This window comes from Oryx dammah, unplaced genomic scaffold (genome assembly GCF_014754425.2).
Source record: "Oryx dammah isolate SB20612 unplaced genomic scaffold, SCBI_Odam_1.1 HiC_scaffold_4, whole genome shotgun sequence".
Taxonomy (NCBI): Eukaryota; Metazoa; Chordata; class Mammalia; order Artiodactyla; family Bovidae; genus Oryx; species Oryx dammah.
Genome location: NW_024070188.1, coordinates 82,014,589 through 82,158,767, shown reverse-complemented (window position 1 = coordinate 82,158,767; position 144,179 = coordinate 82,014,589). Strand labels below are relative to the sequence as shown.

The 144,179-nt window shown below is 47.1% G+C and overlaps 2 protein-coding genes and 1 long non-coding RNA gene across 5 annotated transcripts in view; 1 reads left to right on the top strand and 2 right to left on the bottom strand.

Annotated features, from left to right (window-relative positions):
* FNDC1 (fibronectin type III domain containing 1) overlaps window positions 1–16,270 on the bottom strand; it is a 112,086-nt gene extending 95,816 nt beyond the window's left edge. For all 3 annotated transcript variants that reach the window (XM_040238914.1, XM_040238915.1, XM_040238916.1), the window contains exon 1: window positions 15,990–16,270. In XM_040238914.1, coding sequence (XP_040094848.1) covers window positions 15,990–16,101 — 112 coding nt within the window. In that variant the 5' untranslated portion in view covers window positions 16,102–16,270. The remainder of the gene's footprint in view (window positions 1–15,989) is intronic.
* A 43,247-nt stretch (window positions 16,271–59,517) lies between these two features.
* On the bottom strand, window positions 59,518–68,351 carry LOC120862806. The gene is made up of 3 exons (XR_005720851.1): window positions 68,265–68,351; window positions 66,808–66,810; window positions 59,518–59,594 (listed from the first exon to the last, which is right to left on the bottom strand). It is a non-coding gene; the product is annotated as an uncharacterized LOC120862806 (long non-coding RNA).
* LOC120862805 (T cell activation RhoGTPase activating protein) lies at window positions 68,275–133,486 on the top strand. The gene is made up of 12 exons (XM_040238912.1): window positions 68,275–68,427; window positions 95,304–95,474; window positions 124,064–124,105; window positions 124,707–124,791; window positions 124,880–124,933; window positions 125,226–125,292; window positions 126,539–126,702; window positions 127,353–127,514; window positions 127,976–128,085; window positions 129,499–129,694; window positions 130,431–130,545; window positions 131,436–133,486. Exons 2-12 carry the CDS (start codon window positions 95,443–95,445, stop codon window positions 132,698–132,700), a joined length of 2,292 nt encoding a protein of 763 aa, XP_040094846.1. The 5' UTR covers window positions 68,275–68,427; window positions 95,304–95,442; the 3' UTR covers window positions 132,701–133,486.
* The last annotated feature ends 10,693 nt before the right edge of the window (window positions 133,487–144,179 follow it).

Genomic DNA, 144,179 nt, shown 5'->3' with positions numbered 1-144,179 from the left:
CGAACTGACCTCTGGAACCAGTGTCCTCTGCTTTGGTGGTGGATTCTTTACCGCTGAGCCACCAGGGAAGCCCCCAGAATGGTTTAGGGAAAAGAAACTGGAGGAATTCCATAGATACACTTATTTATGACAACCATAAGAAAACAAAGGACCCTGAAAAGAAAATGCCTAAATAAGAGAAGGGAATACAGGACTCCTGCCTGCTCTTGACCAGCAGCAGAAACCCAGAAACCAATCCTTCTCAGGTTTTTGTGGGATCTTTTGCACATTCTTCAAATTCAGTTCGCGGCTGAGAAATAGTTTCTTAAAGAATAATCATTGTTTGCTGGTCCAGCTTAAATTCAGCCTACTACAAACTGCTTGACACACCAGCCAAAAAAAACTCCTTGAAAATTCATTCCTTGTCCCAAAATGTGAAAGTCATTGTCTAACTATGTTAAATACTTGGGCATTACTGTCGCTAAAATCACCACTCATCTTACTCAGAGCTCCCTAAAAAATACCCTTAGAAGAGAGGCCAAGAAAATGCTATGGAGAGGAAGGTATAAAACAGGGTGACTGAAGCTGACAGGACCAGAAGCCAGCCGCACAGATCCAGTGACAACCCAGATGGCTGAGGATAATCACTTTTTAAAATATATTTTCACATTTAAAATCTTTTAATATTTCAGATAATAGCTTACTGGTTATGAATGGGTTTAGAGGAAAATAAACTAGCAGTGGAGATGAAAACATTCACAACACAGCCAATAAGCAAACAGTTCAAGTACTGCAGCGGGACCATTGGTGAAAAGGGAAAACCAGAGTCAGCAGTAAAGGAGGAGAAAGGTAAGGAACACACGTTACATGCCCGCTAAGGCCAGCCATTGCATTTACTTCTGCAACAGATATTTACCGAGTACCTACCAGGTGTCAGATTCTGAGCTCTGCACTGGGGACCCACAGGTGGCTGAAAAGAGTTCATACATGCAGGCTAAGTTGCTTAAGTCGTGTCAGAGTCTTTGCAACCAGTGGATTGTAACCCACCAGGCTCCTCTGTCCTTGGCATCTCCCAGGCAAGAACACTGGAGTGGGTTGTCATTTCCTCCCCCTCGATCCCGACTCAGGGATCGAGCCCGTGTCTCCTGCGTGGCAGATGGATTCTTCCCCACTGAGCCACCTGGGGACCCCGCATGATGCAACTAGAGAAAGCCCACCACACCACAACAAAGACCCAGCACCACCGAAAACAAAAACGAAAGAACTGAATCTTAGAGAGTTGAGTGACTTGCCAACGGCACGCAGCTACGAAGTGACGGTGGTCACAGCCAGGCGTATCTGAGACCACAGACCACGCTCTGCCTACTGCGTCTGGTTGCCTCTCAGCCCTGACTGTGGCTGCAAGGAATAAATGGAGCCCGGGAGAGAAATCGGAGCCAAAGGTATGAGACTGAAAGTCATCAGTGGAAGCTGAATTCACGGAGGCATGAGAGCTCATTGCACTGAGCGAGCTCTTGTCAGCATCAGGAGGACCTCATGCTGCTGAATCCTTGTTCCTGGTCCCGGACTTACCCTACTTCCTGAAAGCACCTCTCCTGTCCTCCAGCCCCACAGTCTCCCGCCTTCTAGGGCACCCTGCTCCCTGCTTTCTCTTCCCCATCGCTGGTCTCCTTTCTCAGCTCCTCCCCCTTTGCCAGGACTCAAACATTCAAGTGCTTCTAAACCCCGCTCTGGACCACTCTCTTGTCTGCGTGCACTTCCAGGGCCTTCTCTAAGTTAGCACATCCAGTCCCAGGATTGAAAACTCCATTCATTTGCTGATGGTTCCCAAATGGCTTCTCCTCTGAGCACCAGGGTTATTCAACCACCTACTTAGCATCTCTGATGGAACCCAAAGAACACTGATGTCTAAAAGACGACTCAAAGTTGTTTAAAATCTGAAATATTCGTGATAAAATAGAGAACCAGGATTCAGGTTGCATCGTGGTAGACACGGGTAGAGAGATTTTCAAGAAGAAGCGAATATCCATCAGTGTCAAGTAAAGGCAGAGAAGAGCCCATTTTTCTCCACTTGTAAATAGGACATGCCCACCCTATTCAGGTGCTTTCCAGGTGGTGCTAGTGATAAAGAATCCACCTGCCAATGTAGGAGATGCAAGAGATGCAGGTTCAATCCCTGGGTCGGGAAGATCCCCTGGAGTAGGAAATGGCAACCCACTCCAGTATTCTTGCCTGGAAAATTCCATGGACAGAGGAGTCTGGCAGGCTATAGTCCATGCGGCTGCAAAGAGTCAGACATGACTGAGCACAACTATATATATTCCCTATTCAAAGCTCCAAACCAAGCAAATATGCCACTGAGGTTTCACTCTGAAAATATTAAACTTAATTTCTTCCTTTGTTACGGCTACCCTCAAAGGATTGATGTGAGAATAAAATGTGAAAGAAAATCATAACGCACTTAACAATATGAGATACAGGAAGAAGAGCCACAGGATTGATGTCACCAATTTCAACCCAAAAGAAAATGACCCAGCAGGATTCCCAGTACCTAGGCTCTGGGCCAATGCTCCCTCCTCAGAGAGCACCACTGGGCCTTGGGTTTTCACCTTCCTCATTCTGGGGAATTAATTCACAGAAGGTACTTACTTACTAGAATTTTTAAATCTGGAGAGCTGGGTCATCTAATCCCATCACCCCTATTCAGTCTGCCTATCACTGATGTGTCTAAAATAGTCTTCAGTCCTTGCCATGACTAGATGGTTCTCCCCAGTCAAACCCCAACAAGTTCCCCCGCCTTCAAAGGTGCTTGCATGCTCAGTTGCTCAGTCATGTCTGACTCTTTGTGACCCTATGGACCATGGGATTTTCCAGGCAAGAACACTGGAGCAGGTTGCCATCTCCTCCTCCAGGGGAACTTCCCGACCCAGCGATCAAACCCACATCTCCTGCACTGGCAGGCAAATTTTTTTACCACTGAGCCAACTGGGAACCCCACCTTCAAAGGTAAACAGCTATGAATGTGTCGATTGGGTGACATGGGATTACTAAGCAAGGCACTGCCCTGGGATACAAGAGGAGCAATCACAGATACGCACAAAAGACAGCGGTGTTCAGTCTCCTGAGGGCAGCACCCTGCTGGCATCTGAGAAGAGGAACAAGGGCATCAGATGTGAAACCCCAGTTGAGTGCGACTAACAGTATATATTGTCAAGGGTCAGAAAGTCCTCCCCAGGCTGGGATGACTGGAGAACAAAGTGTGGTCTCAGTGTTCCCAGAGTGGAGCACTGGCCACTGCTCTCCGCAGCTTGAATTCTAAGAGGACATTTAATCTCTTAAATGTTTGCCCACCTGATGTGAAGAACTGACTCATTTGAAAATACCCCAACACTGGGAAAGATTGAGGGCAGGAGGAAAAGGGGACTACAGAGGATGAGATGGTTGGATGGCATCACTGACTCAGTGGACACTGAGTTTGAGTAAACTCTGGGAATTGGCAATGAACAGGGAGGCCTGGCGTGCTGCAGTCCATGGGGCCACAAAGAGCTGGACACGACTGAGTGACTGAACTGAACTGAATCTCTTAAAACTCTCATCCAGTCTGCCCTTTATCCCTCAGAATGTTCCTGAATTGTTCCGTGAAATGAAAACTCATTACTACTTCAGAGCATCAGTGGACCCTGTGGAACTCACCCCAGAGACCTCTCATGGGATCTCTGAGACAAAAGAGACACACAACATGCTCAGACATTAGCCATGTCTCATCTCCCAGAGGTCTTCCTTCCTGGGTGTTAGAGTCAAAGTGTCGTCATGACAACTGTAAGACAAGATCGGCCCAGGTCTCAGGCAGGGGGCATCATATTCTCTGTCCCTCTTTTCTCTTCCCCTTCACTGTGGTTTGCGTCGATATCCGTAGGTACGTTTGTGGATTCTGAGAGTTACTCAAGATAAGAAGATGCTTCAACCCTCCCAGTCTAAGAAAATAATCAAAAGAAATTGTTGGGCGGGGTAGTGAAGTGAAGTCAAAGTCGCTCAGTTGTGTCCCACTCTTTTCAATCCCATGGACTATACAGTCCGTGGAATTCTCCAGGCCAGAATACTGGAGTGGGTAGCCTTTCCCTTCTCCAGAGAATCTTCCCAACCCAGGGATTGAACCCAGGTCTCCCGCATTGCAGGCCAAGTCTTTACCAGCTGAGCCACCAGGGAAGCCCATAGAAAATGGTATTAAAAGCAGCAGGGCCGAGGGATGGTTAGAAAGATAACGTGGTGGCTTTCCGTGACACAAAGAGTGTCAGGGAGTCAGACACCCTGGGAAAGCCAGGCTGCCACCTAGACATCTCCACTAGGGAACACAACCCAGATAAAAGACAGTCATACATCCCAACTTTTACTACACAGGAAAATAATGCGGACTGCATCAACTTTGAAGTGCACCCACCAGGCCAAGTCCTCAGACAAATTTGGTGGTTCCCCTTGTCAACATTCCCTGGTGGCTCAGATGGTAAAGCATCTGCCGGCAATGCGGGAGACCCGGGTTTGATACCTGGGTTGGGAAGATCCCCTGGAGAAGGAAATGGTAACCCACTCCAGTACCCTTGGCTGGAAAATCCCATGGACAGAGGAGCCTGGTAGGCTACAGTCCCTGGGGTCGCAAAGAGTCCAACACAACTGAGCGACTTCACTCATATGTCAATCTTACAATTCTAGGTACATCAGTGTAAAAACATTCAGAACTTCACACTCTCTGGCAGGTGGAAGTCGTTACTAGATGATTTTATATTGCTACTGATCACATTGGATGCCGTTATTTATTGTTACAGCAATTCCAGCTCCTTTAATAAGTCTTTATAGCCTGTGCCTTAGAGCCGAGCAGAGTTACTTGTCCATAGGAGACCTGGGTGAGGGAGTGAAAGTCACTCAGTTGTGTCCAATTCTTTGCGACCCCGTGGACTGTAGCCCACCAGGCTCCTCTGTCCATGGAATTCTCCAGGCAAGAACACTGGAGTGGGTTGCCATTTCCATCTCAGGGGACTTCCCTGAGTTAACTATTTAATCACTGACTTTATGAATGAAGGCTGTAGCCAGGCTGGATCTATGAATGCAGCTCACTGAATGTGTGTAGGTGTTTGAAGCTCTGGGTTCACAGTTCAGCACACAATACAACACAGTGACTCGTGTCTGCCCACATCTCAGCTCCAGGCCAGTGTCGGAGGCTGTGTGAATTCTTTCACCTACTGAAAAGGAATCGTGTTGGTATGTAGGCATACCACATGTCGTGGGTTGAACTGTGTTCTCCAGAAAGATATGTTGGGTCCTAACACCCAGGACCTGTGGATGGGATTTAGAAACAGGTTTTTGCAGATGGAATCACATAAAAATGGAATCATGCTTGACTAGGCTTGGCCTTGATTCCATATGACCCATATCCTCATAAGACGACACACAGGGAGGATACCACGTGACAAGGGAGACGGATGGAGTGATGCGTCCACAAGCCAGGAAACACCAAGGATTCGGGAAGTCTCCAGAAGCTAAGGAAAGGAAGGATTCTTCCCTAGAGCCTTCAGAAAGAGTACCACCTTGCCCTGCAGATCTCAGATTTCTACTCTCCAGACCTATGGAAGAATAAACTTCTGTTGTTTAAAGGGACATGCAGATTGTGGCCCCTTGTCCTGGCAGCCCTAGGAAATGAGTGTATCTACCATGTAAAAGACCCTGATGCTGGGAAAGATTGAAGGCAGGAGGAGAAGGGGACGACAGAGGATGAGATGGTTGGATGCCATCACCAAATCAACAGACATGCGTTTGAGCAAGCTCCAGGAGATGGTGAAAGACAGGAAGGCCTGGTGTGCTCCGGTCCATGAGGTCGCAAAGAATTGGGCGCCACTTAGTGACTAAACAACAACAACCACATAAGTAAAGTTCTTCACTCTCACCACAAGTGGGGCTTCTAACACAAGCGAGCACTCCTCAGACCCACTGGTTCAGGTGAGAGGGACACACGCACCCGCCCCACACCCACCAGCCCACACACCAAGCTGGTGTCAGGTCATCACACACAAAAAGTAGAAGCAAAAAATAAAGTAAAAAAGTCAACACACACAAAAAGTGAAGTCTGTCTTTATTTTCTTGGACAGACTTTATTTTCTTAGACTCCAAAATCACTGCAGATGGTGACTACAGCCACGGAATTCAAAGACACTTGCTCCTTGGAAGAAAAGCATGACCAACCAATACAGCATATTAAACAGCAGAGACATCACTTTGCTGACAAAGGTCCATAGAGTCAAAGCCACGGTTTTCCCAGTAGTGCTGTACGGATGTGAGAGTTGGACTATAAAGAAGGCTGAGCACCGAAGAACTGATGCTTTCAAACTGTGGTGTTAGAGAAGACTCCTGAGGGTCCCTTAGATGGCAAGGAGATCAAACTAGTCTATCCTAAAAGGAAATCAATCCTGAATATTCACTGGAAGTGAAGTGAAGTGAAGTGAAGTCACTCAGTCGTGTCCGACTCTTTGCGACCCCATGGACTATAGCCTACCAGGCTCCTTAGTCCATGGGATTTTCCAGACAAGAGTACTGGAGTGGGTTGCCATTTGAACTAGTAAATGAGTATACCTACCATGTAAAAGACCCTGATGCTGGGAAAGATTGAAGGCAGGAGGAGAAGGGGGCGACAGAGGATGAGATGGTTGGATGGCATCACCAGCTCAATGGACATGAGTTTGAGCAAAGTACGGGAGATGGTGAAGGACAGGGCAGCCAGATGTGCTACAGTCCAGGGGTCACAAAGAGTTGGACATGACTGAGCGGCTGAACAACAAACAACAAATGTCATATGTAATTACTACCAAAGAAAGCACATCCGATCATTCAGTGAATATTCACTAAGCACCCCCTATTTCCAGACAGCATTCCAGGCAATGGGGAGACTTCAGTGAACAAAACTGACCTAACATCATATGATCACGGAGCTTTGGTTCCAGAGGAGGAAGACAGGGAATTACCACCACACACGTGAAATACACACACTCTCAGGTAGAGACAGAGGTTATGGAGAAAAATAAAGCTGGTGGAGGGTAGATTACACCATTAAATGGTGGGGCGTGGTCAGGTGAGACCTCGTGAGAAGATGATATCCCATAAAGAAACTGAAGACAATGAGGGATATCCCATACGTGTTTATGGACAGTTGTTCAGGCCAATGGAACAGCAAGTGCAAAGGCCCTGGGGCTGGGAGGTGCCTAGCACACAAGGAACGAGCAAGGAGGCTCGGGGATGGATGCTGAAGGTGAGGGAGGGCCTGGTGTATGAAGATGATTATCTGTAGCCTCAAACACTTGCTTGGAATTGGTTTTCTATCTGAGAGAGACAGAAGGTTATGTGACTTCATGCATCATGAGAACCACTGTGCTGGGGAGCGGGGGTTGAAAACAGAGTGTAGGGTGAGAGGGCAGGAGCAGGGGAACCAGTGAGAAAGTTACTGCAGTAATCCAGGTACGATGGCGTGGACCAGGGTGGCGTGGCCCCTCCCTGCCACACCAGATTCCTCACCGAGTATCCAAGTATACACAGAAAGTATGGGCAAACTAACTGCTGTGATCTCAAGCAGAAAGGGCTAACACATATACTTTTTAAAAACAGGCTTTTGCCAATCTCAAAAGGTTATATATACAAGTCCATTGATATGATGTGACTTTTTTTGGGGGGCGGCATGCCACACAGTATGCACACAGTTAGGGATCTTAGCTCCCCAACAAGGGATTAGACCCCCTCCGGAACTCCCTGCAGTGGAAGCATGGAGCCTTCATCACCGGAATGTCAGGAAAGTCCCTGATATGACATTCTTGAAAGGACAAAATTACAAAGATGGAGAATGGATTGGTGGTTGCCAAGAAGCAGGGAAGAAGGGAGGTGGGCGTGGCTGCCAAAGAGGAGTGGGAGGGGTCCTTCTGATGGAACTTTCTATATCTCGACTGTGATGGTCGCACAGGCTACACGTCTGGTGAAATTACACACACACACACACACACACAAGCACATGACGCTGGTGTACGCTGGATAAAGTCAACACACAGCACCAACGTCAGCTGCCCACCCACGGCAGTGTGCTGTGGCCCTGCAAGATGTTACCTGGGGGAGAAACCAGGGGACGGTCACCAGCTCTCTGCATGACTTCTTACAATTGCAAGGGAAGTCTACAACTCCCTGGAAATAAAAACTTCTAAAAACCATTTTAGAAAAAAGAATCTTTTATACCTATAATGTCGTCCAAAGCCTTATTGTAATCTGCCATAAAGCACAAGAAAAACAAACAGAATGAAGCATTAAGCATAGATTGCATGTGAGATATGTTTATGAAATATAGGTGAAACTCACAGCTTGTTTTAATCATACACTATGAGTGAACGAGAAGTAGATTGGGAGAAAAATGTGACTTCATAAAATTTATTAAGAATAATAGGTTATTTCCCTTTAAAACATGGTGCAGATGGGACATATGAACAAGATGAAATAAGAGTAGCACTTACAGACAGATAAGGATGGAAAGTCACTGGGTATGAACACGCAAACTCTGAACTGACAGTCACCCCCTAAATCGACCACCCATTGGTGACACCAGGTACAGTCCCATTCAGCCCTGACATTTTTGTCTAGGGCAACAATCCCTTAAAGCTTTCTTTAAACTGACCCACAGCGAGCACAATAAGCCCCCCCACCCCCTTTACCCCCTCACCCCCCCCCTGCACCCACCCACCCCCACCCCAGCTTCAGTGGGACAGCCTCACCTCCGCTCTCCACGTGCTAGGTGGAAGCCGCAGGCAACAACCACACAGCCAGGCCATCGCCAGTGCAGACAGGTTGAGTCTTCTCAGCAGAGGATTTTATTTTTATAAAACTCTATGAGGATGAGGTGGTACTGCACTCAGGAGATGGTGCTGGCTGCTTTCCCCTCTGTTGCCTCAGAGAACCCGTCGGTGTTAACAGGCACCCTGGCCGGGTTCAGACAGCAGCTCACGGGGCCCATGCGCCCCGGCTGCCCTCGCCTGACCTGGCCTGGGCTGGGGTTGTTCCTCTGAGCTCCCAGGAGACCACACGTGCCGCCTCAGCTCTCCGGCCTCTTTGGCCCTGCCCAGCCCTGGGAAGTCCAGCTGTGGTGAGTGTTGGTGGGTGCACAGGCAAACAAACGTAGAGTCATCTCAAATTAGGAGCCGTGGTTGCACAGCTGCTCGGATTGCTTATCATGATGCTAACTGGTTCCAGCCGCGGCATGGGGGGTGCAGGGACCCACTGTCCACCCTTTTCCCACAAGCCACACAGGTGCATCCGCAAACCACGTTTGCTGGCTTGGACCAACCATCTGGCCATGTAGAACGACCTTCTAACCCTGAAATGCATCTTTAAAAGCAGAGACATTACTTTGCCAACAAAGGTCCATCTAGTGAAAGCTATGGTGTTTCCAGTAGTCATGTATGGATGTGAGAGTTGGACTATAAAGAAAGCTGAGTGCCAAAGAATTGATGCTTTTGAACTATGGTGTTGGAGAAGACTCTTGAGAGTCCCTCAGAATGCAAGGAGATCCAACCAGCCAATCCTAAAGGAAATCAGTCCTGAATATTCATTGGAAGGACGGATGCTAAAGCTGAAATTCCAATACTTTGGCCACCTGATGCAAAGAATCAACTCATTGGAAAAGACCCGATGCTGAGAAAGATTGAAAGATAGGAGGAGAAGGGGACAACAGAGGATGAGATGGCTGGATGGCATCACTGACTCAATGGACATGAGTCTGAGTGAACTCCAGGAGTTGATGATGGACAGGCAGGCCTGACGTGCTGTGGTCCATGGGATCGCAAAGAGTCGGACACGACTGACCGACTGAACTGAACTGAACTATTTCGGTGCACTTATTAAACCCATCTTAGGATTTGCATCAGTGTCCCTGAATACAAAAAGAATCCACAGAGCATGGAGGGGGATGGATATTGAGAGAGACAGTTTCACTAAAACTCACTCAAAAATGACTTCCAGCACCCAGAAGGCAGGCACCACCCCGCGGGTTCCAGGGTTCTCACCCATCCTCCAGCTGCTGGAACCAGGGCCCCTGGTTCTTTCTCACCAGCAGTCAGGTGAAAATTGTTAACTTGCAGGCATCACAAGGAGTGATGTGTCCTTCCTAGGTTAATATCTGAAGGAAGCTCCAGTGAGTAGCAGAAATGAAAAAAAAAAAAAAAAAGAGCAAAACACTGAGGGAAAACCAAAGCAGGTAACTGAACGTGTGTTCTATAAAGCCCCCCAACCACTGGGGCCGCAAAGCGAGGGGCCCGCGGGGAGCGCCGCGCGGCGGGAAGGCCCGGAGCGCCCTCTAAGGGCCGTGGGCCGCAAACACTGCCGTGCGCCAGGCCGAGAGCTGAAAAGGGAAGAAACTGGGAGAAAAAAAAATGTCTTCCACATGACGTCACCTAATACTCAAGGCCACAAAAATTCCTTATTCAAAATTTCTAAGGTTTAACCATCTGATCCATAGTGGAGAACTTTCCTTAGTAAGATGATAATAGTAACACAATTCCCCCAAATTAAATTAAATCCATCTTCTTTGTAACTAAGACAAGGATAAATATATATATATATATATATAAATACAGAGAGAAAAAATTTAAAATATATATTAAAAATGAAAGATTTAAAAAAAGGAAAAGACAAGTATAACATCTTAGAAGGAAAAAAGGATGTTTGCTATGTGTTTAACCAGTATCTCCCTGATTCCAAATGCTCTAACGTTGTCTACTAAAGTAATGAAAATATCCATCCCCACCTCCCAGTTACCCAGTCCTCCCCAAAGGCGGCCAAGTTTTCGATTTCAGGTGTATCCTAACATATATATCCTATGGCTAAACATCTGGTTATATATACATATATATTCTTTTCTCTTCCTTTATATATTTAAATACTGACCCCCATATTTTCTAACTGAAACGAAACCTTCTGATAAGAAGTTTTATTGTAACTCAAGAAACTCCTAAATTCCAAAGGGACCAATAAAAAGGATCTGCTTCTTATCAGCAAAGTCATGGAGACTTTCCTGAAATCTCTGCATCTAATCACCTCCCCCCACTCTCACTCCATGCAGTATCAGAATAATGCCCCCCCAAAAATGTGCATGTCCGAATCCCCAGAACTGTGAATGCATGACCTCACACAGCAGAATCAACTTTGCACATGTGATTAAGTTAAGGACCATCCAATGTAATCACAAGGGTCTCTATGAGCGAAAGAGGGAGAATGAAGGTCAGAGAAGGTGATGCATGGATGCAAGCAGAGTGAGGTCATTGCTGGAGAGGCCACCAGCTGAGGATCTCAGCACCTCTAGAAGCTGGAGAGGGTGAGGAGAACTGGATTCTCCCTCAAGCCCAGAGAAGCAACACAACCCCTGATCGTATCCCAGTGAAGCCCATTTCAGACTTCTAACCTCCAGAACTATAACAAATGTGTGTTATTTAAAGCCACTAAGTTTGCAGTAACTTGTTACAACAGCAAAAGGAAACTAATAGACCCCTCCACTCCTCATCTCCAACCAGGCCAGTTTTGGGGGAACAGGCCCTTAGGTCTTAAACAGAGCTAGGGATGGTCTTGGTAAGATGGTACCCTGGAACTGACCAGTGATAACTTTCCAGGGACACAAGTTACCACTCTGCGATTCTATCACAACCTCTAAACACTATTAATGAATTCTGTGCTCAGTTGACAAAAAGCAAAGTTTTTTCATCTGAGGGGAGGGAGTCCAATGCACAAGATAAAAAGAGAGGGGGAGCTCACCCCCTCCTTTCAGAGGACAGAAGGAGGAGGGAAACTCTAAGAGCTGCATGGAGCCTGGGCCACTAGGGGCAGAAGGAATCTTTCATTTATTCGGTCTAATGGGGACTGGGTCTGAGTGAACTCCGGGAGTTGGCGATGGACAGGGAGGCCTGGCGTGCTGTGATTCATGGGGTCGAAAATAGTCGGACACGACTGAGCGACTGAACTGAACTGAATGGGGACTGACTAACTGGCCTGAGGTCACAGGGCAGGTGAAGGGCGACAGCATGGAGACACACCCACGCACCTTGATTTGCGCCTACTTTCTTTCTATACCTCAGTTGTCATCAAACTTCCTGTTCTCAGATTCCTTTCTATGCTTAAATTAATGAGGATCTCACAGAGGTTACGTTTATGTCTACTTACTAGAAATTTAATCCTGGAAGAGGTTAATCTATATACCTATTAATTCATGTTGAAATAGCAATAGTAAACCATTACAAGCCATCATAACAAACTGGATTTTATAATAAACTGTTTTCCAAAATAAAAAAGAAATAATGAGAAGAATGGCATTTGGGGCATTTTGGCAAATCTCTTTACTGGAGGACAGTGGGATCTCCTATCCAATTGCAACCTATTGCAGTATATTGTTTTCGCTGGAGTCCCCCAAAAACATCAGGCCTCATACAGATATTGGAAAAGTATTTCAATAGCCTTACAGATAATTTTGGAAAGTTTTTGATACTACACCAAAACTCATCAAGTAGTAGTTCCTTAAAGGTTAGCTGCAGTGTACAATCTGAAACCATATAAAGAAGTTCTCACATTTTGTTACACTGAAAATCTACTGGGCTATTTTGAACTTCAGTGGATCTTTTAGCCAGGCAAGTTTTCATAACACTGTGCATCAGTCACTTGGATTTACCAGTTCACTTGTCTGTGCAGAGTATCTAAACGTTGATACACTTTATAACACAGTATTTCAAAATCATTTATATCACCAGCTATCTTGTTAGAAAATTGTCTAAATAGTGGGACACATTCAAGCTTAGGATGTTGGCGGTGACTTGGCAAAATTCTAATTTTCACTTGACAGCTCAAATTTTCTCACTGGCAAGACATATGAGCAGTTATTTTACCAGAAGCAGCAGCCCACCTTTGTTCATTTTTTGAGATGTCTGCCAAATACCCAAGCCAAATAATGGGTTTGTTCCCAGCCCATTATTTAAGGTGATGTTCCATAAAAAAAAAGAGCAGCTAGCTCAGTGCACACCTCACACTATCACAACTGCTTTCTTGCACAATTACCAAAGAACTTCCCTGGTGGCTCAGACAGTAAAGAATCCACCTGTAGTGCAGGAGATATGGGTGCGATCCCTGGTCAGGAAGATCCCCTGGAGAAGGGAATGGCAACCCACTCCAGTATTCTTGCCTGGAAAACCCATGGGCAGAGGAGCCTGGAGGGCTACAGGTCATGGGGTCGAAAAGAGTCAGACATGACTGAGCAACTAACACTTCCACTTCACTGATGAACATGGGCTGTCAGAAGAAGTATTAATCATGCCTTTCCCATTTCTTCACACAGCATATTAAAAAGACATGCATACAAGGGTAGAGATTTGGTAAAATCTCTCACTTTTACTCTTGCACCAAGGATATTCTTCATTGAAACTAGCATGTCTGAAAGATGCAATGACCCTGAGTTCATGAGGGCACCAATGCCAAGATTCACCCTAAAGCACCACCAGTTTTCCCACTAAACTTTTGTACCGTCTCCACAGTTACCAACACTGTGAAAAAGGCAAATAGTATCTTAGTATTACTTTGAAAATTGCTTTGACCTTGAGGATTCCCTAAAAGAGTCTTCAAGCTTTAAAGAAAAATAAATCACCCCAAACCACCCTAAGATAACCATTATAAATATATGACAGTGTGTATGCGTGTGTTCTTATATGGTTTCTAGAAAAGTGTCTTATCAGACTGAGAAGTGCAATCATAATTTTAATGGTGGGGTTGTATTTTATTGTAGGGAGGGTGGAGGGGGTGAAAGGCATCACTTGCTTATTTTCTTTTACATTTTAATTGACCATCAAGATGAAGGGTTTATTTAGGTCTTCAGCATGCCCTGCAAATCATCTCTGCTCTCAAGAAAATTCCTCTGAGCTGTGGTGGGTCCACCACTAGGAATCTGTCTCTGGGGGATTTCATTACAGAGATTCTGGTCCCAAAGGTCTGGGGACTAGGAGAGGCTCTGACTCAAGAAGCTTGTTAAGCCCATGCATTAGATAAGCCAGAGAGGAAGCAGTGTGTCCACAGCCCTGCTATAACCAAGAGTCCAAGTCTGGGGCAGTGACTGTAGCTATTACAGCAAGACAGACAGGAAGCCTTCCGGAGAAGCAGATGAAATACATTTTGTGACTCCAATGTCTTCCTCAGCACAGGGAAGCTCTCGGCAGGTTATGTCTGTTCCTTTCCTTCTATCATTTAAAGGCAGTGGATATGCATTTCAAAATACGCTTGTCCTCCTTTGTCTGCTTCTAGTCTGGTCATCATTTTCCTGCAAATCCCACGTCAACACAGTAGAGAGAAGTGCCAGCAAGCGTTCCAGCTCCAACATTCCACAGCTCAGTGATTTACAGAGCAGAAGGCGAGAGAAGCAGCACCACGGAACACAGCTGGGTCCCGGGAGCAATCACAAGCCACCCGGACCTCAGACCCACTCAAACGTAACCATCAAGCAGGTGGCAGAGCAGTCTAGCAGGTCCAAGGCTGTAAAATGCCCACATGGCACCGGATCCAGTTTCAGTCTGCTTTCTGATACTAAAACTCTTTCAACATTCAGAGAACTTTAATTTAGAGGCGGGGAAAAAAGCCATGGGTTGTAGGTTGGGGGGGGGGGGTGTTGAAAGGTTTTAAAATAGTCTTATTATTGATAAAAATACTATAAAAATATTCAGACAATGCTTCCCTAGAAGTAGCCAACAGAGAGGAAAAAACCCATAGCTGGAACTGCCTTTTATGAACAAGTGGCATCTCAGCACTTGGCATAATCCTGAAGCAAGCGTCACACATGAGGCACCCACCAAAAAGAGTCACCAAGCAGTGTGGCCGTTTCCCCCTTTCACTTGTAGTAAGAGAGCAATCGAGACACGAAATAGTCTCACAAAGCAAGTAGCCCTCCTTGGAATCGCCTCTGAATTTTTTATAACCCAGCTGGGAGTGAACAGTATCAACAAAAATGTCCATTTCTTGGATTCCTACAAACCAATGTCATAAATAAAATCCACACAGTGTCGTGTGAAAATGCCTGTACAGGAGGTGGAAACAAAGGCCACCAACGGCTTGGAGATGAAAACCCTTGTCTCTCTCTCTGCGGGAAACCTATGAGAAATGTGATCACAGCGCGCTGGCATTTTCGGAAAAGCAGTTGCTCACGTTTCAGCCCCCGAGGAAAGAATCCACCCCGTGCCCAGCCTCGGCCTTAGGGGAAGGGTGAGGTCCTCCCGAACCGACTCCCGGCTTCCCCTTTCTCCTCCCAAGACAGAAGTCCTCTCCCAGCTCCAAATTCCCACAGAGATGCACCCTAAGAGCCGGGTTTCTCCTTGGGCACCGAGGTACCCGACCGTCCCGCGGCGGCTCAGGGCTCTCCCCGCGCGCTCGTGGACGTGTCCTGCAGCGACACCTCCCTCTGGTCTCCTGGGAACCGTTCACCACACACCAGGCATCCGTGCCTCGGGGCAGGTGAACAGGAGGAAAAGGAGGATGCCTCGCGGGGGCGGAAATTCTGGGCGAAGGAAAGCGTCGCCCTTACTCCTACCGCAGCGCCGAAAGGTCACTTTTCTTTTCCTCCCGCGCCCCCCACTTTTTTTATTTCTCAGGCTTTTCTTTGCCTGAATGTTCCTGGGATGTCTGATTCCGGGCATTCGACGGCAAAATTGAAACCGAGGAAGCTGAGGTCCCCTGCGGCTAACCGTGTCCCTGCGCTCGCCTCCCGCGCGCGAGGCACCGAATACCGGGACCCCGTCGTCCCCAGTCGCCCCTCCACGCCGGGACTCGCGAGCGATGAGGACGCACAGATTAGGGACCCGACATGCAGCCAGTACAGAGCAGGGAGGGCGGCGGTGCCCGGAGCGACAGGCGGTCGAGGGGCGCATGGAAAGTGGACAGAGGGGCGCGAAGAGCCCGGCGGCCGAGCGCGGGACTGCGCGTACCTGGAGCAGCCCCCGCCGGGGAGACGACGGGCAGCAGCGCAGCTAGGAGCAGCAGCGCCGCCCAGGGCAGCGGGCGCCGCGCGCGATGGGACGCCCCGACCTTGGGGGCCATCGCGAGCCCCGGGGTGCGCGGCCGACTGGGCCGGGCGGCGGGCGGGAGGGCGCTGGGCGAGAGTCCGGGAGTGCGGAGGGGCTGCCGTCGGGTCCCCGCCGTCGGTGTGCGTCTGAGCGCTCTGCGCCGCGCCCGCGCGCCCCTGGCCCCGCGCCGAGAGCTCCCGGCCTCGCGCCCCGGCCGCCGCGCTCCGCACTGAGGCCGCCGGCCGCCAGCCGCGCCTTTTAGCCGCGCGCGGGCTCCCCCTGCCGGCGCGAGGGCGGCGGGGGTGGCGGCCCGAGGCGGGCGGGGCGCGGGGCCGGGGCTCCGGGTGCCTGAGAGAGGCGGAAAACCGCTGGGCGGGTTTGAAAACGCAGGGATTGGGGGCGCCCCGCGTGTCTAACCTCCTCTGGCTTGCTGGCTCAGGAAAGGGCCCATCACGTCCAGCCGTCGCCAAGCCCAGGTGTGCCCTCTGTCACCTTAAATAAAGACCTCTGGCGTCCCCGGTGGGGACCCTGGCCAGGCTCCTTCACCTCGATCAGCACGCGGCGGTCGCGCCTGAGGCTTACCCCCGCCTTCCCCACACTCCGCGTTAGAGAGGGGGTTTCGTGTCCTTGGACACCGCTGCTCCCGGCTGTCTTGTGCGGAGCCGGTGAACTGGGTTCAAAGGAAGCGTTCTGTAAACGCGCAAAGAAAGGCGGAGCGCTTGCCTATTCTCGAAGACTCCGATCTCTACGATGATAACACAGCTTAGGGTTCCCCATCCAGATTTCCACCTGTCTCTCTGTGGTCAGCTCCCCGCCTGGAAGCGGACTGGGAGCGCCCCTGGAGGCGACCCGGACGCCTGCAGCCGACCGGTCCGCGCTCTGCGCCCAGGCGCCGGGTCGCCAGCAGCCTCCTGAGGCCATCCTGATGGGGCTGCAGCTCACAACCTGAGGTCGAGGTAGCCCTCCACTGTGACGGCCCCCAGACCTGTGTCCGTCTGCAGAGAGGGAAAGGCTGTCAGACGAATTCCAGACTGATGAAAACGTGAAACGAAGCGTCTCTTTTCGGAAAGGAAACGCATCCAAGCCATTAAGCCCTGGCAGGTACCTCTTGCCCCCATGAGCACCCAGCAAAGGCAGAATCCTACGGTTTGCCTTCCTGGAAAACTTTCTCCTGGGTCCCCGTGAGGATTCGTTCTTCCTTTATCCTGCAAGGTCTGTGAGCTCCCAGAGCTCTTGTAATTTGCAATCATTTTGATGTTTAATTACTCCCTAGTTTTGAAATCTTTCCCCATCGATTCATGGAGCCTTGGTTTTCTGCAGCACTCCCTCCTCTCTGCTTTTATTTCAGGAACAGTAACCCCTTCCTCTACTCCAAGGGGCTCCGGCGGAGCTCCCCTCTTAACCACCTTTCCCACCCCACTTGATCCAAGGATCGCCGGTGGCTCAAGCCAGGTCAGTCAAATCAGGACTTTTCTCATTGGACTTGGTGAAAAAGTCTGAGGTAGGCTGAAATATGCCCTCCCTCAAACATGAAGAAGTGGAGGACAACCAATTAGGGAGAAAGAATTGCGCAGGTAGGCAAGTCCTGGGCTCCAACCTCTGCCCTGCACTTCCTGAAGATTGCTTCCAGGAGACACATTTTCCTTTGGCTAAGTTGGAGTGGGGTGTCTATCTCACATAACCTATGAGTCCTGACCAGTACCTGCCCCCATCTGTAGGAGTATGAGAGTAAAGATTTACATTTATATCCTGTCTGCCACCCAGAAAGGTCATCACAGTACCAAGCACAGAGTTCAGTTCAGTTCAATTCAGTCACTCAGTCATGTCCGACTCATGAACTGCAGCACACCAGGCTTCCCTGTCCTCGCCGACTCCGGGAGTTTACTCAAAGCATGTCCATTGAGTTGGTGATGCCATCCAACCATATCATCCTCTGTCATCCCCTTTTCCTCCTGCCTTCAGTCTTTCCCAGCATCAGGGTCTTTTCCAATGAGTCAGTTCTTCTCATCAGGTGGCCGAAGTATTGGACTTTCAGCTTCAGCATCAGTCCTTCCAGTGAATATTCAGGACTGATTTCCTTTAGGATTGGCTGGTTGGATCTCCTTGCAGTCCAAGGGACTCTCAAGAGTCTTCTCCAACACCACAATTCAAAAGCATTAATTCTTTGGCACTCAGCTTTCTTTATAGTCCAACTCTCACATCTGTACATGACTACTGGCAAAACCACAACTTTGACTAGACTAACTTCCAGGAAATGCTGATTGATCAGTTGCCATTCACTTTGTCCATTCAATCAATATTTATTGTGTATCTTCTTCATGCCTGACACTGCTCTAAAACACTAAAAACAGCAGTGATTACAAGTTAGCAGGAGATGAGTTTGAAAAGATAAGGAGCATCATAGTAAGGGTGTCGCAGGCTACAATAAGGGCTTGGGCTTTTATTCTGGGAAGTGGTGCATTGGAGGATTCTGATCATAAGAGTGACTACAAGATTTACATAGAAGCAGAAAGACCAGTAAGGAGGCTCTGATGATCCAGGTGCTTGGACCGAAAGGACAACCATGTAGGGGATAAGAACCAATGAGACTCTGGGAACAGCTTGAAGATACAGGTCGGATGATTTTCTGACTAACTGGATGAGAGGGAATAGAGAAAAAAAGAGAGAACTGGCAATACCCAAAGTCATACTGGTCTTACCCTAGTCATTAATTCTCCACTAGGATGTTTTGTTATTTCAGGATTTCACTTTTGGATTTGGTTTTAATAAAATGATCACAGGAGAAGCAGAAGCTCACAGGGAAGGCTCACCAAAGGGTAGTTTTCTTCCTCTCTTCCTTCCTCCTTCCTTCCTCATGAAATACACATGCGTTCACCTGTCTCCCCAGTTTATTAGGGTCACTTTCTTCTGTGGACATTTCAGAGTAAAGTCTGACGCAAAATCATCTCCAGCTTTCCATTTTGATGACAACTTTCCACTTTAGATCAGAACAACTGGCCATGGACTGTTCAATAGTAAATGAAATACCTAACTTTTATGAGTCTGAATCCTGATTCGATTACAAACTTGAGAGTGTGTTTAATCATAAAAGAAACTTCAAAGCTTTCTCAAGCCTTTTGTTGTTGTTGTTCTTTCACTAAGTCGTGTCTGACTCTTTGCAACCCCATGAACTGCAGCACACCAGGCTTTCTTGTCCTTCACTGTCTCTCGGAGTTTGCTCACATTCATGTCCATGGAGTTGGTGATGCCATCCAACCACCTTGTCCTCTGTTGCCCCCTTCTCTTCCTGCCCTCAAACTTTCTCAGCATCAGGGTCTTTTCCAATGAGTCAGCTCTTCACATAAGGTGGCCAAAATTTTGGAGCTTCAGCATCAGTCCTTCCAGTGAATCTTCAGGGTTGAGTTCCTTTAGGTTGACTGGTTTGATCTCCTTAAAACCTTTTAAAAGACCTCAAAACACCTGACCTAAGAACCATGGTCATCTATCCTGAATGTGATCATCTCAAAAATATAAGCTGTCTGAAGTGTCCTTCCTTCTGTTCATTTCTTTGTTCATTCTATTGTTGCAATTGTCCTGAAGGACTTTATTATTTTTTCACATAATTTCTTAAGCTCCTAGTTGTTGCTCTATTTTGTTTATCAAAACAAAACAAAGCGATGTCACTCCTGGGCTACGCAGATCATCAGCTATTTAATTACGATCCCTTACTAGCCTGCCTCCAAGTTATTTCTATGGTTTATGCCTAGTTATGCAAATTAGTCTGTGTCCACACACACCATCTCTGGTTCTAGTTAGTTTTTTAAATAACCATGCATTCAAAGAGTTCAGCACTCTCCATACACATTGTCATGGCATTCTTATGCAGCAAAGTAGATTAAAATGCTCTTCTGTTTCGTGTGGAGAAATAGAAACCAAGTTCAAATGCCATCCAGGGCCAACTCCAGGAGGGTGTTGACAGCATGTGTCTCAGACTGTCGTCCGACAAATCTTGTTCTGGCTTCGGTTGGCTCGTGGCTCTTTTGTTCCTTTTTAAGCCATACATTTGAGTGTGTATCTTCACTGTGACATTGTACAATAGCCATTACACAATGGCGACGTGCACACGATGTTTAAAAGACTCGATACAGAAATAGAATGAAGGCGAAGGCGTACTCATGCCTACCCGGGGTGATGCGGGGACAGCATTCATTCAAGTACAACAGACCTGGAGGAAAATATCAGCCTCTTGGTTTCCATAAACAAAGGGGAAAAGGGGAAAGAGAAAAGCAAAGTAAAATAATGCTTTCCCCAGTTTTCTGGAGCAGTGACCATTTTGTTCCACATCCCACAATAACCTCAGAGGCACCACTCTGATTTTACAGAGAGAAAATCGAGGCCCTGAGAGGGTGTGTGTCTTGTCCACCCGACTAGTGATCCATGATGGTGAGAGTCCAGCCCACGCATCTGACCCCAAGTGAACGTCTTCGCCATGGCACCAAGGCATCACTGTGGCATCTCCATGACATCCATCAGATTCTCATCAGGACCAGTCAGGACCAGATTCTCATCAGGCAGAGAGTGCAAATAAAAATACGTTTGCCTGCCCCGTGTTCACTACATTTATCAGACACACCTCCTTGTTGTGCAAAAGGTGAGCGATCCTTCTGAGCCAGCGCGTACCAAGACCTGACTACCACGTCATTCATCTTCCGGGGTTTGGAAGGTGCTCCTTAAACACACCGCTGTGAGTCCATCAATGCCTGAAGCTTGCTTCCTCTGCACAGAATTTCTGACTTGTTCCCCCTGCAAGGCAGTGTCAATGCAAGTTCTCCTTTGTACAGATATCCTGGAACTTCGTGAAACATTAAGGATTAAGACATCAGATATCTGGCCTAGCATAGAAACTGTTAAATATTCTAATTGAGAATGTTTCTATTGCCACGATAGATAAGCCAACAGACCTATCTCATGGGGTTGCAAGTCACACCTACTACAATGGAAGCAACTAGATATTCCCATTCTGTCCTCTATCTCTTGTCAATGGGCTTAGGGCTTGGGCTGTATTGAGGGAAATCATTCATTAATGTATTCCTTTGTTGTCGTTGTTGTTCAGTCACTAAGACGTGTCCAACTCTTTGGGACCCCACGGACTGCAGCACACCAGGCTCCCCTGTCCTTCACTGTCTCCCAGAGTTTGCCCGGATTCATGTCCATTGAGTTGGTGATGCCATCCAACCATCTCATCCTCTGCCACCCTCTTCTCCTTGTGTCATCAGTCTTCACCAGCATCACGGTCTTTTCCAGTTAGTCGGCTCTTAGCGTCAAGTGGCCGAAGTATTGGAGCTTCAGCTGCAGCCTCAGTCCTTCTAATGATTATTCAGGGTTGATTTCCTTTAGGATGGACTGGTTGGATCTCCTTGCAGTCCAAGGGACTCTCAAGAGTATTCTCTAGCACCACAGTTCATAAGCATCAGTTCTTCGATGTGTATTCCTTTATAGGACCTTTATTGAACAGATATTTTTGTGTCGAGTGATATGTTAGGGTCCAGGGATACAAATGTGGCTGAGACTCAGGCAGCCCTTGTCTCAAAGAGCTTATGCTCCAGCTCAGAGACAAGTTACAATCCAGAGGGCCATGATCTTAGACCACGAAGCTCACAGGAGTTTTTCTCAGTGTTGCCTCTCTCTGTGCTGTGCTTATTCGCTCAGTCATATTTGACTCTTTGTGACCCCATGGACTGTACCCTGCCAGGCTCCTCTGTCCATGGGATTCTCCAGGCAAGAATACTGGAGTGGGTTGCTATGCCCTCCTCCAGGGGATCTTCCCGATCCAGGGATTGAACCCAGGTCTCCCACATTGCAGGCAGATTCTTTACTGTCTGAGCCACCAGGAGAGCCCTGCCTCTCTGTACCCTTACCTTATTTTCTTTTCTCCCCAATGCCTTAAACCCTGTGTGTGCATTCCATAGGCAGATATCGGGTGCGTCCACTCTAATTCTGTGTGATTGAAGGAGCCCGGTTGTGGGGAGGTGTTAATAAATTGGGGTGAAACAAGGGCTCAAAAAGTATGGTCTTCAAGTTGCAGTTGGCAGTTTCAGAAGTTGGCCCAGGCCATGTGCTAAGAAAACACATATCTGGCCACCTTCCACTTGCCTTTGCCTGACCCCACCTCATATCCATGTCTGAATGGTTACCCAAAGATATTTCAGGCTTGGTATTTTGTATTTCTGCTTTTTTTTTTTTTTTGTCTACTTTTCATAAAGATTGCATTCCATTTATTCCAAATGCTAGTGGCTTAAAGCAACACTCACAGAGTGTTCTTCATAGTGTCTGTGGGTCAGGAATCTGGAAGCAGCTTGGTGGGGTGAACACATCCTCTGGCAGGTGGACTGAGGAGCCACACCCCTCACGGTCTACCCCCTGTCTTGGCTCTGAAACCCGCTAGATGTGGATGCTGCTACCAGACCAGGGCTCATTCATCCATTCAAGACTGAATTATCCATTCAAGACGGAAAATGTCAAGTTGTTTAGACTGTGATGTGTGTAAGGGATTAAGCGACAGTTTCAAAGGCGGGACACGGGTGGTAACAGAAGGATGTTAAGGCAGCGCTGGCACGTTTGGGTTTGCTCTCAAGGCCAGAGGAAGGCGCTAGACAGAAAGTGCACCAGCTGATCGTTACCCAGGCACTGTGCGGCACAAGAGAGATAACCCCGGGGCAGCAAGGTCAAAACCGTGGTAAGCAATACAGTCCTAAGGGGTTCACACTATAAAATCAGAACTGCACTCAAGAAAGATGAATCGGGCAAACCGATTGGATGGGGAGGGACTCAAGGCAGAGTGGCAGCAAGGAGGCCACTGACATAATCCAGGAGAGAAAGCGTAAGGGCCTGGATGAGGGTTTCAGGAAAGAGGTAAATGCATAAGAGGATACTGTGAGAATTAACAGGGTGTGGTATAGGGGTGATGGATAAGAAGCTTTTATGAGGCCCCAAGATTAATCTTTGGGCTTACCGAAAGGCAGAGATTAAATCCAAGTGCCCCCAACCACTACAGCAGCCTGTAGTTAGAGATATCTTCCATCTCTACAAAACCTCTCCAAACAAAAGTGCATCCCAAACACCCTGAGAAGAGTCAGCAGAAACAAGACTTAGGCTCCCTAGTACTTTAGATATTAGATTATTAGATCCAAAATGCTAAATGATTATACATGATATATTTAAAGAAGTAAAAATAAAATAAATAATAAATAATGATGTGATCAATAGCCAAAATAACTCATAAATGAAAGATACTACCATGGATAATAAAAGCTGCATGGATAGTGAAAGAGCAGATTAGAAATAGGAGACGAGACAATTAGAGAACTAGAAGGTTGGTCAGGAGAAGTTAGCAAGATTGCAGCACATTGATACAAGGAGAGGGAGCATACTAAGAAAGAGAATACCTACAAAAGGACTAAGCTGAGGAGCAATCTTAACAATAGGAGCCTGAAGATGGGGGAATAACATCTCTAGACTTTGAGAGAAAATGACCTCAGGTCTAGAACTGTGTGCCTAGCAAAATTACCTTTCAAGAATCAAATCAAATAAAGGCATTTTCAGACAAATAAAAAGGAAAGAAGGCACAAATAAAGAGTAAATAGTTAGAAAAAGAAGACACCATTGCATAAACAGCAAATATTAAAAGCAAAAGAAAATATTATGAATTATATCTGCTCATCATAATTACTTGATCTGCTCACAAATATAATGGTAATAAATTTGAAAACTTACATGAAATAGATTCCTGGAAAACTATTTTACTAAACTTGACTCAAGAAGAAAGAGAAGGTCCAACTGGTCCTACTGAAACAATTATTAGAGGAATTTAACCAGTTGTTTAAAATCTTCCTGTAAAGAAAATAGCAAGGTCAGCCAATTTTATGAGCAAATTCTACATAACTTTCAAGGAGAAATTATTCCCATCTTCTAGATATAAAATAAGGAGCTGCTCCTCCAGGAGAATTCCATGAGGTTAATATAACCTTAATGCCAAAACTAGACAAAAATGACATGATAAGAGAAAATTAAGACATTCTAATTGATAAACATTGATACAAAAATCCTAAGAAACATTAAATACCAAATCCAGTCAAGCATAAAAACAAAAATATATCTCGTCCAAATATGCTCCATCCCAGGGATTCAGGGGGAGGTTTAACATTAGGATAAATGTTATTGTTGTTCAGTTGCTATGTCGTGTCCGACTCTTTCCATCCCCATGCAGCCCACCAGGCTCCTCCATCCTTCACTATCTTCCAGATAAATATAATCTATCACATTACTAGATTAGAGGAGAAAGAACATATGCTCTTCTTATCTGACTCAGAAAAAAGTATTAGATAAAACTTAATATCCCTTCATGTATTAAAAAGTCTTAAGAAACTCAAAACACAAGGCAGAGTCCATAAACTAATGAACAGTATCTATAAAGATCCTCTCAGAGTTACTCAGTTTTCCTGGGTCTCGCCCACAAATACATGCTATTAAATTTTTGCCTGATTTCCTCTTGTTTAAAAAAAAAAAAAAAACTGAAAAACTCCACACAGCAAACACCTTCCTTGATTATGGAATATGAGAAGCATGGGGTTTCCATCTCATAAGCTCTCTATACAGGCAGACCTGGCCACTAGCCGTTATCTATTTCAGGCACTTGGGAATTCCTCCACTGTCAGCTGCACTGCTTGTCACGTGAAAGGCAGTCTTCTCCCCGTATCTTAGTAACGAGACAACACAACTTCATCGCCCAAGCCATCCTCCTTTCTAAGATCCTGTATAACACACAGTGGTCATCAATTTAATTTTGCTTTGTATATTCACATACAGTTACCATATTGGCTGTCAAATATTTTGAATAGTACTCCAGCTCTTACGCAAAACCTTGCAAAGCCCCTGTGCCAGCACTATAATTCTCTCTCCTCTGGACATTTTCCATTATTCTCTAAATTTCAACAAAAGTAGGTGGAGAGAGGAGAGGAGATAAAGTCAAATGTGCTTTTCCCATATTCATGCTGCAGAATGTTTCAAGAAGTTGATGGTGGGCATAACTTCAATTTCTCCATACTCTCCCTGGTACATCCAATTCCTGGTAGTTAAGTTCTCAATATTGTTCAATTTTATTTATGGTTCCCATTATCCATAAATCATCTGGGGCAATGAACCCCATGTGTACTGCTTTTAGTGATGGTATTTGCCCAAATAGAGGATCTGATTTTTTTTCAAATGCCTTCAAATTCATATGCCTTCTGCTTCTAGACAGTTTTCTTAACATACATTTAAAATAAGAATAAAGTAATTGGCAAACATGATGTGAATTAGAGGAACGTTTTGTACAATACTTGCCTGTTCTTTTTGCTGACACTTGACGATTATGTCATTGTTTACAGTTGCTAAGGTGACCATGTGAGAATATTCAGTTTTGGAGTACTTCAAGTCCAAGTTTGTGGTTCATATCCTTTGTGAATCACTCCACTTATAAATAAAATTAATTTGACCCTGGGCCATTTCATCAGCTATACTTCTGGCAAGATAATACAAGCCTGTCGCATTCTAGAAATAATAAGTTATTTATTGGCCAACCCACTGGAGAAAGTGACATGTCACTTACTCATTTGGAAATAAAATCACTCTATCAGGAAATCAAAGTGGCATTGTGTCAGAAAAACTGAGTAACACCACACAACTATTCAAAGAAAATCAAAATGAAGCCCCAAAGCCTCCAACTGTTGGGGGAAGTTTAAACTGTTCCTTCAGCTTGGAGAGCAACTAGAGGCATTTGTCAAAATATTAAATACACATATTCTTTCTATTATTGACAAACAAGAAAGACACGCTCAGGCTAGATCTGAAGGAAAAACAATAAAATATAGCGTTAGGAGAATAGGATTAATAAGTTCTCGCTTTTGAACTGTGGTGCTGGAGAAGACTCTTGAGAGTCCCTTGGACTGGAGAAGACTCTTGAGAGTCCCTTGGACTGCAAGGAGATCCAACCAATCAATCCTAAAGGAAATCAACCCTGAATAGTTATTAGAAAGACTGATGCTGAAGCTGAAACTCCAATACTTGCATCACGTGATGTGAAGAGCTGACTCATTGGAAAAGACCCTGATGCTGGGCAAGACGGAGGGCAGGAGGAGAAGGGGATAGCAGAGGATGAGATGGTTGGATGGTATCACCGACTCAGTGAGTACGAGTTTGAACAAGCTCTGGGGGTTGGTGATGGACAGGGAAGCCTTGTGTGCCCCAGTCTACGGGGTCACAAAGAGTCGGACACGACTGAGGGACTGGAAGACAACAAAAATGGGACCGTAGAGCCTTAGGGCAGAAACATTTAGCCAGATTCTTTAAGGTACCCCTTTGGGCACAGATCATCCCCAACCATTTTCCATTTTGTGTGTTTCCCAGGAGGCAGCACCTGATTGGCTTGGTTGGGTCACATGACTCCACCTCCCCACACGAGGACAGGTTGCCAAGCTTCTTCCCCAGACAGGGTGGGCACGGCCCCCACTGTATTTGCTTTTAAATAACAGCAGAAGACAAACATTTGAGGTGTTTTCTTAATACGTCTCCATTTCCCCAAAGGAAAACAGGGGTGCTATTATCAGAAAGAAAGAGAATGAAGGCTTCAGTTCGGTTCAGTCGCTCAGTCATGTCCAACTCTTTGCAACCCCATGGACTTCAGCGTGCCAGGCCTCCCTGTCCATCACCAACTCCCGGAGCTTACTCAAACTCATATCCATCGCATCGGTGAAGCCATCCAACCATCTCATCCTCTGTCATCCCCTTCTCCTCCCGCCTTCAGTGAATGAAGGGTCAGAAGATCAAAACACACAAGATCAACCTGTGTTCTGTACAGCAGCTCCATGTCAGTCATCCGTCCAGAGAATCTATTCGTAGGTGTCACAGAGGTGGTAAACAATATTTTTGTAATACTATTCTTAATAGTAATTAATACAAATAATAGGAATAAAAGACTGGACTTCCCTGATGGCTCAGACGGTAAAGCGTCTGTCTACAATGCGGGAGACCCGGGTTCGATCCCTGGGTTGGGAAGATCCGCTGGAGAAGGAAATGGCAATCCACTCCAGTAGTATTGCCCGGAAAACACCATGGACAGAGGAGCCTGGTAGGCTACAGTCCACGGGGTCGCAGAGTCAGACACGACTGAGCGACGTCCCTTCCTTCCTTCAAGATTGTAAATCCAGACCCCAGAATTCCAGGCAGCAAAGAAAATCAATGGATTGAAACGAGACTGACACAGGGTGATGTCTCACACATGCTGGTAAGTGATAGAGGATATTTCAGAAGAGTGTGGAAAGTATAATAATGGTGATATAAAAAAAAATGTTAAGATGTATATGGAACAGGGAAGCCTCACAAGATTTGATAAGAAGATGACTTTATTTTTGTCTTCCACTGTTTCTTTAAAATGTCTGCTGTGAGATCAGGTCTTCCGTCTCAGGGGAAAAGCTCAGGCAGGGTTATGACTTCCGTGAACTCTCAGTCCCTGTCCCTGTGTGTGTGCCTGTCTGTCCGTCTCTCTGTGCGTATTTCTTTCTCTCTCTCTCTCTCTCTCTCACACACACATGAGTGAGTGAAGTGTCTCAGTTGTTTCCAACTCTTTGTGACCCCATGGACTGTAGCCCACCAGGCTCCTCCATCCATGGGATTTTCCAGGCAGGAGTACTAGAGTGGGTTGACATTTCCTTCTCCAGGGGATCTTCTGACCCAGGGATCGAACCCAGGTCTCCTGCATTGTAGGCAGACACGTTACTGTCTGAGCCACCAGGGAAGTCCATACACAAATACACACACCCTAATCAAAGCTTATGTATGTATATGTATATGTATATGTACATGTACATGTACATGTATACCTGCATGCACAGTCTCTCAGTCGTGTCCGACTCTTTGTGACCCCATGAACTGTAGCCTGCCAGGCTCCTCTGCCCATGGGATTTCCCAACCAGAATACCCCTCCAGGGATCTTCCTGACCCAGGGATCAAACCCACCTCTCCCGCACCTTCTGCACTGGCCAGCAGATTCTTTACCACTGAGCCACCTGAAAAGCCCATGTATATGTATAAAGTTGTTTAAAACAATGTGGAAGGACACAGTCTGTATCCACCAGGGGCCTGGCATTAGAAGAGAATTTGCCTGAACAGACTACTTATAACAGGGAGGGAAGAATTTGGGGAAAGAATGGGGTTTAACGCAGGACCAACAAGAGCAGGGAATCATGGAGCCCCAGGAACCTGGAGAAGGTGGCTTTTGGGGAAGTCAACTTCTGGCATTTGGTGGCGATGCAACCAACCCACAGTGACCCAATGGGGAGGAGTAAAAACCATGCCATCAGCGCCTCCCACCCTCCAGGCTCCTCCTGGTGCCTCCAATCAAAGGCTGGAGAATAAAGCAGTGGTCCCCACTTCCAGGATCTAGTGCCTGAGGTAGAGCTGACATAATAATAATAGAAATCAAGTGCACAACAAATGGCATGTGCTTGAATCATCCTGATACCATCCCTCCCTCGCCCAGTCCATGGAAAAACTGTCTTCCATGAAGCTGGTCCCTGGTGCTGAAAAGGTTGGCGATGGCTGCCCTACATTACTCAGTAAGTGCTCACCAGCATTTAGAGCTAAGTAAATCTCAGTGACATGTAGAGCTAAGCATCAGCTATTCAGAGCTCTACACGGGAGTGTGGCAGAGACAGCTGAAACCCACCCCCTGCTGTAGCAGAACAATGACCCCCAAAGATGTCCTCATCTCCTGAACCTGTGAAAGTGACATCTTGCCGAGAGAAAACAGATCCTGCAGGTGTGATTAACTAAGAATCTTGCAATGCGAGAATTATTCTGGATCAGTTATTTAGGCCCAGTATGATTAAGAGGTCCTTAAAAATGGGAAAAGGAGGCAGAGAGTCAGAGAATGATGCATGACAGGGGAAGCGGAGATCAGAGGGATGCGACCGCAGAGCAGGAGATGTGCGCAGCTCCTAGAGACTGAGAAAGATTCTTCCACTGAGCCTCCAGAAGGAGGGGACCTCTGCCAAAGCCCTGATCCTCAGACCCCCTTCCAGCTTCTCTGACCCCTGGGCCAGAGTGACTAGCTGAGTGACAAAGGGCCCAGACCCTGCAGGGCCCCATACCCTCAAGGTCTGAAGCCCTGAAAATGAATACAGCTTCCAGTGTTGCATCCTTGGCTTCCAACTTGCTCTTGGTTTCCAAGATTTCACACCCATCTTAAGTTCCCAGCTGCCTGCCTTTCAGACTTCAAGCTCTAGCATCACACATAGGCAACAGGTCCCAGAAAGATCATTGCAATAGCTCCCAGGACTGCCTGTGGTCAAAAGTCCAATCTCTATAACTGAGGCCTTACAATGTATGTATCTATATATCTATTACTCTACCTATCTGTACGTATGTGTACTTCTCTATCTATAGATAGGCGTCCATAAGTATACAGACAGATGCTAGACAGACAGACAGGGAGATATAGTTATCTCCCCTAGCGGTTCTGCTTCTCTGCTCAAACCCTGACACAAAGGGCTTGTCAACAAGTCATTGTCAGTATCACTGTTGACATTATCCATCACAAAAGCCTTGGTTTTCTCAGGCTGTGCTCTATATCTTCCAAAGTCCTTAAAAAGATTCATCTATTTCCTATTCTTAATAATTAGCAAGGCAAATAACATCCGCCTTATACTATCAATAGGAAAAGAACTTCATAACAGAAGTCCCTTAAGGAACCAGTGTCTGACACACCCACCTTTCATCCATGAAGGAAAGACAAGGAGGAATAACTATCTGGGCAAACAGGTCCCTCACCCTTTTTAACCTTGAAGAGGTCACAGGGCCATCACAGCTCTGGGTCAGATCAGGAACTCAGTAAGTAGGATGCCTTTATGTGCATAAGAACTAAATCCTTTGAATATTTTGCTGTGAAAGGGCTGATCTCCCTCTGCTTTGTTAGACAAAACTCTTGTGATTAGTTCTAACCAGGCTTGAATTGGGGATTACCTGGCCTTGGACAAGCTGAAAAGCGGAGCAAGTCCAAGCAATTCATACCTCGAGGGTGTGATTTTTGTGCAGGATTTTTCCTACTTGTTGGTTTAACCAACTCTTTAACATCCCTGACGTTAAAGATAGACGTCAGATATCTTTATAGAGATATCTATAGATAGAAATATAGACTTTCTAGAACACACAAGCATTGCAGAGCCTCCTTGCAACCAAAGAAGTGTCATACGCTCAGCGTAACAGCTGCCCTCAGCAGCATCGATTGGGTGCTTGCCCCCATGTTGGTGGGGCATACGGATCTCAGTTCTTCTTTTCTGTAGGTCACCTGGATTTCTGTTTTGACGCCTCCTCCTATCAAGATGAAGGGTCATAATCTCGGTTAACTCCCCTCATTTCCCGAAGTTTAGGAAGCTCAGAGGCTGCATCATCTATGGGAAGAAGCCACTTGGCTGTTTCATCTAACCACATGAGGGCCCACTGAGACATCTCACATCCCTGACACCCCATCCTTCATACTAGTGGGTCTTCCTGTGAGTTCTGCGCCACGCATTGGACACAGGGATCACTCGGCTCCTCCAGCGCTCCACAGGTGGGAGTGAAACAGGGGCGAAGCGGGCAGGCCCCAGCCTGAAAAAGAATGACATAGCCGCAGCACATGACAAAAACTGGTTACAACCAACTAGGTCCAAGACGGCAGAAGATTTGACTTCTAGTAGACCTTGAGCCTCATTGCAATACATTAGCTAAATGACACTCTCCCCCCACCCCCAGTGCCATGACAGTTCTGAGGCTGACTATAGTAGGCCAATGGAGAAGGAAATGGCACCCCGCTTCAGTACTCTTGCCTGGAGAACCCCTTGGACAGAGGGGCCTGGTGGGCTATAGTCCATGGGGTCACAGAGTCAGACACGACTGAGCAGCTGACACACACGTAGTAACCAAAAAGTGGGCCGTGGTCCCTTTCTGGAAATCCCTGCTCCTTTCCCAAGAGAGTTGGAATCATTTTCCCACTCAGTAGCCTATAAAATTACCCAGCCCATAAAAACCAACCACACCATACTTCGGGCTCTCTCACCTGAGATGGCCCATGCTCTGTCAGTGAAATGTGTTTCTTGCTAAATAAATCTACTTCTTACCTATCACTTTGCCTCTCATTGAATTCTTTCTGCGACATCAAGAACTTGAGCTTAAGTCCAGACACCAGGTGTGAGAGAGCTCAGTTAAAAGCTGATGGTTCAACTCCCAATCTGGATTGCATGCTTTCAGTAGGGGCAGATGGCAAACAATGACTGGAGATGAAAGCAAAAGATGGGCAAATGCATCCTAAATTATATCCTGCCCCCAAGTCTTATGGAATTTTATTCTGTATGCTCTGTGTTTGTGTGTGTGTGTGTACACATGCTTGGTTGTATCTGACTCTCTGTGGCCCATGGAATTTTCCAGGCAGGAATACTGCAGTGGGTTGCCATTTCCTGCTCCAGGGGATCTTACTGACCCAGGGAGTGAACCCATTCCTCTTGCATCTCCTGCATTTGCAGACAGTTCCTTTACCCACTGTGCCACCTGGGAAGCCCGTGCTTTACATGTCCCAAACAAGATTTTGATTCCCTCCAGGCCATCGGCTGTGCCTTATAACTCTACATGTCCTTACTGGTCAGCAGAGTACCAACCAATGCATTCTTAACTTTGACCATAATCCTGTGTAGATCACATATACTTAGGTATGACTGATGCTTTCACCATGCAGGGACCTGTGACTAGCAGAACACTCCAGATGTAGACCCCATGGTGAAGACTCGTGTGCAAGAAATGTGCTGATTGTGAAAGTAGTGCTCCCAGGGCCAACTGGGAAGTGTGAAGGCAAGATGGGGTGGGGGAGGGGTGAGTCCGCAAAGGCTCAGTCCCAAGCCATCACACACAGAGGGTCGCTGCAGCCTTATCCCTCAGAGGAGCCTCAGAGGATAAATTACACCTCAGGGTAGTCCCACAGGAGCCAGGGAGCTGGGTCTGTACCAGGGCTAAGCTGCTCCTATAGCCAAGGGCAATCCTTTAAAAAGTGTCGGGAAGCCCACAGGCATGGAGGGAAAGGACCCAAGAGGATGTGAGCAGAGCCTGGGCACTGACCAGCGTAGCGCCCCCCTCACTGGCCTGACAGGGGGAGCAAAAACTTCTGAAGGCAAGTACCGACACTGAAGCGCTCCACAATTCAGTGACTGTGAATATAAGACAAACAGAGGGAAGAGAAGAAACTGCTTAAAACACTTCAGACAAGGGTGTGCACCCCTCCGGTTCACTGAGATCTTTTCATGTATCACGTCAGCAGTATTGTGACTTTTTGAGCCATGGATTCGAGCCAAGAATTTATCAACTAAAACTGCAAAATGTCACATAATGCAAATCATGGTTGTCAACACACACAAATGTCAGCTGGCAGGTGCTAAGACACAAAGTAGAGAACGAATTTTATCTGAAATTCAATTTACAGGTATTTGGAAATATTGATAGTATGTAAATAATATTTATTCATGCAGATATGCTACATAGTTTAAGAAAAAAAAAACTGGTCTCATAAAAAGTTCCAAAACTCTTTTACAATATTTTATCTCTAATATTTTAAAGGAGCACTTATTCTAGATAACTTGGAAAAGTTGGAGAGAAGACTATTACTCCTAACTTTGAAACACCTTTTTCCTAATTTAGAACAATGGTTCTCAAAGTGATATCAGGGTGCTTCCAGGTCAGCAGGAACAGGTCACCTGAAAGCCTGTTAGAAATGAAGGTTCTCAGGCCCCACCCCAGACCTGAAAAGTGAAAGTATCTCAGTCAGTCCTTGGGATTCTCCAGGCCAGAATGCAGGCATGAATAGCCTTTCCCTTCTCCAGGGGATCTTCCCAACTCAGGGATCGAACCCAGGTCTCCTGCATTGCAGGCAGATTCTTTACCCCTGCGCCACCAGGGAAGCCCAGACCTACAATCATAAATGCCGAGGGCTGGGAAGGCCTGTAGGGCGAGCTGTCACCCCCACCATAAGTTTACCCCACTGCCTTATTATTGGGCTTCCCAGCTGGCACAGTGGTAAAGAATCTGCCTGCCAATGCAGAAGACCCAAGAAATGCAGGTTCGATCCCTGGGTTGGGAAGATCCTCTCAAGGAGGAAATGGCAACCCACCCCAGTATTCTTGCCTGGAAAATTCCGTGGACAGAGGAGCCCGGCAGGTTACAATCCATGGGGTCACAAAGAGTCAGACACGACAGAGCACGCACACACATACTTAGTATTGGATACATAAGCTGTTTCCAACATTTCACTACTTTTAAAAAATATTTATTTGGCTGCATCTTCATTATGGCCTGGGGGGTCTTTAGTTGCAGGCTGCAGGCTCTGAGTTGCAGCATGTGGGATCTAGTTCCCTGACCAGGGATCAGAACCCAGGCCCCCAGCATTAGAAGTTCGGAGTCTCAGCCACTGGACCACGAGGGAAGTCCCCAGTCCCCAATTTCGAACAGTGTGTCAGGAAGCATCCTTATGCTAGATTTTTTCTGCAATTAGTTGAGTAGATATTTCGCAATCTCCTCTCTCCCTCTCTTTCTGCCTCTCTCAAACAGAAGCTTTCAAAATGAGGAAACTGTCTTGCCTCTGCGGCTTTGCCTCTCTTACTCACTCTATGCCAAACCCCAGAATACATGCCGGGAACACGAGCAGGAGGGGAACACAAAAATAAAAAAGATTGTATTAAAAGCACTTGTTCCAAAGATTATATTAAGAACTCTAGCTTTTGATCCATCCCCTTGTATTTTCTTTTTTACCTCCTGTGGAAAAATCTTGCCTGCCTCTCTGGAAAAGCAGCCCATAATTTTTCCTGAACCGAACCGCAACTGAGCCTGTCTGTTTCTGTTCAGAGTTTACAGACAGGACTCACAAGGGGGCAGAAAGAGCTACGTCCCCTTTTAGGGTAAAGCCAGGGAAAGGAAAAGGAACAGAGGGAAACTGAAGAGAGGAGAGAAGCAGAGCGTAAAAGGGAGTGAAAAAGAGGTGGGAACCTTCACAGGCTTGGGTCCCTAGGTGTAGAGCAAAGTAAAGTTGCCACCTGGCGCCCTCATCCCTGGAGCATCCATTATACACACTTTACACAGATACCCAGGCAATGTGTGCTTCCGTAAGTCCTCCAGCATTTTTTCTTTACAACCTCAAACAAAATTCCATCTCTGCCACCGTGGCTGCAGGCCATCATAAATACATCTCCCGTAATTTCAGCTCCTGATATTGGCAGTGTCCTTGGGCTGAACTTAATCTGAAAAGCTGAAGTTGCAATCTCCTCAGCTGTAAATGTGTTTTCCCTTTGGCCACATAATTGGGATAAGAAAGGTAACACCCATGGGAATATAAACGTGCCTCTGAAATTGAAAAAGAAATTAAATAAATAAAAAAAAGAAGAAGGAGGAAATTAAATGAATTATCCATAGGCCAGCGATGCAAATTCATCCACATATTTTCCATTCTATTGTGTCACTTGCACCACTACACTGCCAACCGCACAGCTTCCCAGTAAACTTGCTGGGGCTATTATAAGTAAAATGTCAAGAGTTACCTGAGCAAGAATGTGAAAGTGACTAAAAATAATATTACCATGCTACCACCCTGTCTGCAGTGACGTCAATCGGCTGTAGCTGGTGGCTTCACCTGCCACCTCTCCTTCTTGATACCCACCAGGCTCCCCCTGGGCCGCCCCCCCAACCCCACACCCCTCACTATGCAGCTGCTGGTCCTGAAGACCCCCGCCCCGCTCAGCTGCCACTGTCTCCGCCTCGCAGTTCACCTTTCCGGGGCTGCCTGCTGGCGCCTCTGCCCATCGCAGGGGGCTCAAGGTGGGTCACTGTTGGGTTTATTCAATTCTGACACCAGATGATGTTGACTCCGGCCTGTCCCCCTACTCAGACCCCGAGTCCTGTGAAGACAGGGCCAGTGTCTCTGTCCTTGCTTTTCGGATGTGGGGGAGAGTTTCCCACCGAGTCCTCAAGCCCTGGACTCATACCCCTTCGCGCTGTGAGTTTGCAGTTGCTTCCTGCCCGGCCAGGTGGAGTCTACTCGCCTCACTCTTGATGCTAGGCTTGGCCATGTGATGTGTCTGGGCCAATCGGACATCAGCAGAAGGAGCCCAGGCCCATCTGGCAGAGGACAACATATGATAGCATCTAATGGGTGGCTCGGAGAAGGCAATGGCACCCCACTCCAGTACTCTTGCCTGGAGAATCCCATGGGCGGAGGAGCCTGGTGGGCTGCAGTCCATGGGGTCGCTGAGGGTCAGACACGACTGAGCGACTTCACTTTCACTTTTCACTTTCATGCATTGGAGAAGGAAATGGCAGCCCACTCCAGTGTTCTTGCCTGGAGAATCCCAGGGACGGGGGAGCCTGGTGTGCTGCCGTCTATGGGGTCACACAGAGTTGGACACGACTGAAGTGACTTAGCAGAGCAGAGGATGGGTGGCTCAGGAGGGAATCCACCCTAGGCCAGCAGGAGGAGGTGAGTGATCATAAAACGTCCATGTGTGGACACCAGTGGCTAATTTTCACATGAAAGGAACAGGGACTGTACTAGTTATCACACACTTTGTAAGCTCTACTTGCTGTTGTTCAGTCACTCAGTTGTGTCTCTTTGTGATCCCATGGACTGCAGCACACCAGACTTCTCTGTCTTCACAATCTCCCAGAATTTGCTCAAACTCATGTCCACTGAGTCAGTGATGCCATCCAGAGCCATCTCATCCTGTTGCCCCCTTCTCCTCCTGCCTTCCATCTTTCCCAGGATCAGAGTCTTTTCCAATAATTCAGCTCTTCGCATCAGGTGGACAAAGTACTGGAGCTTCAGCTTCAACATCAGTCCTTCCAATGAATGCTCAGGGTTGGTTTTCTTTAGGGTGGACTGGTTTGATCTCCTTGCAGTCCAAGGGACTCTCAAGAGTTTTCTCCAGCACTAGAGTTCAAAAAAATTAATTCTTTGGTGTTCAGCCTTCTTTATGGTCCAACTCTCACATCTGTACATGACTACTGGAAAAACCATAGCTTTGACTAGATGGACCTTTGTTGGCAAAGTGATATCTCTACTTCTTAATACTGTCTAGGTTTGTCATAGCTTTCCTTCCAAGAAGGAAGCATCTTTTAATTTCATGGCTTCAGTCACCATCCACAGTGATTTTAGAGCCCAGGAAAAGAAAAACCTGTCATCACTTCCACTTTCTCTTTCTCTATTTGCCATAAAGTGATGGGATCAGATACCATGATCTTAGTTTTTTGAATGTTGAGTTTTAAACCAGCTTTTTCACTCTTCTCTCGCACCCTCATTCAGAAGCTCTTTAGTTCTTCACTTTCTGCCAATAGAGTGGTATCATCTGCATATCTGACGTTGTTGATATTTCTCCTTGCAATCTTGATTCCAGCTTGTGATTCATCCAGCCTGGCATTTCACATGATGTACACTGCATATAAGTTAAATAAACAGAGTGACAATATACAGCCTTGTCACACTCCTTTCCCAATTTTAAATCTCTACTTATACCCTTCCATATGTTATAGATACGGGATCTATGTCTGTAGGCCCTGGTGAGATGGCGCCACACTTTCAAAAGTCACTTACTGACTTTACAGCTAATTAATTTGGAATTAGGAAACACCACACACCTGTGTTTGGGTATTCGGGTTGGAGTCACAACACTTCTGGAGTTAAGAAGACCCCATTCGCAACTCAGGGTTCCTGATGCAGTCTTTCTCAGGGCCTGAAAAACCCAACCTCTAACCAGGTCAGCGCTATGCCCCAAGGTGGCCAGGCGCAGGCCACGCCTCCCGTGAGCCGGCCACACCCTCACAAGCTGGCCACGCCTCCCGTCAGCTGGTTACCACCTCCCTCAAGCCTGCCTGTGGGTACCTTCCTGCACCTGCACACACTGATGACGAGGGCCATGGGCCAATCTGGGGGAGCCACAGATTTCTTAGCCAGGCAGACTGGGCCATGTAATGGCAGAGGCGCTGCTGATAGGAGACTCATCCTATCAAATCCAAGGGCCTGGGTTCTTCCAGAGGAGCCTGGCATGCCATCAGACCTGATGAGCAGTGGATTTACCAGAGACTGAGCTCCCCCTGGAGGCCAGTGGACCTGAGGACCACTACCGGGCCACTTCCAGATGACAAGAGTGAGGCTCCAGAGCCCTGGACTGATGCACCTGAGGTACCAAGGCGGGTGGAGGTTTCATTCTCAGCTTCCCAGGAGTCTTAGCAGGAAGGTCACTGTTGGGATGCAGGAAAGGAAAGCAGTGTTGAGGGCCACCTCGCAGGTGGGACCAAGGGAACAGTGTCTGCTCCCTGACTGTCTTGCATTGCTGCACTGCATTATTTTAAAATCCCACGTATGTCTTTCCTTACAGTTTAGTTTTAAACTGTTCTTGGGCAAGAATCACATGTTACACCTTTTAAAGCACTAAGGAAAGTGCTATGAGCAATGTAAAATACATTTTGACTTGAATTAACATGAAAAGGAGGAACATACCTGCCGGAGCCAGCGTGAGGAACTCTGCCCATGGCAAAGGTCATGAGGAAGGAGGCTTCGGCAGGAAAAGGCAGGATCGAGCCTCAGGAAACCCCCTGTTCCCGAGCATCTACCCCCAAAACCAGAGTCTACCTACTTTACTGTTTCATGCTGTCACTTATACCTCTGACTTTATGGGGGGCTAACCCCCATTACCTCTCTTGGAGAAGGAGTAAACTTGCAGCTCCAGTCAATAAAAATTCCTGGGTGTGACAAGGATGTCTCAGGTCAAACCTCTCTGCTGGCAGACTAGTTTGTATGACAGGATTATCCATACTCCTGCCACTACGCACATGATTGTTTACTACCTCTCAACCATAAACAGCACAGAGATTTTGGAGTATTTTGAAAATCTTAATTAGCATAGGGCTTTTTCTCATTGTTGAGTCAATGACTGCCACCAGGCCTTCATATCCTTAGGCACCTGGGAATATATTAATGTATTTGGAATATAGAAAAGGGAATATAGTAGTTTTTGATGCTAGCAATACTAGACCTTTTGAGTTAATGAATTTTCTCTTTTGTAATAGATCACTGTACTTTGTAATAAGTCACTGTGTCCTTGCTATGTAAAAATGTAACTTTATCACTATCTTAAGACTAAATAGATCTTAAGGGGAAATTGGTGAAGGGTTTTCATTTGTTGGGCTGATGTTTGCTGCTAAATCTCCATATTCCCTGCCCTTATAATGAATATAACTAGCATATAGGAGAAATAAGTATTAACCTTTAAGATTAATCATGTTAACCTTAGATTAAATAAATTCCTTTCTTAGTTGTAACCCATTACACCCTCACCCTATAGGAATGCAACTTTATCTGCTACCTTCAGAGGGTGGTGCCTGGTTTAAGAAAAAACACCCTTGGAAAAAATAAGTTTTTGGTTATCAGAAAGAAAGGATCATAAAATGTCAGCAGGCTCATGGCCAGAAGATGATGTAAAACCCCTAAGACCTTTTTTAATACATTTATAGGAAGCACCTGATTTTGATAAAGGTCAGGACTGCTGACCCCCGCGTGACTCTGTATTCATCCCTATGTATAACAAAAGGTATATAAGCAAACCTACAAAATAAAGAAATCAGATCAGTTTCTGGAAAGACTGATTCCCCCACGTTGTTTCTTTCTTGCTCTCTGTTTTTCTGGCTGAATTCCCATCTGGTGTGTGGGTACTCACCAAGCCTGCTAATTTTGCCTGGGCTTCTAAGATCGGACCACGGAGGCCTCAGTGCCTCCTCTCCTTTGGGAGAACGGAAAGACGCCTGTGGCCTACGTAGGTGGTGATTAGTATTCCATGCAAACCAAGTTATTCAGCCTCTTTTTCTCCGCTAATTTTCTAATCTCTCTATATCTGTAATCAAATAAGTTTTTTCCTAGGATGGCTACTCCATCTCCCCTTTGAATTACCCTGGATTCACCGGGGCTGGACCCCGTCACATACCCCAATATCTATTATTTTTAAATGATTAGAGATCAGGTCTCCACTGACAAGGTGAAGCAGAAAGTAGAGTTTCTCTATAGCAAAGCAGGTTTTTAAAACCCAGAGGATTCAAGTCTGCTGTGGGGAGCACACGGAGCTGAGTCTGAAAGGTGAATACCTTCTGGGTGTTTCTGGCTCTGCCCCCAACTAACTGCTGGATGCTGGGAGAATGACTCCGTCACCCAGGCCCCAGCTGGGTCATCTCAACGTGCACAATATTGGGGCCACTTTTAAAGGGAGAATTTGCTTCCCCCCCTACCCACCAACAGTGGACTGCTTCATTTTCTGGAATAACACATAAATATACACAATGATAAAGCACAGTGTAAATCGTTTTAAGACTTTCCTGATGGCTCAGATGGTAAAGAATCTGCCTGCAGTGCAGGAGACCTGGGTTCATTCCCTGGCTCAGGAAGATCCCCTGGAGAAGGGACTGGCAACCTACTCCAGAATCCTTGTCTGGGAAATCCCATGGACAGAGGAGCCTGGTGGTTACACTCCCTGGGGTCGCAAAGAGCCAGACACGACCAAGTGACTAACACACACAAAGCACATGTTGTTCAGTCGCTAAGTTGTGTCTGTGTCCTTGGGACCCCATGGGCTGCAGCACACCAGGCTTCCAAGCACACGTTTAAAACATTTAAAAAATAAACTGTAGCAACACCGCAAGTCAGTAGAACTCAAATGGGAAAACTGACGTGAGAGAAAACGTTGTATTTCTGAACAACACTGCCTCTCACCACCCCCCTTAGCTCCAAGGGCAGTGTTGACAGCGCAAGCCTTTTATATCCGGCTTGCTGCTACTGCAGTCGCTGTTGTTAGTCGCTAAGTCGTGTCCTACTCTTTTGCAACCTAATGAACTGTAGCCTGCCAGGCTCGGACTGTGCATGGGATTTCCCAGGCAAGAATACTGGAGTAGGTTTCCATTCCTTCTCCAGGGAATGTTCCCCCAACCAGGGATCGAACCTGGGTCTCTTGCATTGGCGGGTGGATTCTTTACCGCTGAGCCACCAGTAGCTGCGTGCAAAACCTGTATGGGTGCAGGGAGCCTGAGTCTCACTGGGTCTCCTTTGGCCTCGCAGTAATACCTGGCACCAGCCTGACCAGAAGCGCAAACACAAATGAGAAAACCGTACAGCCAGGGAGTGCTTAGAAGGGGGCCAGCCACGTGATACAGAACATGCTCCTGTTTTAGATTGCCACTGAAGTCAAAACGAAGTCTTAATCTGATAGAGAATTCAGAGACTTTCCAAAATCTGTCATAAACTCTAGCTGGAGAAATACTGGGATCAAAAACTTCTAAAAATCCTTCAAGATTTTAAAGTCCCTTCCATTCAAATCTATCCTCCCTGGGCCTCAGAAACATCCGTTGCAGTGCAAAGACCTGCCACCAGAGGGAAGTACAGAGCCATCCCGGTAAAGAAGAGGCCCCGGCAAGCCGCCTCCTCCTCCGCTTGTGGGAGCAAAGAGCTGGTTGGCAACTGCTCCTCCTTCTCTTCCCATGGGTCCCAAAGATAGGGCAGTTCAACCCAACTAAGCATGATAGGGGTTCAAATAATACGAGTTCGTTCTTTTACTCAAATAAGAGTTTTCTCTTTTTATTAATTTCTATTTATTTGCATTTATTGAACAAACTTCCGTCAGATGCTTACTATGTGCAAGAAAAAGATATGTGAGAAGAAAAAGTTATTCACAGAACTCTAAATACACTTCCAGCATAAGCTAAGTTGATAGCTCTCAGAGATTCTCTCTGCAAAGTTCATTAGTTATGGTCTTCAAGGAGCATATAGAGTGTACAGTAGAAGGAGAAAACGATGCCTTGTTTGAAAATAACGAAGTACCACCACTGGCATCATCGACCTGAGTTTGAGCAAACTCCAGGAGATGGTGAAGAACAGGGAAGCCAGGCATGTTGCAGTCCATGGGTCACAAAGAATCAGACAGGACTTAGCGACTGAACAGCAAAGAGTGCCACGGCTGGCTGTACTCAGAAGGAAACGCCCTGCTTCCTGCCCACAGGGCCCATCTCTGTAGAAAATACTGTTTCCAGCCATTCACTCAGGGAGTAGACAGTTTGGAACATCAAGCTGTGTGCTGGCAGCCCACTGTCCATGGGGTCGCCAAGAATCGGACATGACTGAGCAGCTGAGCCCGCATGAACTCAGAATGTGCTAGATGGTTTTGGTATTGAAAACGAAAGTGAAACTGGGTCCCCATCCTCAAGACGCCCTCATAACCTAGAGGAGTAAACAAAACTAATGTGCAAGACGAGAGAGAAACAAGGACTAAACTGAGGGGTGGGAAAATAAATGAGACAAGAGTTGGAAGGAAGGGAAAGACACTGTTGTTAATTATGAGAGACGGGACCCTTGGAGGAGGTGCAGGAGGAAAGGAGAAACAGGGGCAGTCATACCTGAAATGCAGGCAGCTCAAGACGGTGTGAAGTGATGTGGCCTTATCAGATGTATCTCTAAGACTATTTGACCTTCCTGAAAAACAAAAAAATTATATCCTCTGTGGAAGGGAAGTGTCCCAGGGCCTCACTTGGCTGAAGAGTGAGGCTCAAAGGCACTGGGACCCAGGCTTCAGGACCACCTCCCTGCCTCTCACCCCAGTCTGTTCTGCCCACCAGTATGTGATGGCATCTCCACCTCCCACATCCTATGCCTGGGGCTTCCTGCTGCTGAGCTGAGCATGGGGTAGGTGGGGAAGGGGATGGTCCCCTAATTCTTTGGGGGATTGAGCTTCTGTGCCCCCAAAAGGCACATCACCCGGGCTGCAGGTCACAGGAAGTGGCACCACTGACCTGCCAGCATCACCCTGCAGCCTCTGTCTCTGGAAGAATCCCCACAGAAATCCTGCTGCCTGCCTCCTCTCTCCACCCAGACCCTCTCGCCTCTCTCCAGCCACAGAAGAAAACCTCATCGCCTTTTTAGCACACGAGGAGTCACGCACTAGCTTGTTCTTCTGTGTGACCCTTGGGAAGATGGCTGACCCCAGATTCTGTAAATGACTCTGACCTTGATAGGAGTGTGTGCCCTGTGAAAGGAGCCGGGCAGAGAGACCAGCGTGAAGAATCGGAATCAGTGTATAGAGCTCACCTGCTCCAAGAATGATGGCTGATCTAGTTTACACACAAAGTTTTGCATCAAGAGAGAAATCCTACCCTTTGGGTAGGAAAATTTGGTAATGTTTAAATTGTCAGAAATGATGGTTTTACTTCTATAAACTTGAAATTTCAATTCTCTTATGACTGTACAACCACCCATTCTTTCGAAAAGAAACAAACAATTGTGTATTTACAAAATGCCAAGCACCCTGCTGAGCCTGGACCTACAGAGAGAAATACAGCGTGGTCCCCGTCCTGGAAAATGCAGCGGGTCGTGGAGGCAGTGAAGTGTGTTAGTCGCTCAGTCATGTCTGACTCTTTGCAACCCCATGTAGCCCACCAGGCTCCTATCCTTGGGGTCACAAAAGAGTCAGACAAGACTGAGCCACTAAGTATGCATGCAGGGGCCACTAAAAAATGGAGACAGCACCCTGAGGACTTGGATAAGAAACATTTAAGGACAGACAATAGACCGAAGGACCCCACACAACGTGAGCTGTGACTAACAGCTGTGGTGCCCGAGGAAACCCAGCAGGGACCAAGAGGAAGGGACCAGGGGCCGCTTGTCAAACCTCCTGCATCTCTGTTTAGCAGTCAGGGGAAGTGGGGAAAGTCATGCCTAACCAAATGACAAAACATGCCAAGGAACGGGTGGTATAAATAACAAAGACCCGGCTCATAAATCGGGCCTAGGGATAAGCAAAGCGTGTTCAAGAACCCGCAAAGCTGACAGCCTGGCTTCCTGCAGAAAGATGGCCCAGGAAGCAGACCAGATTGGATGGTGGGTTAATCCACTCGGCTACCACAACAGACTACCCCAGACAACAGACGTTTGTTTTCTCTTGACCCCAGAGGCTCGAAGTCCAAGATCAAGGTGTCTACTTGCTTTCTCACAACAACCTCTCTCCTTGGAGTGTAGGTGGCCGCTTTCTCCCTTAGAAAAAGGCTGTAAAAAGTAATTAACCACTGTCTGAGTAAATGCCATCCGTAGGTTATGCTTTTTTTTTTTTTGGTTGTTATTTAAACTCACAAAGAAAAGTTTTTGATTTGTCTTCCACATCTCCTTTAGCAGAGAATTCTTTGTACAAACTAGATAATTTTGTAGAAATCAGCCCTAACCCCTCTACTTCTATGATGATTTATGGGAGTTAGAGATGTCAGTTTGCCGGGAGGATTCTGGAGAGACTCACAAAACCCGAAATCAGAAAACATGTGGCCCGGGGACCAGCCGCTGCCGTGAGGGTCCCCCACCTCCTGCCCGCCCTCTCTGTCTGCCTCACTCTGCTTTCCCCTTTACAGACTGGCTCCCTCCTCTTCCCCAGAACACATGGGGGTCAGTGGTCCCTTGAAACACCCCCAATTTTCCCTTTCACAGTCCCTATGCCCACGAGGTGGTTTCTTCTCCTCAGACCATTTGCAAATTTCCTGGGAAACAACTCAGTCCTATTTTGGGTCTGGTGGTTATTCCTGGAGCGAGAATTGACTGTGGCCAGGAGCCGTGTGGAAAAACTCTTGGCCCAGCCAGACTCAACCAGCCACAGCAGCAGCCAGGTCAGAGAACAGCTGCTCCCCCGCAACCTGGGGGACGAGCCCCAAAGAACGGGGTGGAAATGCTATCCCAGAATAGATGCCAACACAGCCTAATTGGCCAGAGGCTACATTTATTTCAGATGATCTCACCTTTCAATTGATAATCTCATTAATACTGCTGTGCGGAAAAGGCTGGAAGAGAAGCTGTTTAACTCTTAGAACTGAGAACCTATCCTAGTTCACTTCAGTTTCTCTTTTCCCACACTGACATTACTCTGTTCCTCCCATATTATTTCAATAAAGTTAGAAAGGATAGGCTACCCACTCCATTATTCTTGGGCTTCCCTTGTGGCTCAGCTGGTAAAGAATTGGCCTGTGATGCAAGAGACCTGGGTTCCATCCTTGGGTTGGAGAGATCCCCTAGAGAAGGGAAAGGCTAGCCACTCCAGTATTCTGGCCTGGAGAATTCCAGGGACTGTATAGTTCATTGGGTCGCAAAGAGTCAGACACGACTGAGCGACTTTCACTTTCAGATGAATGAGGCATGATGCTTTCAATATGCAACCTTAAGACAGGGGCTTCATTTTAAATATTTAACAGATCCTCTGTATTTTGAAACTGCCATAATGAGTGTGCTGCTGCTGCTGCTAAGTCGCTTCAGTCGTGTCCGACTCTGTGCGACCCCATAGACAGCAGCCCACCAGGCTCCCCGGTCCCTGGGACTCTCCAGGCAAGAACACTGGAGTGGGTTGCCATTTCCTTCTCCAAGGCATGAAAGTGAAAAGTGAAAGTGAAGTCGGTCAGTCGTGTCTGACTCTTCTCGACCCCATGGACTGCAGCCCACCAGGCTCCTCCATCCATGGGATTCTCCAGGCAAGAGTACTGGTGTGGGGTGCCATTGCCTTCTCCGATAATGGGTGTACATCTCTGCAGAGATAAACATAGTGGTGTCTGCCCTTGCTTCATGCCCATCCTTGTGTGCAGCACACAAGCTGCCCTGGCGTGAGATGCTCCTTTTGTACCAAATCCCACTGATGCTCGCAACAGCAGAGAGTATGGTATAACATGCGGGTAAATGGTAGCATCCAAGACCAAATCAGGCTGCTCGGAGAACCTGAAGAAATTATTGATTTTGAACCTTAGTTTCTTTATTTAGAAAATTGGGAGTTGGGACCAGGTATCTTTCAGGATGCCACTAAACCTTAAATTCTGAAGGATCTTCTGAATGACTGTCACAGTTACTGACAGAAAAGTCTTAAGAAATCCGTGCGCTCTGTTGATCACCAATATGAATGGATTCAGCCAAAAAGGGGATCTTCACCAAGAAAAAAAAATTTTTAATTAACTCTCTCAACTTCCCAGAAGAAAGCAAGTCATTCGCTCGCGCTTCTGTTCTCTTTGAAAATGTTTCTCTCTGCAAAGGCGGGGAGCCCTGCCCTCCGCCTTCACGCGAGGGGCTTGTACCGGCCACCTGTGCGCGCTATAAAAAGCAATCGCTCCGGAGCCACTTCCTACTGGACACTCAGGGGACTGCTTTCCATTCAGTGGTTTGCACTGTTCTTGTGGGTAAGAGTGGCCAGCCGTTGATGGAAGCTTCTGCAATGAGAGATGCTGGGCGACCCGTTTGGGGCAAGTCACATTTGCTGAAAACAGACCCTTGTGGCATGAAGTTCTTTAGAATTCGGCAGGTCAGACCAAGAGCAGGGTGAAAGAGACAGAGAGAGAGAATGAAGGAGCGAGAACTCGCAACTTTCTAGCCAGTTGGCAGATAGAGCGAGTCCCTGAGACAGAGGGCAGGCGCATGCGTTGAAGCGCCTGAGCCCTCGGCTGGGAACAGCGCTTCTGACCGCACCGCCGCCCGGAAAGACCAGCGTGGGTCCGGGCTGCTCAGGTCCAGTGTGGTCGTGAGACTCTGAGCTCAGCTCCTGGCTCTCCTGGAGCTGCCCCAGCATGCCTGGTCCCCAGGCTCCGAAAGCACCCCCAGGGAAAAGCCGTGATGGGGTCCCCGCTGCAAAAAGCATGGTGAGTAGGGAGGCTTAAGCCTGAAGGTCCACTGGGCACTCAGATACTAAGGGGAGTCGAATATAGCAAGTCTTCCCCCGGCCAAAGGGGACTAAAAATAGACTCCAACTTAAAGGTCATTATTCAGAACAGTATATATTGGTTGACCCAAAATTGATTTATGTAGCTATCTAGAAGAATATATTAATATGAAGGTCTGAAATGATCTCTACTGGAATGTTAACCATGGTTAGTTTACATGTAAGAATTTTTGTCGATTGTGCATTTTCACTGTTTATGTATTACCCATATTTTCTGTTTTTCTACAGTGAGCATATATTTCTTATTTTATTTTTTTAAAGAGATATTTATTTAGAAATCTCGAACTAAAACTCTAGGCGGGGGGGAGGGGGCCATTTGTTGAGGCTCAGGGTTGGGATTGCATATCCTAACCCCCAAATCTACACCTTTCCTCCTTACGTTGGTGTCTTCTGCCCTTTCCTGTTTATTGTTTTTAGCTCTTCCTCTAAGTACTGGGGGTAGGTCGCACTAGATACTGTGATAAAGGGCTCTCAAAAGTGATTTTTAAAACTGACTTTAAAAGAAACATTTAGCATAGAAGAAACATTTAGCATAGAAGAGAAAAAGCAAGTCTTCACATTTTCAGGAACATAAATCTCTGAATTGAGCTTACAGTCAAGAACAGTCATAATTCTGCGTGCAGAGCACCAGCCCAGGCAGTAGGCATGATGTTAAATGATTGTGATTTGTTAATTCATTTACAAATGATGTTAAATTGAAATCAACAGTTGCTTGTTGATGCCAGATCAATTTAACACTTGTTAAGTGAAATGAAACTTCTGTTTATTTAAGGAGTGGATTTCTTTCTTAAAGATGATTCTGTCGTGTTCACATGAAATGATATATCTTGGAGCAAAGGGAAGGAGAAGGGATAAGAGGTTTAAATTTAGACCACCTCAGCCAAATTTAAAGGGGCCGCAGGAGCACTTGACCTTGGCCCAGATTCAGGCCAGAAGTCGTTAGGGAGAAACTCAACCACCCCAGAAGAGACAAGGCTAAGGATTTGTGTCACCTCTTGAGACAGCAAGAGCGTGACTCTGTCTGAAGTAGACCCACCGGGAATCTTCCATTTCAGCTGGCCGGTGTTCTTGGAAACGAAGCTTTAGGGGTTGTTTCTTCTTTGTAACTGCACTTAGCAACTGCCATCTCCGCGTAGACACTTGTGCAGGTGGCAAGCATGGATCAAATGCAGGCATGTGGAGGACCTTGGGCCGACCAAACAGAGGAGCCCATGGCTGGGAGAAGCCCAGCACAGACTCTGGACGGTGCAGTGAGGTCGCAGGTGTCCGGGGAGTACAGAGTGGAGGCCTTCCCCTGGGGAAACAGGGGGCTTCTAGAAGAGATGCCCTGGGCCAGGTCTTGCAGGAAGCATAGGAGTTTGCCAGGCAGAGAAGGGACTTGCAGGCAGGAGAACATCTGGCCACAGACCCAGATGGAAGGTGTGTCCAGGATGTGCTGTTGGGATGCAGGGCCTGTGCTCCAGGTGGGGACTCACAGCTCTCCTGCAGGAAAGTGACGTGTTCAGATCTGTGGTTTAAGTGACAACCTGAGGGATTTCCCTGCAGTCCGGTGGTCAGGACTTCACCTTCCAATGCAAGGGGTGTGAGTTCAATCCTTGATCCGGGACCTAGGATCCTACCTGTCTCTCTCAGCCAAAAAAACCAAAACAGGAAACAGAAAAGATATTATTAAAAAAAATTCGATACAGACCTTAAAAATGGTCCACATTTAAAAAAAAAATTTTTTTTAAGTGACAATCTGGCAACAATAGAGAGTGTGAGTTGGAGGGGGTGGAGAGCAATGGCAGGAACACCTCCTGGTCTTGATGTTCCTGAAAAAAGAGGAGCAAGAAAGACGAGGGCCTGGGTGGGAGCCCAGAGGATGGGGCGCTTTGTGGGACATTCTGGAGGAAGAAGTCAACAGGGCTAACTGTCAGGTGAGGAGGAGTGGGTGTGGGAAATGGGCCAGCGCACATGCACAAAGCTTTTGAGGGGAAAGGGTTGAAAAATTGACTATCAGTTAGTAACAAAACTTCTCATTTGCAAGAAAAGAAAGACTAGTTAGAGTTCAACTCTTTAAATCATAAAGCAAAAGTAGTCTAGGGCCTATAATTTCAGGAGCATTAGTTCAGACAGGCTTCTTTTAAGAACCTTCTGGACGCTGTGGTCCCAGCGTTTGCGTGGAAGCAAAAGCGAGCTAAATTTTTGCTTTTCCTTCTTTGTCTCTAAACGGTGGTGTTCCTTGCTGAGGATAATGACCTCAAAATTGCAACAGTATCAGATTCTGGAAGAAAAGATAGGGGGACACCCGGGAAATGTGGAAGCCTATTTGATTTGAAAGAGCTCATTCAGGTCACCAACCTGCAGCAGGGCTCGAGTACCCAGCCCAGCCCTCACCCTCCACTGTCCATTCACCACTGCCTGGGGGCTGCCGTGGGCTGGAGGGGAGAGCCTTGCCCCTTCTACTGTTTCTCTGTAATGATAAACTCTGGCTTTTATCTTTATTGCCTAGTTTCTTTCCATTGTGTGTAGCCTTTATTAAAAACAAAGGCCACGATGGCCACAGGGAAAGCCAAGTGGAAGCCTCCAAGTAAAAGGTCTGATGCTCGGTCATCACCCCGGGCTGGGGCCCCCCAGGGAGAGTGAGCTGCCCTCCCAGTGTGCCTGATGCCCCCACTGGTTGTAGCCAACCACTGTGGATCAGGCTGTGACACACCCATTAGGCTTCACCACAAGTGAAGGCCACCATCCCAACGCTGGGTCTGGGGTTGCACCTGGTCCTTGATCCCATTTCCAGCTTCATCAGCCAACATTCCACCAAAAAGAGCCTGATATCAGCCATCTGTCTCTGCTTCTCACAGCCGCCCCATTGACTTGACTCTGGGAACTGGCTCCTGTGAGCCTGAGTTTGTAGTCCCTTGGGAACACCCAGATCCAGCACCTCCCTCACCTCCTCCGACATTTGGTGGCTCGCTGTCCACCCCGTGACCCCAGATTCCATATTGTCAGTGACAATCACCTACAGAGGCATGGTGGTGGTCCTGCCAGGACCTGACTTCCTGTTAGCACACATCACAGCCTCTGAAACATCACTTCCGTATGAGTGAAGGCCGGAGATCCCAATGAGCACTGTTGCTGGGCGGTTTGTCTGACATCCAAGTGTGGCTGGTGGGAACTCAGAGTCAGGCTATGGTGCTTCAGATGGATCGCTCTGCAAATCCGGAAAGGGAAGAGCCCTCGGGCTGTGTCTTAGAAAAAGTAGCCGTATTTCGTCAAAGACTTTTTAACTTTCGATCCTAAAACTGATTTCATAGCAAAGACACGTGCCTTCAAAGAGGTGTTGCTGAGTGACCTGCAGGAACGTCTCTGCTCCCTTCTCCTTGCCAATCCTCCAAACACAGAGAGCCCTGGGATTCCTGGTAGGGTGGACTTCAATCGGCAGGCCCTCATGGATGTGGGACATGCCCTTTGTTGTTCAGTCCCTCAGACGTGCCTGGTTCTTTGCAAGCCCACAGACTGTAGCCCACCAGGCTCCTCTGTCCATGGGAATTCCCAGGCAAGAATACTGGAGTGGATTGCCATTTCCTTCTCCAGGGTATCTTCCTGACCCAGGGGTCAAACCCAGGTCTCCTGCATTGGCAGGCAGATTCTTTACCACTGAGCCCCCTGGAAAGCGCAAGACATGCCCTTACACGGTTACAGTCCTACAAAGGTAGTGAGGCATCTGGGCCTGAAGTCCTGCTGAGCCGCCCAAACCACCCACACTTCCGCCTCCTCTGTAGGGAGCTGGCCCATATTCATGGATTCTGAATTATCTGCCCAAATCTAAGGGTTGGCCTGGTTCTCACGCCCAAACTGTAACTTCATAGAAACAGGCTATGTGAGAAAGGCAGCCTTGCTCAGCAAAATCACATCCCTGTACCCTCCACCCATGCAACCCATTTCCTTCAGATGTATTTAAAATTACAAAATTTTTGCCCATTTGGAAACTTTATTTCCAGTGGGGCATAGAATTAAGATAATATTCAAAGTGTAACAGTCCTTTTGTTAACTTGTAACAAACATGCTCCAGGCTCTTCCTAACAGACAAACATGGGAGAAATGTGGAATAAGCAACCTGAGAGAAAACAGAATGTCGTGCTTTTCCTCAGTAAGCTTTTCAAAAAGGTGCACCTGCTGTCCAGAGCCTTTATAAAATCTCAAGCACATATACAGCAGAGCCCTCAGTAAGTGCCCTACACTGTTCTAAGCACTCTGGCTGAAAAAAGTTCATCCAGGATCCCTGGTGGTCCCGTGGTTAAGACTCTGCGCTCCCAGCGCAGAGAACTAAGATATGCCTCATGCATGCCTGCGAAGTCCCTCCAGTCGTGTCCGACTCTTTTCGACCCCATGGACTATAGCCTGCTGGGCTCCTCTGTCTGTGGCATTCTCCAGGCAAGAATACTGGAGTGGGTGGCCGTGCCCTCCTCCAGGGGATCTTCCTGAGCCAGGGATGGAACCCGCATCTCATGTCTCCTGCATTGGCAGGTTCTTTATCACTACTGCCACCTGGGAAGCCTAAGATATGACTCAGGTGCAGAGGGGAAAAAAAAAAAACCTAATGCAATACCCATAATAAGGCCGCAGGGATAATTATCATTATTTCATTTTATCTTTACATGTGAATCACTTCATAATTCAATAATAATTGTCACTATTGCCATTTTACAAATGAGAGAGAGAGGCATGGAGGTGAAGTAACAAGGTCATGGCTAGTCCGTGGAGAGCTGGATATGAACCCATTAAAGCACAGGCTCTGCTCTACAATCCTCGTCCTCGTTTAATGGTAAATAACAGAAGAAGTCATCTATTATTAATTACTTTGTGACTTAGCAGAGGAAAAACAGAGGCAGCTCAAAACATCTCAACCAGTGTCCTCTGGAGTGACCCCCACGGGTCCTGCAGTAAGGGTCCTCCGTCCCACCTCACAGACCCAACCCCAGCCTCCCAGGCCCCAGCCCGCCTCGAGGTTCCCCCCACCAGCCAAATCCACACCTCCCACAGCAGAGTTCCTTTTCTGGGCCCTGACTCCTTTTCCAAACAGCCATGCTCTCAGTGTTGACCCTTGTGGGAGGTTAGAAGAATCTCTCTAAGGTACAACTGACCGAAGGCTTTGGTAAAGCGTTTGCCTTTTTAAAGAGGAGCTTCTCTGATGAGTAGAAATACAGGCTATGTGGCAAAGAGAATAAAGAATTCAATTTGGGACATCGTTTTAAAACAAGTATTTTAATTGAGTTATCATTCACATACTCAGTTGTTCAGCCGTCGCCACTAACTCCAGAACATTTCCATCACCCAAATCAGAATCCCCAGACATTAGCAGGAAACCCCCCATCCCATTCTTCCCACCTCCTGGCAAGCATTAATCTACTTCCTGCCTCTAAAGATTTGTCTGTTCTAGACACTTCCGATCGGAGAAGGCAATGGCAACCCACTCCAGTACTCTTGCCTGGAGAATCTCATGGATGGAGGAGCCTGGTAGGCTACAGTCCATGGGATCGCAAAGACTCGGACATGACTGAGCGACTTCACTTCACAGACATTGTCTATAAATGGGATCATATAATATGTGGTCTTTTGTGACTGGCTTCTTTCTCTTACATAATGTTTCCCATGCATGTTGACTTCACAGACATTGTCTATAAATGGGATCATATAATATGTGGTCTTTTGTGACTGGCTTCTTTCTCTTACATAATGTTTCCCATGCATGTTGTAGCTACCATCAGTACTTTGTTCCCTTTTATGGCTGAATATTATTTCATTGTAGGAATAGACCACATTTTGTTTATCCACTCATCAGCTGATGGACATTAGGTTGTTCCCTTTTTTTTTTTTTTTTGGTGATTGGGAATAATGCTGCTATGTACATTCACGTTCAAGTTTTTGTGGGGACGTAGATTTTTGTTTCCCTTGGGTAGATACCTAGGAGCAGAATTGCTGGATCATAGGATGACAGAATGTAATATTTAAAATGGGAAAATTAGAAGAACCTATTAACTCACAGTATGTAGGTGACTGCCCACAGCCATCCCACCGCTTGTAGCTGCGGGACCTCAGGCAAAGCACGTGACCCCTCCAAATTTCAGGCAGTTGTTTTGTTCTGTCTTTACTGTTACTGTTGTTTTGTAAGTTAAATGTCTTTGAAAACACATTTGCCTCTCAGTTGTGTAGACAAACTAGGATATGTACATAAAAGTGTTTATAACAGTGCTTTTGCAAGGTTCCTGAGCTATTATCCCCACAGTCCATGTCAGGCAGGGTGGCCATTCACATGAACCATCCTGCATGCTGGTGCTAGGAATCAGGGCAGGCAGCCCCAGAATGTGCCTCAATGGCATATCGGTTATTTTGAATTAAAGTTACTTAAGAAATGGACAATGCAAGATGGAGAGCCAACCCTGTGTTTCTTTGTCCTGCCAACTCCTCACAAATGCATTGCTTCTTGATCTAAAAAGTATAAAGACTAAACCTGCTCTCATTTCTGTGGGACCTCCATGCCTGTGAATTTAAATGGGTTTTTATTTTCTCCTGTTAAACTGTCCTGTATCAATTTTACCGTTAGTCCAGCCGCAAGAACTGAAGAGGGCTAAGGGTGTGAGGGCCAGCACAGCAGGGGATGGTTTGTTTATAGCGCCCTTTAAGGGTCTTTGGAAGTATTAGTGCAGTTTGGGTACCTTCTGCCTCTCCCTAAAACTGGTCTTGCTTACGATTTTGTTGCACTAACATATTTCTTGCTTCCATCACTCTCCTGATCCAGAACTTTCCATGTGTATAATATAATTTGAATCCTTAAGCCCTTAGCGATCTGACCATCCTCACTTTCCATTCTTACCTACGTTCTCACTCACCCACTGACTCCTGGACACCCTCCGATTTCCTGCCCCACTGCCTTTGCTAGAACTTCTCCTCCTACCAGCGCATGCCTCTCCCCACCCACGCCTGCCACCATCTGCATCAGCTACCCCAACACCAGCCCAGATCAAAGGTTACCCTTCCAGCAGGTTCTATCAGATCTGCTCCCACCAGCCCCAGCTCCATGCCAGAAATCACGTTTCCTCCCTGTGTTCCCATAGCAGTCACAGCATTCTTCTAGCATTCTCTCTGTGTTGTGATTATTTGAATACGTCTTGTTACCACACTGTGAGTTTGTTATTGTAACACTGTCCTTCATGATGTAGCATTGCTGGGGCCTTGCGGATAGTAGATATTTACAGTTTTTTGAGTTGAACAATTTGTACCCTTCAAAACAATGGGGTTTTCATAGTATGTCCTTAAATAACAAGTCTCACCATGCTACAAATCTGTAAAAATAAGAACTGTAAGTCCTGCATTCTGTTGTTAAGAGTCAGCTCGTGTCAGCAGGCATACCTTGGTTGATTGCTGGTTATGTAAACTTGGGCACATTCTGAATTCTCAGTGTTTCGATGTCCTTTTGGTAAAGATGGGAATAATAACTACCAACCTCCCAGAGTTGCTAGGAGGAAAACAAATGGGACCATCTACACAATTCCCTGGGAAGGTGCCTGACCTGCAGGAAGTCTTCAGTAACTATTAAGTAACTGTTACTCACCCCAAGAGTAATTTCCACCGGACTCTGCCTAGAGAAGTCTGGAAAATGGCCCTTTAGGTGCCGCAGTAACCAACTCTGACCAGAAGGAGGCGCCCAGCCTCCAGAGCTGTAATCATTTAGCGACCAGCTAGAGCCCCGCAATAGAGAATTCCGTCTGGGGGTGGCGGGTAGAGGTGTGTTTAGAAACATCAAGAAAACCTCGGATTTTAAAGGTCACCACAAGGGCGTTTGGCAAGTCCCACTGCGCCTCCATCTCCACCCACCACCTGTTTAGAAAGGGCAGTGGTGCTGAGGTGTGAGCCCAGGGACGCGCGAGGAAGAAGCTGGGTCTGAAGCTGGGGACACATATACTGGTTTTCAGATCATGATTTCTTCCAGGATTAGCTAAAGTGTATCCATCCAGCCTCGCTCGTGTGGTCACCTCCTGAACGTGGGATACAACGGGCCATGTGAAGTCTCTTTCCTGTCCTCTAGTTCCCCCGTTTCCTCCTCCAGACAGACTGTTCATCTGTTCCCTGGGCCTGAGCATCCCTGCCCACTCCCAAGTCCCACGTGCCCATTTTTATCGTTCAGCAGCTAAGTCCTGTCCGACTGTGCGACCCCATGGACTGCAGCACGCCAAGCTTCCCTGTCCTTCAGCTTCTCCTGCCGGAGTTTGCCCAGGTTCATGTCCTTTGAGTCGGTGATGCCGTCCAACCATCTCATCCTCTGCTAACGCCCTTCTCCTTTGACCTTCAGTCTTTCCCAACATCAGGGTCTTTTCCAATGAGTTGGCTCTCTGCACCACATGGCCAGAGTATTGGAGCTTCAGCATCAGTCTTTCCAATGAATATTCAGTGTTGATTTCCATTCGGATGGACTGGCTGGATCTCCTTGCAGTCCAAGGGACTCTCAAGAGTCTTCTCCAGCACCACAGTTGGAAAGCATCAGTTCTTCTGCCTGACCTGCCCCAGTCCTGCTGGTATTTCTAGGTCCAGCTCATAAGCCACCTCCTCCAGGAGGCCTGCTCTGACAGCTGTAATTCTGCAAACTCCTCTGCTGAGCATCTCCCATTGGCATTTCCACGCAGATACTATCCCCAGTGCTGCCTGTCAGAAGTGTCCCTGTCTACATAGCTACCTGAGGACAGGACACGCCTCGTATGTGCCCTGCCAGTGGTCAATGCAGGATATTGCATGGAGCGCAACAGCTAGAACGACTGGAGAAGGGCCAGGTGTCTTGCAGGTGCGAGAACAAATGGATGGCTCCTTAATCTGCACCATAAACAGAGAAAAAAAACCATTTCCTCCAACTCTGTAGTCAAAATATGACACACGGAAGCCATTGCAGTTACGTCTTATGTAGATATGGTATGTTACCTGCTCAATTCCACACTGCTGCTGCTGCTGCTAAGTTGCTTCAGTCGTGACCGACTCTGTGCGACCCCATAGACGGCAGCCCACCAGGCTCCACCGTCCCTGGGATTCTCCAGGCAAGAACGCTGGCGTGGGTTGGAGCGGGTTGCCATTTCCTTCTCCAATGCATGAAAGTGGAAGTGAAGTCGCTCAGTCGTGTCCGACTCTTCACGACCCCATGAACTGCAGCTACAGGCTCCTCCGTCCATGGGGTTTTCCAGGCAAGGGTACTAGAGTGGAGTGCCATCGCCTTCTCCCTCTCCCGCACTGTCAGTATGTATTGATGCTTTGTTCACTTGTGGTTGGCTTTATGCATTTAGCATTTGGTGAGTAAACTCACTAGATGTTAGATTGCTGGCCTCCACACTGCTGTCAGCCTTGTGCTAGGAAGACGGGGAGGGGAGCAGATGTGCCCAGCCCACCGGGGTCATACACCAACGTCATCTTGCACTTATACACACCTGGCCCTGGGCTGCGAGACTCTGGGGAAAGGAAATGGAATAAGAGGACACCGTCTCCGTCTTGAGGACATGCTATCTGATGGGGACACAGCTAAACCAGGTTCCAGGCACTCAGGTCATCAGCTTCTCAGAGGATCTGATGAAGGGCTTAGATAACAGAGTTTATTTGATACTGTTCTGACACAAGAACACTCGGAAGTGTGGAGTAGGGACAGTTCCCTGGTGGCCTAGTGCTTAGGATTCCAGGCTTTCACTACCATGGTCCAGATTCAGTCCCTGTTTGGGGAACCAAGGTCCCACAAGCTGTGTGGTCGCACAGCAAAAAACAAGTCAGTAAATAAAATTTAAAAAAATAAACAGCAAAGTTGTAGGAACGTGTTGAGGGAATTAGTAACCCTTTACGCCTACCTCCACCTCCCAAATCTCCTACCTGCTCTCTCATATTTTCATTTCCTTTCATAAGAAAATAAAGTATTTCATTTCATAAGAAATCAGGCTTAGAAAACTGACAAATATCCTATTCCTGATAGAGGGGTAAGGAAAAGCAGGAGAGAACCCAGGACGTGCCCATTTACAGATCAGGAGACTGAGGCTCCATACAGAAGGCTCGGCTCACAGGGCAGGTGGCAGCACTCCAGCCCAGACCTCCTGAGTTCAGACATCCCTCTCTCCTGGTCTTCACTTCCTTCTGCGTGTCAACTCAGGGCCCAAGTTACAGGGTATTTGGGGCCCTCTGCTGTCTCAGGGGATCCCAGCAGGATCAACTGTCATGAAGCCAGGTGGAGAGAAGCTGAGATGGAAAACTGGTGTGAGGCCACCTCCACGCAGGCTCCCAGGGCCCAGCCAGCCCCCCGGCCGGTGTGCAGCACCAACCCCTTCTCCTGCAGAACCTGCTGGAAGCCACAGAGCCACCATGTCTGGAGCCAGGGAGCTCAGCCCACGCGTCAGGACAGCGGTGCAAGGGAAGCAAAGAACGTGACCTCCCTCTGGCTGAGGACTCAGACGGCGACCTGCCCACCAAGGGCAGTGGCTGGCCCCGCAGTGGCATAGAGAGAAGCAGGTGTGGAGTGTGCCCAGCCCGGACAGTACCCAGCCCAAGGAGTGCCCAGAATGGTGCAAGAGCTTCCTACCGGCCTCTGTAGGTCCCACCAGGCCCAGTGTGAGTGTGGTTCTCATGCTCAGCTTCCCTAATGAAGCTGGGTTTCCCTCTGCCACTACTTTGCCTTTCTGGAAAGAGCAACAGAAAAAGAATGACAAGATTTTGGGGAATCTTCCAAAAAGCCCTTGCCTGACCCCCAGAGCTGGATAGAGCAGACAGAGATGTGAGGTCGGACCTTCTTGGTTTGCAGAGCAGGTTTCCAACATCTTCAGATTCACCCTATTTCCCCTCTGAGGAAAACCTGCTTTTAGGAAAAGAATAAATCACAGCCTGGAGGTTTAAATGAGTACAAGTGTCTTGTAATTTTTTATCAGTGGGGCAGAAAACCTTTTGGACGGGAATAACTCTACAGGGGTGGCTTTTAGGCATAGCTGGGACACAGAACAGGTACTTCAGAGAAGAGAGCCCCCTCTTCACTCTCAACACCAGGCGGGTTAGAAGCCATTTCCTTTGCCCTTGTTCCAGTTCAGTCAGAAGGTTCTTCACATGCCTGCCACGTGGTACTCTAGGGAGAGATGGCCCAGCCCACCAGCATATCTTCCTGGGGACCATTCGCCTCGGTTTTGCCATCTGCCTCCCTTCGTTCATACACATCCAAACTCCTCATCGTCCCTGCAAGTTCAGCCACAGCTAGAAAGCCGTCCCCTACCCCCATCACTCCACCCTGCACGGTCAGCGTGCTGGCTGACCATGAACTTTCTGTCTGACCTTGGAATGAGTCTTTGCATGTGACTATCAGAGTGGGTCCAGTATTTAGATTTCTACCTGCAGTGAGATCTCATGCGTGACACGCCTAGAAAGAACCGCATCACCAAATGCTGGGCCTAGACCGGGAAGGCCTGGGCACTGGGCGCCAGGAAGACAGGCGATCCGCTCTGCTCCTGCACTGGCCGCCTGCAGTCTGGGAATGGGCAGGTCCCCCTTCCCTGCCGGGGATCCCTCAGTGCCTACAGAGCAGGAGGAAGCAGCGTGTGTGTGTGCCTATTGTCTCTTCAGTCGTGTCCGACTCTGCGACCCCATGGGCTATAGCCCGCCAGGCTCCTCTGTCCATGGGATTCTCCAGGGAAGAACACTCGAGTGGGTTGCCATTTCCTCCTCCAGGGGATCTTCCCAACCCAGGGATCCAACCCACGTCTCTTGCATTGGCAGGTGGGTTCTTTCCCACTAGCGCTGTCTGGGAAGCCCCCTGCAGAGGGTGTGAGATGTCTATAAAGCACAATAGATTGGAATAGAAGCCCACCCCCCAATTAAAGCTGAAATGTGGCTAAAGCCTCTAACTGTGTGAATCACAACAAACTGGAAAATTCACAGAAGGGGTCAATGGGAGCTGGTTGGATGGCATCACCAACTCAATGGACATGCGCGCGTGCATGCTTAGTTGTGTCCAACTCTTTCAACCCTTCTGGACTGTCCCCTGCCAGGCTCCTCTGTCCATGGGGTTTTCCAGACAAGAAGAATGGAGTGGGTTGAGTTTGAGATGGAGATGGCGGAGAAAAGAGAAGCCTGGTGTGCCTCAGACCATGGATTGCAAAGAGTCGGACATGACTTAGTGACTGAACAACAACAACAGTGTGGCAGAAATCTGTGGTCTTTCTCAGTAAAGTGCAAAACAAGACTCACTCACACACACGCAGCTGGGTATCATTGAGAAAACACTGGGGATCAGTATTTTGCAGAAATAAAACCAAAGTGCTGCTTACGGGTTGTTGAATTGCCACATCTAAAAGGGGCTGTGTATACAACTTCAGTATCAGAGTTGCTAAATTGGGCCCAGGAGTCAAATCTCTTGACTGTACCAAATGCGCAGAAGACCTCTGGAGGGGGCGCTGTGGGCAGAGCCTAGGCAGGAACTCGGAGACTGCGCCTGACTGCACAGAAAGGGAGGTGGGGCAGGGCGGCGGGGGGACTGGTGAGAAGCCCCCTGCACCTGCTGTGCCTCAGGAGAGGGTGCTCAGGCCAGCTCCACCCGATGGTCCGGGTGTGGAGGTGTGGCCTCCCCACCTCCCCTGCTCCCAGAGGACTTGGTGTTTCCTGAGGGTGGTGCTTTCTTTACAAAGGGGCAGACCAGGGCAGCCCCCTCTCTTTGGGTTCTTTGCACATTTTGGCTTTAATGAAAGATATTTCTATGGACATCTTTTGCAAGAAGACTTTGTGGATGCCTGTTTTCCCTTCTCTCGAGTATATGTGTACAGGTGGAAGTTCTGATTATGATATTGTGATTTGTGACATGTAAATTTGGTCATTCAGATGAGTAATGCAGGACTTCCACTCACACGCTGTTTGGCAAAACTGATCTCAAGGACTTGTCTAGCAACACGGCGGCTGAGAAATTAGAGGAGCATGTGGCTACGAATGTAGACCTATTAAGAGTGAAGAAAGAATTGTTGTTGTTGTTGCTAAATTGCATCCAACTCTCTGCAACCCCATGGACTGTAGCACACCAGGGTCCTCTGTCCTCCCAGAGTTTGCTCAAATTCATGTCCACTGAGTTGGTGATGCCATCCAGCCATCTCATCCTCTGTGGCCCCCTTTTCCTCCTGCCCTCAGTCTTTCCCAGCATCAGTCTTTTCCAATGAGTCAGCTCTTCTCATCAGGTGGCCAAAGTATTGGAACTTCAGCATCAGTCCTTCTAAGGAATATTCAGGGTTGATTTCCTTTAGGATTGACTGCTTTGATCTCCTTGCTGTCCAAGGGACTCTCAGGAATCTTCTCCATCGCTACAATTTGAAAGTATCAATTCTTCAGCACTCAGCGTTCTTTATGGTCCAACTCTCACATCCCATGACTACTAGAAAACCTTTTGACTATATGAACCTTTGTCAGCAAAGTGAAGTCTCTGGGTTTTAATACGCTGTCTAGGTTTGTTATAGCTTTCCTTCCAAGGGTTAGGGTTAGGCATTATGTTGGTGTAATCTCCACCATGCAACTGCATGTGGAAACTAAAATGAATACAAGTGAAAAATATAATTGAAAAAAATTAAAAGACAACCCCACTCTGCTTTGTTTCTGCAGCTTGGGAGCCTGACCGAGCGCTGCCCCTCAGTGCCAGCAACCGGACTGGGCAAGATGTTCAGCAAGACATGGCTACCTGCCAGGTAAGTGAAGACCTCCCCACACCCCGCAGGGAAGCAGAGCAGTCAGGTGGGGAGCCTCACTGAGCAGAGGTGCCACCTGGTTCTCCTCATTTCGTGGCCGGTCACTAGGGGGTCTGTGTCTCCAGGGCACCATCCCTCCCACAACAGAATGGGTCATGCTGGTCCACGTGAAGGTGGACCAAGCAAAGGCCTCAGTTTACCCCCAGGCACCAGGCACCACAGGGGCAGAGTGTTGTTGGGCTGCTCATTGGCTCACTCCTGGGGTCTTGGCATTATGTGGGTACCCTCCAAAAAAGACCAAAGAGCAGGAAAGAAACAGTTCACCAAGTGAAAGGTGGAGCTGAGACTGATGTTTAAATTCAATCTTTTCTTTGCTGAACTGGTCCAAGTTGGATGAGTGTCCATGTCCCTCCTGGGATCTCACTCACCCCAGGAGGTAACCAGGGGCAGAACAGCAGCAAGGAAGAACTCCTATTCTTAGGCATTTCCCATACGATGCTGCCCCCCGTCACCACGTTGCACCATTTACCCTCCAGCTCACCTTGGGAATGGATCCAATTTTTATCCCAACAGAAGTGGAGGAGGTTGAGTAACTCGTCACAGGATGACAAGGGCTGGGAGCCTGGTTCAGATCTGAGTGACGCCAGAGTCTCAGGGCTTCCCTAAAACTCTCTGCACAGTGTGACTTTACAGGGACCTGAAGCAGCATGGCAGGACCCTGGGGAGATGACCAAACAGAGCCCGCCCCAGGCAGTGGACGGCACGTGGCAAGGCCAGAGCACTCTCGGAGAAAGGAGGCCACCCTGTGATTCCACAGTGGCCCCTCCTTTATCCCCAGACCCCACGCGTGGGCACAGAGCCCCCATTCCAGGATGCCATGGACACAACCCACGCCTACAGAAACACACGGAGAAGGTTCCCAACTCGTGCTGGGGAACAGGCTGCACTTGAGAGCCCCTGGGACCCCTGTGGAGTGCTCCCTCCCTTCCTCAAAGCCTCCCTGAATGTGAAAGCTTAGTTCTTGCAGACAGGTAGTTACTGCTTTCACACATCTCCTGGAAGCTTTGGGCAGAAGCCATAGCACTAGATGGAAGATAAAATTTTCCATCTGTTTCTAAAATCCCTCACTATCTCCTGTTGTTTAATGAAGGTCATACAGCTGCCATCCTGATGGGAGCCTTTGAGTTGTCAGGTTTGATATCATGACTTTTGTGAAAGGATGGTTGGGGGGCAGGGATCAGAGGGCAGGAGAGGCCTGAGGGGACACGGCAGACACAGCCCCACCTCTACCCACTCAGCATCACCTGGAGGAGGTGCTGATCTCAGAAGGTTGCCCTGGCAACAGAGCCGGGTGTGGCGTGATCAGGATCCCAGGAGGGGAGGGGAGGCTGCCCAGAAGGGGCTGGGAGCAGAGCAGAACACTTAGGGGGCTTGCCTGAGGGTCACTGAGCTGGGTCAGCAACCCTGAGTCACAAACATGTGGGCTCACGGATAAGACACCACGTTGTCATTGTTCAGTCGCCAAGTCGTGTCCAGCTCTTCCCGACCCCACGGACTGCAGCATGCCAGGCTTCTTTGTCCCTCACCGTCTCCCAGAGTTTGCCCAAGTTCATGTCCATTGAATCGGTGATGCCATCCAACCACCTCATCCTCTGTCACCCTCTCCTTCTGCCTTCATTGTTTCCCATCATCAGAGTCTTTCCCACAAAGACACCACAGGTGATGGCAGATTCTCCGGTAAAGTTATGGGAACTCATTGTCTCCATCAGGCAGATGAAGACGACTTTCCCAGGCGCTCCAAACATGGGGGAGAGTGGACTGAAATGTAGGTGATGCACTTGGCCTACAGGAGGGCAAGGGTGCCTGGGGGCGGGGGGAGGCAGACCACAGCATCCCACACAGCATGTGTTGCCTGGGAAGGCCACTCCTCAGCCCTCCACTTGGGAGAAGATGCCCGAACCTCACAGGGTGGAGGGAGGTCAGCAGAAGCCCTTTAAGACTGTGGCTGGAGATGGTTAAAATCTGCTAGGTGGGTACCAAATATTGGAATCCATATGCTATGATTTTAATCATCATCTTTAGTGGTTAAAACTTAGCATGAAGATTTCAAAGAATATAGGGACTGTAATGGTCTCTCATAAGGTAATATCCACACAGGGAAGGATGAGAAAAATCAGGACTGAAAATCTGGTTAAGAGAAGAGACAATGATGGTGGGTGTTGAGTAAAACTCTCACATGGTTAAGCGTATTCCAGAAGATACGTGAAAGTAAAGCGTGTCTGACTTCACTAATGCAGACAGGTTACATACCTTTCCCGCCACATCAGCACCTGTTTCACCCAGCGCTATCGGGTGCTGCTTTCAGGAAAGAGCACACTTTCCTCCACTTACGGATCATCTGTGACATGCAAGGCACGCTACTGCATGGATGGATAAATTCTGTTTGACTCAGCCAAGCTCACATCAAGCTTGAGGTCTGGAGGTGGTCCCATAGCCAGACCACCCAGCATGCTCCTGCTTCGATACGCTTAGAGGTACCTGTGTCTCTTAAAGCTAAACATCTGGTCACAGGGCAAGATAACCACGTGTCTTTGGTAAGTCACTGGAAGCAGCGTGATTTGACTAATGAGTCGGGTTGTTTATTGATCACAGAGGGCAGCACCTGAAAGTGTTAGCTGCCTAGTCACGTCTGACTCTTTGCGACCCCGTGAACTGTAGCCTGCCAGGTTCCCTTGTCCCCGGGATTCTCCAGGCAAGAATACTGGAGTGGGCAGCCATTCCCTTCTCCAGGGGATCTTCCTGACCCAGGGATCAAACCTGGTCTCCTGCATCACACGCAGATTCTTTACCGTCTGAGCCACCAGGGAAGGCCACTCCTATAGCTATACTGTTTGCTCAAACCTCAACACAGATAACAATAGCAATTAATTGTAACTATTATGGCTTCCAGGCTATCTTGCCAGTTGACCCCTGGGACCAGATGTTTAGGTTTAGGAGGTGCAGGTACCTCTAAGAGTATCTAAGCACGAGCACGCTGGATGGTCTGGCTGTGGAACCACCTTCAGACCTCAAACTTGATATGCTGCTAAGTTGCTTCAGTCGTGTCCGACTCTGTGCAACCCATAGACGGCAGCCCGCCAGGCTCCCCCGTCCCTGGGATTCTCCAAGCAAGAGTACTGGATTGGGTTGCCATTGCCTTCTCCAATGCATGAAAGTGAAAAGTGAAAGTGAAGTCGCTCAGTCGTGTATGACTCCTAGCGACCCCATGGACTGCAGCCTACCAGGCTCCTCCGTCCATGGGATTTTCCAGGCAAGAGTACTGGAGTGGGTTGCCATTGCCTTCTCCAAACTTGATAAGAGCGTGGCCAAATCAAACAGAATTTACCCATCCTCTCAGCAGGGAATGCAGTAGAGCGCTTTGCATACAGTAGGAGACCCGTAAGTGGCTGAAATATCCGCCCTACTTATCAGGGTGACCGCACCATTCAAATGCAAGTGTTCATATGACATTTACCAAGTCCTGTGTGAATCAGGCTAACCACATCTTCTGACCTGATTTAGCTCGGAACTGGTTTTAGTGTCTAATCTTAATAGCCTAGCTTCCAGGCTGTCAATCAAATGACAGATTTACTGAGCACCGTCTGTGTACCTGACGAAGAGCTGGACGCTGGGGAGGCCGCGATGGATAAAACAAAGGCCCTGCTCTCGAAATGTTCCCGACATAGTGACAGGTGAACAAGTAACCACAGGAGAGCAAGACAGGTGTTAGAGACAGAGCAAGGTGCTGGCAAACTCCAAGGAAGCACCCCCTTGTGCCGAAGAGTCAGAGCTGGTTTGAGTTGGATGGGGAATGGATTCTGATAGACAAGAGGGAATTGGCCAGGCCGGAAGCGGCCACTGCAGGTACACAGTGCCCCGTCCTAAAGGGCCAGTAGTGGTGCGTCATTTATACACTCAGGAAATTCCTATGGAATGGTGAATCCTAGTTAGGAGACATAAAGTCCTTTGAGAGTCTGATTTTTTTTAATGATGTCCCCAGCCCCTACGAAGCCACCCTTGGACTCCTGTTGAGAAAATCCTTCTGTAGGGTATTTAGAGTCTAGAGACCTGGCTTTATCTCCTTCTCTGTCAACATTTACCTTCTGTTCCTCACAGCTCTGAGCCTCGGGTTGCCCATCTGCAAATAGGGCTCACGGATTCCTGCCTGACTCACAAGGTAGATGAGAATTAAAGCAAGGCCCTGTAGGTAAAGAGTAGTCTAAATTCTAAACCTTCTGAAAGCCATGTATGAATTTTAGAGAAAATATTAGAGAACTAATGATAACACAAGGGCTTTCCTTATGGCTCAGCTGGTAAAGAATCCGCCTGCAATGTGGGAGACCTGGGTTTGATCCCTGGGTTGGGAAGATCCCCTGGAGAAGGGAAAGGCTACCCTCTCCATTATTATGGCCTGGAGAGTTCCAAAAGGGTTGCAAAGAGTCGGACATGACTGAGCGACGTTCACACTTTCACACAATGATAACATCACAGGAGGAAAAGAGGCTCAGACCACAAAGCCCTGAGACTCTCAAAGGCAGTGGCAGCTCTGCAGGATTTTAAGTCTGGGACTAGATCAAGTTCATACACTTAAAAAAATCCCCAGAGAGTTATGTGGAGGATGGAGGGGTTCAGAGAGTCAGGGGAATTCAGGCCTGAGACAAGGAAACCTGGAGAAACTATTGAGTTATGCAGGACAAGGCTTACACCCAGACTTCAGGGGAAAACACCCTGAAACAGAGTGCCTAGAGAGAGAGAGGTGTGTCTGTGTCTTTACTCAGGGCGGCTCCTAAAGCAGGCCACCCCAGGGCCCTGGGGAATAGAAGGCCTACATCTCGGCTGCCTCTAAACCCCAGCCCCCTGCAATGCATGACCTCAAGCACAGGCTTTCTACTGCTGAAATCAGTTTAAGAGCACTTTGTTCCTTTTGAAAAACCACCAGTCACTCGGAGAACCCCTAAAAGCTTCATCGTTCTCCATTCCTTATGTCAGATCTAGAGAGAGATGGAGTTCAGGTCAGAGAGTTGGACTAGAGTACCGGTACTGGTACCTGGCCCTTCCAGTGAGTGGTCCCTTTGAGCATACTCACTCTGCTTCCATGAGAAACTTCTTTCTTCCCTTACTTGAAGCAAAGTGGTGCTGGAGAAGACTTTTGAGTGTCCCTTACACTGCAAGGAGATCAAAGCAGTCAATCCTAAAGGAAATCAGTGGAAGGAATGATGCTGAAGCTGAAACTCCGATACTTTGGCCACCTGATGCAAAGAACTGACTCGTTGGAAAAGACTCTGATGCTGGGAAGGATTGAAGGCAGGAGAAGGGGACGACAGAGGATGAGATGGTTGGATGGCATCACTGACTCGATGGACATGAGTCTGGGCAAGCTCTGGGAGTTGGTGATGGACAGGGAGGCCCTGGCGTGCTGCAGTCCATGGGGTCGCAAAGAGTCGGACACGACTGAACTGACTGACTTGAAGCATGCTCGCAAGCTTGCTCAGGCCGGGAGCTGACTCTGAGTCCAGCAGGGGCCCTCAATATACTATATAAGTCCCCAGGTCAGGGTCTAGGGCAGCGGCTCGGGTCTCAGAAAGCGCAGGCAGCCAGCACTTTCACTGTGAGAAGCCGCCATCCGGCCCCACTTGGCTGGAAACTCATCATTACGTGGAAAGGCAAAGGGCCTCGTTATTTCCATTCACCGTGTATTTGCTATTTGCTACATCACTGGTTTCCTATTTCAGCACGTTTAAAAAATTTCCCCTCAGGGGAGAGTGCTGAGGCGCCTTTGTTGTGAAATATGGTTAACACAAGGTGCTTTTTTTTTCATGACGTCACTCAGAGTAGGTCTCTGTATGTAGGAAAACTAACGCCTCTGTGACTACAGTCCTCTGGGATGTCAAAGAAATGCAGAGAAGAGGGAAGGGATGGTTAAGGGGAAGAGCAGTGAAATGTGAGGGGAAAGAAAAAACAGTGTTTAGACCAAGATCAAAATGTGGAAAAGCTCTTGGCGGGGGCAGCATTCTAAAAAAAGAAACCTTACCTACTTCCTCTTGATGGTCATGGCTTATCTATGTGTCCATAGTTTTTAAAGCTGAAATGAATAATTATGTGACAAGTTTAGATCTGTTACTCTCAATATAGCTTGTAACATCAGATTTTAAATATTCAAATATTTTTCTCAAATCATCAGAAGCTCTGTATTAATGTTTTTATGTGCTCTAAACCTGCAGGTGACTAAGGCTGAAATGAGGCCAGCAGTCAGAGCATTGCCCTCCTGTGTTTAAATAAATGCTTAGAATCACTTGACATTTAATAAAATGTTGGCTTTCTGGCTTTTTAAATAGCTGGCAAGGACACTGGGCCCACATTCCTGTATGGTGCCGGTGGACCACCCCTTTGGACACAGCAAGACTTTTGCCATTTTTCCACAGACCCCACTACTCCCTATTACACACCACAACCATTCACTTTTCCCACCTGGCCCCTCAGGCATTTGAGGGTGCAGCCTCTGGGTCAGGCAGTGAGGCAGGCTCTGCTGGATGTAGCCAAAGTTGTCCTCTGTACTAGTGAGTTTTTGTCCCTCCAACATATGAAAATAATGAGGCATTTCCAAACAAACTCAGAGGCAACCAAAAGACATTTATTTATCTATTTTTAAACGATGTGGGTTTTTTAAAATTTATTTAACCATAGTTGATTTACAATGTTGTGCTAGTTTCAGATATACAGTTTCAGATTCTTTTCCATTATAGGTTATTACAAGATACTGAATATAGTACCCTATATTATACAGTAAATCCTTATTTGTTTTATATAAAGGGGTGAAAGTGAAAGAAAGTGAAGTCGCTCAATCGTGTCCAACTCTTTGCAGCCCCATGGACTGTAGCTTACCAGGCTCCTCCTTTCATGGGATTTTCCAGGCAAGAGTACTGGAGTGGGTTGCCATTTCCTTCTCCATATATAAAGTGGTATGTGTCAGTTAATAAACACAGAAGGGAGTTCTAGTTCCTGGGTCCTGTGGTTTGAGTCCCAGTTTCTCTACCCTTGAGCTTCCAGGGGCTCTCTATTTAGGGGCTTCGCCGGTGGCTCAGATGGTAGAGAATCCACCTACAATGCAAGAGACATCAGTTCGATGTCCCTGGCTGGGAAAGATCCCCTGAAGAAGGGAACGGCTACCCACTCCAGTATTCTTGCCTAGAGAACTCCATGGACAGAGAAGCCTGCCAGGCTACAGTCTATAGGTGGCAAAGAGTCCGACACAGACAGACTAAGTGACTAACACTTCTCTGCCCTGGTTGCCTCCCTGAATAGTTAAGTAAGCATCAACCAAGAGCTGGAAAGGCTCTACCGCACACACCCCCAGGCTTCACCGGGGGCCCCATCATTTCTGGACCGGAGCTTGTGCTGAGAGTAACTAAGTGAAGGCAGTGGGAGGTGTGGGGTGGGTGGAAAGGTCAGGAGGCAGAGTAGTGCTAACCAGCGGGAACTCTTCATCAGGGCGCTCCGTCAAAGATTGGTGTGCCACATATCATTGATTTCTGGAGAATACAGAGTATTGAAAATGTTCACATTTGCTTTAAATAACAGAAATGTGTCCTTAAGCCCCAGCACAGCTTTATTCAGACAACACATCTGAATTAAACAGAAGGTTCTCTGTATAAAAGTTCTGCCTCCAAGAGTCAGTAGTGGCGCCTTTAGAATGGAAGGAATGTGAGCAAAAAGTTAAAGCAACTGGAGAACAGGCCAAGCAGGCAGCCATCTTGGTAGGCTAATTTCAGAGTCACACAGCAGAGTTGCCCACCTTGCCTTCTCTCTTTCCACGCACGCACGTAGGCACGGATGCACGCACGTAGGCACATATGCACGTACGTAGGCACGCACGCACGTACGTAGGCACGTATGCACACACACACGCACGCACACACACTGAGGTCATCCATGTCTGCCGGAAACTGACTGAATGACCAGGAAGTGAACAACCAACAGGAACAGAGTGGTCCCAACTTCCTAAGAATCACAAGGAGAAGATGCTGGAATCAAGTCATGCGTTTCCACGGCCTGTGCCTTGGAGCTGGTGTTTACTCCCCACGCTGCAGAATCATGCTGTGCAGGAAAACCACTGATTTGGAGTCGTAAGTTTAGATTTCACTGCAGGCTAAACCTGACCACTACAACCTTTAGGGAGAACTTTTCCTAAGTGAGGCAGTCCGAGCGTCCCACCCGTGTGCTACAAATGAGTGACAGTGTTGCCACCGCACTTCTCCACTCGGCTTCCCCGCAGCTGGGGGCCCAGCCAGCCTGTTTGCAGCCTCAGTTCACCTCCCTGGTGACACGAAAAGGTTTGGGAAGCATTGCCTTGGGTTAAAATTCTCCCAGAAATTCTCAACACTTAGATTATAAGCGTGTATTCACTAGTCACTGACGCAGGACCAACATTTCTTGACTGATGATGCTTTATTGTAAAACCAGTTTTGAAGGAAAAAACAACAACTTGCAGTTAGCCTCTTCACTGTTTTCCCTCCTAATTTCCACCCCAGTTAAGCCAGACTCCTGGTGATTTGCTGTTCTGAGCTGTGTCTCCTCACATCCTACCGACCACTATCCCTTAGAGACTCATTCCTACTCTCTTCCACCCAGGAAAGGTCTGGTCTCCGCAGTGTCCCTCCAGCAGCTGGACCTGCCCACCCAGCAGACAGAGTCTATCCTCCAGTGCCCCGTGGTGCTGACTCAGGGCCCCAAGACCAAGGAGAGGCACCTCTTCCTCTTCAGGGACTGGCTGGTTGTTGCCAAGCAGAGGTAAGTCACACGACTGGCACTGTCTTCCTGTCTGTGAAAAGGCACTTTCTTTCTGAGTCCCCCCTGCCTGAAGGCATCTCAAAGAGAGCTCCCCCTTCATTTGATAAATGAGACCATGAGACTGGAGGGGCTGCCTGCCTCAGACAACATAACAGGTGTAGCAGGTAGAAAGCTAGTAGGGCGGTTAGGGTATAGGAGAGCCATCACTTAAAAAGAACTCTTAGTGAACTTGATCTGTTGGGTTGCTAAGAAGCGCTTAAAGTGTTCACAGCAACAAATTTGAAATCAGAAAGTTAGAAACCCAGTAACTAAGTTAATGTTAATTACCATGATAATCATTTTTCTCTTTGGGGGAAAATATGCAATTATGCATCTTCAACATTTGTGTTAGATCGGGAGGGGCTACATCAAAAGAAGTGCAGTATTAATTTTCTGACTTGTAGGCTGACTGTGTATCAGCAATGTCTCTTGATTTCTTTCCCATTCCCCAGAAGAAACATGTGTATGCTCCTTTGCCTCAATCTGCTCTGGGCAGAGAGGGAAGGAGAAAGAGCAAGTCCCTCTACCCCACTCCTCACAAGGAGCCTGTCCCTTCTCTCCTCCCCCTGCCACAGTGTCTGATAGATTAGCTGCACCCAAGTGAGAAATGGGACCAGTGGTCACCCAGCAACTAAGTAACTCTCTTCATCTCCTCTGGGAAGGGGGAGGAGGGTGCCCAAGAGGCTGGTAGTGGGTGAAGAATACCTCTGGCAGAGCCAGGAAGATGACCTGGACCAGCGGGGATAAACCACCCAGTGGGCAGCACCCTGCCCCACCTTGCCACCTCCCTTGCCCTACCCTCCTGTCCTTTGTTTTGAGGGGGTCGCTCTCCTCCTTCCAGATGGCCCACAAAGCTTAAAGGGAATAAAAAACAACCTTTCCTGGGTAGAGAGAAGGGGGGCCCTGGCCTTGAGCCGTTTCCAAGGTGGCAGCCCAAACAAGGAGTGGTGGCAGGAGCCGCCTGGCCAGGCCACCAATTGGCTTTGGCTGCAAGAGGATGTCTGATTCTGAATGAGGGACACAGCGACCCTGAGGACGGGACCCAGGCCACCCGGGGTGTGACCCCCTGACCACGAACGCACCTGAGCTCCAGTTCAATCCCAGGGCAGTGACTACCTGGAGGAAAGTCACCTCGGAGCCTAGTCGGGTCTGCCTTCTGGAAAGGAGCTGCACCTGCCCGCTTCTGTGTCTTTTATTGCCACAGCAGGATTCAGAGAGCACGGGACTCAAGTGTGTCACTGGGCCCGAGTGCCCGGGGAACACCCACCTCACTTTCAGAACTGAGCACCTGCCAGGCACATCACGCGAGTCAGCTGGCTTAGTCCTCCCAACCCATTTCACAGATGAGGAAGGTAAAGCTCAGAGAGGCTGAGTGCTTGTCACAAGTCCCCCGAGAGGAAGTAGCGGAAGCAAGCCTAACACTTGAACCGCATTTCTCAAAGGGCAGCACCCGGATCCTGGAGGGAAGCTCTCTGACTTGAGCTGCACTTCCCAGGGGCACATGCACATCAAATAGGATTCCACGGATTTTTCAGAAAGAAAAGGGTGTGGGGGGGTGTGACAGCCTTCCACAAACTCCACACTGGCAAAGGAAAGCTGGGTGGAGGTGCTGAACATAGACCTTAGGGACTTGTGGGATTCTTCAGGGAAAGCGCGGGCCTCCAGGGGGAAGTTCTGAGGTCCACAGTCAGCTCAGGGTCTTCATGCAAAGTGCAGGCCAGAGCTGTGGAAAAGATTTGAGAGACCCGGGGTCATCTGTGCAGCAGTGGAGGGAAAGATCCTCCTTTGCGTGGATGATGACAGGAGGTGGGGGGTAGGGGCATTGTACTTCTGTCTTATAGGAAGGAAAGCACTTGCAAATTTTTTATACTTTCATTTAATTTCCCTTGAAAAGTTCTATTTTAAGCTTTGGGGGAAAATGTGCCCGTTTTAAAGCGCTTCTCACACCTACCCACCATGATTAATTTTCTTAGATGCTTAGAGATTTCAAAGAATTCAAAACGTATCTGGCATCCTCCCCTCATATTCCTCCCAGCCAGGGAAGTGTTGTTTTCAGAGCCCCGAGAAATCCCCCGAGGCACAAACAGCAGCTGGGGAAGTCCTGCCCAGCACATCCCGAGAAAGTGAAGCGGCCCCTTCCTGCTTGGTCCTCACAGAGCGCTGTGCAGGCTGCTGAATCATTCCTCGCTTTCATTCAAACAAACACCCCGAGTCCTTCCTCAAAAGGCTCCTTCCTGCCCGCAGTCAGGGGAGAAACCCCGAAGATGCACCCAGGGTGTGGGTATCTGTTCACAAGGACAGTCCGCCACACGGGCTCTGCACCAAGAGAGGCGCTGTGGATTGGCTGCAGGCACCTGGTCATAGCATCCCAGCGACCTTGCCAAACCTGACCACGTGGCCTCCCCGGCTGCAGGGTTGCGGCCATGCCCGGACCTGAGCCTTCACACACTGCTTAGAAAGGATAACACAGGAACCCTCTTCCTCTTCCCAAAGGAGTCAGGCTGACAGCACTTGCTGAGTAGGTGGATCCGACGTCCACACACTCCCATGGCCCAGCCCTCGAACCCACTGCGTCTCCTCTAATGGACCCAGTGCTTCTGACCTGGCTGTTCCTGCCTCCTGGGAGGCTGCACCCCTCTTCCCGTGGCCGGCTCTAACCCAGGCTTAGGGACACAGCTCAGTGCACAATCAAAGCACACGCTCTGGAACTGCACCGTTCTGTATGCCTCAGTTTTCTCATCTGTAAAGTGGGGATAAAAATAGCACCTCCCTCAGAGAGTGGCTTGGGGTGGGGATGAAAAGGGTGGTACACGTACAGAGCTCAGAATGGGCCTGGCACTCATGTTAAGCCAGGAGTCCCCAATCTTTTTAGCACCAGGGGCTGATTTTGTGGAAGACAGTTTTCCCACAGGCTAGAGAATGGGGAATGGTTTCAGGATGATTCTCATAAGGAGCGGACACAACCTGGATCGCCCGTAAGCCCAGTTCACAGTAGGGTTTGCACTCCTTTGAGAATCTAATGCCCCCGCTGATTTGACAGGAGGCGGGGCTCAGGCGCTAATGTGAGCAATGGGGAGCAGCTGTAAATACAGATGCAGCTTTAATCACCCACCACTCACCTCCTGCCCTGTGGCCACGGACCGGTAGTGGTCCATGACCCAGGGGATGGGGACCCCTGTGTAAAGCATTTGCTATGAAGAACAGTCACTTTCTCAAGTGCTTTCCAGGAAGGACTCTGAGGCCCCACCCTTGGCCCAGAGAGAGCAGAGAAGAAAGCTCATAGCCCTCACTAGCCTGGAGGTTAATTGTTAATAATTAATAATTAACTAGTCACTACTGGCATTGTAGAGGGTGTGCTCTGCCTGAGTCATTCTGCTATGTCTGGTGGTGATAGAGTCCAAGCTCTCAGGCTCTTTAGAATCTGATAGGAGACAGTCATTTTGCTGTGTCTGGTGGTGATAGAGTCCAAGCTCTCAGGCTCTTTAGAATCTGATAGGAGAGGTAGGGTGGACAGAAGGGAAGGAGTGATGACTGATTCTTGAGTCTGCTTTAGTTTGGATTGTTCTTTTTAATTCAAAGAGTGCAACTCCTCTATGTTGGGAAAGTGTAGTCAATTTATCTAATTTAGTTTAGACTAGAATGTTCTACTGTTCAACTATGCATAATGAGCTATTTTAAAGAAATTTTGCTATATTTTTACAGGGTTTGATATCTGATTTTTAGAACCATGAGCTGCATGGTTACTTTCCGATCAGTGTGATTAGCATCAGTGAGTGAAAATCTATGACAGTCTCAGCAGCATATTGGCAAGAACACACCCTTTGCCTCCACAGCCAAAGGGAAATGTTTTCAGTTGCATTTTACTATAAATAGTGTGAGACACAAAGAACTTAAGTGTATTTCATAACATGCCCAGTTGTTTTGAAATGTCCTTAACCCAGAGCAATAGCAGTTCATGGTTGGTAATAACCACTCCCAGGACTGGCTGCAGAGCCTGGGGTGAAAGGAAGATGTGGGGTGCTCGGTTCAAAGAGCAGAAAATGCAACCCAGCGCAGGGGGCTTCTGAGCACGGGGCCACCGCACAGGCCACATGTTTGTCGTGGGGCTGGCTCTGGCTGTCCCCCTTATGGAGTTGATGTATTTTAATATTGACATTAATGTATTAACACACTTAAGGAGCTTCCAAGCTCAAGGCCTTTACTTGACATATTTACAAGCGTTTACCAGTACTTAACAGGATTTCCCTGTAGCTCAAACGGTAAAGAATCTGCCTGCAATGCAGGAGACCAGGGTTCAATCCCTGGGTTGGGAAGATCCTCTGGAGAAAGTTATGGCAGCCCACTCCAGTCTTCTTGCCTGGAGAATCCCATGGATAGAGCAGCCTGGTGGGCTATAGTCCATGGGGTCGCAAAGAGTCAGACACGACTGAAGCAACTTAGCACGCAAGGACCCAATGTGCTGAGTATTGCAAACATAGCATGTGCTTGCTTTTGGGCTTCCCTTGTGGCTCAGCTGCTAAAGAATCTGCCTGCAATGCGGGAGACCTGGGTTCGATTCCTGGGTTGGGAAGATCCCCTGGAGAAATGAAAGGCTACCCACTCCAGTATTCTAGCCTGGAGAATTCCATGGACTATATAGTCCATGGGGTTGCAAAGAGTCAGACACAAGTGAGCGACTTTCACTTCCTGCCAGTCATTGTACTAAATCCTTCACTTCTAGTAACTTACTTCATTCTCAAAAAATTCCTATCAGATAGGAAATGACGTCTTGTCACTCATCATTGTCTGTTCCTAGAAGGGAATCGACAAGTCCAGCCTGCACATGAAAGCAGAAAAATAAAACTTCACCTTTTGGAGGAGGATATGCTAAAGGACTCACAGACGTGTTCATGGGCGTCATATCAACATGCAGGCTGCAAGGACTTCCTTGCTGGCCAGTGGCTAAGGACCACCTTGCAAAACAGGGGATGCGAGTTCGATCCCTATCTAGGTAACTAAGATCCCACAGGCTTCTGGGCAACTGAGCCCTCGTGCCACATCGAAGATCCCACATGCCACAACTAAGACTCGACACAGCCAATAAATAAATAAATATTTAAAACAAATATATATAGATAGATTGATAGATTGTGTTTAAAACCATGAGATTGGTTAAAATCACCATAATAGTGAGTGTCCAGAAAAAAAGAGAAGGGGACTCAGGACTGAGCCTCGCAATGCTACAACATGCAAAGGTTCCTTTTCTGCTCTCTAGCTAGGAAGCCAGGCATTTCCCAAGGTCACCAAGTCCGTGGGTAGTGGAGCTGGACCCAGGCCCCAGGCACTCGGGTTTCAGAGCCTGCACTCTCCACTGCTCAGCTGCCCTGAAGGAAAACTGCAAAGGCCCAAGTTCAGTAAATGAACAGACAAATGGAGATCTGTAAACTGATATTTGCCATTTGGCCTGGTGTTATGATATCCATGGAAATTATCATTTCTTCTTGGGTTCTTGGCCTTGATGTGCCTGGCACCAGATGATGGTGCCCGTCATGGAACCACTCATTGGTTGACACGTTTCTTTGCTGAGCATCTCTCTATATCAGACACCGTTCCAGGCACTTAGGGTAAAATAGACAAAAAGCCCTGCTCTTGTGGGGCTTATATTCTAGCAAGAGGAGACAGAAAGTAGACAGGAAACATAATAAACGATCTAGAGATTCCCTGGTGGCTCAGACAGTAAAGAGTCTGCGTGCAATGCGAGAGACCCAGGTTCAATCCCTGGGTCGAGAAGATCCCCTGGAGAAGAAAATGGCAACCCACTCCAGTATTCTTGCCTGGAAAAGCCCGTGGCTGGAGGACCCTGGCGGGCTACATTCCATGGAGTCACAAAGAGTCGGACAAAACTGAGCACCTTCACTTTCAGTATGTTGGAAAGTGGTATGTGTTATGGGGGAAAAAAATAGAATTGGGTAAAAGAATCAGCAATTCATAGTGAAAGAGGGGTCCTCATTGCAAAGGGGAGTTTTGAGCAAACATGAAAGAAATGAAAGTTAGAAGAGTGGATATCAGTATTCCTGGCCCAGAAAACATCAAGAGCAAAGGCCAAAGGCTGGCGTATGCCTGGCATGGTGAAGGGCAACACGGTGGCCAGGGTGGGCGGAGCAGAAGGAACAAGGGCAGGAGGATGGGAGACGTGGCAGGAGGCAACAAGTGCCCGATCAGACACCCCAGTGGGCTCACAGGAGGCAGGACTCTGGCTTTTTTTCTTTGTTAGGTGAGACGAGAGCCCTGGAAGGGATGGAGCAGGATCGCACTGGCTGCTTTGTGGGAAATGGCCTGGGGTCAGGGCAGAAGCTGGGGCAGAGAGAAGGGTCGCCTCATAACCTAACATCACTCGCCTGGGGATGCGTAATCCAGGGGAGTGAGGGATTGCCCCGTATGGAAGCCGCAGCCTGTTTGTAACCTAATCTCAGAAACGGCATTCGAGTTCTTCTGCCATAATCTGTTTAGTAGAAGCCAGTCAGGAAGTTCAGATCACACTCAGAGGGAGTGAAATTAAGCTTCACCTCCTCAAGAAAGGTGTACAGAAAGATGCGGGGTCATGTTTTTAAAACCATCACATTGACACGCGGACTATATTTAACAGCATGAGATTGGATAAGATCACCAGAAAAAGAAAGGGGGACCAAGGGCTGAACCCCAGGATGTATCAACATTAAAAGGTTGAGGGGAAGAAGAAGACTACCTAAGGAGGTCCGGAATGAGAAAAACCAAGAGAGTGTGGTGCTTTGGAGCTAAATGAAGAAAGTGCATCAAGGAGGAGACTGGTCAGCTCTGTCAAATGTGGCCATTGGCAGGGTAACCCTCCCAGCCCAGGACAGGCCCAGCTCACGCCTGCTTTTGTCCTGACCTCATTACTAATAATAACCTCCCCCCTCCCCCGACCACCATTCACTCTTAAAAGCAGCCCAGTTTAGCGATGAATTATGTGCACATCCCAAACAGAAGTCAAGTAACGTGAACTGTGAGATTTGTGAATTGGATCCGGAAGTGCAGAGATCACTGGTAACTAGGGGAGACGATCTGATTAGTGGTTTACTGTGACACGTATATCAGCATCCTTTTCATTCAAAGTACTTTTCTATTAGAAGTTATTAATGGGACTTTCCTCGTGGTCCAGTGGCTAAGACTCCACGCTCCCAACTCAGGGAGCCCTCAATCCTTGGTCAAGGGACTATTAACAGATCCCACATGCCACAATGAAGATCAAAGATCTGATGTGCCACAAGTAAGACTCAGCACAGCCAAATAAATAAATAAATATAAATACTATTTGAATTATTAAAGAGCTAAGCAAAATATTAACTATTAACAGTATTAACATAAATTTGGTACATTATTTCATGTTATAAGATTTGAAAAACCACAAATGCAGTTAGTTCACTAAATTTTAACTCTTCTCAGTCATTATTTGTTGTAATCAACAGTTACATTGAAGTTTGAGTCAGCGTTTGAAAAATTGTGACTATTAACAATGCTACAGGATTAATAGGTTCTTCTTGTTGTTGAAATGAAAGAATTTGACCAACTGGCGAAAAAGAGCCTCTTCAATGCAATACAAGTTGATAAAGTAGAAACAGACACCCCAGGATTTGTGTTTATTCGTGAAATGCTTTTCATTTGATAAAATGTATAAAGGCTATGGGGGCTTCCCTGGTAGCTCAGCTCATATAGAATCTCCCTGCAATTCAGGAGACCCCGGTTTAATTCCTGGGTTAGGAAGATCCCCTGAAGAAGGGATAGACTACCCACCCCAGTATTCTTGGACTTCCCTGGTGGCTCAGATGGTAAAGAATTTGCCTGCAATGTGGGAGACCTGGGTTTGACCCCTGGGTTGGGAAGATCCCTGGAGGAGGGCATGGCAACCCACTCTAATATTCTTGCCTGGAGAATTCCATGCACAGAGGAGCCTGGAGGGCCATAGTCCATGGGTTTGCAAAGAGTGACCAAGCACACACATAAAGGCTATGGGGCTTCCCAGGTGGCACAGCGGTAAAGAACCTGCCTGCCAAGCAGGAGACTCGGGTTTGATCCCTGGGTTGGGAAGATCCCCTGGAGAAGGGAATGGCAATCCACTCCAGTATTCTTGCCTGGAGAATCCCATGGACAGAGGATTGTCCTCTGTATGGTTGGAAAGAGTTGGACACAACTGAGTGACTGAGCGTGCATGAGTGCGTAAAGGCTATAGTTGCGGCTTGTGCGGGGCTGCCCCAGTGGCTCAGCAGTAAAGAGTCCACTTGCCAATGCAGGAGACGAAAGAAACTCAGGTTCAATCCTTGGGTCAGGAAGATCCCCTGGAGGAGGTAAATGGCAACCCACTCCAGGACAAAGGAGCCTGGCAGGCTACAGTCGTTGGGGTCACAAGAGTGAGACACGACTGAAGCGACTAAGCAAGGCTTGTTCCTGACTCTCCTGGTTGCCCCAGCTCTCAGCTTCCCTGCTGGCTACTTCTGAAGAGATGACCCTCGTCCCCCTATTGCACCCATCTCCACTCAGCCTGTGTCAGATTTAATCAACATCTGGCATTTACCTGCCCATCACTTTGCACCTCTTGGTGTGATTAGTCGCCTGCCACAGCTGCGTGTGTGTGTGTGGTCCATGCCTGCACGTTCAGACCTGCTCAGGTCACAGGGCTCAAATACTACCTCACAGGGACTGTTTGGCAAGTGAAAGATGACTCTTACTAACCTTGTTGAAAAATAAACGCTGGCTTATTTCTGGCACATTTCCAAAAAGGAAAGCTGCCATCAGGTTTCATTTTACTTATTTGGTCTCAGATCATTTTTTTCTTGGGGTCTTTGGCTTCACTGAAAAAGAGATTTCCATCCATAGGAAGAGGAAATGATCCTCATGGCTTAAGTGACCCCTGGTGAGGAAAAAAAAAATAGTTAGAAAGGAAAATTGTTTATAAAAAACTTTCTAAGTGTTTCTGATATGAGTAGTGTTCTCATTTTAACTATCAGAAACTCTGACATGATTGTTTCCATAAAGGGTCCTACCAGATAGTCTCCATCTCTGACTGGGGGGCTCTGTCTGAGGAACTGACCAGGGTTCATGACCAATACAGGGTGTCTGGGTTTCTTTTCACAAGAGGGTCAGTCCCAAGCTGAAAAAAACTCAGCCCGCTGGGAAGAGGCAGTTAGGGAGGCAGGGCATGACCCAGAGGGTTGGAAATAGACCAAAAACCCAAACCTGGCTGAGAAGTTACTGTGAAATGAACTCTACCGCCTTTACATGGAGCACCTAATTTTATCTTTACAGTCACCCTGTACATCTGGAGCTATATTAGTCAGCTAATGTCACAGAAATGACACAGAACAGATCATCTCAAAATGCAGTAGCTTACAAAAACAAGTGTTTGCTTCTTGCTCATACAGCTGTAAGTCACCTTGCATGTGATGAATGCAGCCAGGCTCAGCTGGGTGTGGGTGCCCACCACAGGTTAAGTTCACGCGTTCCTGTCTCTTCTTCTGGGACACTCAGGGCTTGTGCTTCTAATGGTAGTGCGGAGATGCAAAAGGGCACACCCAACCTCATGGGCATGCTTCAAGGCCTTTGCTTGCCTCTTGTACACTAACCACCTGTCCCAACAAGTCCAACAGCCAAGGCCAAAGTCAAGGGTCAGGGACAAGACGCTCTGCCCCCCAGGAGGACACATCAGGAGTGTGGATGTGTAGCACTACTGTGGGAGCATGAAGACTGGGACCAATAACCAATTCCAGCATGAATGCTATTGTTACAGTCATCTTAGGGACAAGGATATACCAGGAGAGGGGGGAAGGCTTGCCCAGTGGCCCACTAATGTTAAGTGGAGACGCTGACATTTAAATGCAAGCAGACAAACCCCAGAGCCCACAGTTATTCAGGACAGCTCAAAGGGGACCAGGCAGACGCTCCTGTGGGCCAGGAAGGACACATTAAAGGTCAGACACAGGGTGGGAAAGTCCAGGGGAAGGAGCAGGCTAGGATCAGCCTAAGACGACTCCTGCCCGTGCCCGTCTTATATCCATCTGTACAGATGGCTTCCCACAGGCTTGTTTGTAGAGGTGTCTCTAGGCCAGGGGGTGGAATCACAAATTGGCACACTTATATCCCCAAATAAGGAAGATACTCCCCAGATCATTTCATAATTCCAGTAGCTGTATCTCCTTATATTTTTCTCTCATTTAAAACGGTATGTAATGAGTAAAACAAAACACCGCTTTATAAACAAACAGGTTGATAGATAAATAAAAGTTTAAAAATATAACTGTAGTATCTTCCTAGTGCTTAAGAATTGGTTCATGGGAAGTTTTTCTGTTGCACTTTAGATATGTTTGAATTTATTTTTATGTATATATATATATATGTATATATCAAGTGGTGGCTCAGACGGAAAGCATGTGTCTACAACGTGGGAGACCTGGGTTCGATCCCTGGGTCGGGAAGTTCTCTGGAGAAGGAAATGGCAACCCACTCCAATACTCTTGCCTAGAAAATCCCATGGATGGAGGAGCCTGGTGTCCATGGGGTCGCAAAGAGTTGGACATGACTGAGCGACTTCACATATGTATATATGTTCATCGAATTCCAGAATTTTTTCCTTTTCCAAAAAGTGAATTTAAACTTCGAGAATTTTGATCAGAAGCTAAAAATCTATCTTATTGCCATGTCTAAGATAGGCATAAATTTCAGTTATTTTAAAAGCTATTTTATACTGTTGTAACCAATTATTGTATGTATTGGGTCAGAAAATGATAAATTCAATATAGCTTATTTTTTAATGTTTAATAACTGTGTTCATCCCTGGTGGCTCAGTAGTGAAGAATCCGCCTGCAATGCAGGAGATGCAGGCAGGAGATGTGGGTTCAATCTCTGGGTTGGGAAGAGCCCCTGGAGAAGGAAATGGCAGCCCACTCCAGCACTCTTGCCTGGGAAATCTCATGGACAGAGGAGCCTGGGGGGCTACAGTCCATGGGGTTGCACAGAGTCAGAGACATGACTTAGTGACTCAACAACAACAAGTTGGGTTAGAAAGTAATAAATTCAAGATAGCTTATTTTTTAATGTTTACTAACCGCTTATAACAAGAACAAGGTAAGTATAAAGATTGGTGAGAGGAGTTTTTTTCCATCTAAACTTTTTAACATTTTGGTTTTCTGTTACAGCAAACTGGTTCCAATTTGGGGCAATATTTCTTAGAGTTTCAGTGAAATACAGTCACTTGTGTTCTTTTATCAATTGCCTTCTTATTTCTGACCAAATTATAAGAGGCTAATAGATTATGAAACAGTGATTCAAAGAAAGTACCATCAAAGGAGAAATGACAATCCTGTTTTAACCCCAAAATAGATCAAGTTGTAATTCCTTCATATAGAGGTGATGCACCACTACTGCTTCCATGGAAACAAGGGATTCTCATGACTGAGGCTGTTGCACAATTGGTGTACATGCCTCTCATTCATTGTGAATCGTCTACCTTAATTTCTATCCAGCTGCAGATCATTGCATGGACTCATTTTGTCTTTGTTTTCAAAATCTTTAAATACAACTGTAGTAAAATTTCCAACCATATTATTAAGATAAATTTGCTATTTAAAAATGGGGCTTCTTGTTTCATTATTAGATATAAAAATTTTTAACTAGTTTATGTTATATAATATTTTATATCTTGTGTGTGTGTTTTAGTCGCTTCAGTCTTGTCCGACTATTTGTGACCCCATGGACTATAGCCCACCAGGCTCCTCTGCCCATGGAATTCTCCAGGCAAGAATACTGGATCAGGTTGCCATTCCCTTCTCCAGGAGATCTTCCCAACCCAGGAAGTGAACCCCAGTCTCCTGCATTGCAGGCAGATTCTTTACTGTCTGAGCCACTAGGGAAGCCCCTTTACGTCTTAAATGTGATTATTAGAAAATAATGCTGACAATACATCACTCAAAATGTAGAAAAGCAGATTTTAAAAACATCTAAATAAATAGAAGAATTAGAAAGTTGAGTTGGAAATAAATAGAAATTTTTAAATGTCAAAATAAAGGTAAGAAAATATCTGGTTTGCAATAGAAAACAAAAGCATTCCAATATAGAAGTAAATCTAAGAAAAATGCTCAAGAGAAAGTTACTGCAGTACACCCGTTACTGCAGGAGCAAAGCGGAGGTGGGAGCAGAGCTGGGGACACTTTGGGTGATGGGACCCATGCTTAGAAATGTGGGCCCTGGGGCAACTCTGATGGGGACCACGTGGTGATATGATTCAGCAAGCTGAGTGTGCCTTCTCCATCTGGGCACTAAGCTTCCGTCTCTGCAAGTTACCTAGCAATGCTTTGCGTTGTCACAGACCATCATGCCCGATGCTGATACGTGTGTATAAATTTACTATCAGTAGTTTCCAGTTTTCTCATTTTCACAGAAATAAAATTTTCCTCAACTGTGCTAGTTAACAATGAGTCCAGCTGAAATCCACTTTACTAAAAATCCATCCTTAAAATTTTTTGTTTTCTAATATTACGTGGAATGTCAAACCCCTTTCTGTAAAGTGTATAGCTAGTACGGTAAAAAAAAAAAAATGAAATAAATCAGGCTATTTCTTTTCCTGCCGCTATGCAGTGATATTCTTTGCAGGAGCCTCATCGTGTTCCAGTCCGGTGCTTGGAGGTCATTATCCAACATAATTCGCTTTGTCCTCTTTTCTTGGGAGATGAGTGCTGAGCCAGCAGGGCGGGCTTGCCTCCTTTGGGTGAGGCTGCTGGGTTTGGTGGTGGGCGGCATGGAGTTCTGAAGTGTTGGCTCTGGAGACAGTTTCAGTCCCTCTCGGGTTATTTCTGAGCTCTGTTGTCCTGGGTTCCCTCACCTGCAAGATGACATAATTGAGCTCCCCGGTAGACTCTCACTAGATGTGATGGCACTATGTCACCTCCTTGGTGCTCAACAGATACTGGTTTTCTTCCTTTACTATTGCTGGAAACATGGGACTTCCCTGGTGGCTCAGTGGTAAAGAATCTGACTGCCAGTGCAGGGGACATGGGTTCAATCCCTGGTCGGGGAAGATCCCACGTATTGTGGAGCAACTAAGCCCTTGAGCCACAACGACTGAGGCTGTGCTCTGAGGCCCAGGAGCCACAGCTATGAGCCCTCGTGACCTAGAGCCCAGGCTCCAAACAGGAGAGGCCACCAGCATGAGAAACCCACGCACCGCAGCTAGCGAAAAGCCCAGTACAGCCAAACCTAGATAAATAAAATTATAAAAACCGGAATGAATCTGTAGAATAGTGTGCAGAGCATTTAAGTATGAGTCCTTCTGAAAGCTTGTAAGTTTGGTTCATTTGTTTTTTCTTAAGTCATGGAGTCCCTTGTCCCAGGTCTATTTTTCACAGGAATTTGCGAATGTGATATGGGCTTCCCTCATAGTTCAGTTGGTAAAGAATCCACCTGCAACGCAGGAGACCCCAGTTTGATTCCTGGGCCGGGAAGATCCCCTGGAGAAGGGTTAGGCTACCCACTCCAGTATTCTTGGGCTTCCCTGGCGGCTCAGCTGGATAAAGAGTCTGCCAATGCAGGAGACCTGGGTTTGATCCCTGGGTTGGGAAGATCCCTTGAGGAAGGGAAAGGCTACCCACTCCAGTATTCTGGCCTGGAGAATTCCATGGACTGTGTAGTCCATGGGGTTGCAAAGAGTCAAACAAGACTGAGCGACTTTTACTTCCCTTCACTTCTGAACGTAAGGATAAGGGAAAGCTGAAGGGTGGACACCCCCATCACAGAGTGGGGACCGGGAGAGCAGCCCCAGGGGGTCAGTGCTGAGGGGCCCCCACTCCCCTTCCCTCTTTCTTGAGTCTCTGGGATACTGTTGGCAACAGGAATGAGGCCTGAGGGTTCTGTTTTTTAAAAGGAAAGGAAGAAAAACAAGACCCTTAAGAGTGTTTCTTCCTTTTCGATGTAGATCATTAAGCTAACCATTTGAGGCAGATGAGGTCAGAAGGTCTCCTCCTTTGTGTGTGCACCGCTGCACTTGGTGCAGAGGGGACTCCCCCGTGACCAGTCCCCTGGGCAGGCCACCTTCCCACTGGCGGATGGACCACCTCCTGTGATGCACAGGGTGGGACGGGCCCCAGCTTGAGATGGAGGGGGGCAGGGGTGGGAAGGGAGACGGGCTGTTTAAAGTGTCTTGCGGGCTTGGTGTGTCCCGTACGTACCGGTAAAGCGTGACCTGAGCAGCTTCTGCCAGGTGTCCGGTCTTGTGCCGCACTGACCCTGGTCCAGCCCCTGTTCTCTTGACCCAGTGGACGCTCTCTGCCCACCTCCACCCCCAGAGAGAAACTAAAACGCACAAACTCCTTCCACAGAGAGAGGTCTCTGCTGGGACACGAAAACTTCCACGTGCCTTCCAGTACCCAGATGCCACTGTCCCTGAGTCCGCTCACTGGATTGAAGGATGCAATAAGAGCTAACATTCTACTGTTTTGATTCTCTGCCGGGCACTGGGCTAACGTTTTTTATATTATTTACGTAATTTGATCCACGTAGCAGCCCACCGCTGGTACATTTATTCTCACTTTGAAGGTGGGGTAGCTGATGCTCGGGTGGCTGACTTCCTTGCCTGAAACAACAGCTCCGGGAAGCAGTGAAGTGCAGATTTGAAGCAGGGTTTGCCCACAACCAAGCCTGTGCTTTGAACGGCTCCATGGGAGCTGCATAGGTCTGGGCCCAGGTGTGTTGTCACTAGTTAATTTAGGCTTTCGTGATAGACTAGCGAAAAAAATTGCGAAACAAAATTTACGGGAAAACTATGAACACTTGGTCACAGGAGGCTATAACCCAGTTTTACCAAGGGAATCTGGCTACAGAGGTCATCTAAACTTGCCTTCCCCTCCTCCTCATTCTAGAGCCCACGTGGTCTCTAGTAGCATCGTTGAATTCTTGGCAATTCAAAGGTCCTGGAAGAGAATCCATCTTTTACTTCTCCCAGGTTAAAATTTACTCATTGCAGGTCTCTGTTTATTTTTACTAAGTGCCAAGTATTTTTATTTTCTGCCAGACTACGAGCCTCAGAATGCTGTACTCTGTAACCCCAGGGAAGACCCAGAGCAAGGCCAGGAAGAGGGGAAAGGCAAAGCGAGGGCCATGCCATCTTTGCCGGTTAAATCCCGTTGTCTCTGCAAGAACTTCAGCTTCCTCCACCAGTACTCACTGGAGCGAGTTTGACTTGCAAATTTATACCAGGCTGACAAATAATAGAAGTGAGCAAATGAAATAATAGAGGAACTTGAAACTCTTCATCCTCCACTTAGATCGTGCCTCTCCAGGACACTCATTTAGGGCATGTGTACTGACTCAGCGGTAAAGAATCCACCTGCAGATGCAGGAGACTCGAGTCCGATCCTTGAGCTGGAAAGATCCCCTGGAGAAGGAAACGGCCACCCACTCCAGTATTCGTGCCTAGAGAATCCCGTGGATGGAGGAGCCTGGCGGGCTCCAGAAGAGTCCCCCACAACCTACTGACCAAGCAGCAATATACACAAGACAGAGGCTCCTCTTTAGGGGGGGCTGAACAGTGGCTCAGACAGGAGCAAAATGTCCTGCTTTCCTCTGTGAGTGTGTGTGTGTGTGTGTGCGCTCAGTCACCCAGTTGTGTCTGACTCTTGCAACCCCACAAACTGTAGCCCGGCAGGCTCCTCTGTCCATGGGATTCTCCAGGCAAGAAGGCTAGAGTGGGTTGCCATTTCCTCCTTCAAGGGATTTTCCCCACCCAGGGATCGAACCCACGTCTCTTGCATCGCAGGCAGAGTCTTTACCCCTGAACCTCCTGGAATGCCCCCTTCTTCACTTCCTTCCCCCCAAATCCATTCAGTGCTTTCCAAACCGTGAAACCAACCTCTTCCTGGTCTCCCTTGCCTGCCCAGCTCCATCTCATCCTCCAGACCATGAAGACTGATCCCAACACAGCTCCCCACTCACCTCTCTCCCATCATTTCCAAACCTCAGTGTCAGACATATGAGCTAATTAAACCACCAATCACATCACACCACTCCTGCCGAAAGCCCAGCACCTCCGTGTGGCCTTGAGGGCACTCTGCTCTCCGGTCTGATGGCTTTTGCCTGTCCGCCCCCACCCCACTGTGCCGAGATACTTACAGTTTCCAAAACACCCCGCGACTCCCATTCCTGGGCCTTTATCCTTGCTGACTGCTCCACCACAAGTCCCCTTGTCTTCCTATAATTGTGCTGGACCACAGGCACCTCCTGGGTGGGGTGAGCCTTAGTCATCCTGGAGTCCCACAGAGCAGGAGCTCGGCAGAAGCCCCTCCCCCCAGATAAATGGAGAAGTGCCCACCCAGTAGGAGGATTTGGGAGTGTCAGTCTCTCAGTCATGTCCAACTCTTTTCGACCCCATGGACTGTAGCCCGCCAGGCTCCTCTGTCCATGGGATTTCCCAGGCAAGAATACTGGAGTGGGTTGCGATTCCCTTCTCCAGGGGATCTTTCCCACCCAGGGACCGAACCCAGGTCTCCTGCATGGCAGACAGATTCTTTACCTCCTGAGCTACAGGGAAGTCCCTATCCCACAAAGTCTCTTTTCAGCCAGAACATTTTAGAACGGCAGTACAGGGCAGTGCCGTGATCAAGGGCAGCATCATGGTCAAGGGCAGAAGCCGGACCCGAGTTTGGCCCCAACTCTGCCCAGGAGCTCCTCGGCAGAGTGTGGGGAGTAACAATCACAGCACAGTGGCGGGAAAGGTAGAAGAGACGGCAGTGCCAGAACAGTGGGGAAAACGCCTGGATCCATGTGGCTCTCGTTTTATTTCTTTATTTCCCCTTAATCTCTCTCAAATCAAAATCCAGCTTGAGAAGTGCCTCCCCTTTTCCCTGGGAAGGAGCCAGATGTCCACTTCCCTAGGGGAACAGGCTTAATGACAGAGAGACTGGCGTTCGGTCTGGAGGGTCAGAGGGTGGGCGGCCACAGGACGGGGGGCTCTGGATTCTGAAGGCCTGGAAAACCCATGGTTTACCACGGAAACCATGACAGGACTTTAGATTAACACCCGCCCTCCCTTCCTCCCCCGGGGCCCCCTGGAGTGAAAGGACAGAGGCCCCGAGCGCCCGCGGCGAGAAGCCCACTCTGCGGTTTGGCTTTTCCTGTCCTCCCACTCGCTGCAGAGTGGGCCGAGCTGCTGTTGCTCAGGGACCACTTCCCTCGGTGCTCGCAGGCAGCAGAACCCGCAAGGCCAGCACCTCTGACGGGGCCCCTGAGGCCCCAGCAGAGGCCAGGACATTTTCTGTGTCCGCCAACACTGCTCCCTTCTCTTCTGAGTCCAGGAATCTCGCCTCCAATTGCTTTTGAGAAAAAAAAGCCCCCATGGCAGCCTCATTTCCCCGTAATAACCACATCTTCAAAGGAACTATGGTCCTGCTTTGAAAAATGCCAAAGGTGCCCTATCTGCCGTAGATCTGGGAAATGCCTCCTTTAAGCACAGACTATAAACTGCATCTCTGTGCGCAGTGATCCCTGAAGGTTTCAGCGTTAGAATCCTGTCCATTTCCCTTCCTTGGCCTTTCTGGAGTCAGCTCTTCACACCCCTGTCTGCCTCTCGAGCGCTGGCCCGAAAGGAAGCTCCCATGGAGATCAGTGGTAGTTCCATGGACCAGACAGGACCTTATTTGACTTGAGCTGGAAGCATAAAGTGGTTAATTTGATTCCCAAAGCAAGAAGTTGCTATCGCAAATAATGACTCATTCTCATGGATGGGCTTGGAGGCGCTGGGAATGGATTAATGTTCTTTATTATCAACAAGCTTTTGTTAAACTTAACCCTGTGCCAGACGCTGTGCTGGTCCCTGGGTGCTCTCTGTCCATTCCATCTGAAAGGGCAATTGATCTAAATAAATAACAAGAGTTCAGGTCTCAAAAATCAGCTGGATTCAGAATCCTATTCAGTGTAAGCTTTGAAAGGTGTCCTGCAGTTGTTGAAATTGAAACTGCGGTGTTGATTCAGGGAGATGGTATTGTCTGTGCAGAAGGCAAAAGATCGATTTGGTGTCAGAAGACCTGGGTTTCTGTCTCAGCTGTCCTGTGTATTAGCCGTCAGGTTTTAGCAAAGTCCTTGCACCCTTGGTTTCCTCATGAGAGCACCTCCTCGGTGAATCAGAGCTGGAATTAAAAGAGACAATGTGTGCAAAGTGTGCCTTGCAAACTCAGCTTCAACACAGGCTGATTCTTTCATAAGGTTTACACATGAGATCATTAAAACTTTACAGAGCCATGTTTAAAAGTTGTTTTATAGGAAAGCTGGCAATGCTTCCAAGCATGTTCACAGACTCAGTAGATTTCAAGGTTGAACAATAACATTCCAACCCAAACAACCAAATTCTGGGCAGTCAAAATTCAAGGAGGAAATTATAAGAAGATAGGAAAAATGTGGAAATGATTAAAAAAAAAAAAAGGAAGGATGTGAGACAGAGGGACAAGAGAAAGGAGGCATATGTGGTTGCCTCTGACTCTTTGTGACCCCATGGACTGTAGCCCACTGGGGCCCTCTGTCCTTGGGATTCTCCAGGCAAGAATACTGGAGTGGGTTCCCATGCCCTCCTCCAGGGAATCTCCCCAACCCAGGGATCATCCCTTATGCCTCCTGCATTGGCAAGCGGGTCCTTTGCCGCTAGCATCACCTGGGAAGCCTACGAAAAGATGCGAGGGAAGTGCAGTAGGCGGGCAAGAGGCCGGGGAGAAATCCAGCCTCTCTGAGCAGAGGATGGGGAGCTAGAAGAAGTGAGGGATGTGGAGGTTGGGGTACCCGACGGCTTCATGCAGGAAGGAAACCGTGGTGCCTCAACCCAGTAAGGTCTTTGCCATCTCAGTTTCTTTGCATTTGCTTCTCCCTTTCTCTGGAACATTCTTCTAACCTCAGCCAGTCACTCCCCTCGTGTAACAAAACCCTCATTCCCCCGCTAAAGTCTTCAGTTCTCTGCTGAATTGTCTCTTTTGCACAGGTGTCTCCTCTACCACTTTACCTGACGTCACTTGACTAAATGAATGAGTAAATGGCAGGAAAAAGTTTCATAAGCAGATGGAGATCCTGGGGTCTAGGATGCTGAATTTCAGGTAGTTTAGCACCTACAACTGTGATCAGCATTGCTGTTACTTTTTAACAGTGTCAAATATCTTCATAAATAATGACGAATTCAAATACCCATAGATTGAAGAAAAAGAAAAGTCTGATGCAGTGTTTTCATCTCCAGTGAGCTCCTGTGAAGGTAGAGGTTTTGTTTATTCCCTGACACATCAACACTTAGTATCATTCCTGACATGTGGCTGGGACTTATAAAAAATTGACTGAACAGAGGAAGTTCAGTTCAGTTCAGTCACTCAGTCATGTCTGACTTTTTGCAGCCCCATGGACTGCAGCACGCCAGGCCTCCCTACCCATCACCAACTCCCAGAGTTTACCGAAACTCATGTCCATTGAGTCAGTGATGCCATCCAACCATCTCATCCTCTGTCGTCCCCTTCTCCTCCTGCCTTCAGTCTTTCCCAACATCAGGGTCTTTTCCAGTGAGTCAGCTCTTCGCATCAGGTGGCCACAGTATTGGAGTTCCAGCTTCAACATCAGTCCTTCTAATGAACGCTCAGAACTGATCTCCTTTAGGAGGGACTGGTTGGATCTCCTTGTTTCAGCAAAACACTGTGGTACTTTGGCCCCAGTCGGGTGCCTCTGCTATGCCTTTTCTAGCTTCACGAGGAAATCACAGCAGAGTTGATGCCAAAGTTGAGTGGCTGGTGACAGAGCGCAGGAGTCAGCCACCCTGTTCCTCTCATGTCACTTAACTACGTGTGTGACCAGGGACCAAGCACAGCCCTGCGTCAATAATGTGGATGTAGCTTTTCCTTTCTTCAGATGACTTTGATCCCTTCAAAGGATCACGATGTACTCACAGATTAATTAAAATTACTGTTAGCACTAAATTTTTATCATCTAAATTTAGACATCATTTTATTTACATTTTCTTTGTTGAATTGCTTTTATTCCCTTTTTTTTTTTTCTCTCTTGTGAAAAGAAGGAAAAAAGCAACAGAAAAGCACTTCGTGGAATGTTAGAGCTGCCTCATACCTGGCAACAAAAACAGAATTTGCCTTTTGTGAAAATGTGAGACAGTTCTGGAGAAGATAATGAATGAAGCTCCATCAAAATATGTCTCACCAAGATTCACCCTTTACCACGTTTGGTTTTGTTTTTAGTTAATTATCCTTTCTCTCTCTTCCCTTCCACAACCCTTGAGGAATTTCTGTACTGGATTCTTAACTCTTGAGTCTTTGCAAATTTGAAATCTTCGGTAGCGTTAGAGTTTTAGGTGTACATATCTCATTTCCTGCTTTCTACTAGAACTTTGATTTTGTTCAGGAATCTGCTCCACCCACTAAGCCCATGTTTCTTTAAAAAAAAAAAAAAAAAACACCTTAGCTGTTTGTTTATTGTCGGCTGCCCCACATCACATGTAGGATCTTGGTTTGCCGACCAGGGATCGAACTCATGCCCCTTGTACTGGAAGCACAATCTTAACCACTGGACTGCCAGGGGAGTTCCAAGCCCACATGTCTGAGAGGAAGCCAAACCACCCTCAGTTTAACTGGGGTGGACTTGACCAGTCTAAAGCCTTTCTCTCTTTTTTGTGAGTGACTGGCCCTAGGATAGACATACAGGCATGTGACTCCATTTTGCTTTATGAGATGAGGCGTCTGGTTAAAGATACCTCTAGATGCTTTACCAGGAGCTTCTAGAAAACACCAAATGGTTCCATAGGGATATTCCCATAAGCAGTACCATCCATGGCAAACAACCTTTTCTAAAACTATATTCAGAATCCAAACCACAATAGAAAATAAGTTACCAAAAGGGGCAGTTAGTAAATATAAACAATATTTTCACATCAAAAACTGGAGGGCATTAAACAATCTAAGCATATTTAAAATACAAGGAAAGAATGCAGAGGGAAAATACAGGTTAAAATTTCAGTTTATACAAGTGTCTAAGTTCATACAAGTGAAAACAAAAATAACGGATATGAAGCCTCAAAAGGTAGGCTTAATAGAAAGTTTTATACAGTTGAAAGAAAGATTAATGAATTAGAATATAAAACTAAGGAAATCACTTAGAATGTGGTTCAGAAAGAAAATGTGAAGTATAAAAGGTACAAGGGTAGAATGAGAGGGGCTAATGTGCCTAATTAGAGTTCTAGAACAAGAAGATAAAAGAAAAAACTAGAGACTGTGGTCAGCCAATAAGTGTCTGAAATTTTTCCAGAAGAGAGAAAAAATATGAGTCTTCAAGTTGTATGAGTCAGCTGAATCTAGGATAGTATATGGTAGGAAAACTGCAGAATATCAAAGGTAAAGAGAAAAATCAGAAAGTTATTTTAAAAGAAAACAGACAAGTTACAAAGGAATAATTAAACTGACAGTGGATTTCTAAGAAGCAATAATAGATGCCCGGACCATAAATAATACCTTTATAATAAATACTCAGGGAAAAACAGTTATCGTCACAGGAATCTTATTTCTAGCTAAATTACCATTCAAAGTTAAAAGTTAAATACCGATAATTTCAGACATATAGAGTCTAACAGGTGAGCCCCCACAGAGTCTTGCTGACAAATTACTGAAAGGTATACTTCAGCAAGAAGGATATTGAATCCAAGAGGAAAGATGGAGCTCCCAAAACAGAATAGTAGCCAAAGAAATCCATCAAATGCACTGTCGAGTCTAAATAGTTACTGGCTGTACAGATAATTATAATAGCTAACTGAGGGTGTGAAACTAAAGTCAAGATGGACTCCATATAACAGATGATAATATCATAAAAGATGGAAGAGAAGCTCAGATGTTAAGTCACTTTTTACTTGTCCAAGAAAAGAATAGACATACCAATCATCTCTAGATTTCGTTAGAAAAACATAAGGTCAAGTTTAAATTTTAAGAGGTAGTGGATGACGGCTAAAATAATTTTTTAATGTATGCTTTCCAAACAATTATACAGGGAAATAAGGAAGTAAAAGAAAATCTGATCCATTCAGTATCAGCCAAGAAGGGGGGAACAAAAGAAGCAGAGCGATAAGATGCAGACAGGAGCTGTAGTTATTCCTCAAATTCAGTCACAGTCCCACCCAAATATCATGTAACCTGAAGACTGAATTGTAAAGTTGGTTTCCAGTAACACTGTTCAAAGTCTTAAAGAGGACAGAGAAGAAGAAATATGTTAGCATATGCACACAGAAGGAGCACATAAAAAATAGACATGGTTCCAACAGCCCCCTCTCCCTCTAACTGGTTGAGACATATAACTTCCTTCCCCCACAGCTCATTCTGTGTTTCCTTCAGCCTCAGCCAGGCTTCCTTCAGGCTTCAGCTGGTTGAAGTTCTCTATCTGGTGCAGTGACTCAGCCCCTCATTCCAAAGGGGTCTGGATTCTCACTGCTCTCTCTCTCTCTTTTTTTTTAAGTTGCTGTAGTTTTCCACTGGACATGGAAGTACTAAAGAACAACTCCAAATGCTCTGGGTTCCAAATAGAGCTCCCCCTACCCCCGTGGTGTTGAGCAAACAAATTGCCTCTCAGTGACTGACCCAGCCCAGCCCAGCAGGGGTAATGGGGCTACCACATGATACTTGTGGCATCAGATGTGTGGAGTTTTTCCACCAGCTGGGCACCTACAGTTCACATCAATCCTGACAATAACTGGAATTAGTGCAGACTGAAGCTCAGTCAGTAAAGAATCTCTGCCTGCAATGCAGAAGACCCGGGTTTGATCCCTGGGTCAGGAAGATCCCCTGGAGAAGGAAATGACCCACTCCAGTATTCTTACCTGGAGAATCCCATGGACAGAGGAGCCTGGGTTGCAGAGAGTCAGACACGACTACGCACTCACATGCCCAGATGAGGAGGTGCACGGGAGGAGATCCAGACGAGTCCTGAGCACAGAAACTTGTATCTCTGTGGGGTTGGGATGCACCATCCTTGCAGCTGGTAGGTGTGCTCACCAACCTGTAAACTTTCCAGACACCATATTTTTGAGGGTTCTGTGGAGGCTTCATCATATAGGCATGATCAGTCACTAACTCAAGCTCCATCTTCCTCCCCTTCTCAGGGAATGAAAGCGTGAGCCCGAAAGCTCCATGTTTCTGATTATGGCTTAGTCTTTCTGGTGCCCAGTATCCCCAGACGCTATCCTGGAGTCCACCCAGAGTGACTTCTTGAGAACGAAAGACACTTTTATCACCCAGGAAATTCCAAGGAACTCTGTCAGGAGCCAGGATCAAAGACCGTTTTCGGTCTTTGATAGAATAACTATCCTTAAAATAGTCTCCTAAATGCTCTTAGCACTTAAGAAATTACAAAGATATCAGGAGCTGTGTGCCAGGAACTGGGAGCAGAGACCTCGAGACAGATTTTCAACGATTCTTTTCCTTTCGGTTCTGTGGCACCCGGCACCCTCTCTGGTCAGACGGCCATCTCAAGTGCCAATTCAGCCAGTCCCCTGGGGACACATTCCTCTCTTATAACACAATCTCCTAGAAGACCTTAAGTTTCGGGGCAAGAGGAAGAAGCAAGAGAGTCTAGACGTGTAATCAGATGTAGTCTTGAGATTCCTGGCCCATTCCTGGCTAAGGCAGAAATGGCATGGCTTGAAGAAATCAGTGGACTGGCACAATCACGTCCATTAACTGAGAAAGTGAATCCAGTTCCCTTGGGTCTCCTTTTCTCCCCAGCTACAGAGGCATTCCCCACGTTGTTTCACCAGCCTCACCTAATGATCCACATTTTTAATTATATCTCCCTAGCCTGGGGGACTGGGAGCTTTGACCTCTCTGAATTTCTCAGCCTCTCACCAGACAGTGTAGCCATCCAGGCTACCAGCTCGTCTTGACAGAGAGAGGACCTCTCATGGCACAGTCCCCTACTCTGAGGATACAGAAGCTTGTCCTCAGAGTAGCAGGGCTGTCCTTCCAGGAGTTGGGGAAAGCAGCTCTTCCAGGGCTCCGAGCTGCCCATCAGTTGAAGACACAGCACAACATATTGAGTCCACTCTACCCGGTCTCATCACCCTCGGAGTGAGACAAGACCTCGGGCACTTCAGAGAGCTTGGCCACACCACCCGGCACGCACAGGCCCCTCCTGGAAAGGCCCTGCCCTTGTGCTCCTCCAATTGGACTCCGTTGCTTTAACAACCACATAGCAAGTGTAGCCGCAAACAAGATGGTAGTCTCCTAGGTCGCTTCTGACACCCATGTCACTACTTTGTAATCATATTTCACAGTTTATGTTTTCATCTCCTGTCTCGGCAAAAATAGAAACAAAGTCCAAAAAAAAAATCCAAGCGCTGATTTGGTGGGCATTAAACACTCTGTCTCCCAGGAGAAAAAAAAAAAACATTGACCATTTCTTGATTCGCATTTTCCTTCGTGTGAGCAGAAAATGCAACATCTTGCTGGGCTGAAGTGTCCTTGTGCCCCGCCGTCAACTGAGTTTGTAGAAAAGGGAGCAGTCGTATATGTGGCTTGTAGTTTGCATAGTCACCTACAGGGAAGCCAAGACGAGGCAGACAAACACAGAGTAAGCCAGGCTGCCTCCATCGTGAGGAAACAGGGAAACGTGGGCTGGTGTTGGCAGGGGGTAAAGCAGGAGCTGGGAGAGCAGGTGTCAAGAGCATATCTTTTAAAGTTTCAAATCGTAGAGGAATCAGGCTGTCTCTGGAGTATGAGTGCCGTCTCAGTATGTCTTGTTGACAGGCCAGAGATGCGCTTCTTGCAGTGCGTGCTAAGTCACTTCAGTTGTGTCTGACTCTCTGCGACCCCGTGGACTGTAGCCCACCAGGCTCCTCTGTCCATGAGATTCTCCCGGCAAGAATACTGCAATGGGTTGCCATGCCCTCCTCCAGGGGATCTTCCCGACCCGGAGACCGAACCCGCATCTTTTTACACCTCCTGCATTGGCAGGCAGGTTCTTCACCACTAGTGCCACCTGGGAAGTCCTGTGCTTCTTGCAAAGAGCATGCCAAGACAATCTTCCCTGGCAACAAAAAACGTGCTGGGGGAGAAGATGCTGAAGACAGCCGTTATATCAAAGTCTAGTCCTTCGTGTGCTTCGGCTCTCACAAAAATAGGTTTAGGAGGAAGACGCCAATGTCTGTTTTCTCTCCCAGATCAGTCTGTGATCTCCCAGTGAGGGTGACATCTTTAAGGAGAATGAATTTACACGATGATTAAAAAAAAAAATCACAGAAAAATGCAGGGCATCATCTTCCTTGGGACCTGAGGGTGCTGCCAGCCTCCTGCCCTGCATCTCTGCATGCAGATAACCAGAGGTACCCTGGTGGCAATGTGAGAGATGGGAACTGAAGGCAACCATAGTTCTTGTTTATTATTTCAAGCAGAAAATTGTTGTTGCAAATATATATATTTAGGACTGACAGGTCAGCCTGCCCTACAGAGTAACTGGACTTTGTCCGGGAGGCCAGCACAAGGCCTTATGTTAATCTCTGGGAAAATGAGAGAACTGCTACTGTGACCTTGTCCCTACCCTCTCCCCTGTCCTCCACCTCTCCCTCCCCGCCAACCAGAAGCCCTCCCTGCGCCTGCTGTCATCAAAGTTTGCTGTTCTGTGTTACAATGCCATGTGCCTCTGAGATGCTTGAAATGTTTTGAAAATATGCTGAGGTTAAGTGATATTTATGGGCCTGTGTTTTGCACTGGCTATTATTATTATTATTCAGTTGAGAGCTACATCCAGATAAAGTGGTCCTCCTCTCCTAAATCAGGGATGGGGAGGACCACTGCCCACCCTTGGCTCTCAACTTCACCCCTCCTTGCCAAAGCCGTGGTTCTTTTCTGCCCCCAGTTCTGGTGAATTGCAGCTAGGAGCTTCATAGAAAAACAGAGCTTGATAAGGGTCCAGAAGGCCAGACATATCTTGCTTTCAGGGTGAATGTTTCCTGCATGTCCAGAATGTGTTTTCTCCCATGCCTTACAATAATTATATTGTGGTACACGGGGTGCCCACTGAGATTGAAAGGGCGACTTTCAAGCTTGTTCTTGTCAAGAGGGAATGTCTCAACACTATCATCCTTCAAAGTGCCTGCTAAATTCCAATTCTTTTTGTAATTTTTTTCTTTTCATTATTAAGTGCCTACTATCTGCCTGGCCTTAACCTTTTCTTTTGATCTACCGTATGGTGCTTTTTATTTATACTAACAACAAAGCTGGGAATCTCTTAAAATGAGGCAGGAAGAAATGTCCTTTGACACGTCCTGCTGACTTTTGGCGCTTGCCACAGAAAGCTATGAAGACAAAAATCCCCACCTGTTATCATGGCTTTTATTATCAAAACCCTTGGCCACTGAGAATGTCATTGTATGAGTTGGGGGCTGACATAGGGATGGCACCCACTCAACTCTACTAAAGACGCTGTATCTCCGGTTCTGTGCCAAACCTCCAATGCAGACCTAGTCTCCACTTGGAACTGGGGACCTAGGGGAATCTCAAGGCATTTGTGCCAGTGGGTGCCTTGTCGAATCAGACCCACTGACAGCTGCTTCCTCAAAAATGATCCACAGAAAGTTTTGCTAGTGCTCAGTCTTTCTTTCTGAGTACTGTCTGGACACTGGATGGACGGCTAACCAAATGACAGAGATGGATAGCAAAGAAGGCAAGAGGACCCCGCCTCTGAACTGGGGCTGCTCAGGTCTTACAAGGCTGCTGGCTTAACCTGGAGTACGTCCGCAGTAGCACTCCCGACTCAAACAGAGAAGACAAACCAGATTCTCACTTGCTTTTTTCCAGGTCTTCCACGAGCTACAGATTCGAACAGAAGCTGCCGCTCTCTGAGTTGCGGGTGGTCTCCTGTGACAGCAAGGAAGAGCTGGACAAAGATGAGGCTGGCCGCCTCACCCCCAGGGGAGGAAACACCATCTTCCTTACGATGGCCTCGAAGCCTTGTGTCACCGAGTTTCCGTAAGTGCCCCCAAATTCAGCGGCAGGTTTTCAACCCTAAGATCCACAGGAAGGCCCTGGTCCTTTAATAAACTCACAGCTGTTACAGCAAATCAGAACACGAAAATTTGTCCCCACCAGGAGCAACCAGCGGGGATCTGCATTGTTACTAGCAGAGGGCTGCCGCAGAGTCGGTTTTGGCTCTTTCCTGTGTTTCATCCAAATCAGTTGCTTTTAAAGAAATAAGCAGGTTGTGAGCAAAGATGAGAAAGGAAGAGAGACAGCTGAGTGCTGGTCATTCACTACCGATTCGAGGGCTCAGGCTACCAGTTAGGTTTATTTCCCTCGAAAAGATTTATTACACAAATAATAGTACTGCTTTTCCTTAAAGCACGTTTGTGAGCCAGGAACCCCATGAGTAAGTGTATCACATAGGAGGTTCAGTGAGGGAACAAAAGCGGCTTGCTGTCCCAGTCTTTCATGAGAAGACTCAGAGCAGCCTTAGTTTTCTGCTCACAGCAGGGTTGATGGGGGTGTTAATTTCCTTATTACACACCATCCTCTCCAAATGCCTTTATGCGTCACGGGATTCTCATATATATCAAAGCGCTGCAAGGATGATGATACAAGCATAAGCATTATTATGACTGCTCCTTCTTGGCATTGGGAATGAGTGTCCACGTCAGCTGTGTCCAAGAGACTGAAGCCTCAGGAAGGGCAAGACTCGTTCCTTCCCGTGGGCCTAGAAGGTAACCTGGAAAAGGTCCACTCTGTCCCCCACGTGCTTCGCCCCATCGACCCTCGCAATCCACACGCAGTGCTGGGGTCCTTGAATCGCCACCCAGCACGGAATCGGGAAGCCCAGCCCACGGTTTGCTCTTGGCCCCTGAGCCTGGTGCATGATAGCACTCGAAAAACTAGTGTTGAGGTGAATTGGATCGTCCTGCTCTTCCCCGGGGATTCCTCTACACCATCTTCATCTGCGCTCGCCATCCGAACTCAGCTGCGCCCTCAGTTGGCTGGCAGGAGCCATCTGACTTAGAGACCCAGGTGAATGGCACTCAGGGCCTGTGGGGTAAGTAAAGTCTCAGGCTTTATACACACCTTCACCAAAACCAGATTATGAATAAGCAACTCCGGACACCTGGAGGGAGCTTGTGTGTGGGGCCCTCGGTGCTCATCAGCAGTCTTGTCCTTCCTTGTCTGGACGGTGCCTGACTCAGGTTCCGGCTCAGGTTCCGACTCAGGTTCGCCTGCCTGAGAAGCCTGCGCGTGTGCTCAGTCGTGTCCAACTCTGCGACCCCATGGATGGTAGCCCACCAGGATGCTGTGTCCATGGGGATTCTCTGGGCAAGAGTACTGGAGCGGGTTGCCATTTCCTCCTCCAGGGGATCTTCCGGACCCAGGAATCGAACCTGCGTCTGTTAACATCTCCTGCATGGGCAGGCAGGTACTTTACCACTCACATCGCCTAGGAAGCCCAAGGTCTGTGGGGACTTGGAAATGGCTGGAACCCAAAGCCGAGGAGACCTAGGTTAGAATCCCAGGCTTGTCTCTTCCTGCCTATTTCCTGTGGCAGATCCTCCCACATTCCCCAGCCTCGGTTCCCTCACCTGGACAGGAGGTGACCTTAGCTGCTGGACGGAATTGTGAGGACGGGGAAGGGGTTGCTACACACGGAGTTTGGAGGATTGAGAAATGAGGCCGCTCAGATGACATCCTGCACACTCGGCAGGCGCGTGGATACCTACGCCAGCCTCTCGTTGTTTTTTCTCGGTGGGGAAAATCTGAGTCAGGGAATATGGGCTTTGTTGCCAGGATGGTTGATAAGATTGGAATCATCCCTCAAAGTGTCTGATCTCAGCCACTCAGGGGTGACTTCAGAAACTTTCTAACAAACCTCTCTACTTGTTTCAGCTTGTTCTGGCAAACCACTTAGTGGCCCAGTATGGAGTCCGGTTGTGTGATATAGAGCAGGCACACACCTGCAAAAGGGTCAAGAAGAGGGTTCCCTCTGCAGCCTTGGAAGGGCCTGTTTACACCCAAGAAGTACGGGCACGTAAGGACAGAGACGTCCACTGGGCATCTCTGTAAGGGAACTGGATCCTGCCAACTTTGTAGCCAGAGGCTCGGGGCTTGGGCAGGAAATGGCTGGTGTTATGTCACCCTCCTTTACTTGCTACAGTCCTCTAGAAAAGTGGTCTAGGTTTTATCCTTGCAGGAGGTAACTGTGGTCCTATAAACTTTACAGGAGCAGCTCACACGTATAAGGTAGGAGCCAAGGTTAATGTTTCTGGCACACAGCCTTGGGAGGAGTCTTCGAAGAATACTTACAGCCAGCAGTTACTTAGCACTCACTACTCACCCAGGTCTGTTGTAATCACTTGACATACAATAAATCACCCACTTCCCTTCTGACACTCAAGCCCGAGTCTCAGATGAGGTAAGAGTCTTTCAAACCGGGCTTCACAAACGGATTTTCTTTTTCCAGAATAGCTTCCTCTAAGTCATACACAAAACCGTTTCTCTTACTAACGTTGGAAGTCCCATGCCATCCTCTATCAGGTGACCACGAGGTCTCTGTGTCACGCTGGACTAGATGCCGGAGGATGGACGTGCCCTTTGACCAGCTCCTGCAGTGTGGTTGCCAGGATATTATGGAATCTTACACTGCTCTCTTTCGTTTGCCCAGAAGAACTCTACTTATTGATGTAATACCCCTGTGGGTCAACCTGCATATGCAATGCTTCTTTTTATGAAAAGGAAGTTTCCAGATATCATGTTGTTAAGAAAATTAAATGAGGAAATACACAGAAGCCTCCTAGCCCAGAGCCTGTCACATAGCTGTGCTCAATGAAAGTCAAGGATTTCACAGCAGTAATATAGAGGGACATTGCAGCCAAAGGAAACAGCGTATGCGAAGGGAGAGGCTGAGTGATAGGAGAACTACGAGGAGGTACTGGTCAGCTCCGGCTGCATAACAAAGTGCCCCAGACTGCAGGGCTCAAACAACAGAGAGTTACTGTTGCACAGTTCTGGAGGCTTGAAGGTCAAGATCAAGGTGTTAGCAGGGTGGCTGTTCTGAGGGCTGAGTGTCTGTAGTGGGAGAGTTGATGGGGGGCAGGGCAGGCCAAACAAACAGATAAGACAAAATGACCAGAGGCCAAGTCCTTAAGGGCGTTAGAAGATACTCAGCGATATCTGATAACATATCCATAGTCGCTAAGGAAATTCACAGGCAGATAAGGGATGACCTCTGACCCCAAGAAGCTGTAAGCCTGGTGAAGTCAGGCCCTGATGAGATCACCCGAGTGGTGGGTCGAGTTGACAGTGAGGATGACAGGGAGCACCAGGAAGGAGCTTCTCACCCAGTGCCTGCCTGGCATGGACCAGAGAGACGGAGTGAGGACACCCCAAAGTCCTGAAGCAACAGAGTCCTCAGCCTGCGCCAGAATCAGGCTGTCCCCTTGCCTTGGTGGGGATGAGCAGCCACGGAGGCCAGGCTTTGCTGCAAGCCGTGCTGGCCCCTTCAGGAGTGTGTGCTGCTCTGTGCTCACATCCTCACACGCACTGCCCCAGCTCTGCAGGAGGCACACCCGGACACCCAGGGATAATCAAGCTGGATCTGGTAGGCGAACGCAGCCATGGATGTTAGACGTGAAACATGGAGGCAAATTGATGGGTCTCAAGAAGGAATCCTAGAAAACCTAGACAGCAAATTAAAAAGCAGAAACATCACTTGGTCAACAAAGGTCCGTCTAGTAAAAGCTATGGTTTTTCCAGTAGTCATGTATGGATGTGAGAGTTGGGCCATAAAGAAAGCTGAGTGCTGAAGAATTGATGCTTTTGAACTGTGGTGTTGGAGAAGACACTTGAGGGTCCCTTGGACTGCAAGGAGATCCAACCAGTCCATCCTAAAGGAGATCAGTCCTGAATATTCATTGGAAGGACTAATGCTGAAGCTCCAATACTTTAGCCACCTGATGCAAAGAGCTGACTCACTAGAAAAGACCCTGATGCTGGGAAAGATTGAGGGCAAGAGGAGAAAGGGGACGACAGAGGATGAGATGGTTGGACGGCATCACCAATTCAATGGACATGAGTTTGAGCAAATTCCAGGAGATAGTGAAGGACAAGGAATCCTGGCGTGCTGCAATCCATAGAGTCGCAAAGATTCGGACATAACTTAGTGACTGAACAACAACAAAGAAAGCATCAGGTGGGATGGTGGGCGCGTCTTGGTTTCCAGAGGCTGCAGTTACAGGTCAGCACAGACCCGGTGGCTTGAAACAACAGATATTTGTCTTCTCACTGTTCTGGATGCCAGAGTCCAAAGCTGCAGCGTCGGCAGGATGGATAGCACCTGCAAACTTAGGAAGAGCCACTCCAGCTGCCCTCCTGACTCTGGGGATGTGGGCAGTCCTTGGTGTTCCAGGCATGAGTTCAGCCTCTGCCTCCGTCCTCACGTGGCCTCTCTTATGAGGACGCCCTTCATTGGATTTAGGGCCCACCCTACTCTGGGGTGATCTCACCTCCAAAACCCTTACCTGAGTTACATTTGCAGAGACTGTTTTCCGTACGAGGTCACCTGCGCAGGTACAGGGGGTTAGGACTTAGACTGCTGGGAGAGGGGCCACAGTTCAACCCACTGCAGGCAGTTAACCTCAAGTCCAGAGAAGGGAGGTAGGATTTGCTTTCCTGTTGCTTTTTTTTAACCTTTTATGTTGTTTTGGGATATAGATGATTAACACACAGCATTGTGATAGTTTCAGGTGAACAGCAAAGGGACTCAGCCATACCTGTACAGGTATACATTCTCCCACAAACTAGCCTCCCACCCAGGCTGTCACATATATTGAGCAGAGCTCCGTGGAAACGGGGAGGATTTGGGTTGGGGGGCCAGTAGCATCTGACCTGAGCCCTGCAGGGAGAGGCAGGTTGGACCTTCGAGAGGAGGGAAGGCAGTTTCAACAGAGGGAAGAGAAGTGAGGACTCAGGGACATAGCACTGTCCCGTACAGAGCAGCAGCCACGGCAGAGGAGGGGAGAACTGGGTCCTGCGCTGTCTTTCTTGCTGTTTCGTAAGTTCCCTCCATCACGGCCACGGCCACTGCCGCGACCCGACACTGAGCTCAGCCACGTGGCGGAGGTATCGACGAGGAATGCCCCCTCCCCCGTCCCCACAGGGCAGTGCCCGCTTGGCCTGGCCCTGGACCACTCTGCTCCAGGTCCCCCACAAACGTTTGTGCTCAGTCACGAGTGTCCAGAGAAACCTGGTGACCCGCGGAATAAGCATCTCCCGGCACCCCAACTTGACGAGGTACTTCGATAGTGAAAAGGTGTTATTTGTATTGAGAAGAATAAACCTTGGTATCTGAAGGAGGAGACTACAAAAGCTCCAAGAGATTTTAAGGAAAAGAGGGTAACAATTCCCACCTGGTGACTGTGGCAAGGCTTTTATTGGCTAGTCTGCAAAACATCTAGCCCGTAGGAAGACCCTGGCAGCGGCAGGAAAGCAACCACCAGCAGAGTCTGGAAGACTGTCTTGGGCTCTGACTTGCTGTTGAATCTGTTCACTAGAAAGGCTTTAGGGACACTGGCCCCGTAGGAGACAGAGTGGAGCGCATTGGGTGGAAAGGCACCATGTGACCTCACTATAAAGGGTTCAGCTGTCAGCCTGAGGGATCGTTGCTTTATCCTCCAGCTAAGGGGGAGCTCTGGAGAAGGAAACGGCCGCCCACTCCAGTATTCTTGTCTAGAGAATCCTGTGGACAGAGGAGCCTGGTGGGCTGCCATCTATGGGGTCCCACAGAGTCAGACACGACTGAAGCAATTTAGCAGCAGCAGCAAGGGAAAGCTGCCTACATGCTTAGTCATGTCCGACTCTTGGCAACCCTTTGGACTGTAGCCCTCCAGGCTCCTCTGTCCATGGGGTTTTTCTAGGCAAGAATACTGGAGCAGGTTGCCATTTCCTCCTCCAAGGGATCTTCCCGACCCAGGGGTTGAACAATGTGTCTCCTGTGTTTCCTGCATTGCTAGGCAGAGTCTTCACCCAGTGAGCCTTAGGGGAAGCCCAAGGGAAAGCTAGTCCTTAACCATCAGCAAGGTCAGTGTTTTGTGCTAGATTAAAACAACAGAATGGGAAAGACTAGAGATCTTTTCAAGAAAATTAGAGATACTAAGGGAACGTTTCATGCAAAGATGGGCTCAATAAAGGACAGAAATGGCATGGACCTAACAGAAGCATAAAATATTAAGAAGAGGTGGCAAGAATACACAGAAGAACTGTACAAAAAAGAGCTTCACGACCCAGATAATCACAATGGTGTGATCATTCACCTAGAGCCAGACATCCTGGAATGTGAAGTCAAGTGGGCCTTAGAAAGCATCACTACGAACAAAGCTAGTGGAGGTGATGGAATTCCAGTGGAGCTATTTCAAATCCTGAAAGATGATGCTGTGAAACTGCTGCACTCAATATGCCAGCAAATTTGGAAAACTCAGCAGTGGCCACAGGACTGGAAAAGGTCAGTTTTCATTCCAATCCCAAAGAAAGGCAATGCCAAAGAATGCTCAAACTACCGCACAATTGCACTCATCTCACACGCTGGTAAAGTAACGCTCAAAATTCTCCAAGCCAGGCTTCAGCAGTATTTGAACCATGAACTTCCAGATGTTCAAGTTGGTTTTGGAAAAGACAGAGGAACCAGAGATCAAATTGCCAACATCCGCTGGATCATGGAAAAAGCAAGAGAGTTCCAGAAAAAGATCTACTTCTGCTTTATTGACTATGCCAAAGCCTTTGACTATGTGGACCGCAATAAACTGTGGATAATTCTGAAAGAGATGGGAATACCAGACCACATGACCTGCCTTTTGAGAAACCTGTATGCAGGTCAGGAAGCAACAGTGAGAACTGGACATGGAACAACAGCCTGGTTCCAAATAGGAAAAGGAGTACATCAAGGCTGTATATTGTCACCCTGCTTATTTAACTTCTATGCAGAGTACATCATGAGAAACGCTGGGCTGGAAGAAACACAAGCTGAAATCAAGATTGCCAGGAGAAATATCAATCACCTCAGATATGCAGATGACACCACCCTTATGGCAGAAAGTGAAGAGGAACTAAAAAGCCTCTTGATGAAAGTGAAAGAGGAGAGTGAAAAAGTTGGCTTAAAGCTCAACATTCAGAAAACTAAGATCACAGCATCTGGTCCCATCACTTCATGGCAGATAGATGGGGAAACAGTGGAAACAGTGAGAGACTTTATTTTGGGGGCTCCAAAATCACTGCAGATGGTGATTGCATCCATGAAATTAAAAGATGCTTATTCCTTGGAAGGAAAGTTATGACCAACCTAGATAGCATAATCAAAAGCAGAGACATTACTTTGCCAACAAATCTAGTCAAGGCTATGGTTTTTCCAGTGGTCATGTATGGATGTGAGAGTTGGACTGTGAAGAAAGCTGAGCGCCGAAGAATTGATGCTTTTGAACTGTGGTGTTGGAGAAGACTCTTGAGAGTCCCTTGGACTGCAAGGAGATCCAACCAGTCCATCCTAAAGGAGATCAGTCCTGGGTGTTCATTGAAAGGACTGATACTGAAGCTAAAACTCCAATACTTTGGCCACCTCATAGGAAGAGTTGACTCATTGGAAAAGACTCTGATGCTAGGAGGGATTGGGGGCAGGAGGAGAAGGGGACGACAGAGGATGAGATGGCTGGATGGCATCACCAACTCGATGGACATGGGTTTGGGTGAACTCCGGAAGTTGGTGATGGACAGGGAGGCCTGGTATGCTATGATTCATGGGGTCGCAGAGTCGGACACAACCGAGCAACTGAACTGAACTGAACTGAACTGAAAACAAAGCAAAGGTTAACAATTGTCTGGTGCTCTGGGGCAGGCTCAGTGAGTGTTAGGTCTCATGCTTCTTTTTCTGCTCCCTTCAGGGTAATTCAGGACTATCCAGAATGTTATTATCTAACTAACTGGAGACACATTTCTTTTGCCAGCATAAGATTGGGTTGATATAGTCTTTAGAAAGTTGTGTTTGCGAGATGAGCCATCCATCCTGGCTGTCAAGAGAATCCTTTTCAACCAGTCATTTAGCTGCTAGTCATTTTGTAACCCACTTGAGCTCTTACTGTTAAAAATTTGTTAATTTCTTAATTAAAAAAAAAAAAAGACTTGTAAAAAGAAAAAAACCCCACATTGAGTCAGATTGAGTTAACTCTGCCCTGGGCATTTCCATCCCTTGACACTGAGCTTCTTAGCAACAGCCAGGGGTGGGGCTTTTTGGCAAATGCTGTTTATTCACCTTTGAAAGGAGATACTCATTGCAAGCAAATTTAAAAGGAAATTCCTGTAAAAGCTTTTTTTTTTTTTTTTCAGTGATAGTCTTTAGTTTTTTTCACTTGCCCATAACTTTCTGGAAAATTCTACTTTGGGCTGAATCTTCTCATTGTTGTTTTCAGTATAAATTTGTTTTGTTTTTCATTAATGGAAAGTTCGAGGGGTGAGGGGAAATCCCTTCAGTAGCTTTTGAGTTATAAGATTATGAAAATTTTGCTTTTCCCAATTAAAAGAAATCTTTGGACTTTTTCTTCAATCAAAGCTTTTACCGGTGAGGACTGCTATTAGACTCTAAGCAGTGGTTCGCAACGCTGGCTTCAGCTTGGAACTCCTTGAGGGGCTTTTAAAGATATGGATACCTGAGTCCAAAGATTCCGGAGAAGTGGACCTGGGTCCAGCCGGTGCCCTGGGATCATTCCAAGGCCCCTAGGTGGCTCTGACGTCCAGGCAGCCTTGAGCAGTGCTGTTCTAAGACACAGCCACCCTGACAGGCAACCTCGAAAAAGGATGTAGCAGTCTGCAGATTCCAGAAGGGAGAACCAGTTCTCACTCAGAGTAGTTTTCTTCCTGTTAAGAAAAAAGTAGTTACACTATGTGAAACATGCAGCTCTGAGGAAGACGTGAAGGAATGAAAGCCTTTCTTTTCCCCCATAGCATCACTAATGACCACGGGCACGGCACCCCACTTCCTGTTGGTTGGGGGAAGACGGGCTCATTCACTAAAACTAGCAGTGAGGAATCCCCCGAGCAGCTTCAGACAAGGTATTTCTCTCTGGGCTTATGGGCACCAGTGGATGAGAGGGGCTCCAGGGGACCAGCCAAAAGGCTTCCTGGTCCTGTGGCCACCTCCTCCCTCTGTTCAGGGCCTTTGCCTAAGCTCTTGTAAATATTTTCTATAGAATCTGTCACTGGGGCAGCCGAAATAGACTTCTCTCCACTGGTCACACTATTAGTGGGACTTTCAAGGCAGACCGCAGAGAAAACCAGACTTAGTATTGTAGGAAGTACCTTCTCCCTTTCCATAAAGGGCCCCAGGCAGGAACATGACCCCGCTTCCTCCTCCTCCCTCCTGACTCCAGGCCAACACTTGGATGAACCCAGCTAGTGATTCTGCCACCACTTGAGGACCTCCATCAGCTTCAGCTGCAGAGTCAAGGTCATGCGTGCTCTATACTCACAGATGTCCCCTAGAGGAATTCATTTCTTCCACCAGCCTTAACTGGATGCCCCTACATGCCAGGCAATGTGGAGAGAGTATTGCTTTTGTAATGAGACAGAGCCCCTGCCCTGACAGAGACAGAAGCAAAGCTCTGCCCACGATGTCCCCCAGGGCCTGCCTATCAGCCTTGTTTGAGCTTCAGTCACCTAAAAGTCCTAAGGAGGGGTTTTGATCACCATGAAGTATTAACATGCTGACTTTAGAATAACTGTAATTTTGTACCAAGTCAAAGAGTAGATTAACAATATAGACAAGTGTTGGTGACAAATTCCCAATAAATATGGCTGCACGTATGTTCAGTCACTCAGTTGTGTCCAACTCCCTGCAACAACCCCACAGACTGCAGCCCACCAGGCTCCTCTGTCCATGGGATTTCCCAGGCAAGAGTACTGGAGTGGGTTACCATTTCCTCCTCCAGGGGATCTTCCTGACCCAGGGATCGAATTCATGCCTCCCTTGGCTCCTGCATTGGCAGGCCGTCTCTTTACCACTGGGCCACCTGGGAAACCCAATAAATATGGAGGAACAACTTAAAACAAGTTGCTGCTGCTGCTAAGTCACTTCAGTCGTGTCCGACTCTGTGCGATCCCATAGACGGCAGCCCACCAGGCTCCCCCATCCCTGGGATTCTCCAGGCAAGAACACTGGAGTGGACTGCCATTTCCTTCTCCAATGCATGAAAGTGAAAAGTGAAAGTGAAGTTGCTCAGTCGTATCCAACTCTTAGAGACCCCATGGACTGCAGCCCACCAGGCTCCTCCGTCCACAGGATTTTCCAGGCAAGAGTACTGGAGTGGGGTGCCATTGCCTTCTCCTAAAACAAGTTATCACTCACTTAAAGTCTGTGTAACAGGAAATGACCACCATTCATCTGTTGAGCCACAGACCCCTGGAGACCCGTTGAGAGACACCAGGCAGGCTCCCCAGGAAGACAGTGGGGGACCCTCTGCTGTTTGACGGTCACAGCCATGCCACATAGGTCCCCACGTTCCTCAGGGGAGACTCGGGCTCCTATGTGACTCTGGGTCCCAGATTTGGCTTCTTTTTCAGGGGAAGAAGTAAATCCCTTTCTTGAGGGAAAAAAAGCAGTACAGGAAATATTTATATGTTTTATTCATATAATGAACTTTGAGCAAAATTTGTAATCTCTATGTCCAGAGATGATTGCTGAGATACCATAGAAGCTCCCTTCCTTCCTTAACGTCTTTCAACCCATCATGATTAAAACCAACCAAACAAGCAAAAGTAATGCAGGAAGGCAAACAAACCACAAAATCAAAACCCACAGAAAGGGAGGTATCCCGCTCAGGACTGGAAGGACACAGGCGGCCTGCACCCAGGCTGCTCATGCCGACCTCTGCCTGGAGGACTCTTGTCTGCAGGGGTCGATGTCTTCCATCTCTGGCCATTCTCGTTGACAGTTCCATTTTCAGGATTTCCATGTCACGTTGTCCCAGTTTGTTCCTGGGTGGACTTTGCATGTTTTCTTTTCGAAACCCTGTCTGCCCCTCCCTCCATGGCCAGCAGGAAGGTGGCTTCACCTCCTGCAGCGATGGCACCAGCCCCTCTCAGGAGCGGGGAGAAGGCCATGAGCCCCCTCTGGCTGGCTCCAGAAGCACTCCGCTGTGGAGGATGAGCAAAGATCGGCTAGACAAATTTGGGAGACGTTCCCTCAGACTCACGTGTTGAATAGATTCCATAGCACAGTCCGTTGAATTTGTAAATTAATTCCCATTGTTGGATTTAGGCAAACATCCTCTATCCTGCTCTCAGAGCCCCTGGTTATCTACAGAATTCCCCCCTTCAGTTAAGAAATGTCTCACATATTTGTCTGGTAGCCTGCCTTTTTCTGTGAAATGCTTTCAATTAGAGAAAATGGGAACTGAGTGACTTTTGTTTAAGGAAGTCCCATCTGCCTGATCACATTTAGGAGAGTTTGAGAAGGAGAAGGAAGAGAAGAACCGCCAAAATTTCCTCTTGGGCGATTATTTCTGAGTAAGGACTTGAGCAACCTCACTCAAGAAGGTAGGGTTTTCATCCCAGCTAACTGACGCCCCTCTGGAGAGCCAGAGCCGACTTACGGGCCCCCGCCTCGCCCCCGACCACCACCCCCCCGCCCCGGGCCCCCCGGGCTTCCTGCCCTTCTCCCAGCCCCTCACCTCCAGGGACTCAGGCTGGAGCGTCTGCTGCTTCAGAGCCGCGTGCTTTCCTCTTCCCTTTGTCGTTATCTGTAGACTTTAACATCAGGCAGAGAGCTGACACGAGCTCCTTGACAGGGAAACAAATGCAGACCTACTTCCTGTCAGTGAAATACATGTCTGTGGATTCACACACACACACATCCATATGCCAAATCCTTAACGCGGATGAAGTACCTTAGGACATGGCGGTGTCTCGCGAGGCCTGGTGTGAGGTGATGCAGCTAAAATGAGGCCGTTGGGGTGCTCTGTGACGCGGTAAGAGCCAGTGTCGTTATGAGAAGAGGAGGGTAGGACACCCAGAGAGACCCCAGGGACGTGCGCCGCAGAGGAAAGGCCCTGTGGGGGCACCGCGGGAAGGCGCCGTTCTGCGAGCCAAGGAGCAAGGCCTCAGGAGAACCCAAACCCGCAGACACCTCCATCTTGGCCTGCTATGCTCTGTGCTTAGCCGCTCAGTTGTGTCTGACTCTTGGCGACCCCGTGTAGCCCGCCACACTCCTCTGTCCTTGGGATTCTGCAGGCAAGAATACTGGAGTGGGTTGCCATTTCCTCCTCCAGGGGATCTTCCTGACCCAGGGATCGAACCCACGTTTCCCAAATTGCAGGCGGATTCTTTACCATCTGAGCCACCAAGCAAGTTCTAGCCCCTAGAACTGTGAAAAATACATTTCAATTGTTTAAGCCACCCAGTCTATGATATTTTGTTGTGGCAGCCCTAGCAAACCAGTGTGTGTGTGTGTGTGTGTGTGTGTGTGTGAGAGAGTGTGTGTGTGTGTGTGTGTGTGTGTTCATGCACACACAGGCACATGAGTGTAATATGAGGAGGTAAAATCTGGGTGGTTAGTTGCGAGGCACAGCCTTCTGGTTTAATTACTGCTAGATGCTGAATCACACGAGTATGTTGACCAGTAGAGGCCCTTTCGAGACTGCGGTGTGAGAAGCCCCATTCCCCACCCCCGGCCCCGCTCCACCCACCTGTCCACAAAACCCTAGTGGAGCTGGGTCTCCCCTCCTTCCACTGAAGAACCACAGACTGTCTCCACAAGAGCTAGGTTTGAGTTCCTGCCATCAGAGCCGAGATTATGAAAGCTGTCAGCAGTTACTGACTTGGAAAACCAAAGCGATGGGAATGGAACACAATACATGCTCCTTGAGCCTGGGAACCATGTCCTTTTCCCAAATTTTTCAACACCCAGTTAAGCACTTCGCCCACTGACTGACTCTAAATAATATCAGAAGTAAATTTACAGAAGTAGATCAATTCCCGGAGCCCTCAGAGACGATCGTTCTTTTCTGGAATTTGTTTCAATGTGTTATTCAAAGTTCTGGCTACTTTAGCCTTCAGTTTTGCATCTGAAAGCTTCCTGATATATAATTTGCATCTGTGGGAACTGGTTTTTTTTTTTAGCATCCTTCACTGGTTGATTTTTATTTTACATCTCTACAGTCTGCTTTAAATTTTGTTATCATGAAAAATGCATCACACTCAGTGTGAGAAATACCACATCAATAGTTCATGTTCATCGTTGTTATATAGTCGCTAAGTCATGTTGACTCTCTGGCAACCCCATGGACTGTAGCCCACCAGGCTCCTCTGTCCATGGGATTCTCCAGGCAAGAATATTGGAGTGGGTTGCCATTTCCTTCTCCAGGGGATCTTCCCGACCCAGGGATCGAACCCGTGTCTCCTCGCATCTCCTGCATTGCAGGAGCTGCCAGAGAAGTCCCAATAGGTCATGAAGCTGCTTTAAAATGAAGATTCCCGCTGAGAAAGAGGTTAAATCAGTGCTCTTTAAAATCAGTCCTGGCAGTGCAGTGCAGAGCTGGCCTTGTGGCCCTTGTGCAGAAGTCACGAGTACAGTTGCTGGAGTCTCTGTTTGTCTCAGTCTTCTATTCCTGAGTGACAACCACCCCAAAACACAGTCTCTTACACAACAGCAGTTTCTGATTTTCCTGACTATTGGCTGGAGCTCCTCTGCTGGTTTCACGTGCCCTCACTCAGATGACACCCTTCAGCCGGAGAGTCCCTGTGGTCTGCGAGTGGGTGCTGGCTGGGCAGGGCGCCTGGCTGCTCCTCCACGCAGCCTTTCATCCTCCAGAAAGCGAGCATGGCTGCCCACTCGGCCATCTCAGAGCTGCATGCAGGAGACCAAAAGATGGAGCTTCTGGGCAACTGCAGACCCAGGCTTCAGAACGCACATGACATCCCTTTTGTCACATCCTACAGGGCAGAGCAAGTCGTGAGAGCGGCTCAGCTTCAGGGGGTGGGGAAGTAGATGCCATCGCTTGCTGGGAGTAGCTGTACAGAATTCGTGGCCACTTTTGATCAACCGCAAGATTGCAGCAGATCCTAAGTCACCCCAGTTCCCTCCCTCTGTGAGCAGAAGAGAGTGGGTCAGGACAGTGGTTCTCCGGGACTGGTGTTCTTCTGAGACGGGAAACAGACCCAGCCTCCCACCCTGCTCAGGAGCACACCTGCTGCTTCGAAGCTCTTCCAGGGCTGGAATTGCAGAAAAGGATCCAGGTGTAGAATTAACAGATCAGTTTACCCCGAAAGCTGTTGCTAAGATCTCTGGACCTCAAGTTTGGCTGCCTGTTGCAATTCTCTGTAGAATTTTTTTTTTTTTAATACCGATGTCTGGATCCCATCTTCAGAAATGACAGTTTCACTGGTTGGTATAAGAAATGGCTTTGGTATTGGGGATTTTTAAAAGCTCCCCCAAGGGATTCTAGTGTGCAGCTAAGTGTGCAAAGGACTGCAGCTTAAACTTGAAACTAGCTTTTCTTGTATGGCAAGAAAGATTCAACTAACGTTTATGTATTCTATCTACCTGGTCATTTGTGATGTGTAAGAGAAAGGACAATGTTTTACACACACACACGCGCGCACACACAGCATGTTCTGGTAGATAGCAGTAAAGGAAGCTCTCCTTCAAGTGTTTAGGAATTTGCAGAAGGGCATCTGTAGATAGCCCAGCCCTCCTAGTGAGGAACAGACACCCTGTGGGCAAACAGCCGACTTCAAGGTTCAGAACGAGCCAGTGTAACTTGTGGTCCATTTGGTTTCCTTAACCCAGGGCTACTGGAAGTGAGTCACCAACAGGTGATTACCACATTTTTGTGAAAAAAAAGTAAAATCAGCAAAGCTTCTGTTTCATTTGATTTTAGGCCTCTAAGTGAATCAAGAGTGGTTGTTATCTCTCTGGCGGTCTATTAAAGGTTCTTGGGATTATTCTGGACACGAGAGGTTGCACAGTTCCTTTGGAGTTACCCCCTGTCCCAAAGTCTATTCTGGAAAAACAGCATCGAGCATAGCAACCAGGATCTGAGATGCACTCACTATCTGATAAAGCAGAAGTGTCACTTCTGACTGGGGAAGCTGTCATTTTTCTCATTCTTACAGATGAACATTTGTGAACTTCCTACTGGGCCCCCCGGGGACTGTCTCAGGGTATCAGAATGAATTTCTCTCTTGTAAGGACCTGCAGGCTCATTTCAGGGGCAAGACAAATGCTTGCAAGCCAGCAAAGTGCTGGGATTGTGGAATAGCCCAGTGATTATAAAGATGTCGCTGCGTAAACCACCCCAGTGCCCAGGATGCAGGAGTAAATACGTTTACTTTTTCTGACACTTCTCTCGGAGGCTTCCCAAGAATGGTCTGCAGCCCAGTCTGGGACTGCTGGGGGATGTATAGTTCCTGGGCCTTTCCCCAGAGCTGCTGAGTCAGAGGCGCTAGGTTCAAGGCCCACAGTCAGGGTTTTAATGTGTCCTCCAGGTGATACTGGGCTTCCCTGGTAGCTCAGCTGATAAAGAATCTGCCTGCAATGCAGGAGACCCTGGTTTTATTCCTGGGTCAGGAGGATCCCCTGGAGAAGGGATAGGCTACCCACTCCAGTATTCTTGGGCTTCCCTGGTGGCTAAGACAGTAAAGAATCAGCCTGCAATGCAGAAGACCTGGGTTCGATCCCTGGGCTGGGAAGAACCTCCGGACCAGGCCATGACAACCCACGGAGAAGGAAATGGCAATCCACTACAGTATTCTTGCCTGGAGAACTCCTGGCAGGCTACAGTCCATGGGATCACAAAGAGTTGGACGTGACTGACTAACACACACCAGGTGATGCTGATAAGTGCTCAAATTTGAGCAACACTATTTGGCAAATTTTGGGGGGAAAAAAGTTGCTTCTTGAGATTTACTGAACTTCTCACAAAAGATACAACTCAGAGAAATGGCATTTGGGCTCAGTTTTGCCATCAACATATATAAAATTTAGGACAGATACAAGAACAGTTTTTTAAAAATATGTGGTTATTAGCATTCTGTATGTTTTATGGCCCAAAGGCAGGAGGCAAAATCTTGTGATTCTTTTTATCTGTAGGAAAAAGCCAGGAGTCATGGGCTACAAAGAACACAGCAGGGCCCTGGTTCAGTTCATCCACTCCCAGAAGGGGAGAGCTAAGCAATTAAGAATATCAGTGGTGTGTACTGGTGACCCACACACTCTCCCATGGCTTAGTGTAAATTTGTTCTTATTCTTTCGATCCATTTTCTCATCCCCCTTCCTCTAAGGGAGGTTATCAGGCTTACCAGAATCATCATGGATTCATCTTGACCCAAAGGCTCTCGCTGTTTAGTCACTCAATCGTGTCCGACTCTTTGTGACCCCACAGACTGTAGCCCACCAGGCTCCTCTGTCCTTGGGATTTCCCAGGCAAGAATACTGGAGTGCATTGCCATTTCCTGCTGCATCTGAACAACATCCCGAGATGTAAATCAGAACCAGTCTGGACTGGAGCATTCGAGAGGCTCCCATTACCAAGCGGAAAAAGGCACTCATGGTCCTGGCCACTAACGGGTGGTCGGTGGCTGAACCTGAGAACGGGGAGACCAAGCCATCCTTCGATCACAGAGCCCTCGTCACTGACAGCCCCGCTCAGGCTAGGTTGGGGCTCAAATAGAAACCCCTGCCTCTTGTGGGAGCTTCGACCACACTGCCCTACCTACGGCCACAGCACCCTGAACCCCCAGCCCCAGGAGCCGATGCCACCTTCAGAGGCCTTTCTCAGGGGACTTTCTCAGGAGACACCAAATAAGGCATAGTGTCTGAGAAAAGGACCACACAGATTCAAAGTGACAAATACTTTTCTTTTTAAAAATTTAAGCAGGGAGGTAGAAACCTTGGATAATTTTTTTCACATGACAAATGAAAAAAAGCATTGAGTTGGTTTTTTTTTAATCAAAGAAAATTAGAAGAAATATCTCTTTAAAAGGTATTTTGGAAACAGGCTAACTAAACATTTTTCCACAGTTACTACTTTTTTAGTTCAGATTTTTTTTTCTTTAACAAATGCTGCACATGAATTTTGTAGACTGCTAACAAAGAACCTCAATTGTCATAATTTTCTCTGTTTTTCTTCAAAAAATCTGCTGAATTATGCTGTAGTTAAAAGATGCTCAGAGTTCCCAACTTATCCTTTTTTGACATCGTGTTTTCTTTGTGCAATTTTGGGGGCCAAAATACAATCACGAAAGCTTCTTTAGTTCTTAAACTGATCTATGCAAGTAAGTTGGAGCGTTGCCTTGCCTATGGCATGGAGCTGCTTATATCATCAGCAATTCACAGATTCTAATCTCCTAATCTCAAGATAGTTTATTTCTAATTCTTTATCGTGACCTCAATAAGTGGGGAAGGCAGTTTAAAAAGAACATTTTGTTCTAGCCTTTCTTATTTTTCAAGCCAGCTTTCTGAAAACACTGAGTTCTTCAAATGTTATTTTATGCTGAGGTAATTTTGTATTCCAATACAAAGATATATTATCACAAAGATCTGGGAGGAAAATTTAAAATATATATGTATCCACCGCAAAAATGCAGGCATTTTGTGGACACAGCAAATCATTCTGCAAGATACAATGACACCTGCAATATTAGGAACGCTGTGGCCCAGCAAACCTCGGGGATGTTCAGGTAACTGTCGAGCTGTAGGAAAGGTAAAGTTTGGCTGGAGGACAGCCCTTTTCCTATGAGGAAGACGAATGACCCCAAAGGATGTGGACTGGATTTCCTCTGCCCCAGCCCAAACCCCCACCTAGCCTCGATCCCGAGCACCCTCCACGAGCCCTGGGCTGGGAGAAGGTAGGACGGCTCTCCCCACCCCATCCATGCACCGACAGACTTTCATGGATGTTTCTTAGAGGAGAGGCAGGCAAGGAGTTTTACTGTTAGTTCACTACAACCACAGTCATCTAACGAAAAAGGAATTTAGCATAGCCAAGTGCTCTGCAGGTCAGTAAATCCCATGCCCTCACTTAAAGGTGAGACCTGAGCCCAGTATGGCTGGAGGACTCAGGACAGTGGAGAGTTCACAGCAAAGAGAGGAAAAGCCTTGGACCATGGCTGACTCCACCGCGCCCTGGTCCTCCTCAGCTGCACAGAATGGAACCTGATCCCCAGGGCCAGTTCAGTTCAGTTGCTCAGTCATGTCCGACTCTTTGCGACCCCATGGACTGCAGCATGCCAGGCCTCCCTGTCCATCACCAACTCCCGGAGTTCACCCAAACTCATGTTCATTGAGTCGGTGATGCCATCCAGCCATCTCATCCTCTGTCGTCCCCTTCTCCTCTTGCCTTTAATCCTTCCCAGCATCAGGGTCTTTTCCAATAGGTCAGTTCTGCACATCAGATGGTCAAAGTATTGGAGTTTCAGCTTCAGCATCAGTCCTTCCAATGAATATTCAAGACTGATCTCCTTTAGGAGGGACTGGTTGGATGTCCTTGCACCCCAAGGGACTCTCAAGAGTCTTCTCCAACACCACAGTTCAAAAGCATCAATTCTTTGGTGCTCAGCTTTCTTTGTAGTTCAACTCTCACATCCATACATGACTCCTGGAAAAACCATAGCCTTGACTAGATGGCTCCGGGGCAGGGGAAGTCAGAGGATCTGAGAGGAAACATCGCAGGATTCTTGCCCCCAGAGAAGCGAGGCTTCAGTCGGTGGAGGGTGGGAGGTGATGATACAGTCGTGACTGTGCCCTCCCAAGTTCATCGACACAGTCAGCACCCAGGCGCTGAGCCCTGCTGTCTCAAACCTGTCTCAGGTGAGGCCTCCTTACCTCAGCCAAAACCAGAAAGTCTGCCGGCCTAATTCTAAGGAGCCGGTGTCAGCGTCAACCTGCCAATCATGACGGCCAGACCTGCCAGGAGCAGACATCCTTAAGGTCTTAAGCATTAAGCACTGTCCCGTCACTGTCGCTTCACGACAGAGAGGAGAAAGAGGCCGAGTAACACCTTTCAACCCCAATAAACTAGAGCAAGATTTAATTGCTTTCATGTAGTAGCAGAATTTTGTTGTGGGAGGTAATGGAAGTGTATAAGCGCCTGCTCTGTACCATGCACTATTCGGGGCACTTGACAGAAGGCAGAGGTTGGCCCCTGGTTTCTGGAGATGCAGGGTGATCACCTCCAGAACCAGGGAAGGGAGCTTGATCCCTTCTGCAGGGGTCTGTGGGACGCATCTTAGGGAGATGGGGCTTGAGCTGGACTCAGAGGGAGGGAACGAGAGGCTTCCACTAGGCTGTGGTGAGCAGCCTTCCAGGAAGGGGAGAGCTTCACCTCAGGGCGGCAGGAGGACTGCACCGTTGCTGCTGTTCAGCGGTTCAGTTGTGTCCAACTCTGCGACCCCACGGACGGCAGCATGCGAGGCTTACCTCTGCTTCACTATCTCCTGGAGTTTGCTCCAACTCAGGTCCGTTGAGTCGGTGATGCCATCCAACCATCTCATCCTCTGCCGCCCCCTTCTCCTTTTGCCTTCAGTCTTTTCCAGCATCAGGATCTTTTCCAATAAGTCGATTTTTCAAAGTAAGTGGCCAAAGTATTGGAGCTTCAGCTTCAGCATCAGTCCTCCCAATGAACATTCAGAGTTGATCTCCTTGCTGTCCAAGGGACTAAAAGTGCAGTGTACTTTCTAGGGAATAACAAGATTCTGTGGCTAAAACATGACAGGTTGGAGAGAGGGGCTCATAATCAGAGAAAAGCCTTGATTATTTTGAAATTTTTTTATTTGTAACTTGAAGAACTTTCTAGAAGGTCAGGGTACCCATCAGTCATCAGGCACTGCTGTGATGTAAAAGTCCTCGAGGAAACTGTGACCTCTTTGGGAAAAGACTCCATGCAGGAAGTAGTTGCCTTACATGTATGTTCAGTCGTGTCTGACTCTCTGCGTCCCTATGGACTGTAGCCCACCAGGCTCCTCTGTCCATGGGACTCTCCAAGCAAGAATACTGGAGTGGGTTGCCATTTCCTCCTCTAGGGGATCTTCCCAACCCAGGGATCGAACCCATATCTCCTTTGTCTCCTGCATTGCTGGTGATTCTTTACCACAGCGCCACCTGGGAAGCCCTAGGAAGTAGTTGCTGCTGCTAAGTCGCTTCAGTTGTGTCTGACTCTGTGTGACCCCTTAGACAGTAGCCCACCAGGCTCCCCCGTCCCTGGGATTCTCCAGGCAAGAACACTGGAGTGGGTTGCCATTTCCTTCTCCAATGCAGAAAAGTGAAAAGTGAAAGTGAAGTTGCTCAGTGGTGTCCCACTCGTAGTGACCCCATGGACTGCAGCCTACCAGGCTCCTCCTCCATGGGATTTTCCAGGCAGGAGTACTGGAGTAGGGTGCCATTGCCTCCTCCGGAAGTAGTTGATATCACACTAATTAAGAAACTCAGGGCTCTGGGTCACAGAGAGAAAGGAAGTGTGAGCTTAGAATGGAAAGACTGGTTCTCAAGTGGTCGTTTCCATGGCAAGATGGGTAACATTGCACAGCCCTCTGGAAAATATGGGGTGAATGACTCGTAAGTCTTGGTCACAGCTGTCAGGACGGGAGTAGTAACAGCCTTCATGAAGGGGTATCAAGAGTCAGCCTGGAGCAGCAGGAAGAAACCTGAGTGCTCTCAGTAACACCCAAAAATACGCACGCAGCTTAGAAATCATAGACTCCATCACAAAGTTTATTGCCTTTAGACACTCGGCCCAGTAAAAACAGAACAAGTTCTTGGGAGAAAAAAATCGTTCGTGACCATGAGCTAAGCAATAAACATCCTAACACGAGGATCATCTTTATGTGTTTCTTCAGCCTGCCTGCCTGTCTTGCCTATTTCTTCTTGTTGTTCAGTCACTCAGTCATATCTGACTCTTTGCGACCCCATGGACTGCAGCACGCCAGGCCTCCCTGTCTATTTCTGCTTGCTAGCAAAAGCCATTTAAGTTCCTTTCCATGTTCTGACTTAACAAGTTCCATGTTAAGTTCCTTTCCAACTCTTGTCATGCAGGGTAAGAACATGCTTTCTAAAAGAAATTATAAGACTATGGAGAGAGTGAAAATGATTCTTTTTTGGTTGTTTTTTGACAGTGAAGTGAAAGTCGCTCAGTGGTGTCCAACTCTTTGCTACTCCATGGACTATACAGTCCATGGTATTCTCCAGGCCAGAATACTGGCATGGGTAGCCTTTTCCTCCTACAGAGGATCTCCCAACCCAGGGATCAAACTCAGGTCTCCCGCATTGCAGGTGGATTCTTTACCAGCTGAGCCACAAGGGAAGCCCTTCCAAATTTCACAATGTATTCACAGATGTTTCAACTCTTGTCCAGAGAAGCCACAGTCAAACTTACTCTGAGATTTTCAGAATCAGTGGTGTAGGACCTGGCCCTTCCTACTTGGTTTCCACAGTGGGAGCCACGAGTCGAGAGGGGCAGCACTCACGGTGGGTGAGGTGGTCATCTCCTCCGTCACCACCAGGACCACCTGCTGATGCAGCTTTCCATCAGTTACAAAACTTACCTATTGTTTAGATGATGACCGTCAGACTCTTCCAGGGGCATAGAAAATGGCCCTTCCCACTTGGTTCTCCATCAATGGTCCAGTCTATAAGAAGAGCCAAAAGATATCACTACTTGCAATTGCCAGGGCTCTAACTCACTCTTCTTTTGACATGTGGGAGTGTGTGTGCTCAGTGGTGTCTGACTCTTTGCAACCCCATGGACTGTAGTCAGCCAGGCTCCTCTGTCCATGGGATTCTCCAGACAAGAATACTGGAGCAGATTGCCATTTCCTACTCCAGGGAATTTTCCTGATTCAGGAATCAAACCTGCATCTCTTGCGTCTCCTGAATTGGCAGATGGATTCCTTACCACTGCGCCACTTGGGAAGCCCCTTCTTTTGACATACTTACTACTAACTTCACTAAAATAGGATGTTGTTGGCTGATGGAAGAGTTATAGACAAGTGAAAAATGCTAATCTGTCTATGGAACTGTTTCTGTAGGTCACTGAGCCTTTGGTGCTATGCATTTTTTTTAAGATGATGTAAATTGTATTCTGGTGGTTTAGCCGCTAAGTCGTGTCCGACTCTTTTGATCCCATGGACTGTACCTGCCCGGCTCCTCTGTCCATGGGATTTTCCAGGCAAGAATACTGGAGTGGGTCGCCATTTCCTTCTCCAAGGGGTCTTCCCAACCCAGGAATCAAACCTAGGTCTCCTGCATTGAAGGCAGGTTATTTACCAACTGAGCTATGAGGGAAGCCCCTCAAATTGTATTCAATTGATTATTACTAATGAAACTGACGGAAGGAGATTTTGAAGTTTCAGGACAATGTCTTAAATCTGACTCTGTCTGCTAGGTAAGAGCTCCCCATAGGGATGCACCTGGACTCGTATGGTCTATATCGGTATACTGGGTCTAGACATCTCGTTTCCACTGATAAATGAAGCCCTTGAAGGATTATCCTTAAGGGAAATCATGGAAAGACTACTGGCCTTAGTATCCAGAGACCCAGGTTCAACAGAGTGAACTTGGGTAAATGAACTGACACGTGGAGCCCCAAGTGACTCAGCTATAAGACGGGGGGCGGGGGTGTGACTGCTCTGCGTTGTTCTAAAGATGATGTCAGATGAGGTGTCTGAAAATGCCTGGGACAATATAGTGCACGTGGTAGGTGTTCAGTAAGCGTCTCACCAGCCCTCCCTTTAGCTTGAACTGTTAGAATGCAGAGCTGATGATGGATGTCATGCAAGAACGTTGCCTACTGAGAAGGGTCTTGGTCTGTTTTGGGGGTGGGAGGCATGGGGGCAGCAGGGGTTGAATAGAAGGAGCTGGAAGCCCCTATATCCCAGGAGAGAATGGGATTTAAAACAGGGAAGATTTATAGGAGAGGGGACAGGTTTCACTCTGACATAGCCAGGAGCCTTCTGCTGAATCAGGGAATGGCTTCCTCAGGAGTAGGAATGCCCTCAGAAAGGGAAGACCTCAAGAACAGTGTCGAAGAGACAATTTGGAGGGGGTGCTGCAAAGATAAAAACATCGGGATATGAGCAGAACGTTAAATTCACTGCTCACTTAAAACCCTGATTCAGGGTCAGTAAACATCCGTGTCTAGTCCCATAATTCAGTCTTCAAAAAAAGAAGAGGAAAAAAGTGGAGAAGAAGGAGAAAACAGAATTGAATATAATTTATAGCATTTGCATTTTAAGCATTTTCTTCCTTTTAAAAAGGCCCAAAGTTATCACAACATAATTAACAAACACATTATGTTTTTTTCAAAAGAGTTGTTACTGAAACACATAATGGACATGCTCATATGTGTTTCTTATAATAATAGATTCACTAATTCATAATAAATTTAAAGACATGATCCTCTACATGAAAACATATATATAATTCCCCAGCAACAATCAAATTTCATTTAAAAATTCACAAAGTTTTAAATGACACATCCAAAGAGAAATAGCACTTCTCTTATATCCAGCTTCCTCATTTTTCATGTCGATGGCTGAGTTTAGAGTTTATATATAGGACATTTGTGTCATTAGGAGAACTGAGAGTAAGTGTAGTGAAGTGACCACCATAAGGGACACAAGACTCGGAAGTGGAGGGAAGGGGGTGAGGACCCCCCTGGGGCAGCTGCCAACACAGAGGCATCGTGGGAAACGTGGAGAATCACAGTGCTGCAGATGAAAGTGAGCAGCAGAGAATCCTGTCCTCCCTCCAAGACTTGTCGAGCCGCTAACAGACAACACGCAATGAGGAGCGATGGACCATCGGACAGCGCACCTTGGCAAGGATTTGCGTTTGAAAATGGCTATGGAGACGGCAATGGCACCCCACTGCAGTACTCTTGCCTGGAAAATCCCATGGACGGAGGAGCCTGGTGACACGGCTGAGCAACCTCACTTTCACTTTTCACTTTCATGCACTGGAGAAGGAAATGGCAACCCACTCCAGTGTTCTTGCCTGGAGAATCCCAGGGACGGGGGAGCCTGGTGGGCTGCCGTCTATGGGGTCGCACAGAGTCGGACACGACTGAAGCAATTTAGCAGCAGCATAGTGAAAATAACAGGTAAACAAGACACGTATGTGGAATTTTCTCACATGGAAAGATATGATGGATATTGGCTGTTCTCAAACTCTGTTAGTCTCAGGAAAACTTCACAAAATTATTGACAACTCTAAAGCTCTCTGATTTATCTAAGTTATATCTACCCATATGTATCTTAGGAGAAATGAAAACTGAGAAAAATTTAAAACACAGGAAAATGCAAGCCTGCATTCCCATAGCTATCAAAACATCCCATATCATTGTTACAAAATAGTTTGACCTTGTGGACTCTGCTGAAAGGGCTCCAGGGGTCCCTGAACATACTTTGAGAACCTCTAATAACGTGAGTTTTTGAGCCCCAGCTTGGGCTTGTCAGAAAAGGCAAAATGTGGGTCCATGATTCCCTCACCCGTCTCTCACTAGAGCAACCAACTTTAAAAATGCTTTTTTTTTTTAATTTTATATATCCAGATTCTAGATTCATCTGCTTTTGAATATGAGGACGTCCCTGGTGGTCTAATGGTTAAGAATCTGTGCTTCCACTGCTGAGGGCCTGCGTTTGATCCCTGGTCAAGAAACTAAAATCCCACATGCTGTGCAGTGCAGCCAAAAAAAAAAAACAACATATAATCCCATGGCAAGAGGGAAAAAAAAGGTTTTAAATCACTGGTAGAATGTGGGGCATAGGGCATAACATAACAGCTGTAAAGATGAGGAAAAAAATATGGTCTTTGTTTTTTTTAAAAAAAGGAAATATGTCAGTTGAGGCTGGATGGTTTGATTGTAAGAGCAGTGCCAACATGAAGTTTCTTACAATAACTTAAAAAAGTATCCAATGAAAAATTCATAAAACACACACATATATATAGTAGTAATACTCTATGTGACTACTTCAAAAGTAAATGTATTTATACAGAAATTATTAATTGAGTACCTACCACTTCCTGACTCTAGGATAGGATAGCATCCTGTGCTATGCTTAATTGTGTCGGACTCCTTGTGACCCCATGGACCGTAGCCCCCCGACCAGGCTCCTCTGTCCATGGAATTTTCTAGGCAAGAATACTGGAGTGGATTGTCATTTCCTCTTCCTCCAGGAAATCTTTCCAACCCAGGGTTCAGACCCACGACTGTTGTATCTCCTGCACTGGTGGCGGATTCTTTACCACCGAGCCACCATAATGCCCTTTTTTGTAGCAGTAAATTGAAATCAGTGAGTTCATTTCAGAGTTTTCTAAGGGGAAAGGGAGGCTGAAACAGCAGTAGCATCTGCAGCTGTGGTAGGCGTGCTGCGTGAACCCTGGCAGTTTTAAGAGAGGGTGCCTCCAGCTGGAAACCCAGACACCAACCCCAGCCTGAGGTCACTCCCCGAGACACCGAGTTAGGGGGCAAATTTCAACAGCTCTGTGCTTCAGTTGCTCAAAGTGGGCCTCATCATGGCTTCCTTTCAGTATAAAGACAATAGTACTATCCATATGAAAAAGGCTGAGAATTTCAGGTGCTAATAATGAATTAAGTTTAGGTATTTGTCAACTTTTTGTTGAAGAGTAACAAACATACAGAAAGGTACACTTAAGACTAGCAGCACCAGCTTCAGTCCTAAAAGATGACGCTGTTAAAGTGTGGCACTCAACATGCCAGCAAATTTGGAAAACTCAGCAGTGGCCACAGGACTGGAAAAGGTCAGTTTTCATTCTAGTCCCAAAGAAGGGCAATGCCAAAGAATGTTACAAATACCATACAATTGCACTTATTTCACGTTAGCAAGGTTATGCTCAAAATCCTTCAAGTTAGGCTTCAGCAGTATGTGAACCAAGAACTTCCAGATGCACAAGCTGGGTTTCGAAGAGGCAGAGGAACCAGAGATCAAATGGCCAACTTTCATTGGATCATGGAGAAATGAGGAGTTCTAGAAAAACATCTGTTTCTGCTTCATTGACTACCCTAAAGCCTTGACTATATAGATCACAACAAATTGTGGAAAATTCTTAAAGAGCTGGGAATACCAGACCACCTTACCTGTCTGCTGAGAAACCTGTATGCAGGTCAAGAAGCAACAGTTAGATCCAGACTTGAAACAACTGACTGCCTGGTTCAAAATTGGAAAAGGATTACATCAAGGCTGTATATTTTCACCTTCCTTAACTTATACTCAAAGTACATAATGCAAAATGCCAGGCTGGATGAATCACTGGCTGGAATCAAGATTGCCACGAAAAATATCAAGAACCTCAGATAATGCAGATGATACCAGTCTAATGGCAGAAAATGAAGAGGAACTAAAGAGTCTCTTGATGAGGGTGAAAGAGAGTGAAAAGCTGGCTAAAAACTCAACATTCAAAAAACTAAGATCATGGCATCCAGTTCATGGCAAATAGAAGGGGGTAAAGTGGATGCAGTGACAGATTTTATTTTCTTGGCTCCAGAATCACTGTGGATCCTGACTGCAGCCATGAAATTAAAAGATGCTTGCTCCTTGGAAGGAAAGCTGTGACCAACCTAGACAGCATCTTTAAAAGCAGAGACATCACTCTGTCTGTATAGTCAAAGGTACAATTTTTCCAGTAGACATGTGCATCTGAGAGTTGGCCCGTAAAGAAGAATGAGCACCAAAGAATTTATTCTTTTGAACGGTGGTGTTGGAAAGACTCTTGAGAGTCCCTTGGACCGCAGAGAGACCAAACCAGTCAATCCTAAAAGAAATCAGTCTTGAATTGGAAGGACTGATGCTGAAGCTGACACTCTAATACTTTGGCCACCTGATGCGAAGAGCCAGCTCATTGGAAATAAGACCCTGATGCTGGGGAAGATTGAGGGCAGGAGGAGAAGGGGGCAACAGAGGAGGAGATGGTTAGATAGCATCACTGCCTTAATAGAATCTGAGCACACTCCTGGAGATCGGGGCTTCCCGGGTGCGCCCCAGGGGGCACTAGTGGTAAAGGACCCCCCTGCCAATGCAGGAGACATAAGAGATGCAGGTTTGATCCTTAAGTTGGGAAGAACCCCTGGAGAAGGAAATGGCAACCCACTCCAGTATTCTTGCCTGGGAAATTCCATGAACAGAGGAGCCTGGGGGCTACAGTCCATGGGATCCCTAAGAGTCGGACACGACTGAATCGATTTAGCAGGAGCAGCAGGTGGTGCTAGTGGAAAAGAACCTTCCTGACAATGCAGGAGATGTAAGAGACACGGGTTCAATCCCTCAATCAGGAAGATCTCTTAGAGGAGGGCATGGCAACCCAGTCCACTCTTCTTGCCAGAATTCCAGGTCAGAGGAGCCTGGCGGGCTACAGTCCATAGAGTTGCAAAGAGTCAGACATGACTTAGCAACTGAACGACCACAACAACCAGATCAAGAGGTGGAATGCTCCTTGGAGTCAAGAGACAGACCCTCTCTGACCCCCTCAGAGTCACTACCCAGCCCTACAGAAATGCCATGCTGGCTTCTAATAACACAGATTACTTTTGCTATTTGGGGGCTCTGCGTGCAAGGTACACTCTTTTGCGTCTGGCCTCTTTCACTCAACATTATTTTCTGAAACCCAGTCATGTCATTGAACGTGGTTGTAGACTATTCATTCGCAGGGCTCTGTAGGACTCCGCTGTGTGGAAATGTGTCACACTGTATCCATTAATGCGTCACACCGTATCCATTCTGCTGCCAGGGTATTTGAGTCACTTCACATATAGCCTAAGCCATAGGAAAACCAGAGATTCTCTTTCATCCAGAAGGTCAGATCCACACATGAAATTCACCATCTCCTTTCTACTTTCAAATGTCCAATCAAAGGAGATCATTTTCCTCCCACGTCAGAATTAGAGCTGATCTGACTATGACTTAAGTACTGAGTTAAGGAAGAGGTTAACATGTAGACAGTCTGCCCTGGTGGACTCGTCATAATCCCAAAGGAAACTGACCTGACTTTGGATGATGACTGCATTTCAAAAGAGGCAGCATGTCTTGACTTTCTTGGAGGGACCACATCCCACAGCTAGAGGGTGCTTATCACTGTACCGATGAACAGAGGAGACGGTGGATGGGTGGGGAGACCGCACCCAAACAGGATACCAAAATAAAGGGCACCTGAAATGATCACTTTAGAAAATATGACGATGTTTACGTACAGAATAACACAATTTCTTATTCACACATCCCACCTGTGAGATGAATCAGAGCCTTCACCTATGGCCGTATGTCATCTTTTCCACTCTCAGTGGTTTACAGATGTTGGACTTTGAAGTTGAAGAAGAAAAAAAAGAACCAGAGCTACCCGAAAAGAAATGAGGAAGTGAGAGCTCTGCAGTGTCTGGCCCGGGCGACAGCCCATGATGCTCTTTCCGGTCTCAGTAACATTTCCACCTGCCCGCCCCTCTCCCTTATAACGCAGAACATGTGAAGTCAGAGCCATTCAGTCTCCTTGCTCACGCTGGATTAGGAGGAGCAGAGTGTCATGTTATTTTTCCAATTTTCCACAGTTCACGGGAGGTAAAAGAAGTCTGGCTGGAGGCCCTCCGAGGGTAAGTACCATAAATCGGCCTGACACGCAGCTGCCTGGCAGGGTCACTGGGCTTTGAGATCATATCCAACAAAAATGGGTTTCACTGTGCAATATGCAACACGTAGTGTTATGAAGAGTAAACTCAGACAGCTTTGCTTTCATGGGAAGCCAGCACTTCGGGGGCTCTAGGAATTCTGTACATGTTATCTTTGTTTTATGTCTGCCATAAGCAGCGTCCTGGGGGTCCACTGTTTTCCCTTTTCAGGTTACATGAGAAAATCTGTGCAAAGCCCTTAACACAGTGCCCTGGCACATAGTGAACTCTCCTCCCAAAATGTTAGTTGTCATGCTAGCTGTTACTCAGGTTATCTCCTGATGGGAACTTAATAAACGAAAAGCAAAGTTTGGGGTGATGAAGATGTCAGGTTTAAAGCTTTTAGAAAGTAGTGTGTTCAGATGCTGTGTTTAATAGCGTAAGACATCTGGTAACACATAACTGACTTTAAATGAACACTTTTCTAACTAGTAGTTTCAGACTTTGTGTTTTGGCAGAGTGGGGCTGAAACTGGCCATTGTGTTCCGTATTTCCTCCTCACTCTTTCCTGAATGATTTTTCGTAGACAAAGCCAAGGCCACCCAGGAGCTAACTTCATCACTGGACCGTCAGCCCGAACTCCAATGAAGCTGACAAGCAGCTGCCATGCCGTATGTGCCCCTCTTACACTACTGCCTCAGACTTTCTCACGGTGAGGGTCAAAGCTGTTTACCTAATTTGACTTCTTTTCTCTTGTAGTCAAAAACACTAAATGCCTGTGATATGGAGACATTAATTGAATGTCAATCAGAGGTAAGAAAGCTGTTTTTCAAACTTTTTATCTGCACTGTGAGATAGAAAACTTTGTTTTAATTGAATATCATGCACGTTGTTTAGTTATCAGAATAGAAAATCAACATGATAAGTTGTAGTAAACACTAATATTAATTGAGATCTTGCATCATGATAAGCAAAATATTAATATTGATTCTGAAAAAAATTAATGGACTACTAACTGTTGATATGAATAAAATGGTGAATAGATTTTGTGGGGAAAGACTAGGCAGATTTCTTCAACCATTAATTTTAATTAAAATATTTTTAGGGTAATATCAAGGAACATCCTCTGTTGGCATCATGTGAGAGTGAAGATAATATTTGCCAGCTAATTGGTGAGTTTTGAAAACACACTGATCTTTTATGTAAATGCTAACAACCAGTGTTCTTGGTTTGCCAAACCACAGTGCTTTACTAGGGATTTTTTTTTCCGAAGTGTTCTCTTAAAGACCACAGAACATTAACCCTTGCATGGCAGAAAGGCTCCAGCTCACTAGACAGCAAGTGCTCTGAGAGAAAAGATCCTCCCCAAGTCAACCTCTCCCCATCCAGAGGGGTCTTCGTGGGGTTACAGACCTCCTGGCCACTCTGTTCTGACAATGAAAGTGTGCATACGTTTCCACTCTCACCCTCCTCTAATGGAGAATGATTCTAAGAGCACACGAAGCAACTGTTGCTGTCTTAAATCCCAAAGAACCCGCCGTTCAGTCAGTTTTTTCCACAATTCATTGCGTTGTAATGTAACCCTGACCCAGTTCTCTTGAACTGTAAGGACAAGCCAATTCTCTATCCATCCTCTTCACTGGCCTGTATAAAAAGTATAGAAACGTGCTAATGCATTTAGAAAGTATAGCTTTTTTTTTTATTAGGAAGAAAAAAAGAGAGAAAGGAAAACAGACAAAGAAGTAAACTCATGAGTGGTTATACCCATTGTGCAGACATCTTCAGGATTTTGCAAGGACAGATTATCCTGGAAAATTTTTCCTGAGCATTTCCAATTGCCAGGTCTAGGTTCTAACCTCCCTGCCCTTTCCTAACACATCCACTCGACGGACTAGCTCCCTCTAGTGGTGGGTGCTAGCGCGGCCGCTGAGGTTTAACAGCCCGCCCAGCCTAGAGCCTTCAAAATGGTTTTGAGCAAGTCACTTCCTGTAAGTTTCGTTTTCTTCACTAGTTAGAGGAGGAATTAAAATAATCTGTTTCACATCAGAAATAGCCACCAACTAGCCACCGTGGTTATTAAGGTCAATATGTTAAGATGGTTGTTTATGACCTGCCTAGTTAGGCTTTGCTCCTTTTCTATATAGTAAACAGCTGGTAAAGAGTGAAAACAGGAAAGGTGGAGACTTTGAGGAACCTTGGTGTTGCTGTTGAGGGGCTGGTTGCCCTGGTAACAATGTGGTTGTTTTCTGGGTTGATTCTTCTAGATTAAGGGTCACACCCTTTGCTTCCTCAGTTTTTCGAAACTGTTTCTCCCACATGGCAAACCATAAATGACAGTATCTGTTGTCTTAGGTGGATCCTTCCTTGCTTATCAGTATGTTAATCTAATTTCTCTTTGCCTTGTTTGCTTGGCCGTAGAAATCAAGAAGAGAAAGAAGGTGTCTAACTGGCTCTTTCTCATGAGAAGGCTTTCTTCTTCATCAGATGTTTCTGCAGCTTCGGAGCCAGAATTGAAGACATCCCTTTTCGATCAGCCCTTGTCAGCCATCTGCAGTGACAACACGCTCCCAGGGCCCATTCAGGTAGGCACACGTTCACCCAGAACCTACTTCAGTTTTCTGTGAAAAGTCCTCGGGAAACCTGAGTGGCTTTCTCGTGCTAACCTTGTTGGGGTGGGGTTTTCAGTTTTTTCTCCACGTTTGGAAATGGTATTCCCACCTAAGAATGCAGTCAGGAGGACACATAATGGCTTACATTATAGAAATTAGTTGTATTTGCCAATGAGCTCAGGTCAATGGAGTGAAGAAGGCTGAAAATGTGTCGCTTCTGAAAAACCAACAGATTCATGGAGTTTGTGATCAGACATCCAGTGTTTACATGGAATGGCTTGAGAGGAGGGGAGCCCAAAATCATTTCAGGCTGTGCAAATTCCAGCTCTCCCAATGTGCCTGCTCTTAGGAGAATGGCAGGGTCGAGAGAGACGGGTGAAAGCAACCAGACTGAAAGGAACCAGACTGGGATTAATAGTCTCTTGTTAAGACTGTCTTAGTATCCTGGAGAACTAACGTTTATGGAAAGAATATTGTATAGCAGGTAAAGTTAGCTACTGTTCATGTCCACTATTTAAATTCTTTCTCCTACCGAAATACAGATTTTTCCTCTATTGGTAGCAGCAACGTGTGTCTTCAGACCACGGGTAACAATTTCCTATTTCTATACCCCTTCTCTTTAGGATATTCTCACTATTCTATGCCTGAAAGGCCCTTCCACTGAAGGAATATTCAGGAAAGCAGCCAACGAGAAGGCCCGCAAAGAGCTGAAGGAGGAGCTCAGCTCCGGAAACATGGTGGACCTGAGAAGCCTCCCTGTGCACCTCCTGGCGGTGGTCCTCAAGGTGGGTCCCCAGCACCCGTGCAAAACAACAAGCTGATGGGCTCTGACACACTGATTCTCAGGGAATGAGAAACGGACTCTTTGCCCCACACAGCAAAGGCAACTGATCGTGGAGTCGAACTGTTTTAGTGAAGCCTTCATTTATTTGTATCAGCATCTCTGTTTCTGTGATCCCAGATTCCAACCAAGAAGTGTTGTACTAAATTCTTCCCAAATTTATCTGAGAACAGGCGCTTGGACTGTCCCACAGCCAAGTCTGTTCCCCTGAGTCTGGTGGCCCCTTGGCTGGTGGCCTTAACCATGCCCGTTGTTAGGAAAGTTGCTGAGAGACAAGTTTGGGGGAGACTTCAGGCTCATTGGATGCAGGCAGGAAGGGCACAGACTCCTGAGAGGGGAACAATGAGACAGAAGTTAGGATGGCAGTGCGTTATGTAACATGAACGGTCCCCTTCCTCCCTCCAGGACTTCCTCAGAAGTATTCCGCTGAAGCTCCTGTCCTGTGACCTGTTTGAGGAGTGGATGGGCGCCCTGGCCAAGCAGAGCGAGGAGGACCGGATAGAGGCCCTGAGACAGTAAGTCACCCGTGCAGTCTCCACCCGGGGGTTCCTCAGCGAACTGTCAGAGTGTTTCACGTATGTTGCAACAATGAAGGAATTTGAGTGGAATCACTCACCTACTCCTAGAATACAAATCTAAAGGTATCCTGGAAATGTTTAAAAAGTAGGTTTTTTTAGCCAAGTGAAAGGAGGCACCTCTGTCAAAAGGTAGAAAGTGAACTTCAGTACTCACAAATCCCAACAGGTGGGGAGTCTAAAAATATAAGTAGTTCAAGAAGGTATGAAATAAACTCACAGATGAAAGCCTTGGAGCAGGCTAACCAGCCACATGTAGGAACTTGGGATCTTCTTCACCTGTCCACACTGATGTCACGCAAAGCAACGATTCTCCCATAAAACATCCCTTAGTAAACAGTCTGCAAGGGCTTGTTGGTTGACAAAATTCCATAATGTATTTATTTCATATTCTTATAATCAACCAAAATGAAAACTCTATAAAAATAAATAAATAAAATTCTCCAACGGCAGCAGAAACAATACCATATAGAAATGAAAGTGTGACCTGTTAGTGCCTAGAAAATGTTACACACCTAACTTCACAATATCAGCACTTTTGCCAAATCCTATGAAAGTGTGTCTATAAATGATAATTGTCTCACATGGCTAAGTATTATCAATGACATATTTATTGAACTGAAGGCATTAGTGTGTCTGTCCCAAAATAAGAATCCTGAGATTACCACAATAAACTTCTGCTTATAGACACAAAGCTCTTTCTTAACAGTATCTTATGAGAAACGAATAATCCTTATGTTAGAACCACCATTTCTTTTTTTGAAAATATGAGGCTTTACAATTCTAATTTATTAGTCATTGTACCAATATTGCCCTTTTAGTGCTGACCTCATTATTTTTATGAACATGCTCTTCTAAACTGATTTATTCTTCATAAAGCTTTCTCAGAATGGTATAAAAAATGTGTCTTCTTCATTTGATGAGCACAGTTCAAAAAAAGGCAAATGACTGTATTCTTTAGAAAAACCAGTCTTGCGGTATTAGAAGCAGGAAGACGTTCTATATGCCTAAATGGTTTCTCAACAAAATGATTTTCAAAATGTATTAAAGTTTACTGCAGGAGTTAATGATTCGTAATCTAAGATCTGTGTAAAGAGTAAATGGCTGTGTTACTGGTCACAGGATCATAGAGGCCAGTTTTCTAGGGCTTCAACCTCTTGTGATTCACTGATTCATTCCTTGTCAGTTGCCACTGCAAGTAACTGAATGAACGTTTCACAATATTTCTTGTGAAAACAGACCTTCCTCATTTTAAAGGAAGCCTGAGTCAGGCAGCAACTTTCAACTTGCTCCCCTCAAGCTAGATAGGCCATGAACCTCCCCTAAAACCAGCTTTCCCCACCTCCATCCCAGGGTTGCAGATAAGCTCCCGCGGCCCAACCACCTGCTGCTCAAGCACCTGGTCTCCGTGCTGCACGTGATCAGCAAGAACTCCGAGGTCAACCGGATGGACGCCAGCAATCTCGCCATCTGCATTGGGCCCAACGTGCTGAGCCCGGAAAACGAGCACAGTCTATCACTGGAAGCCCGGAGAGACCTGAACAATAAGGTTTGTGCCTGCCTATTTCTGGGAAACTTGACATTTGCTTGTCAGAGCCAAGCAGTGAGGTCTGCTGTGGCCCCAGGTCCACCCTCTCGGTTGCATCCACTGGATGAGACCTGGTAAAGCCAGGTCATCCTACCAGGCAGAGGACAGTGATGCCCATCTCTCCACCACGGTTTCCAGAATGGAAAGGCCCTTTCACTTTGCTCTTTTTTGTGCATCACGCTCTGTCAGTTCAGCTACCAATCCAGGCAACTCCTTTAATGACCATTTTGGTTACTTTAAAGTAATACATTTTTTAAATTCACAAAAGTTAAAAGGCATAATCTCAAAAATGATTTTCACAAAGGTGATTGTTACCAGTTTTCTGAATGCTCCTTTCAGACACAGTAAACATCTGTTATGTTGATTTTGAAAGTGAAAATGTTGGTTGCTCAGTCGTGTCTGATTCTTTGCAACCCCATGGACTGTAGCCCACCAGGCTCCTCTGTCCATGGAATTCTCCAGGCAAGAACACTGGAGTGGGTAGCCATTCTCTTCTCCAGGGGATGTTCCCAACCCAGGGATTGAACCCAGGTCTCCTGCATTGCAGGCAGATTCTTTACCACCTGAGCCACCAGGGAAGCCCATTTTGGCACCTCCCTAACTGCTGACCCTCCGTGTGTCCCCCTTGGTAACCTTCTTCCTTTAAAAATAAATAAAGATCTCATTAAGCTGACAAGCTATTAACTTCTCCTCACAGGTTAAGACACTGGTGGAATTCCTCATCGATAACTGCTTTGAAATATTTGGGGAAGACTTTCCAGCGCATTCCAGAATTGCTTCTGATGACTCCCTGGAACACACGGACAGTTCAGGTATGGAACGTGTTCTCAGTTGACTCTGACTGTGGGGTCAAGTTCATGCCTGGCTACAAATCCAGCCCAGTAACGTACAGCACCCCTGGTATCTGAAGAAGTCAGCAACACACGTCACCCAATCAGAGTAGACACAGGGCTGTAGGGAAGTCATCAGGCAGGGAAGCTTCTCTCTTCAAATTTCCTGCTCTATTTCCTCAGGCTGCAGCCTGGCGCCTTCCCCTTCTTCTAAATCCCGAAGAACTGCTCCTTTTACAGAGTAATCTTTGGCTAGAGGGTTGGGGTAAGAAACTTTTGTTTCCACACAATGGAATATGGGTCTAATGTGGGTCTGTTAAAATAGGGATGAAAGTGAAAGTGTTACTTGCTCAGTCCTGTCCAACTCTTTGCAACCCCATGGACTGTAGCCTGCCAGGCTCCTCTGTTCATGGAATTCTCCAGGCAAGAATACTGGAGTGGGTAACCATTCCCTTCTCCAGGGGATCTTCCCAACCCAGGAATCGAACCCAGTTCTCCTGCCTTGCAGACAGGTTCTTTACTGTCTGAACCACCAAAATGGGGATGGATCCAATGAAAAGAGCCATCCAAAGGATCAGCTTTTAAATCTAAGATCAATAAATTTTCAGAGGAGTGCTGTTTTCTCTCTTTTCTCATTTTTCCGCTCTCTCTCTCTCAACCTCTCTCTCACTTATCTTCTCCACCTCAAAATAGTAGACATGGAAAGAAACAAGACTTGAACGTGACCAGTTGTCTTTCATAACAAGCCCTAAATTAGCTTAGCTTCACCGAATTCCCTAGTGCCATACTTGATGTTAGTAGGGTGGACGGTGCTAAAGTGAATTTCTAAAAGGAACTGAACAAAAACTCAACTGCCCCTTACCTTCCCCCAGACATGTCGACCTTGCAGAACGACTCAGCCTATGACAGCAACGACCCTGACCACGACGTGGAGCCTGCGGGCTCCCCGAGCTCGCAGCCCCCAGGGCCCCCAGAAGTGGCCGCTGGCGGAGTGGAACCCAGAGTCCCGCTGCGCCGTTGGGAGCCCGTGGTCAGCACCACGGCCAGACTGAAGGGCTTCCTCGGGCAACCTGAGCGGAGGTACTCGGACCCCAGCGCTGCATCCTCCCCGGAGTGCCTCGAGGGCAGAAGAGCAAACCCGAAACTCACGCGAAGCGAGGACGACTTCACCGCTGTGGCCCAGGCAGCCTCCCGCTTTGCCGGCGAGGAAGCCGAGGACCCGTTTCCCGAGGAGGTGTTTCCTGCAGCCGAAGGCCGAGCCCAGAGGCCCCGGGACCTGGGGGAGCAGAGCCCGACTCAGGGCTCGGTGTCACTGTGCGCATGGGTCCCCAAAGCCGCCTCCAGTGGCTCCCTGGACGCTTTCTCCGACAGCTCGCCCCTGGCCTCTCCTTCCAGCCCCCAAGGAAACTTCTTCACCAGACACCAGTCTTTTACCAAGGCTGAGAAAAGCAAGCCCAACAGAGAAATTAAAAAGCACTCCATGTCATTCTCCTTCGCCTCTCAGCAAAGAGTGCTGACCAAAACGCGCAGCTTTGGAGCCGCGAAGTCCAAGGGCTGCCCCCGAGACCAGGAGAAGCGAGGTTCCAAAAAAGAAAGCCAGCTCGCCGGCCGGATCGTCCAGGAAAGCTCGTCGGACGCCCTCGGCCAAGCCGCGCTGGGCTTTAACTCGGGAGCCTACACCCTCTCGGTGGAGGATGTGTTCCGGCTGGTGGATCAGAGGCACCCCGGCCGCCCCCCCTCTTATGAGGAGGCCGTGCGGCTCCAGGCTCTGGAGCTCGCCCCCCGCGGGGGCCAGACGGTGGGCAGCCTGAGGGCCCGCGTGCTGAGCCTGGACGCGGGGCTGCTGCCTCCCCTCCCTGCCCACCCCCACGGGGACTCGAGAAACATCCGCGGGCCGGAGCCTCTGGACGGGCTCCGACGAGGGCGGGGGACCGAGACCTGGAGGCAGAGCCTGCCCGACTGCGCTCCTAGGGACGCGGCAGGACAGGTGACGGTCCCCGGGACATCCGAGCTGCAGCGGCTGAGAACCGCGTCCGAGTCGCAGCAGAAGGGCAGGCAGGCAATCCTGGCCCGGCGGTGTAGCCAGCCCGTGTTTGACGCCGAGCAGCTCCGATTCGCTAAGGAATCCTACATCTAGCGCGGGGCCCCTCTGTACACAACGAGAACTGCCTTTAGACTCTTGTTTTCCAAAAAGTCGTGAATAAGCTCCTCTGGCAAGTTGTGTTTGAGACCTCCTCCGGGAGGACAGCCACACAACTGCACACCAGCACTCTGTGCGCCTATTTGTACAACGTGTAGCACATGTATAAAACGCATTCTAGACAAGGCATTGGGTACACGTACGCAGATGCGTGTGTATATATTTGTGAACTTGCGCCAAACTGCATTGCTGTTCTTGGCCTCCTGGAGGTTTTTTTTTTTTTAAGTGGTTAGTGTCTAAAAATAACGTTTTCTGTTTTTGGCATTGCCTCAAAGGGCATGCCAAGTTTCTTATTTTCCACAAACTCCATTTAGGAGAAAACGTCTGTCTCTGTTAGGAGTTTCCTCTAATAAGCCGCTTTGTGATAACTAATCACCTCAGTAGAATGAAAGGAACAGACTGCAAGGAATAGAGTTCAGTGTTTGGAGTTATCAAAGGGCATTATAAACTACAGCAAAATAAAAAAAAGAAAAGGTTGTTGTTAACAATGCATGAAAAATACTTCAATGTGTCCTTTAACTAATTTGAAATTTGGGTAAGTTAGTGAAAATGCATTATATTATGCATCAGTAACTGATGTCAAGCACTTTGAGTTTCTTTGTAGTTCAATGGTATCTTCTCCGATAGTATGGAGGAAATTACTTCATACGCATTGGGGCAGTCGTATGTAAAACTTCAATATTATCTCACTACAATAAATTGCCTTCCTTATTTCAAAGTAAACATGTTCATTCTTTACTGATATGTTGCCTCCTCTCCCTCAGTTCATAGAAACCCACCAGAAAAATCATTCACACGTTGGTTCACTCAACCAGCATTTATTACGTCTGCCCAAAATGCAGGAGACCTGGGTTCGATCCCAGGGTTGGAAAGATCCCCTGGAGAAGGAAATGGCAACCCACTCCAGTACTCTTGCCTGGAAAATCCTGTGGACGGAGGAGCCTGGTAGGCTACAGTCCATGGGGTCGCAGAGAGTCAGACACGACTGAGCGACTTCACTTTCACTTTCACCCTGGTGGTACAGCGGATAAGAGTCCACCTGCCAATGCAGGGGACACAAGTTCGATCCCTGGTCTGGAAAGATCCCACATGTTTCGGAGCAACTAAGCCCATGCACTGCAACTACTGAGCCTGTGCTCTGGAGCCCATGCTCTGCAACAAGAGAGGCCACCGTGGTGAGGAGACCACACACAGCAACTGGAGGTGGCCCCCGCTCTCCGCAACCAGAGAAAGCCCACGTGTACAACCATTTAAGTATAAATAAATTGTAAAGGAACAAGCATTTATTGACTACATTATTCTCCTTGAATAATGAGACAAGGAGATCAAACCAGTCAATGCTAAAGGAAATCAACACTGAACATTGATTGGAAGGACTGATGCTGAAGCTGAAGCTCCAATACTTTGGCCACCTGATGTAAAGAGCTGACTCATAGGAGAAGACCCTGATGCTGGGAAAGATTGAAGGCAGGAGAAGGCGGAGACAGAAGATGAGATGGTTGGATGGCATCACCGACTCAATGGACATGAAATTGGGCAAACTTTGGAAGATGGTGAGGGGCAGAGAGACCTGGCGTGCTGCAGTCCCTGGGGTTGCAAGGTCAGACATGCCTGGGCAACTGAACGACAACTCCATTATTCTAGATGGATAGGCAGAGCAAGATGTGGATCTCATGTTTAAGAAAAAGAGACAAGCCCTGTTCTCTCTACAAATTTGCAAAACCATAAAAGTGTACCTTCTTTAAGCCATTTTTGGGCAAACGGTCACTCAGAGGCTAGAAAATTTAGTGTACAAATATCAGTATTTCCTGGTTTTAGTGACGTCAAGTTTTCAGTACTTTCAAAAATCATATTTTTGTGATGCTCAGTTTGCTTGATTATTAGTAAACCCAGTGGTAAAACATCATACATTAGGACATTCATGCTCAATGATTAATATATTTATCTGGTATCTTTGATACTGGACTTTGATTTTCCTTACTTCATCAATTTTTCATAAAACCCTGCATGTTTCTGATATGGTAAAGAAGGGATTTTGTGTTGGCTAGCTACCAGGTGGTGAAGACCTCGTCTTTTAAGAAGTGATTTATTAGGAACGTGATATACAGTTTACAATGTTCTCATCCAGGCTGCTCAGATCTGTTAATCATGTTCAGATTTATTAATGTCATTTAAATACCTTATTAAGCACCACCGATCATGCATAAATTTCAACCGGTAGACATTCCCCTTCTAACTGCTGACTTAAGAAAAGCAATCCCTTTCCCATAATTGGACACTCAACAGTGGTAGTTGGGACTTGCCTGGTGGCTCAGACAGTAAAGGCAGTTTTCAGCACCTCTCAGTTCAGTGCTAAATATTTCAGGATTGAAAGAAAAATCCTCCATCGTGTTTTTAGCAACTTCTCATTGAGAATCAGAGAGTTTTCATCAATAGATGACTAACATGATAAGCTAGGTAAGCTCCTATCTATCTATTCTGTGTTACCATTGACCTGACCTCCACGTGACCCAACTCAGATCACGAAAACTCTACCCCAGTTTCCTTATTTTACCAAAGCAGGAGTAAGACTGAAAGTCTTCTATTGCATGCAAGCAGTCTAGTTTATTGACAAACACTGATGAGCTTCTTGTAGTCAAAAAGCTACTGTATTTGCATAATGGAGAAGAAGGTATGATGTGTGTGTTAGTCACTCAGTCGTGTCTGACTCTTTGTGATCCCATAGACTATATCCTGCCAGGCTCCTCTGTCCATGGAATTCTCCAGGCAAGACTACTGGAGTGGGTTGTCATCTCCTCCAGGAGATCTTCCCAACCCAGGTATCAAACCTGGGTCTCCCGCACTGCAGGCAGTTTCTTTACCAAGCCACCCAATGCACCGTGTGGTATTCTCAATTCTAACCATGAAGTCCACTCACTTTTTAAAATAGGAGAGCCCAACCTGGTCTCCAGGCATGGTTGTAGGTTAGGGCTGCCATAACCAAGTATCACAAATGAGTAGCTGACACAACAGAAGTGTACAATCTCACAGTTCTAGAGCTTAGACCTGAAATCAAGGTGTCAACAGAGGGCTTGTGCTTGCATTGAGATTTGGGTGATATTAAAAAATGATACAATAGACAAGGACCCAGAAGAGCACAGTGCTGTCCTCCATGGACCCAGTAAGGGCCACACGATCACCCATGGGTTTGACACTCTAATGCAATGATGAAGCCAGATTGGAAGCCACAGCCTACGGAGGGGCTTCCAACCTAAATCCAGGTCTGACACCCACTTCTGAGCCACTGGACCTCTCCATCACCCAGGGTAACCCTGCGTGGGTCAGCTTGGGAGGGATCCCGACCCTCTTACCAAGGGAAGAAGTGGGGAAGCGTGTATATTTCATGTGCCTATTGGTAGACACTGGCATTCATGCCTTGGAATCTGGCTGAACAGACAGAATTTCTTCCTCTTGGGGAAGGTAGGAAGTTTTCTCTCCTCCTAGAAAGAAGGGGACGGGTGGGCTTCCGAATGCATCTGAATGAATTTCCGAATGCATGGTACACCGATTACCTGCCATCATGCCCTGTGCCCAGCACCACCCAGGACTTGGTCCAGAACCTGTGGTTGTTAACCAAGTTGGGGGCTGGCCCTGGAACTGAGCAAACACACAATCGCCTGCCAGCTCAAACCCAGCAAAAATAACCTGTCACCCAGGGTCTTACAGCGGTGAAGTGGCAGCCATGGCTTGTATGCTAATAAAGCTGACAACAGTTATTGACCACAGTGCTTCCCATGGCTGAGCATGGAAACATCGAAAGGGCGGTCAGCACTGTTTACCCTAATGCACTATTAACAGAATACATTCTAGCTGAAGTTTCCTGACGGTGATCTCACAGGAAGGACCTCCAGTACACGCTTTCCTCCTGAAGGGTCAAGTGCTGAAGTGATGGAAAGCCACATCAGATGAGATCTCACATATTTTGAGTTTCTTTTTTAATTGACTTATGTAAGATCGTAATGCTTTATTTACAAAGGGAGAATTACTGAGGACTCAGAGTATAAACATTTTGCTAGAGGCAAAAGTAAATCACTTTTTGGCATGGTATTCTAAATGTCTGCCTCATGGCCTCTGGACAAATGAGGAACCACCAATGGGATGAAGACTTACCCTCTTCCTATTATAGGCTTCAAAGAGAGCCCAGATGAGACTAGCAAACCTGAAGAATCCAACAGCTCGCCAGAAAAAGGAAGCACAGAACGATCATGTCTCTAGGAAAAGAAAGACAGTTGTGTTGGCACAAGAGTATGTGAGCCTGATTCACAGGGCCTGGGTCCACAGCCCAAATGGGCCGCTGTGGATCAGTTTCCAAACTACCTGAGCATCAGTTTCTCCACCTGTAAAATGCAGATAGTCATAGCACTGCAGCAGTTTCGGAGTGCACCTCACAGCAAACCCACATCACAACGCAGGAGAGGTCTGTATAACACAGCTTAGAATCCAGAAGGTGTAAAAGAACGTGACAAGTCAACACTGTCAAGATAAAAAATGTCTATGTGAATAAAACACCATAAACAAAATCAAAAGACAAAGGAGAAACTTGGAAAAATATTTGCATCTTATATAACAGAAAGAGAACTAATTTCCATAATAAATACAGTTTCCATAGTTTGATAAGGAAAAGAAACAAAATCAAAATCTCTTTTATTGGAGTATAGTTGCCATACAATGTTGGGTCAGTTTCTACTGTACAGCTAAGTGAATCAGCCACACGTGTATGTATATAAATGCATACCTCTCTCCTTGGATTTCCTTCCCATTGAAGGAAGAGCTCTGAGTAGAGCTCCCTGTGCTGTATAGTAGGTTTTCGTTAGTTATCTATTTTATACACAGTACTGTATATGTGCCAGTCCCCATCTCGAAATTCATCCCACACTCCCTTCCCCTCTTGGTGGCCATGTGTTTGTTCTCTACAGCCGTGTCTCTATTTCTAACTTGCAAATAAGTTCATCTATACCATTTTTCTAGATTCCACATGTATGTGTTAATATATATTTGTTTTTCTAACTTCCTTCACTCTGTTTGACAGTCTCCAAGTCCATCCACATCTGCAAATGGCACACATTTAAAATTCAGTTTTTAAATGTGAAAGTGATATGATCATAGAAAAAGAATAACAAATGGCCTTTAAACATTTGAAAAGATGCTCAGTCTCACTCTTTTTTAAAAAGCTACACTAAGACACTGTTTCTCCCATCGGGTAGGCAAAACTCTAAAAGTTTAATGACATAGTGTGTTGGTGAGGTTGTAGGGGAACTAGTGATTCATGCATTCTTGTTGGAAGTGAAAACTGATATGGCCCCTATGGAGCACAGTTTGGCAGTAAGTATTAAAATTACAAGTGCATAAATCATTTTTCTGATCGGTTCTGCTTCTAGGGATACACTTCATAAATAAGTTCTTAGGCATGCAAAATTATATGTGAATATTTTTAGCATTGTTTATAATGATATAAATGTTTGGTTAGAGAACAAGTTATGAATAATTAATTTATGGCACATCCATACAGCTATAAAAATTTCTTTTACCTACTGATACAAAACCATCTCCAAGATATATCCAGTAGAAAAAAACAACATGTAACAGGCTGATGTGTACGCTATGCTATAATTTATCTTTAAAAGAAGGAATTAATAATAGTAGCTTACACATTGGGGTGGGGAATGGGAACTGAGATGATGGAGCCAAAAATAAGCAGAAGACATTTCAATAATACATTTCCATATTTTTGGTGTCTGAATGATATAACTCTATTACTTATTCAAATATTAAATAGAAAATAATGCTGCTGCTGCTGCTGCTGCTAAGTCACTCAGTTGTGTCTGACTCTTTGTGACCCCAAGGACTGTAGCCCACCAGGCTCCTCTGTTCATGAGATTCTCCAGGCAAGAATACTGGAGTGGGTCACCATTCCCATCTCCAGGGGATCTTCCCAACCCAGGAATCAAACCTGAACCTCCTAGGTCTCCCGCATTGGCAGGCAGGTTCTTTACCACTAGCACCAACTAGGAAGCCCATTTGGTGCTCAGCTAGTTTTCTCTGGGAACATAAAAGGTAAATTGTGTGTGTGTCAGTCTCTCGGTCGTGTCCAAATCTGTGTCCCCATGGACTGTAGCCCACCAGGCTCCTCTGTCCAATATTTCCCATAAACTCATTTGTTATATTATTTGTTTCCCATAAACTCAGATAAAGAACCCTATATAACTTCAGATTCACAAGGAAATTTTTTAGACTTCTGAAACAATGTGGTTATTTTGCTGTTTGGATAACAAACGCTCTTTAGAAATGTAGTTTGAACTATGCAGTTCAGCCTTTCATGTACATAGTTAAGTATCAGAAATCATGAAAGGTGATCATTTAACTTTGCTTAGAAAATCAATGCATGTGAGCTCAAGTATGAGTAAGGGCTCTTCCTTTGAATTGGGCTTCCCTTGTGGCTCAGATGGTAAAGAATCCGCCTGCAATGCAGGAGACCTGGGTTCAATCCCTGGATTGGGAAGATCCCTTGGAGAAGGGAATGGCAACCCACTCCAGTATTCTTACCTGAAAAATCCCATGGACCGAGGAGCCCAGTAGGCTACAGTCCAAAGGGTTACAACACCAACTAGCAAGTCTTCGAGCACCAGCTGAATGTCCTGTGACTCAACTCAATTCTGACACTGTTTACCTGGAAATAACCTAGATTCCATATTTTAAGGGTTCAGTTCTACAAGACCCCTCCGCCCCATGTCCTCTTCAAAGGCCACCCTCCAGCATCTCCATGTGGTCGCCCACCTAGAGGCTCTCTGAAGCCTCTCCCTTTGGGTTTTCATGAGGGTTCATTACACAACCATGATTAATTATCAATAAATCATTAGCCAGTGACAACTGATTTGACCTCCAGCCCTCTCTCTAATCTGGTGGCTCAAATGGTATAGAATCTGCCTGCAATGCGGGAGACCCGGGTTCAATCCCTGGGTCAAGAAAATCCCCTGGAGAAAGGAAGGGCTACCCACTCCAGTATTCTTGCGTGCAGAATTCCATGCACAGAAGAGCCTGGTGGGCTACAGTGTATGGGGTCTCAAACAGTCAGACACGACTGAGCAACTAACACTTTCTATTTTTCACATCCTCCTTCCAATCACCTGGCATGTTCTCCTCCCAATAAACCCCTATCCTTAGGTGGGATCCAAAATTCACCTCATTAGCATAACAAAAGACACACTTATCACTTCAACACTTAAGAAATTCTGAGGGTTTTAAGAGCTAAGAGCCAGAAACTGTAGATAAAAACCAAATAGGTAGAAAAGTATTATGTTGGTCATCTGAGTGTCCAAATATATTTCTCATAAATCACAATACCACACAGTGAACTTCTTAAGCCCAAGAAAAATGTAGAAGAAAAGTAAGATATTACATTTAATAAAATCAAATATATTGTAATATATTAATTTAATAACAAGCAAAAAATAACAACAAACTTGACATACTAATTCTAAACAGCATTAACTCAACACATTCTCTGCACTTTCTGATTCTTCCTAAATTGTTTACACACTTTTTTAAAAACTATTTACCTATTTTTATTTTGGGCTGTGCTAGGTTTTCTTTAGTTGAGTTGCCGGGGCGTCTCGTTGTAGCGCCTTCTCTTGCTCTGGAGCACAGGCTCTAGGGCGCAGGCTTCCATAGCTGCAGCCCATGGGCTCAGTATTTGGGGCTCCCTGGGATCTAGCGCACAGACTCAATAGTTGTGGCGAACGGGCTTAGCCACTCCAAGGCATGTGGGATTTTGTCAGATCACAGGTGGAACTCATGTCTCCTATAGGCAGACTCTTTACCACTAAGCCACCTGGGAAGCCCCCTTTACACATTTTTGATGCATCTACATAACTTAAGCAGTTTCCAAAGGATGTTTACTGGTGATCTCAGAAACTGATCAAAAGCATGCCCCCAAAGTTCCTCATTCACGTTTCCTAACGGTACACGGTGTAGGTCACTTGAACTTTTTATTTTAATGTATATGATTCAAATCGAGCCTGTTACAATTAGGGAAGAGAAAGGAAAACAAGGAAGCTATTTTGAAAGTTTGAAACTTTTCACAGGTGAAAACAAGACGTGACTTAACTGCAGTAGGGAAGTGTTTTGACATCACCAGTCGGGACAAAACTAAGGGTCTGTCTGAGTTACAACAGATCAATTCTCAGGACACTTGTTTCTCTTCTTGTTTTTCCCTCTTCTTCATTCCTAAATTCGATGCACAGCAGCATGATCTAACTGGAAGAGAAAATAATCTGGATGAAGTCTGATCCTAGCTACACTTACTACATGAATAAGCAAGTGCCTGAGCGTCTTTGTATCTTTGGTTCTTCATCAGGATAATAAACAATTTTATTCTTCCATAGGCCTCTTTAAAAATCAGCTGCATTGAAGTTTAATTCACATATTGTAAACTGCATTCACTCAAAAATGTTCAATTTGATCAATTTTGCCTGATATGGATACTCATGAAACCACCACCATCAAAATATGAAATAAATTCGTAATACTGGTATTGTCATATTTGTTCATTTTGTTTTACCAATTTTATTGGGTATGTAATAGTATCTCAGTGTGGCTTTAATTTGTATTTTCCATCGACTAACAGTGTTGAACATCTCTTCATATGTTTATTGGCCATTTGTGAAGTACTCAATCTATGCCTATTTTTTTAATTGAGTGTTTAAATACTAAGTTTTCAGCATACTTTATATATTTTATTGACAGTCCATTTTAATACTTCTTTGTGCTTTCAATGTTCTGTTTAATAAATTTTTTCCTCTCCAAGTGTCACAAAGATCTTTTATTCTGTTATCTGCTAGAAGTTTTATACCTTTTTAAGAGTCTACATTTATAGATCTAAATGTAAAAATATAGATTTTATTAATGCATTTAATTCTATGATCCATTATAAGTTAATCTCTGTGTATGGTGTGAGGAAAAAATCAATGTAATTTTTTTCCATATGGAAAGAGTACTTTTTAAAAAGTTTTGATGACTAATAATAAACTAGTTTGGTGGGGGTGGGGGCGGGTTGGGTGGGGTAGGGGGAACCACACTGCATGGATGTGAGAGCTGAACCATGAAGAAGGCTGAGCACCAAACAATTGATGCCTTCAAACTGTGCTGCTGGAGAAGACTCTTGAGAGTCCCTTGGACAGCAAGGAGATCCAACCAGTCCATCCTAAAGGAAATCTAGTCCTGAATATTCATTGGGAGGACTGATGCTGAAGCTGAAGCTCCAATACTTTGGCCACCTGATGCGAAGAGCCGACTTACTGTAAAGACTCTGATGCAGAGAAAGATTGGGAGCAAGAGGAGAAGGGAGTGACAGAGGATGAGATGGTTGGATGGCATCATTGACTCAATGGACATGAGTTTGAGCAAATTCTGGGAGATAGTGAAGGACAGGGAAGGCTGGTGTGCTGCAGTCCATGGGGTCGCAAAGAGTCAGACAAAGACTTAGCCACTGGACAACAACAACACTGGCATCAGAACCTTGGTTTGTTGTGGAAAGCTTAGCTTCTCTGTCCACAGGCGCAGAATCAAATCTCAGAGACAGAGTTCTGGGTGAAGCAGAAAAGGATAGCTTTATTGCTTTGCCAGGCAAAGAGGGCAAAACAGGCTCATGCCCTCAAATCATGTGTTCCAACTTGGGGAAGATAGGGAGACGTTTTATAGTAACTTTCCAAAGAGGGCATGATCAGCTTGTGGACATTCTTCTGATGGGTTGGTGGTGAGGCAGATAGGAGTCAGCATCATCAACCTTCAGATCCAACTGGTCTGGGGTCTACATGCTTGTGGGTAGCCTATCATCATTAACTTCTCCCACCTGGAGGGGGTTTCAGTATTTGCAAAACAGCTCAAAAATACTGTTGCATCTGCTGATGGAAAAATAGGACCTTGCCCCAAGCCTGCTCTTGACAGTTTCTCCCAGGTCTCTCGTCCCCTCCCTTCCTTAATTTACAACTGCATGTATCTGCCTCATCCCTGGGTTGGGAAGATCCCCTGGAGGAGAAAATGGCAGGTTTCCTTGCCTGCAGAATCCCCATGGACAGAGGAGCCTGGTGGGCTACAGTCCATGGGATCACAAAGAGTCGGACATAGCCAACTGACTAACACTTTCACTGAATCTGCTCACTGGAACTCAGGAAGTTCATGGAGGCTGAATGAAGGCTGTTTCCTATAATCAAAGAAACGGGGGACACAGAAAGTCTCTGTGCCCAGGAGCCCCACAGTTTATCAAGTTTCCCCAACCAGGGATCAAACTCATGACCCCCTGCAGTGGAAGCGCAGAGTCCTAACCACTGAACAACCAGGAAATTCTCTCCAAATTCTCATATGATTTCCCATAAGCCTACTGAATCAGTAAATTTAAATATTCCATTAAACTTGGGATTCCATTAACTTTTCTGTCGTTATTCCTTCAGATATTTTCCATCTCATTCTCTTTATCCTCTTCTTCTGGAACTTCAACTATCTGTATGTTAGCCTTTTTGATATTGTCCCACACATCCCTGAGGGCTCTCTGGAATGTTTTTATTCTTTCTCCATCTCCCCTTCCTCCTCTTCTCTTCCTTCCTTCTCCTCCATTTCCTCGTCTTTTCTCTTGACGGCAGGCCACTGTCTCCTGGTTCTTCTTGTCTTGACTAGTTTGGGATTATGACCCAGGCATTGTGAGTGCTTTGTAGTCAAGACTGAGTTCTGTCACATTCATCCCAACATTGTTGATACTTTGTCTTAACAAGCAGCTGACTTGATTCAGTTGAAATGGCAAGCTCTGTCTCACCTGTGGTGGGTGGCAATGCAGATCTCAGTTATGCTGTCCCTCAGGATCCTTGGGGGATTGATTCTGGAATCCCCAGCTCCTCCATCAAGACCCCTGGATGCTCACAACTCTTAGTTGAGCCTCCTGTTCTCAGGGTGTAACCCGCAGATAACCAGCTGTACTCCAAACCCTGCCTTGTGCAGTGTTCAAACACAGAATTCAGGTCACCTCTCTTCTGGGCAATCCCTCACTTTCTCATTGCTCTGATTGCCCCAGGCTCCACCCTCTGCTTCCTTGGGCCAGAACACTATAGATCTTCCGTTGGAGTTTCAGCCAGTCACACATCCTTTTTGACCATGTCCCATCCTCCTGTCAGAGCTGATGCCAGGAAATATACACCTTCCTCTGACGTTCAACGCCCCTCTGCCTGCATATCCCTTTGTTCACTCTCCATATCCCTTTGTTGATCTTTGTGGATTGTCTGGAGTTTATAGTTGCAATGTACTGGGGGGGGTTGGTCCATTCAGTGCCCACTCTGCCATACCACTGGGCATGTGTCTTCTCCAATGTGTGTGCAACACCTAATAAAGAACT

What these genes read in the sequence shown, in the direction of transcription:
- LOC120862805 (XM_040238912.1), top strand. Translation starts at nt 95,443, where the DNA reads ATGGCCTCGAAGCCTTGTGTCACCGAGTTTCC. An exon ending in CCTTGTGTCACCGAGTTTCC is followed by an intron (nt 95,475 to 124,063) that starts GTAAGTGCCCCC and finishes AATTTTCCACAG; the next exon opens with TTCACGGGAGGTAAAAGAAG. An exon ending in GGAACACACGGACAGTTCAG is followed by an intron (nt 130,546 to 131,435) that starts GTATGGAACGTG and finishes ACCTTCCCCCAG; the next exon opens with ACATGTCGACCTTGCAGAAC.